Source organism: Ciconia boyciana, chromosome 1 (assembly GCF_034638445.1).
Source record: "Ciconia boyciana chromosome 1, ASM3463844v1, whole genome shotgun sequence".
NCBI lineage: Eukaryota > Metazoa > Chordata > Aves > Ciconiiformes > Ciconiidae > Ciconia > Ciconia boyciana.
The window spans coordinates 186,303,784-186,428,062 of NC_132934.1; the positions used below are offsets into that span (position 1 = coordinate 186,303,784).

Sequence of the window (124,279 nt, forward strand, 5' to 3'; positions counted from 1 at the left end):
GCTATAACTATTGATAATACTGTGGAACATTTTTATTGCTCTGCAACGGGTACTGTATTTTCTGTATGTCACACTTTTGCAACAAAGAAATACGAAGACTTGTTCTTAGAAGCTACGATCTGTTCCATTCGTGTGCTGTCTTACTGGTCAAAGCAAAATCATGGAGCTGCTTCTTCCAGAAAGTGCCAGGCTTGCTTTTTTACAAGCTGCACCTTGACTTAATGACAGAGTGTTACGGACATTACTGTGATCATTATCCACATATCTCTAGATGCAGAAATTTTTAAAATCATTCCTATTTAGACTCAAGTGTAGCTTATCATTACCCTGCTTGTTCCATTACTGACCCAACAGACTCCAAGATGCTGTACTCCATGCATCAGTGGTACATGGGGTAATCATCACTCCCAATACTTCAGCTAAACTAGGTGTATTCTGGAAATACATTTCAGACATTGTTTACATGCTACATTTCTGCTCTGATCGGCTTCAGTGACAGTTGAAAAATTTCACTTATTCTGTTCTCAATAGGCCGTGTAAATGTAACATTTCTGAGCTGAGAAATTTTCCTGGAAAAATTTCATTGGGAAAATGAAATAGCCTTCAGCAAAGGTAGCTTAGAAACAGCTACTCAGAAATCTTATGGCGGTAGGGAAGAACGCACAGTATTTCTTTCAGGCATTTCTATTCTTTGTCTCATTCTGGCCAAGATTTTCCATCTTCAAACAGTGATTTGCAAAGAGGTCCTTGGGAAGGAGTGTTACAGTGGCCACTTTTCACAATGGCAGCCCCCCGGGGTAATAATTCCCTCTCTCCGACATAAGGCTTTTCAGGATTCTTTGTATTACAGTGAGCTTTTATAAAACCATGTGGATGGAGGAGTGAGGCACTCCTAGTTTGTCTTAGGCAATTGATTCCTTGTCACTCCTCATTTCTTTTTATTTTTTTGAGAGAACTGAAAATGAAGTTTGGGAGAAGCTATGAATACTCCTATTATTGCTGAAAAGGTGCCACCAAGCAGTATAAGGATTTGGTAGTTTCCCTTCAATATTTTGATGGAAAAGACAGTAACACTTCCATTAAAATGTGCTCATGTTTAAAGAGCATTTCTTTTATATACTGAATCAGGGAGGAATGAAATAATCTCCGAGTATGTGGCAACACCAAGGAAATGAAGAATCAGAGACACTTAAATGACACACAACAGCAGTTATTTGTGTGTGGAATATAAAACCAGCAATTGAAATGGACATATTGAGACTGACTTAAACCTTAAACATATACTCAAGTTATTGCATCTGAGATGAAGAGCACATTTTAAGATATGTTGCAGCAGCACAGAGCAAACTATGTAACAAATCCACCAAGAATGAAGAAGAAATTACACCATGAACAGTACATTAAACTATTTTAATTGTGGGAAAAGACTCACAATGCAAACAATTTCCAGTTCAAGAATAAACTCTGTAAAAACAGCAATAAACTGGGCCATGCACAGAAAATATAAAGGTCAATGAAAAGCAAAGCAACTGCCATAAAATTCATTTGGAATCCAGATGGTAAGAGGATGGGATTCACCAATACTGCTGTAGCATGTCCGCAGTAGTTGAATTTGAGAGAGAAAATAAGAGTCAGGTTTATTTACATGTGGAAGGAACAAGATTTGAAGTGTAGCTCAGTAAAGCATCTGTTCCTCTGATTTCAGAGCAGGAGTATTAGAGACTACTTAAATAGATGACATTGCAGAAAATGTAATTACCACTAAACATTTACAAGGGAATTCATTGCTCCCTGGAGTTACTACAGCTGAAGTAACGATGGTATATGACATCTCGGGGCTTTAAAGAGGAAGTATGTGCAGCAACTGGTTGGAAACAAATAAGAGAATTGTACAGAGTGTACGGTATCTGCAGATATAAGAAATTATGAGATTTATCCTACAACAGAAATTTGAGAAAAGCAGCTCATACCTTTTACAATGATACCATAATGGTAAACTGCAGGAAGGCAAAGATGTCGTTTTGTTATGAACTTGTCCAATACCTTTTAAAAAAAAAACACCGAAAGGGAAAGATAACTAGAACACTGCCAGAATTCTGCAATAATATTTAAGGTTACATTCAGCAAACATAGCACTTGAGCACAGCTAGTTCTGACAATGAAGGGGGCTCTCTATATCGGTGTCGACCTCAACATTACCAATGTAAAGATAAGTAAAGATCAGTATATTTTACCTCGTTCAGAAGATATATTTGCCTCATTGTTGCATTTTCGGCATGTTCATCCTAACTTAAAATCATCCACAAATACGGACTGAAGACAATGAGACAGTGTGTTACCTGATAGCAGACATTAAGAGTTTATTTCAATCTAATAGTGTATTGTCTACAGTAACTGTACCTTCTGGTTACCAGGCATACACAAGCAGATACTATTAGGTATTGCTGGCATGCAACATTATCTGAATAATAATAATCACAAAACTAGAAATGATGGACACCCTGAAAACTCCCTCATGGGCTTGGGTATCATCACTGAACCTTAAGGAAAAATTCATTGATTTAATCAGCTCATTGTAGCAATACGTGTCTGCATAAATCACAAGGCAAAAGCTGAAGAAATCCATCAGGAATACAAAGTGCAGTACAGTTCCATTCTTTTCTGACAGTAGTCAGTTATTGAGAGGGTGTTTGAACATTTTCTAATTGAACAAATTGGCACTGGAAATGCTGGATCGTCCTGGTTCCATCAAAACTTTCTACAGAAGCTTAAGCCGTGATCTGGCTGTGGCTGCCGGCCAGAAATCCAACCAAGCTGGCTGCTTACTGTAGCTCAGCTGACTGGCTACCTAGCTCCCTGGCAATTTGCCGACTGCTCAGTTGGTTTCTTGGCTCCCCACGCTTGTCAGCTGGCAAAGAAATAAATTGTTCCATTTTTGCCAGAAAGGCTGCAGAGCCAACCGTTTTGTTCCAGCGCTCGATGAAACAAAATATTGACAAGCTGGAATTTCCTGTAGAATAAAAATTTTGCTTCCCAGCCAGCTCCAGTTATTATTGTATGCTCTTGTGTAACATAGCGACGGCATTATCGCATCCTCTAAGTAAACACAATGCACAGAAGGGATGTGAATCCAGAGAACCTTCCAAGCCTTTGGATAAGAATCTCGTAGCATCTGAAACTGTCTCTGTGCAGTACAGTGCATCTTTTGATAAGGTTAGTTTGTGACGCTTTCCATTTTGCATTAAAAGCCCTATTAAGTTGGCTCTGAGAACTCGTTTGTCAGCAGGACATAACTGGCCAACTGAGGGATGAATTCAGTATACAGTCTGTGGATTATGCCCTTTATGCATGTTGTTTTGGAAGATGACTTACGTAGGTTACAGATCAAACTCCAGGGAAAGAAAAACTAGTAATAGCCGCAACATAGTTACATATATAAACATTATTAGGTTTTCACTGATGAAAAAAATGAGTTAAAATATCCATGAACACGCAAATAAAAATGACTTCTCAAACACGTCACTGGAAACAACAGATTCCTGAAACATTCAGTGAAAAGAAACCAGAACATGTCATCGCATTATACCATAATGCCATAAAACCAACCCTTGTCAGAGACAAACGCCGTGGTCCAACCCTGGCCAAAGATTCATGACAGGATGACTAATTAAATTATGCACTCAAACGAAGAGTTCCGGGTTTGTAGTTGGTAGGTGTGTCAAAAGTGTTTTCAAGGAGACGCTGAGCAGGGTCTAAATGGCAAAGCAAGTCAACACATGGGTATGCACTCGGTGGCAGAACAAGCCCATTTAAGCTGTTTCTGTTCTCGGCTTTCTCTGTGCTATCCCCAGTGCCACAGTGACACATTTATTATGTTTGTGAATTGGATCAGCAAAAAGGAAGGAAAGCAACGTTGTTTTCTAGACTTCTCAGTTCAATCTCATTTACTGCTTGATTTCACAAATGTTCATGCTGGCATAGTCCAGAAGCAGTGCAGACGTAGAAGCAGGTAGCTGGGCTGGGGAGCAGAAGGCTATGTTATAAAAAGATAAGCCACTAAAAGCCATTCATGAAATTATTACATTATGAGCTTTAGATTTTAGTATCAAGCACAGCAGATCATTCGCAGCTTGCTGCGATGGGATCAATGGAAAGGCTTACCCAGGTTTTGAGACAAGAAGCGTATGCTATGCCTCCTGTTAAAGGTAGGAATACAAAGACTATAAATTACCTATCTGCCTTTGAGAAGGCAATCCATAGTATTATAAATTACATCAGTGTGGTTTATTGGATGTAATTTAAAGTCTTGCCTGAACTTAATAAAGCTTTAGTTATAGAGGGACATTTTCCAGAGGTAGTATCACAAAAAAAGAAAACTACTGACACAATCATGCGACTGTATAGGTTTCATGTACAGAGGAAAAAAATCTAAGGGGCTAGTAAGAAAATGGATGGAAAACAGCCATGAAGTCACAGACTAGTTCTTCATCTCCTTTTATAGAACTGGCATTCAATACCTTAGAGAGATGACATACAAATCAGTCTGAGATAATCTTCCAACAAGTTGCTCCAAGCCAGTGATCCAGAAAATATCAACCTTAAAAGACAGGTGCAGACAGTGACTCACAGTAGTTCTAGGGACATGACCGTATTTCTGACAAAAAGATTCTAAAGATGCCTATTTTTGATACTGAACGAGCAGGCAGAAAACAGACAGGTGCCTGACTCTATCCAGCCAGCTTCGCCTGACGCTGGTTCCCCTCACTGGGCCTGATCCTGACCCCCACACATGCACTGACGTCCCAGCCTGGCATTGACCTGTCCCTGTCCCTATGGACGTGCCCAATGTCCTGGGCTGGGGCTGTCCCCGGCTTGCCCTGCTCCCTGGCTGGGAGACCTGTCCCAGGCCAGGCCCTGCCCTAAAAAATATAAAACTGAACAGGACACAAAATACCAGAGCCCAGAAACTGGTATAAAACAATTAATATACATTTTAAGAAGTGTCAGCTGACCAGCCAAGTTCCCTCTGCTTTTACATAGGCAGTATTTAAACCAATGTAAAAAAAACATAAATCACTATTTCAACGCTATTCCCATTTTTATTATTGTATAAAAAACCATCTTTTCTGACAAACAATGGTGTACTGTTGGTTATGTTTCATAGTTTCCTGATGAGGGTAAATCTTGATTTTCAAGGTTTTGGCAGGGAGCCATAGGAACTCATTATTCTGAATAGTCTAAGGGGAATTACAAAACAAAGGGAATAAAAGGCTTGAATTTATTTTTAACGGATGCTTTCTCATGTTTACATTGCTTCCAGATCTATTTTGTTTTGGAAATTTTTTACTTACTGTAAGTCTTGATACATGAAAAACAACAAAACCTTCTTAAAGCATTTTTAGTATCACAAAAACTGAAAAGTATTTAGAATGAAGCAGTTGGTCAAAAAGAGGTATTTTTTTGGTTAGCCAAAGATGTGCAAAACTGTTAAAATTTTTTTACTCAAATGACAGTGTGTTTCCAAGCTGGGCTGGTCTCAATGGGCACTGAAATGATGACTAACTTGAGTTAAATTTGATTCTATTATTCATTTACTTTCTCCCCATCCCATAGGGACCTGCAGTCCCTGGGAATATGAGAAACCTTTTATTTGTCCCACTTAGCTAACACTGTGACATACTTTAGAACCAGTAATCTTTTGCTTCTTTTATCTACTGAGTCTCTGCATGGTTTGTGGGCTTTGTCACACAGCATATTAGTTTTTAGGGTAAATTAAAATGTAACTTATCTACCAGTCGGCAAAATGTGTAAGTGAACATGCATCCCCTGACTTCTAAAGTGTCTAAAATGATTGCACAACCCAGAAACAGCCTGTGATCAAGGACTAAACAGAAATAAAAGCCACAGCTTAAGTAAAAACAGAAGCTGGGCAGAAGCAGGAATTATCCGGAAAAGTAATGGAGATGCAGTAGCAAGAATTCTCATATCCTTTTTATAGGGCTCAGGTGGTACCCAGCAGAAAAATGCAACTTCTAAGGAAGTCAGGGTAGTCTCTCTCTGTTTGTCTGCCTTTCTCTCCATGAAGTGGGCAGGTGAGACTTTGAAATCCCCCAGTACTGAAAAAGCTACAAGGCTAGCATCTTCTTATGATTTTTTCTTTTTCTTCTCTCCTCCCTCCCCTGGTATACAAAGTTTTGGATTCTTGCTGAATTCAGCTTTGGAGGCTCTTTCTTTTCTGTCTTCCAGAAGCTGTTGCAATCACATGCTGCCTTGTCTGCGCCTGTAGCCACAGTGGAAGTCTGGTTCTGTTGTTCCTCCTCCTGAGGTTCACTCTTGTATGCCGAGTCTCAGAAAGACCTGTCCCGATTCTGGGGAAGGACAGAATCGTTAGCTGACAGCATTAGTCTATCCATCGCGTATCACTCAACACACATCATTTGTGTCCTCGTTGTTGTCAGGTTAGTGTCTGAAGGAGCTGCTGCTGAAATGGAGTCACGTTGGGAAGCTACATGAGACTACTGTTTCCACGCGAATAGAAAAGAAACCTCAGGCCCCAACAGCGCATATGGTTAAAACACACATCTCCATCATAACTCATGAGGATTTGAAAGTCAGTTGCATATTTGCTGGGGTAAATAGCACACCTGACGCACAGGGGAAACTGGCAGCATTGAGTTTAAAAAGGAGTGGGAAGGGAGGAACGGCACAAGAGTTTCAGACAGGGCTTGACAGTCTTCTGTCTGTGCCTTGTCTGACTAAAACCAGACTCTAGCCTCTAACCCATCTACCCTGCTGAGCCAGCCAGCCAGCTGGAAAGCAGGAGAGGCTTTCACGATCAACCACAAGGCAGTCCTCCACTCCAGACTGACTAGGCAGGAACGACCCACCTCGCATGCACACAACCTCCCCTAAGGCTTTGCAGAGGCTGCAACTACCGTGCCAGGCACGGAAAGGAGCGCCAAGCTCTGCGCCACACCACACATCTGCCGCGGAGCAGATGCTGGTGCTGACTGTGCCGACCCGCACTGCTGTTGTGGATGGGACCGAGCGGGACTGGCCGCAGAGGTTCCCCGGCGGGTGCGCTGCAGGAGGGGAGCAGTTCCACCCAGCCTACCCCCCGCTCTGTGAGAGCGCTGGGAAGATCCAGCGGGACAGACCTGACAGGGGCACACGGGGTGTCCCTCTCACGGCCAGGCAGGCACAAGCTGGGTTTTGCTCCCCTGAGGGGAGTACAGCACACGGGCCGCCCCCGACGCCGAGTAACGGCCGTAACAGCCGGGGACAGCGCGCGCGATCCCCACCGCGGGCGCGAGCAGAGACCGGGGCTGCGCGCAACCTCCAACCGCCAGCCCCGCCCTCCCGGGCCCCTTCCGGGGCGGCCTCCAATTCCCGCCAATGGGGGCGCGGCGGCAGCCGCCACGTGACGCCCTCCCGCCTCCGGACGCGCGCGAGGCTGCGTGGGGCAGGGGGGTGGGGTTGGTGGGAAGCGTCGCGAGAGCGGAGGCGCGCGCCGGGGGAGGGGCAGGAGGGGGCGGGACGGGGGAGCTGCGGGGCGCTACGCCGCGGCGGTGACGGGGGCAGCGGGGCCGGGGCCGGGGCCGGGCGCTGGCTCCGTTGCTTTTGGCGGTGAAACGGATGCGGCTGCCGGGTCCTGAGGAGGCAGTCAGGTACGGGCCGCCCGCTCTTCCCCCCCAGCCGTCCCCCGCTGCCCTGCTGGGGGGCGAGGGGCCCGCCGCCTCCGTCCCCGCGGGGAGCAGCGCTGAGGGCGGGGCGCAGCCTGCCGGCCTGTCAGGCGGGGCTCGCTCCCACAGGTGGCCCGCTCCCGGGGGGCGGAGGAGGGGCAGAGCATCCTCCGCCGCCCTTCCCCGCGGGGAGGAGGCGCTGCTGGCGCCACCCCAGCGGGCTCTGTGTGGCCTGGGGCAGCGCGCCTTTTCCCGGGCCCTGCGGGTCCTCCGCGGCGGCGCGCACACACCTGCGGGGAGGCCGCTGGTGAGCGGTGGGGGCTGGGGGCCGCGCCGCGCGGGACGCCCTTGTGCCGCAGCACGGAGGGGGGGTACAGGGGAGGTGGCGCGGCGCTTTGGCCCCGAGACCCGCGGAGCGCGGGGGGGGCAGCGCTCACAGCATCCCTCCTTCCTCCCGGAGTGCCCCTTGGTAGGCGCGGCGGCCTGCGCCGAAGGCCTGCCGGTGGAACGCCTCGGTGGGAGGTTCGGTGACCCCCTCGCCTGGGGTTGTCTGCAGTCTCGGCCAGAGACTGACTCGTGCTTGCGGTGTTGTGGTTGATGCACGGAGGCTAAATAAGTTCGCGTTACCTCCTGCATTGGTTGGCTTGTGGTTGGTGCGCACGGGTTAAATAAGTTCACCCCATTCTCAACATTTCGCTTTTTAAAAGTGTCTCCTCCCTCTCCTTCCCCACGTCCTCCTCCCAATTCCTTTCCTCCCTGAAGGGAGGAGGAACAACGAGTATTGCTCGTTTACTTTCTTGGCTCTTTTGAGGGGCTTTCTTTATTACAACCAAAGTACCTTTCTCTGATTTCCCCCAATATCCAAAGGCCGGGGGCGGGGGGAGTTATGAACTGTAGATCCGGTATTAAAACCTTATTGAAGCCCTGAGAAATTACCAGAGTGAGATAGGGAGGGAAAAAAGAGAAGTTTAATTGTATCTGGGAAAGAACAGTGGTACTAAAATCAATGGTAACACAATATGCTTAATTTATCCATGTAACACTTGGGAAGAGTCTTATATTGCTTCGTATTTGCAAGATTATTCCAGAATTGTACAGTTAGCCTTTAGTAATAGATACTGATAATATTTAACTAATTCTTGAGAAATTAAGTGTTTTAAAATAATGTTGGTCTCATTTGTCCAGGGGAATTTTTTAGTCTGCAGGCGAGGTGATTTTTTTTTTTTTTTGAGGCATGGTAATTAAATTATGCTATCTTGGTTGATGCCTCATAATTTCTTATCCTTCAGGGATTCTTTAAAATCTGTTGGCAGTTGAAGAAGTATAGTGGTGGAAAGTCTTACTCAGTGTGGGAAAATAATGAAATAGGTTAGATTATTCCCTCTTTCTGTTAATCATTTGGTATGATATAATCTAAAAAAAAAATCCAAAAAACAAAACCAAAAAGTACCTCCTAAACAAGGTATTCTCTGATGGAGTTTTCTCTAAGGGCAAGTAAGATCACTTGAGAAAATGCTACTGCTTAGAAAATAATACCCCCCCCCAACTTAATTGGTTTAATTGTCACGTACGAAATGCACGACAGAATAAAGTACAGAAACTTAAAGTTAATTGCACAAACCACAAAGTCTAGACTAATGGATATTTCTGGTACATTGGGTAATATTTTTTTTCCCAGGACGTATTTGAGAATCCAGACCCAGGACTAGGGGGAAGGTGGGGGGTGATGATTTTTAGCAACGATCTAGGCAGAGAAAATGAAGGTTTCTTTTGAAAATGGTGAAGTTTGGTATTCATGTCAAGCTTCCATGTGACAAAAATACAATATAAAACAATTTGAATCAAACAAGAGAAAGAAGATCCAACCTTTCATAACTGTCGTTAATGCTGACCAACAATGATGTATTCAACCCCCCCTCTCCCTTCCTTTTCTTACTGTGGATGTGGTTGTGGTCAAGACAACTTACCATTTTATAAATGGACTTCTTCAAGACTGCCAACCCAATTAGTGAAAGTGATAAGTAATTTGAAATGAGAAATAGAGAAGGATCCATTCAACTATCCTGCCTGCCTGTCAGTGTAGGCTTGTTTAATTTGGTTTTCAATAGCAGTTGTTTTGCTACGTTTATAAAAAGAGCGCATACTGTTGTTTTTAAGGTATTTTTAAATTATATATTTGGAATGAATCTTTCAAAGCTCAGTATTTGATTAAACCTGGCTTTTGCAAATCATCAGCAAAGTTCTTTTGGCTGCTTCAGGCCATTGTGTTGAAGACAGTACTACAGTACTACAGCAAAAATAGTTTTTTGAAACATAATCATAGATATACTGTTGTCATCATCTAGGATCTTTTTATTGGAAATTTAATAAGAACATATTACATATTGTTCGAATTTATTGCCTGTACATTCAAATTCCTCATGTCCTTGTATGCCTTTAACATAGGTGTGCACATGTACACATATGCCCTTATAGCTATTTAAGAGATTTACTCAGCACATTTGCACTTTACAGACAAAAGATAAATTTTCTTCCTGTCAGCTAATGATTTTCAATGCACACTGACTTTTAATAAATGTTGGCATAGGATAAATTTATACAAAGAGATGAAGTCCATGGCAAAATTCCTGTTGGATTCCCTTAAGCTGATTATTTAATTTTGCTCCTCACATATATTCAAACAAGTTTGGAAAAGCTAACTAAATGCTTATTACATGGTCTGATGGGAAGGGTGTTCCTCAGCAAATCGCTGGAAGAGTGGATTTAAGGTGATCCAACTTGCTAGAAAGGTAGAGACAGTTAAAATTAGTGTAGGTATTTATCACTTATTCGCATGATCAATTTTTTTCTTTTTTTGGGTGTCTACTGATAGTTATTCAGTAACAGGAAAGTCCTGTACCTCTTACATCTGATACTTCTGCCATTTTTTCCCCCTTTTTTGAGTTTACAGTAGGAGGAAATTAAATTTAACAGTCAAATACAATACGCAGAAGTAAAAATAATTTTAAACAGTAGGTTTTATTTACACAAGAAACGAGCTGTTTCCAGGCTGTTTTGTTTGTCAGTGCTTTCACTTCCTTTCCAGTTTGTTTTAAAGTTTTGGTACTTCTCAGATTATTGGACCATTGTTCTTTTGAAAATGGATAATAATTTTATACATTAAAAAGAACACTTTCAGGTTTAGTTGCATTGTTGGACAAGTGGGACCCTTCAGATTTCTCTGAAATGGATGACAGAGAGCTGAGATGCTGTAAGTGGTGGAGGGAACCTGTGTAATTCAAGTACTGAAGGGCAGGATGAAGACAAGACAAAATGGTTATGGTGTTGTGTTGATAAACCAGTACAGTTTCTGTCCAGGATCTTTCAGAGTCTTTGTACTGTGATTTACAAGACCATTGGTTTCATGAGGTGGGTGACACTGCAGGTAGCTCTGTGTTGATGCTTGGGTCTCCAAGAGTTTACTAGCTGATGCCACAAGAAAATACTTAACCTACTGCCTGGAGACGGTGTAACTGTAGGCTACTGTACCTGAGTTAATACTGCAGGACCCAACACAGTTATAAAGTAATCTTCATGATTTTGCTATGCTGGGCTTTTGCTGCAAGGAGCAATCAGTCCAAAAATGATAACTCATGATAACTCATAGCTCAAGGAACTGACTTGATCCTATGTGAGAAACCAGCTTTTCCCATAGATGGTGGTTCTTAGGACAAGGATGTCTCTAAGAGTATTTCCCTGATATGATTACATTAACAGAATGGATTAGGCATTTAAGATAGAGCAGTAGGGACAAGTGAGGTGGATTTCTTTTTCTTGCTTGATATTGTTTCATGGCTTTCTTTTTTTTTTAAACATGCAAGTCTCAACAGAAGCATCATTGCGTTTTTTAATCTTCCATCCACAGAAGTTTGCTACAATTTGAGTTTTTTATTTGTATTTATTATATTTATATATAATCTAACTTGTACCCCGCTGCTTCATGTCACTGTCTTAATTTTCCAAACCTCAGACATCCAGTTGAGAGAGATGCTGTGCTCCAGAGATTAAAGTGTTGCAGTTTATTTACATAAGTGTAACTTTTTTCCTAAGATTCTAGCAAGTTCATGTTTATGAAGGAAAGCAGAAATCAAGGTGGAATGTGAATAGATGTACCTAGTAATCTCTTGCCATTGTATTCTTGAGGAGGCTTTACTTTTATAGGTGCTGGGAGGGAGATGAAGAATGCAATTACTTGATGCCACTACTCATCATCTTATTTAATTAAATATACTCAAGAACAAACCCATATAAAGATTTATTTCCCATATAAAGGTTAAATATGTGCTTGAGATGAGATTGAGAAAACCAAGCCAGTCAGTTGTGCAAAGGAGACCTATACTCTGATGTGTTGGTGTTTATTTTTTTATTTTGCAGTCATTTTTACATGCATTTGCTCCTTACCTGATTTATTTTGGATAGTCTAGGAGTTCTTTTTCCTGGCTAAGTAGTGTGACCATGGGGAAAGATGAAGTATTAAAACTTCCATAGAACTTAAAAGCCCAGCATGTGCTTTCTGTCTTTATTAATACAGATTTATAAATATTAATTTTAATTTATTTTTATATATAGATATTAATTTATAAATACTTTATTTATTTATTGCCTGTTTTGGGGTATGTAGAGATGAATGAAACAAACTAGATTATTCTGTTTCCTTTCATTGCTGCTGGTTGAACAGGGGAACTTGAAAAATGTGTTTTGATTTCATTTCTTTTTTTTTTTTTTTTTTTTTTGTTCTTGTTGTTAGAATTAGACTTAAGATCAATAAGGGTAGCTGACTCAAGCAGGAACTCTTCTGACCTACTTTGGTGAAGTAAGAGTGCTGCTAAATGCATCTTTGGTCCCTTGTGTTTTGCCAGCAGAGACAGGACTGCCCAGAGCCCTGCCAGGGAACAAGATTGTGGATACATGTTAGCCTAAACAGGAGTCATGTGTGTTTGTCTGTAGTACTTATCGTTGACAGAATAAATAGGCCAGTTGGTTGAGTGGGTAAGTAGTACATTTTCCTCTTGAGATTGTTGAAGGGTAGTTCCAGTGCATTGTATGGTACAGGAATCTGCTGATAAACTTCACCAGAGTGTCAGTGATAGTGAAACAATATTTAATGTAATGTTCTCTCCCTGCCCCCCAATGCAGCCTTGACATCTAGTTAAAGAAAAATGTGGGAAGTAACTGTAAGGTGTGTGTTTTACATTTCGTGCATCGTTTTAAAAATCGTTAAGGCAGTACTTTTTCAGAGGCAACAATTAGTATGGATGGTGTGCTGTTTAATCTTTCTCAGTTGTAAAATGCTTTTTAATTTTTTTTATTGGTTCTTGTTTTGTCTACTTGCATTTTCAAAATGTATACAAACTAAATGGGGAAACATAAAATAATCAAGTATAAATGTTTTTCGTAGGTATTTTTGAGCTGACTTCTTTTCATCGAATACTAAGAGTGGTAAAATCATGGATACATACGCCAGGGCTCAGGGCAATCGAATGAAACCAAGAATATCTGTGAAAAAGGTAATTACCTGTATTTAAAAAAAAAAAAATATATTTCAGAGCTTTTCGATCATTGTCGCAACAGTCTGATAATGAACCAAGTGAACTGGTAGGTTTGGTTGGGGTTTTTTGGGTGGGCTTTTTTTTTCTTTATATGTTTTAACTTTGGTTGTCTGACATTTCAGGGAGGCAAAGAAACTGCCTTCGCTTTATGCTTTGGCATATTTAGCGTAGTTGAACTGGGAGACAGAATAATTTAAGGAAAGGGTGCATGCTTTTGCCTTTGTCTTTGCCTTTTGTTTTAAGGTGATACGAAATCATGATGTATGTATTTGCTAAAATTTGCCTTGTTTATTGGAGTATAACTTATTTTGAGCACAGATTTTTCAAGTTTACATGTAATAAATTAAAATATGAATATGTAGTGTTCATTGAAAACTGTTCTGTGAAGTCTGTGTTAGGGCTTACTGTAATATCTTTACCTTCAGATCTTGGTTTCTTGGCTGGCTTATCCTTGTGTTTACATGAACTTCTAGGCAGTGCTTTGGTGAAAAAGAAAATATGTCTGGCACTTATGTAAGATATTTATTTATTCTTTTAAATTTTGTAACTTTAGCTTGCAGAACATAAATACTCTTTCTCAGATTTTCTTGCAACTTCTATAAGCATTTACTCAAATGAAAGTTGCAGTTTATCCCGAAGGAACAAATTTATTTATCCAATCATATTTCTCAAAGTAGTTGAATACAGATGAGTATTTTTCTAGGTCTTTCCTGGTTACTAATAAATTCTTTACTTGCAAGTGTGTGCAACACTTAAGAGGATAAACTGAACAAGGAAGTGTTTTGTCACGTGAAGATTGCATTATTTTATTCCATAAGCAGATTTCATTGTTTTAAGGAAAGTGTCAGTGATAGAGGTCCTATAGAAACTGCATGAAGGCAAAGGTAAGCATTATGGAACTGTCAGGGAGGTAATCAGTTGTTCCAGGTCCTGATATGGAACTGCCATACACTAAGCAGCTTGAAATTATGGGTGATATTCTTTCACTTTAAGACACATGGTATAAAAACTTTTATTTTATTGGTTTATGAGAAATCTCCAGCTCAAATAGAGTTCTTTAACTACAATCAAGTCATTTTGCATTCTTAACCTGAACATAAACTGGATTTTAGAGGACTTTTTTAGTCTGCCCTTTATTTGTGTTTTCTCTTCAATTTAAGAAACAAAACAAACAAAACAGCAACCCCCTCCTAGGTTTTTAGACCATTGGGTTGCAGAAACATCTTTCTGATAATGACAGTGACCAGTGATTCCTCACTGATTCTAATGGTTGCCTAAAATATTAGCCCTGTGAACTACTCTGTTAATTGCCATTGAGCATTCTGGACTGTGTGGTTCAAGGAACATGAATTCGACCCTTCTTGGGTGTCTTGCAGAATTCTACATTTTCATACAGCCGGACTCCAATGTTTTCATCTGTGGCTGCCTTTTCTTGATGTTTCCCTGAGGGGCGGCTGCTTAGATTAGAGTATGGAACTGTCATTTTTTTCTCACAGAGCCAGGCAGTAGGGTGGTCAGAATTGCACTATGTTTCATCTTCTGTTGATTCACAGCTTGTGGTCTGATTCATGTCCTCTTTGTAATACTTTTTAATACTTAACAGGAATTGTTGCAGTAGTAGCTCTTAAAAGTCAGTGCATGGTTGTGGTATGTGCATTTAAAGCCTAAATTTCCATTTTTACAAAATGACTTCAAAATACTCAGTCTATTTAAATCTTAAAGCACATGAAATCAGGAAGAGCTGTTGTTACTTAAGAGCAGACTAAACATGACTCTCCAGCATAGGACTTGATTTCTCTGCAGATTGTGGCATCTTACAGGTTTGTGGGTTGTTTGAAATGTTAGAGAGCAGTTGTTTAAAATAGATAATGAGACCGATTTAAAATTTCCTCCAGTGTACTCTGAAGGATCCATAGACAATGACTTCTTGATGTGCTGACCACAAAGGGGACAATGCAAAACTTTGAATCGCTCATTTGAGCTAGAGGCATGACAAGGATTTTCATTGGTCAGATCCGTCTTGCTCTGTGCACATTTGAGGATATTTGTGTTTTTCCCCTAGTACGACTTAGTAAGTTTGAAATCTGTGCTCGCTATTGAAATAGGATTTCTTGCCAGACATGTGATTTTTGAATCTCTGTGAGGAAGGAGTACACAGGCCTAGCAAGTAGAGCTTTATGGATTGCTTGGGGTTTTTTTCCCATACCTCGATGTATATTGGAAGTAGTTGTACTATTTATACAAAAAAAATGTCATCCTTTTGTTGAAGATGACCTCTTGTCCTTACCTAAACTGAGCTGATAGTCTTGGGAACTTATTGTTTTTCAGTTTTTAATGTAGTTGCGTATCTCCTAGACTGGGGTTGTGAGAGAACTTGCTTTCATTGTCTGTTGGATGGGAGGATTTATCTGAAATTGAGTGCAGTCCTTTGCTGTCACAAGCACAATTTTGATAAGAATAAGAAAAAGTTATTAAATATAGTCTCACAGTTAATGAGGGGAGATTAAAAAAAACCCCTACTGCTGTTTTGAAGTCTCTTTGAACCATACTGCTGTAATAGCTAAGAATCTTATGAATTCCAGGCTGAAGCTATTCACAGCAAATTTATACCTGTTTGTTCATGGATGTTGTTGTTAGTTAGCTTAAATATTTTTTTTTCTTTTGCTGATGTTCACCCTCGTGATGTTTTTACAGTTGGTGATCTGTCCTCTGTTAGCCTTGGTTTTTGGAAACTGTGTAAACTAAGGTTTTAGTCCGCTTTTATATGAAAGCTTCTGCATTCCAGTGATTATCCTTCATAGTCCTACTTTCTGTGCTTGTTGTGAGTTAATCTTCTTTTTACATGTGGATGATACTGTATGTGCAATTACACAGGATGTCCTTCTCAGTGACTCTGATGTCAGTTCTTTCACTAAAGGATGTGTACTAGGGTCATGTTTGCTATTTTCAGTGCCTTATCATATTGACCATTCATTGCTATACCACAATCAAGAAGTCAGCTCAGGTCTCTTATTTCCCAGCTTGTGAATTCGCAATTCTATTTTAAAGCTTGCTTTTAGTTTCTAAGGACATAACATTGTACTTCATACGGTTGCGTTTTAAAATACTCTCATGTTGAGCAAGTTCTTCCTGTCTGATATGCTGTTCTTCCTCTTAAATGATAACACCTGCTTACTTTGAATTACTATCAGATTTCATCTACAAATGTACTTTTTTTTTTCCCCATTAAATTTATTAATGATGATGATGCTTGGCTTCAGTCTCAAGATAAATTTTGAGGTGTACTGACCTACATCTACTATATCCTCAAAAAAACTCCTTTGCTAACTCAATTCAACTAAACGTGGGTAAATTGCATCTAAACGTGGGGACAAAGGAACAGATGAAAGTGGAAATTAGATGAACACTTCATTAATTTATTTCGTATGACCCAATAACTGCCTTAAATGCATTTTGAAATAGTTCAGCTGTTACTTTTCCACAAAAATGACTGTTTTACTGCTTTAATGTCACTTGGCCTTGGCTGTAAGGGTGGTAGCCTGGGCCTTGTTTGCTAACATTCTGAAACATATTTGGTAATTTCAAGGATCCTGAAGGGAAGTTTCTATTTTGCTTTTGTCTATGCATTCTAGAAATGCTTTCCTAATTTTGTATCACCATAAGCACAAGCATGGTGACACTGGCCGTGCTATAATAATTCAGCTTCCCATGCAGTAGTACTTGATACCATTTTTTTCTACGGCAGGGGAAAAAAAAAAATCTTTCTTTATGTTTAACTGTAATATGTAAATCACTTTTTACCATAAATGGATTGTTTTTGCTGTGGGAGTATCAGAAACGCAAAACATTCTCTGACTCAGTTTGGCTATCTAGCACTTCTAATATTGCGTAAGAAGCTATGCAAATTTGAAATAACTTGTCATAAGTCGGACACACCGATTTCTCACTTCATTTTTAACAAAGCAATCATATAGAGAATAAACTGGATTAACGATTTATAACCACATCATGATCTTATTTTTCTTCTTAACCTTACCACTTGCTAGAGAAGATGACAATTTTAAAATTAAAAAATGAAAAAAAAAAAAGGTTGCTAACTTCCTAAAAAAAGTGAGAGGATGTTGTGTTTTTTACAAGCTGAGTGAACCAGTTTGTGGTGGTGTTCTGTCTTGTTTTATTTGACTTCAGATACGAGTGAAGATAATTCTTTTGTTCTGCTGCACTTCGTTACACTGGGAGAAATTCTTAGATTCTTAAGCCTTTTTTAGCCATCTGTGGGTGCTTGCATGTCGCCGTAAATGTAAATAAAATAAATGTTACAAGAAGTAATTACACAGGATTAAATTACAGTTCTTTCATATCCTTCAAGGAATGGGGAGGGAGAATGTGTGTGGATTTTCTTGGGGTTTGTTCGCTTGTTTTCTTCCCCTCTGACTTTTGAAGCCACCTCCATTACTTCTCTTGGCTAAACTTGCTTTTCATCCTTTTTAAGGAAAAGCTGATGGAAAAGTTCCATATAAAGGCTCTGATGCAAGGAATAGATGGGGCTTGGATTTCTTCTTGGATTCATCTGTTTCTTTTTTCAAAGTTTGCATGTTCTTACTTTTTTTTTTTTAAATACAGAATGGTCAACTTATTTTGGAATGAAAGTTTTGCTTCAAGAAAACAACTTACCCATTTCAATTCCATGTTCTGAAGTAAATTTAAACTTGAAACCTGGTGATTTATATACAAAGTAATTTGAAACAGTAGAGTAGGGAAACCTATGGGGGTACGGGATAGATGGATGGACCCTGTATCCAAAACTGAAACTATATTTTCTTTGTCTTATATTTTTTCATTGTTTTTCAGAGTTTTGGTGAAGGTGTACTGCACTCTATGAAGTCACTGCTACACAGCAGAAAAGAGTTATGCAATGTATCAGCAGATGAATGTCTAAATCGGGAAGAACAAGATAATTTTATTGAGGTATGGCATAACCTGACCACTTATCTCTATTTTGTGGCTATGATAGAAAATGATTTAGCTTATAGCAGTATGGGAAGTTGCAGGATAGTAAATGTGAACAATGCTGTAAGTTACTGGCTGTAAAATCTGTACCCCCAATTGTCATTCTTGAATTCAGTCACTGTAGTCTTGAAAAGAGCTGTGACATTTCAAGATGACATTTCTCTGCTTTGTAGGATTTGTGAAACTAAAAAAACCAAAACGTGTAGATAGGTGATTTTGTAAGAATTGTATAACTGGGTGTAGTGGATTTGTGAGCACTCCTGTGATCCGGGTTATATGGATGGTATCCTGACAAAGTAGCAGAACATTTTGATCCAGATCTGAAGATAAAAGTTAAAATGATTGCTCTTGTTTGCCCTGTGCTCAGCACTAGAAGCTGAAGCCTCAACATTGCAGATCTGGACTTCTTTTACATTAATACAGATGGGCCAAAAGCTGGACAAGGTCTGGAGAGGAGAGAAGTAGATGTGGACAGAATGCAGGACTGTCAAGGTAAATCTCAAGCTGTGAGGAGGAGTGACTAGAGCTGTTTGAGTTACAAGACTAACAGCAGCTTCTCCAAAGGGAAAAGAAAAAATAAGAAGCAATGTGTACCACATTTCTCGTATTAAATGTTTTACAAGACTGCTAAGTAGTAGTTGACGGGCCTGACAAGGAGCTTAGAGGAGAGGGTGACCTGAACTGACCAAGCCGAGGAGCCGAGATAGGGGGGAAAAGAAGCAAAAAAGACTCAGGAAGTGGTTAGAGAAGACTGATAATTGGATAAAGAGTAGCAGGAGGAAGGGAAGGGGCAGATTGTGCGACCAGCAGAGATGAGTTAGGATTGCCTGGGTAACACCAGGGTTTTTGGGACTGTCTGGATGGTGAGGTTGTGGCTGTATGAAACGTTTTGGGGAGCAGGCAAGAAGCTGAATTTGTGAAAGATGAAGAGCAGTGACAGATTAGAGGTAAGGAAGAAGAGTTAAGCAGTGGAGGAGTAGGCAAAAGCTTGTCTCTGTTCAGACAGACCATGCTCTAGAATCTACAAAACCCCTCAAACATTACCTTCCCCCTCCCCTTTTTTTTTTTCTTGCAGCAAATACCTGGCAAATAGCTGGCAACATGTTTTATATGCCTGTAATGATGGTCCCTATGGAGAAAGATAGCTGACTATATTTAGTTACCTTATTAGCTCAAGCAATTAAGTGCCCTCTGGTTGAAATGTCAGAGGGTCAATATCCTGCCACAGAACAGGTATTTTTTTTCTTATAAAAATATAGGGAAAGACACCTGTATGCAGCATAACATTAAAAGAACATTATTAGGACTGCAAAGATAATTACTAAGACTTACAAAAACCAGAATTTAGGTTTCCTGTACCATCTTAATTCATTTCCTCTGTACCCGTGGGTTATGATAACCTTCAAATACAGTGCCTCATACGCTATTTTTAGTTTAAAGAAAAGGCTTTTGTTACCAACTGTTGGCCTTTCTATCTCCCTGGCCTACTCCCCAACAGCTTTTGAACTGGTCTGCTAATTTCAGACCTGTTTGAGGTCTTAAAAGGTGATTATTTTTCAGTGAAAACCAGAGTTTGGGCGCAATAAAGAAATCCAAATTAATGTTGTCATTGAGGCAAAATTAGGCAGACTCGGCAGTGGTGTGATCTCTTTGACAGCGATCTGCTGGACTGCAAGTGTACACATAGAGTGGTTGGCCTTCATTTGTGTGAAGCTATGACTTCTGCATACTGCTGTATCTTGTAGAATGAGTTATCCCATGGGGGAAGGAAAGGGTTGGAATCATTATCTTGAGGAAGAGGAAAGGGCACGTAGGAAGGCAAAAGAGCAAACACCCATTAAAAATGACAAACCCTACCAAAAAAACCCCGACAACGTCAAACCCTAAAGCCTCCCAAAATATTCTTCAGAGAACTAGTTTTTTTCCAAGTCCTTTAAATCGTTTGCTGTTTTGCCTCTTCTGTGGAGGAATTCAGTTCATATTGTAGGTAGTGTACAGATAAAAAGATGTGGAAGTTGAAAGATGTCTTGCATATACTGTGCAGATAAAAGATTTAGGAGTTAAAGAAAAGATGTAGGCATTGAAGGGTACGTTGCTCAAACAGGATTGTTTCATAGTTAACACAGTGAATATGGTGCTGGAGACCTATAATTTGTCTGGAGCTATTTGGAATGCTACTGCAAAGCATTGTTTTGTTTATAATTTTGTCATAACTGAAGCAAGGATAATTGGATGTAAACAGGAAGATCTTTTCTGGGGGCACAGTAGCTTCCCAGCATGACACCCCCTGAAGTAAACAAGTCATCATTTTAAATATTTTAGTATGATTTCATTTTAAAAGAAAGTTTGGAGGGGTGTTTTTTGTCATACATTAAAAGAACATATTCAAAACTCAAATATAGTTCAAAACAGAATTGTTTTTCAGCCATTTTGTTTTCTAGATTTGTACCTTTCATAGATTCTATGTATGCACAAGCAAGTAGCTGAACCAGTTAATAATAAGTAATTATAAACATAGTGGTGTTCTTTATTGTTTTTAAACTTGAGAACCAGCTGACTACCTTACGGTAACAGGGATTAGATGCTACAAATTTAGTGTGAGCTGTGACTTCAGTACATAAAATTCAGTCTATTGCATAGTGATCTGAAATAATTGAATCCAAGCCATATCAAACTTAAGTCCAAACTTCAGTGGAAATATTTAAAATAGATCATGATCTGACACTGAAAAGTGAAGGTAAGGCAAAATACTGACTCTCTTTGGTCTGTTCATGTTGAATGATACAAGACACGTGTAGATAGAAGCGAGAGAGAGTACGTGATAAAATATCTCCCCTGTCCACAAGCACAAAAACCTGAGGTAAAGCTGACATTTCTGACATATCCCAGGTTCCTGAGCCTGACAAGACCTTTTTTTGAGGTTGAATATTTTAATTCTTTTACTTTAGGGATTTATCTACTTGGATATTGCCTGCAAACATGTGGCTTAAGTAATGTGTTGTGTTTTGGCCTTAGGCTAATCAATTTACATGGTAAATTGTATAACGTGTTGACATTATGCTCTCTTCAGTATATCCAAATGCATCACAGTTAGTTAGCATGGACAGATTTCAGACTGTTTTGTATGTGTCCAGCTTGAAGCAAGGACAGATGAGCACTGATCTTTGCAAAATCATGTTTATTTTAACAGATGTAATGAGACTTATATGTGTTGCTCAATGTATATCAGTCAATAGGCCACTAGAAAAAATTTAAATTTTTTAAAAATGTTGTATATGCTCTTTAGTTTGATCTGACCTTTCACAAGTCAAATAGCATAGCCATACTATTCTTTATGTAAGACTACATGCTACTGTTTGAGCAAGCTATGTTACCCTAAGGTGTGGTTTTCATGGTAGTAGAATGAAGCTTTGTGGTAAAGCTTGCTGAATTTTTAACTCTTAAGTATCTGCAGAAAACGAAAAAGTTCTTTTCTGTACTTCAATATGTTCATGTATTTATTTTACAGATTACATTTATAGGTTTTGCTGAAGAGATGGGTACTGCTCATTTGCAGGTACAGTATATATCTATCTATATTGGAAAATAATGTTCTTCAGCATGGGCAATTTATTCTTAGTAGTACATAATTTTTTAGATGGAGGAATTTTGGTGTTCAGGAAATGAAATATGTGTACCTTGAGCATTTTAAAACCTAAGTTTTAAATACAATTGAAAGGTTGAAAAATAATTATTTTAATAAGATCATCAGTGTTTTATATGTATTTAAAATATTACCTGGGCCAGTCTTTGTATTGGAATGGTCTGGAATAGCTTACTTAAATTGGAGGCGGGGCGTATTTGTTTTGTGTGTGGGTTTTTTGGGGATGGGTGGGTGGGGTGTTTTGTTTTGTTTTTCTGTTAAAAACCTGTGTGTATTGGTATTTTAGTTTGTAATCTTCTCCTTAGAGTTGTGCTTATTAATATGGTGCAGTTGTCATCTGCAAAGCTAAAACTTTACTGAATTGACTGCTAGCTGTGAATTGCTAGTGGGGGACCAGGAGTCAGTATTATGGTTATGCCTTAAGATATTATTCTGGAGAGTTACATGAGGAAACATTATTTTAAAAGGGGAAGTGTAGCAAACTAGTGGGGTTGTGCCATGCCATTTTAAGAAGTTAAGGATTTAATCTTCCTGTGCAATTTACACATCAGTATAATCCATAACATACATGTTTACAGTGCAACTCCACATTTCTATGCTGTCTAGATCTTGGTAGATAGAGATTGCTGTAATAGTTTTCTGATGTTTAAAAATGAAAAACAGAAACTCTCAATCCATTTGTGTTCAAAGTTGTATCAATGTTGCTGATTAATCAAATGATAATAGTGCTAGACATTCTTTCAAGTATGGGTAAGAACTATTTGATTGTGTAGAGTTAGATGAAATTTAGAGGAAATTGGGCTGAATAGGTTTATGGAGACTTGCTTTGTACCATATGGATCAGTAGTGTTTAGATTGCTTAAAATCATAAATCTTTCATAGGCCTTTTCTATATTAGGTAAATCTAAAAGTTATCCAAGATCATGCTTAAGGAATTGCCTTGTCCCTGTTTTTGTAATAGTGGTCTAAAACACCATTCCAATGTTCCAATAAAGCACACCAAGAGCATGTAGAGATCCATTGAGCACCATTATTAGCTGAGTTCAGTCTTCTCTTTGTAGTTACGTACCTTGTAGGATTTGCAGCTGCTTTTCAGCGCTTACAAGATTCTCTGTTGTGACTTTTAAACCTCTTCTGGCCCCTGAGAAACAGTGGAATGTCTTATTTTGGTAGAACAGTGAGCTGGAGATGAATGTGGACTGAATTAAAGCTTGTTTACACGAGCTTTACACCACACTTTGAGAGAATAAGTGGGGGATGGGGCAAGAAATAGGGGAGAAAATAGAAGCTTTACCAAATTTAGCAGCTGTTACTATTTAGGGGGGGATATGAGATCAAAACTATTATCATTTATGTGTTATTTTTTTCACTTTGTATTCTCCATGTGTTTGTATATTTAAATCAGGAGTTGGCAGCTGTTTCTGCAGAGCTCCCAGGTGTTCTGAAATTGCTCCAGTTGTGCAAACTAAAAGAAAACGAGGTTATATTTCTAAAAGATGTAAAGAAAACCTTGGCAAAACCCTATGACATGAAACATCAGGTAAACATTTTGTATCTTCTTGCATGTTTTAGTTACAGAAGCATTTTATTTGGCCTCATAAAGAGTTTAGTCATACCACACCTTGTCTCGCTTGTGTTTTTGGGCCGTCTTGGCCACAGTAGTATTCATGTTGTTATATTTCTGTGGTTTCTTTAAAATGAATGTTAGAAAATCTCAAAATATACTTGGTGCTTTCAAGTTCTGTGTTATTAACAGAAAATCTTTAACAAATAATTAATTATGGTGCTGATCCCATGCTTCTGCTAGACTATAGTCCCTTTCACTGCCAATTTGGAAAGAAGATGAAACTTGCCAAGTTACCTATCTCTGCTCTGCTCAGATACAGCTTTCATCCTTGGCATACTTTTCTTCTTGAAACAGAGGTGCTAAAAATTATGAGAATGTCACATGTTCATAAAACTCAGTGGGCTCTTTTCTTATTAAAAAATTATTTACAATTATAAATGTCATTAATTATATAATTTCCATTATTGTCATTAATTATATAATTTCCATTATTTTTATTTCCAATATTACTATGTTTTTAATAATATTATTTCCAATTATAAATGTCAAAAGCAAACTTCTTAAATCCATATTGACTAACCATGCATGTTAAATTTAATTATATTGCATATAAGGTAAAGAATACCTTGAAGAAACAAATATCCTATAAACTGAAGTACTATTCAGCATAACCATGCTTTGAAATACTGTCTTCCTCTACAGATTTTAACATGCATTTTTTAATTAATAGATTATTGAGTACATATTATCAGGGTTGCATTACACAACCTTTTGTTTGTTTTATTGCAATGCTTTATTCAGAATGCAGAAGTTATGAAAACGAGTAAGTGATTTTAACTATCACTCTACACAAACTGTTCCATTAATTTTCTTAACTTTAAAATATTTGTAAATTGTTTACTGTTCATAAAAATGCATTGAAGGAATCCCTTGTTACACCTGAGAGTTGAAATCATTCCAAGGTTGTTATGTTTGTTTTCTTGTTGCTCTCTTTTTCAAGCATCAGCTTCCTGAAGTGTTTTGTGTGATGAGACTGTCTCCTTCATTCCCAAGGATCAAAGTTGATTACATATTTACGTTGCTGAGCAAGTATACCACAGGCATAAGATATGCAGTGGAAATAAACTCATCGCAAAAGCATCAAACAGAGATATCCCATGGAGAAGATGATGACACTAATCAGTCAGTTTCTTCAATTGAAGATGATTTTGTCACTGCTTTCGAACACTTAGATGAAGATGAGCCTTCAAAGATACAAAGTGCTGGTAAGTTCCTGCATGCTGTTGGCTTGTAGAAATCATTATTTGAAATTTAGGCTGTTGGGATTTCATGAGAAAGTAAATGTAAATAAATAGTAATTTTTTTACATTAGTCACGTTTTTAAAAGGAGTATTATGCAATTGAAAATTTAGGGTTTTTTCTGTTCTTTTCACAACAGTTTATCAACTCATAAACCAAAGATTCTAATCTCAGTGTCAGATGCAGATCAAATAGAATCTTGTTCTACTTTGTGTGCTAAAAAATACATGAATTTGTCAGTGATTAGATTAGTATAATAGGATCTGAAAAAAATGAAAGATTGCTTTAATCATGAAAGATCAGCTAGCATTTGGCAACAATAACAGGCCCAGCAATTGCTGTCAAAATTTATCCCCAGTTTTCTGGAGTTCTGTGAAAAACTTTTTTCTTGTTGTTTGGGTTTTTTTGGTTTTTTTTTTTCTTTTTTTTTTTTTCCAGGTGCATGCAGCTTTACTTCTCGAAACCATCGAGATGCTGCTTCACAGACCATCCCTGCTCAATGTTTAGAAGCTGTTGACTCAAAGATCCTTGTGGGTTCTGCACATCGAAAGTCATCTGCCAGATCGTCGACTTTGATTGATATTTTGGGACTTAAGGAACTGTCCTCAGTAAAAAATTCAGTTACAACCTCAATTTCTGATCCTTGGATACAAAGGAATTTCTATAAGCCATATAATCCTTCTGATCAAGGTGTTAATTTTTTATGTAAAACATTGTTTTCCTCCTCTCCAGCTGAATCCTCTGAGTCAGATTGCTCCAGCCCAAGCCCCATTATCTTCTTAGATGAAGAAGGGTATCAAAAAAGCTTGAAGGCAAAACTTCAGCTACCAAAAATTCCAGTAGTGAAAGATGGTATAGAGGATTCAGACTCAGAAGTAAGTGAATTTTTTGATAGTTTTGATCAGTTCGATGAGCTGGAACAAGCCTTGGAAAACTCTTGTAAAGTTATTAGGGATCCCATCCTAGGAAATCCCTCCCAGAAAAGGAGGACTGCACGTGAACAATTGTCTTCTGGAAGCATTACAATGAATCCTCAGAAATTCAAGTTTGATCGTCCCACTCTCCCAGCCAATGTAAAGAAACCAACTCCTCGTAAACCAGAATCACCATATAGCAGCGTCTTTGATGTCCCAGATTCCCCTCGCCCAGTTAAAACATCAGGGGAAGAGAATGGAGGCTTGTTCAGCCCTATTAGATCATCGGCTTTCAGTCCACTAGGGAGCTGTGGTTCTTCTGAATGTTTATGTCGAATTAATCTCAGTGGAGATGGGACAGGTCAAAATCACGATGATGCAGTTTATAATAGTTATTCAGCCTACGCTGATAGTGTTTCATTTGAAATACTGGATTCTGTTTTTCATTCTGAGTCCTCATCAGAACAAGTATGTGCAGGAAATTATTCGAAACACAAAGGGATTGTTTTGAAAGAGAAAAAAGGTCAAGCTGCAGATCTCAAAATGAGAACTGGTAAGGAGCCAGATAAACACGCAAAATCTAAACATAAGTCATTAATGATTAGAGATAGCATTCAAAAATTTGCAACTGAATTAGTTGAAAAAAGTTTTGGCAGTGCATTTAAAGACCTGCAAAAAGGCGTTTCTTCATGCACCAATGCACTTTGTCATTTGGCTGCTAGGTTAACTTCTTCAGTCTTTCAAATGGCTTTTTATGAGATTGGAAGACGTAGAGCAATCTCCCTGAAGGAGCGTGCCATTAATGGGATAGCAAGCTTTTTGGTGAGTGAAGCTATAACTGGTGCTTTGAAAGAACTGCGGCACGTAAAGAAACAAATATTTACCAACACGGTTGCACGGTTTGCGGCAGACCTTGCCGAAGAACTTGTGTTTGAAGGAATCATGGAAGTATGCCAGTTTTCGTATCCATCGACACCTACAGCTGCACAGCCTTCATCATTTGATTATGAAGACAAAGTGGTAAGATCCTATGCCAGAGATTTGTCTGAATCTGTCATTCAGGAGGCTTTTATTGAACTTTCTCAGGTTGATGTGACCTTCACAACACAAGCAGCCATTAGTGTTTCCATGGACAACATTAAATATGTGAGCGCAGAAAGTATGTTAGAGTCAACACAGACTTCCACAGTTTTTCCTAATTTTAACGATAGGGTAGCACTGAAGCCAATCCAAGATTCCAAGAAGGAATATACAGTACAGCAAGCTCTGTTTTGCACCTCTGGTGTTGTAAGTTCAATACCTGTGCCCTTAGCTGGAAGAGCTCTTTGTCAACATCAGGTTTCCTCTGATGCTTATAAAGCAAAAGATTCCACTGCTCCAAATTCTGATGACAATATGAAAATATACAAAGACACCACTCATCCATTTTTCACAAGCAGAAAGAGAGAGGAGGAAGTCGCTTCTTTCAGAAATATATACCTAATTTCAGATCACAGTCAAAGTACTGAAAATACTCCATCACTCTTACGTAACCGAAACGATACCAAACAAACAAATAACAGATCTGGAATGAACAATGATTCAGAATTAACAAGTGGGTCAAAAGGCATTAATACTTTCTCTGGAACTATGGTAGATATGATAGTAAATGAAGCTTATGAAGCCATAACCTCATCTAGAGTAACAAAAGCAGTAGAAGAGTATACAGATTTTTTAACAAGAAAAATAATAGATAAAAAACCTTATGTGCAATGTATTGGTGAAGATTTCCCCAAGAATGTGTTTGCAGATCACTTGGCCAAGTATGTCATAAAACAATCTGTAGATGAAAGTAAAACTGTGTTATGCAACACTGGTGAGAATTTAGCGTGTAATGTGAGCTCACAGACTTACGCAGATACCAATAGAAAAGAACAATGTGTGATAAAGAAGCAAGAGGCTGAGAAACAAAATAATGTTTCTATAATTGTGGAACAACAACAGATGCCTTTGAATAATCCATGTAAATGTCTTCTTACTCCAACTCATTCTGTTCAGCGTTTTTCAGAACCTAAAGATTGTTGGCAGGAACAAAAAGGACACAGGTTTTCTTCAAAATCACCACCGTCTTGTTCCACTGTGACTTTTGCTAAGCATGTTCTCGAGGACTTTACTGACACAGGAAGCTGCTTAATAACATGCTTAAACAAGCCCTCAAAAAAACATGATATGCAGAAACCATCATCAGGACCTTTGACTTACAGGCAGGCTGATTGTTTTCTGCATGCAAATAGCTTTTCTTCAGTGATGTTTGGCAGTGAAGATGCTTCGCAGATGGAAGATAAATCACGTCTCAAAGATGGAAATACCTGTGTAATGCCTGATACACCCCCACCAACTCCTTTAGTACCATGTCAAGGTAGTTCTGAAAAAAACCTAAGAAAACTGTCTAAGAAACTCAAGGGAGAATTAGCAAAGGAATTTGCACCTGCAACACCACCTTCTACACCATACAATCCATCTGTTACTGGTTTGTCTGAAACTGAACGTGACTCTTTGGAAAATGAGGAATTTATGCTGAAACTCATGCGGTCGCTTTCTGAAGAAGTGGAAAGTAGTGAAGATGAAGATCATTCTGAAATGCCCATTGAGAAGGAGGAACGTTCAGAAAAAACAATTCAGTATGCAGATTGCTTAGCTAGCCATGTAATTTCACTAGCGACTGAAATGGCTGCTTCCCATTTAGATGGTAAAACAAACAAAAGAGAAACTGATAGACAGGTTCAGTTAGGTATGCAAAACAGAAGATGTGGATATACTGCATTTATAAATATCCCAGAAGAGACATGCAATTCTTTATGGAATTATGCAGGTGATATGGCAGGAAAAGTCATCAATGAGGCCAAGAAAATAGTGAAATCAAGGCATTGTAAACTGTTGAGGTTGAAGCGGGTTAACTGTCAGGTGGATTGCCTTTATCTGAGAAGAGGTGATAAAGATTATAGTTCAAAAGAACGGTGCGGTCCAATGCAGGACCAGTGGCCGGGGGAGAGAGATTCAGCTGTACTTCCTTTACCACAAGGTTCAGGCATGACAGGTTTGACTTCCAAATACCCAAGCTGTGAAAGTGTGACTGACGAATATGCAGATCATATTATTCGAGTTTTGAAAAGAGAAGGTGGTAATGCTGAACTGCTGATGGATCAGTATGCTAGCAGACTTGCTTACAGGTCTATCAAATCAGGCTTACAGCAAGCTGCTAGAAAAAACAAATTGAGATACAACAGAAAGACATTTCCTGGGCAAAATGCGCAGGTAAATGGTAAGCTGGAGCTGATCAAAGCAGTGAATAAAGATGCAGTACAGCAAGTGAAAAGCAGCATTCATCACCGTGAAGACCAAACTTATGAAAGGGGTATTGGCACACAGAGAACAGAATGCACAGAGTTGTTACATTTTTCAGAATCCCTTGCTCACAGTATCACTTGTGATGTTAGGAAGAAATTGAAAATGTCGGGAGCATGTTTGCCAAAGTCTCTAACAGATTCCTGTCTATATAAAAAGACTGAATTTGATGAAGTCACAGGGGATCTTACTAAAACAAGATTTTCTAGGACATTTCTTCCTTTCTCCCCAGATCATAAACTGTATCATAGTACAGGCAGTTTAAATGAAAATGGCTACAGTGAAGGCATTATTCAAGCTATAGAACAATATGCCAGGAAAGTAGCAGATGATACTCTAGAAAAGAGTTTAGAGTCGGCTGTTCTCCATGTGGCTGAAAACAGAAAAAATGGGGATAGACTCTCATATACTGAGAAACTGTCTCCTTTTTCTGGAACTGTGTGTAGATGTTGCAGTATGAAAGAACATCGGTACTGTACAGAAAGTACACCTCATCATCTACCTGCGTCAGAATCCTCCATTCCCGTGAGGCATTTTCTTCATCCTGGATTAGGTGGTGCTTGTCAAAAATCAAGAGTGTTTCAGCTTGATATTCCTAAAATTCACATTGATGTCGAACAGAAGACAGTGTTTTCTGACAAGGGGGCTACTGCGGCCATAAAGAAAGCAGAAGGAGAACTGAGTTACACAAGTGTGACAGCTGACAGTGGTATTGGACAAGATGGAGTCAGCTTTGCTGAAAGCCTTACTACTGAAATAATGACATCAGCTATGACTAATATTGGTCAGGCAGTTAACATAAGGTAATACTAATTTTCTCCTGTTTGTTGCATTCTGTACCAGAAAAAGAAGGATCGTTAAAACAAATATGTGCTCAGAAGGATTATTTTTTTTTTTTTAATATGCACTTTATGTTCTGCATGCTTTCTTTTTATTCCTCGGGTGATATTTAAATGATTCAGAACTAGGAAAAAAAAAAAATACTTTTTTCCACCTGTGTGACCCTGAAACCAAGGTTTCTATATATATCAGCATGCATATGTTCCAGCAGGTAACTAGTAAGTGGAACTTATTATTTCAACTTGAAATGCTGTTATTTTTACCTACAGTAGAGAATAGTAGACCTTATGGGTTTTGTTGATCTGTGAGCCATAACAGAATCCAGGTTTGCTCCTTACCTGTATTTCCTCTTCTGTGCTAAAAAATAAAAGTAATTTAGTTTTGCTTTTGTCATTAGGACCAACATCTGGTACTAGCCAAACTAGCCATTGCTTTATAGTATGAAGGCTTTGTTTTGATTATGGCTATGTTGTCATAGTGTCCTTATTATTGGGAAAAAACCCACAATCCCTTACTTTAAGAAAAAACAACTTACTAAAACGTGCTTTAGCTTATAAAATAGTAATACAATAGACAAGGAACTGACTTTCAAATTCTTGTGTATTTAGCAAAGGCTAATATGCTGTTTCCTTTGTAGGCCTATTAAATAGGAAATAGGTGCCACAGTAATTTCACAGCAAACAGCAACTGTTTCTTAAAACAGACTGTGCAGTGATCAGAGTGACTTGAAATCTCCTCTTCTTCAGGTCCAAAAACAATCTTTACCATGTTGGTTTTTCCAATTTATAGTAATATTTATTTTCCTACTTTTTTTGTGTGGGAATTCATCACGCTATCTACAGGTTTCTTTTCCTGGTTTCTAGAGGGTCATCGTGATGAATAATAAAATTGATTTTTATATGTTCAGTGGCTAAAGACCACAGTGGGACTGAACTAAATTTTTCAAGGTTTGATATGAAACATATACATACTAGCAGCACAAGAGTGCTCTTAAGACATATATTGTGATGCTCTGCACAACAGGGTTGAGTCCTTACTCAGTGTGTGAGTAAAAAAAAAGTAGTAATGTGGTAATGTTTTTCTATACTTACAGTATCAAAGATGACGCTTTGTTTCTGAATCACTTCTTAAAAATATTATTTAAAAATTCTACTTAGAATGTAACAGCAATAAAATGCAGGGTTCAAAAAGATACTGTTTATTATTATATCTCTGGTATTAGGGGTTTACTATGACAAAATTTATAAATGTTTCTCACATTGTCATCTAATGTATGGTGTGTAATGCATATGTTTCTTGAGAAGCTGCATTGTGTGGTGAAAAGAACTGCTACTAGTGATTGTTTAACTGTATATAAAAATGGGGGGAAAAAAATCATCTTTGTATTACCCGGATGGGTTCTAATTCAAGCTACATATTTGTCTGCACAAATTTGTGGAGCAAAGTGTTGCCAGTGCTGTGGTTAAGGTTGGCTTTTTAAATAATGAATGTTACTGTGGCTGCTTGCTATGGAGGTAGTAGGATGGTCACTTTTCTTGAACTTTCTACCACTTTGTCTGTATATAAATAATCACAGTTTGCCCCTGAAACTTAGTTCATAACTGTACGTTCTCATATTGTAACTTTTTTATAAGGAGTTCAGACTTCTTCAAAGTTATCAAACTGGATCTTTTGAAGTGCCTTCTAAAGACTATCTTTTATTGACCATACCTGCTTGATTGTTTTTTTGGATAAAAAATTTAAATTTATGTCCTGAGGCAAAAATTCTGTACAAGTCCTGCGTTTCTACACTTTCTTGAAGCAGGAAGACAAATCTTTATCTACAGAGAGACCTTTTTAAAAAATGGAATCCTAACATTTTAAACACCAGCGTGTACTTAAGCGCTTTGCCTACAATAGCAGACCACCTAGCTGGTTGTACTGAAAGCAGGCAGGGGACGATAGCCAAACTGTCCTATGATGAACAAGTTCAAAAATGGTAAGTCTTCTGCTTGAAAAGTGTACCTTGATAACAGTCTGTAAGGCTACAATGCCTTCTATGCTCTATCGCAAATAATCTTCCAAAGGAGCGAATTATTTGTGCTGCTCCATTTGTATTCTAGTGAAAGAATTCCAAATAGCAATCCCTGACCTAAGCCTGTTGAAATTTCAAATTCATTTGGTTGCTTCATTTCTTGTGTTGAGAATAGGGTACAAGTTAATGGATTCCCCCCCCCCCCCCCTTTTTTTTTCCTTGAAATTTAATGTCTTTGAAATGGTGTTAAATTGCTGTAAATGGACTGACACAGGTCAGCATGAAATGCAGTGATGTTTTTGTCTTAAATTTTTGTTTAGCTCTGTTGGAAGAGAAGGATTTCACTCTGTTGAATCTATCGTTAGCCAGCAGATGAGCCTTAGTATTGGTGATGATAGCACTGGGAGTTGGTCCAATCTAAGTTTTGAAGATGAACATCCTGATGAGAGCAGCAGTTTTCTTCACCTCAGTGACAGGTAACTATAAACATGTTAGTATAGTTAAACAGTCATCTTGACGTCAAATAACTTGGCATCAAGTGGTTTTCTCCTGGGGGTTGGGGGAGAAGAGATTATTTCGTCTTCAACACACAGTGACTTTTTTATTAAAAATGGCTCTAGTATTATGTTTGTGCTTTCTTACAAAATGTTGTTGCTCATGAATGTTCATACTATGCACTCTGTAAAATATGTGGAGTATGCATTGTCACTGATGTCTGGGAGCCACATCAAGTAAAACTGTACATATTTAAGTATTAGCAAAAGATGCAGGTGTTTGAAAAACAACCACCGTGTATAAAATAGAACTTGAAAGTACTGTTTATAAGTTGTGCTCTGAAATACTAAAACTTAATCATTGAGAATGTGTTTTATGTAAATTCATCTGTTCTTAAAAAGAAGTAATATGAGCTTAATTTGCATGAGGAGCTTTAACAGCTATTTTTGTCTTTTTTGGGACTTGCATTTATAAGCTGTTCTAACTGATATTGGTGGAATATTTATGTACTACTAATGACAAGCTTACAGGTGTGTAATACTGGAACTTACCTGTTCAGGGTAGTAACTTTTTCCACAGAGCTTCCCACTACACTTCCCCTGGCTGATTGATAACTAAGAAAGATTACAATGGGAATTTTAAAAATCTGCAATGTCTCTGCCTGTTGCCAGGGAAAATTATATTGAGAGTTGTGGCCTGAGCTTCTATATAAGGAATATATGAGGAATGAGTAAACTTAGTTTTTTTTGATTGATATATCACTTATGTTATTGTAGAAAGTTCAGCGTTTCTGTTGAAGAATAGCAGAAATGGGGGAGAGGTTTTTTCTTTTTAGTTGGTACTTCCAGCATCACTGAGATAAAACATAAGGAAGCATATCTCCTATATAATGTACAAATAGGTTATTCGGTACCAAAGTGAAACTGCTCATTTAAATGTCTACAATATTTTTCATGTTTTGCTTAACTAAATATTTTAATCAAACCTCTACTATAACTTATCATTCATACAACTGAATAATTTTGTAGGAGAATACATTGCCTTAAAGCTATTTTAATAAAACATCATCTCTTGAATGAGTGAAAATGAGTTAGACTTACATGATGAAATTCAGAGTATAAGAAAGAATATTCAGCATATTGGCAGTTATAATAAAATACAGGTTAGTTGATGCTGGGGGAAAAAAAAGTATAAAAAAATTGCTGAACCTGTAGTGCCCATGTTGCATTTGTGGTTTGTTTTTATTTAAATCTGTTTTGGGGATGATAAAGAAAGTAATTTCTATAGCTTGCAAGAAAATCTGTGGCTCATTAGATGAGGAATAACCTAAATTAGCACTTAACTCAGAGAAGGGGAGGCATAATTTGGATAGCAAGGCGTTGGCAGAAGAGACTGGCATGCGCAAATTGATCAGCTAGTTTTACAAAACTAACTGTGGATTGGTGACAGCACATGGGTTCATTTTGTGTTGCTGAGGTTTAGCAGGTGGAAGTGACAGGGTTATTGCCCTGAGTAAAAAGATATGGGGCAGGGGAGACCTTCTGTAACAAAACAAGATTCAGTAATAACACCGTTTGTGGAACAGTGTTAGGATCTTCTAAGGAAATAAAAAATTGCATGGCAGTGATGAAGATGTATTGCTTTTATCTCCTCTTTTTAACATAAACTGTTTTATTAAACAGGAAAATGCCATGCAGTCATAGAGGGGGCATTCATTATGCAGTTAGAACAGTTGAAAGTTTGGGAGTTTTTTCTTTTTTTTTTTCTTTTTTTTTTTTCCTTTTGGTCAGGGCCATCTGTTTAAAAAATATTGTGCTGATTAAATGTAAATTTGAAACATTTAAATGTACTATCAGTAGCATTGCTCCCCTGGCAGCTATTTCTTAATGCAAGTGGCTTCCTTGCATCTAAGAAGCTGTCAGCAGTCTTGCTTGTACCATCTTTGAGGTACTAGGTATCATTAGACCAATTTGTTTGTAGTGCTGGTACAATCTAATTAAGTGACATAGTGAACATTAAGAAAGTTTTACTTGGTGGGGGAGGACCTTTCCCTTCCCCCAGTATTTTCCAGGCTGTTTGCAGTATTCAATGGATACTGGTACTTGAGACTCCTTTAGCTGACATCTTGGAATTTATCTTCATAATAATAAAGCTAGAGATTCCATTAGCAGTAGCTGAATTTTTTTTGGAACACAGGATCACAGTCCCCAGAAAGCAACACAACAATACAAGCTACAGTGGTCAATTTACCTTGCTTGCTTTACTTCAGGAAAAAAAGGCATTTTTTGTATTAGCTCTGTTGAAACGGTACGTGCCCTCTGCATCTCAGATCAATATAAAAATTGTACTTCAGTACTTCACAGAGGATTAAACTATCTGTAAACAAGGGAGCAAGACAACTTGGAAAGAATTATCAAAGCATGATCCCTACAGTTCCATTTGAACAGAAGTAGGAATGAAAGTTCTTTAGCGGACTTGGTGAAGTTAGTTATGCAGGGGAGCACTTGTATCATCTGCTTTGTGTGCCTAACATTAGCAACTTAAATTTAGAAATAAAATAGTCTTAAGCTTTCTCTATAGTTAATGTATAGGCATAGACATAGGCTTTTCCAGGGGATGAATCAGAGCATCCAGGTTAGGTTATAATTCAGAGCAGAAGCCTCTTGCCTTTGACTGTATGTGCATAATGCAGAATCTCAAAGCAGATGATCTGAGTTATAGTTCCCATGTATACAGTATATATATCAAAGTTGAAAGCTTTTCTTGTAATTCTTTTGCTGGCTCATATTGAAGAGCTGCATGAAGCATTACAGAAGCATTATAATGCCTTTGTTTATTGCTTGTTCTGTGGTCGCAGGACTTTACTTTCAAGGCTGTTAATTTGGCATCTTCCAACAAAATAAAGGTCATGTTACAAAAATGTCTCATACGTTGCTATGCATTGTAATAATTGTTAAATATATGATTATTTTAGACCAAGTGTGACCTTTGTAAAATATATTAATCTCTTACCTAATCAGAATAGTAGTATGCATGAGGTCATTCTGTTAGGTTGCAAAATACTTTTTCCTTTAGTCCGAGAACTGGGGCTGCTTTTACTTCCACTTATGTTATGCATCTATAACTTTTAGTGAAAGAGGCTGTTTGAGTGCAAAATATTGGTATCAATAGGCTATGTTAAATCTTTCTATACATGTAATTCAACCCAAATTTAATACTTCATATATACTGTGATAGTCTCACACAGTAGCTTGAGAAATGTTCTTAAGACCAGGTTTGCATTTTCTGTGCAAATCAAGTTGGTTTCTTTGGAAGCTTCTGCTATTTAATTTTCTTTTTCTTTTTTGCATAATAAGAGAACTGTTTGATTATTCCGTGCACATGTAGTCTAAATAAGCAACAATGTGCTGAATGAAGCACCTGCAACTTCCCCCCCCGTTAGGGTGTGTTCATATAGCAGGCTTGCTAACCTGCTGTTACTGGTTTGAAATTAGGATCCAAGCAGGCATACTGGAAAGCAAAGGACACTGATAGGTGATACCGTTACTAGCGGACTCTTGAAAGAGATTAATGTCTGTCTCCTTGCAGTGTTTCTTTCCACCATTTGTGGTTTTAGATTTTACTATTTGCCTTGAGTGGAATGAGTGGAAAAGAAGAGCTTTAACAGTCACACAAAACTTAGGTGAAGAAAGCATCTCCTTGCAGCAGTTCTCTGGAGTTGCTTCATGGCTTGTCATAGCATCTACAGTAGACTAGCTTTCTCAAAGAGTGGTGGTTATCTTGAAATCCTATTCTTGGAAGGCTTCCAGATGTGCTCTGGGGAAGGTATGAAGTTGGCGAACAGAGATATAATCGTATGAGTAGCTCAGTCTTGTACATAAGCACAGGCTTAACAAACTCTGCTGATTATAATGCCTGAAGTGTACCAGTGTAAGGACATGCTCAGTTTTCTCAGTTTACGTTGGCTTGAATGTAGTCATGGAGTAAATGCAGTATGTTTATGAACTGTGAGTGAAGTAATCTTTTTAGTATTGTTTTCACTGATTTATAAACCCCGCTATTTTTAAAAGATCAGCTTGTATAACAATATTCATAATTTAAAAAAAAAATATTTGCTCTAAGAATTCCTTCTCATCAGGCTGTTGGAGATCATTACTGGATTTTTGGAATGAGATGGAAGGATTTTATTTGTGCAGTTGTCCTCACAATGTATAATTTTATGAACTCTTAGCTAGTCCTTAAGCAAATATTATAGTTGTAATCCATATTCCTATGAGTAATCATATTGAAATTGTTGAGCTTATATAAACAATGAGCAATGTGCTTAGACTTGAGGACAGAATTACTGTTAGCACTGATCTGGAAAATTAATGAGTACAAATTAATACTTTCACCTGTGTACCAAAATTTACCAGTTTTGCATTATTGTGCATGTTGCTGCTCTGAATAGCACTGACAATTGTGTTTGTACTCTGTTCCAGCAAACCTGTTTAGGAAGATTCAGTGCTCTTGCATTAAATGTCTTGACAAAACAGCTCCAAGGAAAATGAAGGTTCTAGTTTGAGCTATTGTTCTTTTCTAGTTCAGCTGTGTTCTCTTCTTCTCCTGGCAGTAATGGTAACAGCAGTAGCTGGAGCAGTCTTGGTTTAGAAGGGGATATGTATGAGGAGAATTTATCCTTTCCAACATCAGACAGGTTGGTTGAGTTGAGAAATATAAACCAGATGGGTTCCTCATAATTAATGCATGAAATCATAATTTTGGAAAAGAAAAATATGGTGCATTTTTTAATGCTGATACATTATTCACACTCTTCTCACTTAATCACAATATGATTTTTTCATTAATTAATCCATACTGAATGGTTAAATTTTGCTGTGCTAAACTGATGAATGTGTTCTGCTTGCAAAATGAAAGGTCCCTTTTGTGCATGTTCTTGCTTGCAGTTTTACAAGTCTTTAGATTTACTTTTTCATGCAACTAGAGCTTGCTTCCTACAGGATTTCTGTTTTTTCCTTTCGCTTGTGGAAACTTTCAAAATTGCTTGGTAATTGATTTTTGTAGAACACTTATGACTTACAGCTTTGAATAACCTATAGCTGTTCATATCTGTGACATGAGATGGCTCAACCTTTTCACATATGAAGCAAAACTAAACTGTCCTCCTTAATTAAAATCAATAAGTTTTCTTATTTTGAAATATGTCTTCATATTTACAATCCTTCTTTTTAACACCCTTCTCTTGTTTCTCTCTTCTCCCTTCTTTCCCCAAGAGCAAATCTTGTGAAGTTCATGATAAATCTGTTTCCAACATGAAATGGTGTGAGAAGCAAAGCTTCTTTTTATGATCACTTCTTAATTCTTTTATGGTCTTCCTATCCTTTAACCTTCATTACAGTCTTAGGATTGACTAAATTTATTGTACCTATATTGGATTGTGTTAATATTTTTGTTTTATTTTTAAAATACAGTGATGGAACAGAAGATAAAGATGAGGACTCCAAGGATGCTGTAGAAGGTAATGTCAGTTTCAGCATATACTACTGTTCTTGACCTGTGCACTCAACATGAATTATTTTTGTTAATTCTTTGCTTCTGTAGTCTGCAAAACAAGGTGACAACGCCATCATCCGTATTCATCATAATGCATGTCAGTCAAGTGTCAGAATATATTCTTAGATTAATACCCTACATACACCCCTTAATGCACTGAAATTTACAGCCTTTGGGAAATGCTAGGCTCTGATGCTCACACATGCACTTAATAACGTAAGGTAGGGAACTCTGATCAGCTTGTTGAAAGCGTAAATTTATATGCATAGAATCAGTTCTTTGTAAAATATTTGATAAGGAGCCATGGCAATGCATCTGCATGGTTATGTTTGAGATACTGAAGAAGTTATTCAAACTGGCCATATTAACCTTGGAAGAAGAGTCATGAGAAACAGTGAAAAAACTTGGATTCAGTACATTTGCTATAATCTCTTTCTTTGTAGTGAAATATAAAATAGGGTCTATCCAGAATCTTGTTACAGCTTTCTGGTTCGTAGAAGATCTCTGCACTGGTTCCAGTCTGATTGAAGTGCCAAAGCTTGTTAACTCAAATGAGAACAGCCTGAATACACAGTGTATGAGGCTGATTGAAAGATGAGCTGATGTTAGAGCAAGTTGTAACAGAGCTTTTCTTTGTGTTGGGTATATTCTGAAGATGAAATAAGCATTTCAAGAAACTCTACCCACTTACAGAGGATATTCAGCCGTGTTGCACATCTTCAGATACTCTTGATGTAAGCAGAAGGATGTGTGGTTATTTCTTTATTTTTTTTCTTTGACTCCTGGAAAAATGTATGGAAATGAACCACATCTCTTAAATTTTTTTTTTTTTTTAAATCAGATCTGACTGTAAGGTTATAAGGAGATAAAACTAAACTAAATTATTTAGTATTTTTCCTCAGAAAATAATTACAATTAAAGTATTTTTTGCCCTGTAGGTTTCATCTAGGTTATCAATATACCATTGCTTTATTTTGGTCTCGACTTTAAAACGTTCTAGCATTTCAAATGTTCAAATTGCTCGATTAAAATAGTGCTTTATTTTATTTCTTTACATAGTTTAGGTGTCTCTGGGAGTGCCACAGACTGCTTTATACTGTATTAAGGATTTTCTAGTGAAATTTTTCCGGTTTAATTTCTTCACCATCTCACTATTGTTTTGAAAAGACTTTTCCTGTTACTTTAATTGTAGGACCATTTAAATAGTATTCTATGTAGAAAACCTTTGTACCTGGTCTTGTACATTTGGAAGTTTTGTTCATGTCATACCTAGAAATGTCTGGCTTTTCTAAGCTGACTGCGCCTTGTTCACCAAAGAATTTGAAACAAAGCCTTGTTATTACAAAATGTACATCTGTTTTATAAAACTAAAAAACATATCAAAATTTCCCAGTGATACATTACCACGATGCTTTCCATCCACTAAGTGTCATCAATTTTTTTATAATTGGTTCTTTCTCCTATAAAGATGTTAGATTTTAGGGCTCCTAGACAAATATTCTGCTGTCCACCAAAAGCACGCTTATGTTGACAGTTCCACTAGTTAATTTTCTCTCTTTTACCTCCTAGGGAATCTATTTCGTCTTGCTTAACTCTGCCCGTTAGGAATGAATACCTTATGTACCTCAGTTTTCATAAGCTTAATTGGAAGAATGCACATGAACATAAGTTTTTATTGCAAATCTGTTCCTTGTTTCTAGAGAGTTAAGTCCAGTAGTCTGGAAGTAGAGACTTCCAAGAACAACTTGGAAAGCACTACACACATGCTTAGTTGGTCCTGAGAGTGTGACAAAGGATTACTGTGATAGCTGGATACAGAAATTCAGAGTGGGAACAGAAGATGACAATGTTGTAGTTCCTCTGTGTTACTAATGCAACTGCTCTTTCAAAACTGTGTTAATTTTTGGAACTCATGCTGTAAAGGAAGTGTTGGAAAATTGGATAGGCCTCAGTAAAAACAGCACTACATTTTGGAAAAACTCAGAGGCAGTCTGATCTGTCTGCCTGTACAGGAAAGAATTCTGAAATACACACTTTTTAAAAATTTAGTAGATGAAAGCATAGCAAAAAATAGCACTTGGAAATGGAAATGACTGATGGACAATGTGAGAGCCATTGCTGTTCAGTTTATGAAAGGCTGTGTTAAATTCCTTGTAACTTGGAATATACATTAAAGCTTAGATGTCTTTTAATACTCAGCTATGTTTGCATGCAATTGTAAATGGGATAAATAGTACTTCCTTATGTGAAAGTACAGAAACACTTCAGACCAGCATGATTTTTTCCTTTCATATTATCTTTGTGTACTAAATTGAGGTTTTTAAGGTAATATAGTCTAAACAGTGAACTGTGGAGACTCTTTTGAAACAATTAGAATCTATAGATTTGATGGTTTTATTTTTAATGTTAGGTTTGGAGCAAATACGAAAGACTTTAGCCATAGTGAATATTGATCTGGAACCAAATCTAGTGGACCCCCAGCTCAGAGCAGCACTCCAGTGGCTGGCAGCTTCTGAAACAGAGGTGTCTGGTCTTCACTTTCATGACGCTGCTACAAGGGAATTTGTCTTTGTAAGTACTTGGATTTGGTGGGTGGTGGGGAAGGGGAAGGATTTGCTTGATTTCCATTTGCTGTGATACAGCAGCTGCTACTAGTTTATTTGCCACTCAGTAATAATGAGGTATTTGCTGTTGAGAAAAATAATTATTTAAATCCTGAGAAGTCAAAGTGGAACAGCCTATTTAGCCTGTGCATGTACCATAAATAAAACAGTACCAATCAAAGCTGAGTTAACTTGTTTCCAAGTTGTTTTCCTTGTTTTACTCCAAAGAGAATACAATTACAGCATTTTTGTTCAGTGAAAAATATAATAATTCTTTTTTCAAGAAAAATGCTTTTTTCAAGCATTTTTTACTTAGTATTTAATTGTCTATAAACTGAATCTTTCTGACAACTTGCTTATGCAAATTAATTTCTAACTTAATATTCTGATGTTCTGCCTCAGGTTTTTTTGCTAGCAAATGCACATTTTCTTATCAGAAAGAAGTTTAGGTTTTAATTAAATATTAAGTATGTTTTTATTCTGTAAGCAACTGCAACCAAAACTATTAAGAAAGAGGGCTCAATAAAACGGTTTGATTTTTAGGTGCCTTTATTTTGGTTTTATAGATTGAATTTAATACGTGACCAAAGAGAAAGTGGAAGTTTAAAGAATTAGGCTTTAGGATCCACCCAAGGGTACTGAGGGAGCTGGCGGAAGTGCTCACCAAGCCACTTTCAATCCTTTATCAGCAGTCCTGGTTAACCAGGGAGGTCCCAGCTGACTGGAGGTTAGCAAATGTGACGCCCATCTACAAGAAGGGCCGGAAGGAGGATCCAGGGAACTACAGGCCTGTCAGTCTGACCTCGGTGCCAGGGAAGGTTATGGAGCAGATCATCTTGAGTGCCATCACATGGCACGTATGGGACAACCAGGTGGCCAGGCCTAGTCAGCATGGGTTCATGAAAGGCAGGTCCTGCTTGACTAACCTGATCTCCTTCTATGACAAGGTGACCCGCCTAGTGGATGAGGGAAAGGCTGTGGATGTTGTCTACCTAGGCTTTAGTAAAGCCTTTTACACCATTTCCCACAGCATTCTCCTGGAGAAACTGGCTGCTTATGGCTTGGATGGGTATACTCTTTGCTGGGTAAAAAACTGGCTGGATGGCTGGGCCCAAAGAGTGGTGGTGAATGGAGTTTGCTCCAGTTGGCGGCCGGTCACAAGCGGTGTTCCCCAGGGCTCTGTGTTGGGGCCAGTTCTGTTTCATATCTTTATCAATGATCTGGATGAGGGGATTGAGTGCACCCTCAGTAAGTTTGCAGGTGACACCAAGTTGGGCGGGAGTGTTGATCTGCTTGAGGGGAGGAAGGCTCTACAGAGGGATCTGGACAGGCTGGATTGATGGACCGAGGCCAATTGTATGAGGTTCAACAAGGCCAAGTGCCAGGTCCTGTACTTGGGTCACAACAACATCATGTAACGCTACGGGGTTGGGGAAGAGTGGATGGAAAGCTGTCGGGTGGAAAAGAACCTGAGGGTGTTGTTCAATAGCCGGCTGAATATGAGCTGGCAGTGTGCCCAGGTGCCCAGGTTGGCCTTCTGGCCAACAGCATCCTGGCTTGTATCAGAAATAGCGTGGCCAGCAGGACTAGGGAAGTGATTGTGCCCCTGTACGCGGCACTGGTGAGGCTGCATCTTGAATCCTGTGTTCAGTTTTGAGCCCCTCACTACAAGAAAGACATTGAGGTGCTGGAGGGTGTGCAGAGAAGGGCAATAAAGCTGGTGAAGGGTCTAGAGCACAAGTCTTATGAGGAGCAGCTGAGGGAACTGGGGTTGTTTAGCCTGGAGAAAAGGAGGCTGAGGGGAGACCTTATCGCTCTCTACAACTACCTGAAAGGAGGCTGTAGTGAGGTGGGGGTCGGTCTCTTCTCCCAGGTAACAAGCCATAGGACAGTGGAAGTGGTTTCAAGTTGTGCCAGGGGAGGGTTAGATTGGATATTGGGAAAAATTTCTTCACAGAAGGGGTTGTCAAGCATTGGAAGAGGCTGCCCAGGGAAGTGGTTGAGTCACCATCCCTGGGGGTATTTAAAAGATGTGTAGATGTGGTGCTTAGGGACATGGTTTAGTGGTGGACTTGGCAGTGCTAGGTTAACAGCTGGACTTGATGATCTTAAAGGTCTTTTCCAACCTAAGTGATTCTATGATTCCAATTAGCGTCTCTTAGGGAAGGGTCAAAATTTTGGTATGTGTACTGACCTGACTATTTCCATCACAAACATATAAGATAAACTTATTTCTATAAAATCATAAAAATTATTCCTTTGGGCTACACACCAAACTGCACATGATAATCTGGTATTTATTACATTTGACCTATTTCTTTTTAATCTTCTACCAAGGAATTATTTTAACATTACCTGGCTACTGAAAGGCTAACTTAACAGATATATAGGCATTGTCTCTAATGATGAGGTTGATAGGCATGATAAATTATCAAAGACTTTTATTTTGTGGCCTGGTAACATGTGAAAAAGCATTAACATGATGCCATTAGTATGTTTTCAGTAATTAAGATCTGGCAAAACCAACGTGCCTATCAGTATATTAAGGAAGGAAAAGCTTGCTCTGACTTCTGAGATTTAGTGTTTAGTCTTCAACTTGATGCTTTCCAAAGCTCAAATCATCATTTTGGGAGAAAAGGGGAGTGACCAGGAAGTAGAGGTCAATATGACTAAATAGACTCCCAAACTTAGATGAACATGTGCACCTATGGTGCTTAGTTGCTGACTTGTGTTAAGAGTGTGAAAGGTACCTAGAGGTCAGTCCAGATTGTACCTGGGCTGAATTTTCTTAAGAGTGACTTCTCCCTTTCTAGCCCAGAAAAAGAATGCTAGTTTTGTTTTTCTTTTGCCTATGTAACTGTGTGGTATAAGTCTTTGATCTCGAGAGTAGGAAGTCTTGCACTCTTTAAAATAACCCAGAAAATTGGGAAGAATCTTTTGGGCAAGTTGAAATATATCCCCTGTGCTCCTTTTCTAGAGGTTGGTATGTTTGATTTAGAATTGTTTCAGAAATATGTTTTGTTGTACATTAGTTCTGACACTTAGAGTGGACTTCATGCTTTCATAAACTAGAAGGCAGTTTGAGAGTGCTTTTCTCCATTTCTGTTCTTATTTGAAACTGTTGGCTTTAATCCTTATATTCATATGTTCCTTCCCTGTTACGGTTTGTAAGTGTCTTAACGTGAAGAAGAAAATACTTCACTTTTTATGTGCTGACCTGCCTGCCCCACCATTCTCTGAAGTTCTCTTGATGTGAATGAGTTGTTTAGTGACTACAATAATTCTGATCTTGTGAGTCATTTTTGCCATCTTCTGAAGATCTATCCATCTATTTCATGCTTGTTGTATGTGGATTGCAGTGTTGCAAATACTCAGGCAGAATAGTGGTAGGACCCACAAGTGTTAATAGTAATCTTGCTGTGTGTATGTGAGAGACCGACCTCTATCTTACACTGCAACATAGCATGTGAGACAAAAAATAGGTGGCAGGTCCCTCTTTTTTTAATTTTTCCTTGAGTCTCATTTTTCTGCCAGCTGTGACTTAGTAGATTTCAAAGTTGTGATGCTACGATTTTAGCCAATGCCTGAAGACATGTAGGAAAGATACTATTAGCTGACTTTGTATCTGAACACCACTCTAGCTGCCCTAATAAGAGAATATGCTGAGAAGAGCACTCTGGAAAATAGCAGTCTGTTAGGTACGCACTCCTAAAAAATTGTAACATTTTTCTGCTTGACACTTCAGTCATAAATTGATACTGAGTTGACACCTAAAGATAAAACATAAGACCTTCAGGCAAGCAGTAGTCATGCAGTCCTGAAAATGTTAAAATAGTTATTTCACTTAGTTTCATAGATTAATTTTTAGTTATCAAAATGCAGTTATGTTAAAATGAATTGAAATCCTGTTCCCCCCCCCCCCCGGAGGCAGAGAAGGATTACCTGTTTTTTATTCCATCTTATTTCCCAGTTGGAATGTATAACACTGTCTCTGTACAGACTTGTGTCCTTGTCCATTTTGTGCTGTTTGTATCTAAACTGAATTGCCAAACACCAGAAATTCACCTGTTGTGTCAGTCTGACTCGGCATCTCTCATGGTTTCTTAGAGTTCAAAGGAAAGTGCAGAATTTTCAGAGCACAGTCTGTCTGAATAATCTTGTATAGGAAAGATTAGGATGCATACAAGTATCACTTGATTAGTTTCTGAAGTTAAAAATATATTTCAAAAATTTTCAGATTATAAATTCAGAGAATGAAGACTTTCTGAAGGATGCTTGTAATTGTATTAAGGTCCTTTTGAAAATAAACTGTTCTCTCAGGATAGTATTAATAAAAATAAGATATTTAGTAGTACAAAATAAGTAGTCTTGCAGTGAGTCCCAGCCTGATCCTGGTGATCTCTGACTCAAACTGGGGGTCTTAAATTAGCAATAGTCATTCTCGGTTCTGTCACTAGTAAAGCTAGACAGGCACCTCCAGAGGGCACTACAACCCAGCAGAAAGCTAAACTGACCTCTATATACTGATCTCTCACCAGTTTTGATCATCTCATAGCTACTTTGGAAAGTTACCTCAGTTACATCGGGAATGAATCTGGGCTTTAGATCATGTTGGAAACAGTAATTTTCACTATAAGCAGTTGGTGAGTTCTGGAAGGGAGGAAAGGCTTGTGTTAGCTAATCACAGCAGGTTAATGACCCACTGATGTGATATGGCTGTATAAAAGACAAAAATACTCCTAGCATATATCAGGCAAGGTATTACTTGCTGCAGCTGGGTATGAACTCTTACTTAAGGATACATGTTATGCTCAGCAAGGCAGAAAGAAGTTGAATACCTGTGTATGAAACAAAATACATTTGTTAGGAGCTAGAACAAGAGGCCAGTAAATTAGAATAGATAGCTCTTAACTCTTTTGAGAAGCCTGACAGCGTGGATGTGCAAGTGCCTGGATTAAAAAAAACATATATGTTCAATTTTAAATCAGACCTTATCTAGAAGTTTTAGGATTCCTGGTGTCTGTTTTGAGTAAACTCCAATATTTTGCTTGTCTGACAGTAACAAACAGATCAGTCGGCTAAAGAAATAGTGGGACTGAACTTTGAACTCTAAATTAAAATAGAAAGATTAGTGAAGCCAGGTGCCAAATCTGTCATCTTACCATGGTGGTATCTTTGGAGAGAAATTTGACACTGAATTTGCTTAAATACGTCTTTGGACATTAGCCAAACTTTCCTCTGGCATAAAAAAAATGTCCATTCTGTTATAAACCAACAAACACCATTTACAAAATTGCCTGTTGTAGACTATGAAACTCTTGCTTCCTGTGCTCTATTTTAAAATCAACAAATAATTCACAGAAATAACTACAGGTTTTAATCCCTTTTTATGTAGAAAATATGTGTTTTTTTCACTGAAAAAAGTTTCAGTGTTCAGGATATTTGTACTCAAGATTAGAGGGGATCTTTTTTGCTGGTTCAAGCTAATTTTTTTCTCAATAAGTTAATTGTTTTATACATGTTTTTATGCCCATAGTCTTCCTGTCAGCTCCATCACCTGTCTTGTTGGAGTTGGAACATCACCTAGGTGAAGAAGCACAGAGAAATTGTCTTATTTTTCATTTTTTAAATAGAATTTCATATTTCAATCTGATAGGTCTCATAGAAGAATCATTATGAATTTTTAATTTTGTAGCTGTGAAAGGTATTTCACGGAACATGGTTTATGACTTTTTTAAAAACTTAATTTATAAAATATCATGGTAAGGACTGTAAAAGGCAATACAATTTTACAGTTCCAAAGAATAAGTAGGGTTTCTAAATTGTCTATATTAAATGCAGCATTGACAGTTGTCCAGAAAGCTACAGAGTATAAAGTTTGTTTGTGTTAGTGTTGTGGGGTTTTTTTGTTTTGTTTCTTTGGTGGTGGTGTTGTTTTTTGGGTTTTTTGTTGTTGGGGTTTTTTTTAAACTAAAAGATTTTTTTACTCCTGGGCAAACTGGTAAATTCATCCTTGTCTTAGGGCAGGCTTTATTCCATATATAGCTGAGCTTGACACATAAGCAAAGGAAGATTTTTGCTTGGACTCCTGGGCGAAAAAAAATGTTTTCAGCTACACTGATCTCTGCTCCCAAGTAGTAGTTTAACTTAACCCTCACCTTTTCCTCTTCCCTGAGATGTTATAATTTCCCAACTCTGAAGACACTGTTTTCATTGAGGGTAGCATCTGTGCCACCCAAACCACACTATATGTTGTGAAAGGAAAATCCACATCCTTTTATTAAGACTGAGTTTTGTCTTTTTATATGCGCATTATTGGCATGGGAGGGGTGGCAAATGTCTTAACCTTGTGTTCAGAATTTCCTGTTTTCTGCAGTCTTGATGAACCACAGCCCTCATACCTGTGGCACCACATCACTTGAAAATGTTGCTCCCTCCAGAAGAAAATTTTGTGAAAATTGCCCTGAAGAAAAGTGCCTGATTCTTGCGGAAGTTTTTGTTTTTATAGATGTGGGAATAACGATTAACTCATTACAACTGATCTCTCATGAGCTAATGTTTCAAGAATAACTTCCGTAACTGTTAATCAGGATGTCCGGGTCAAAATATTTTGTGTTCCCCTGTCTCCCCTTTAGCTTTCCAGAAGACTGCGAGAAAGAGATTGGAAAGTTGGAGATCTCTTGCAAGCAGTGCTGAAATACTGTGAAATGATAGAGAAGGCGTCTGATGGAGAGCAAGCTCTAAATAAGTCTTTGGTTGGTTGGCTTCTGGAAAATATCTGAAAAATCCAAAGATGCAACACTCTTCACTTCATTCCTCTTTTGAAAGGAGATAGGAAGAACACAGATATGTAAAGTAAAATTAAACTAATGAATGTTGAAGTAATTGTCAGCATTTAAAAGACTTTGAGGTGAAAGTCAAAATAGCTGTGCTGTGCTTTGTGATACTGTGCACATGGTATGTTTATTCAGTCCATAATCGGTATTGTCCACCCATGCATAACTTGTATTTACTGCTGTGTTCAGGCAATGGAAATATTTATGAAAAAAATCCCTTGTCTATGATAGTAGTTCAGAAGAGACAGTCTTAGGCATGATATTCAGGATCCCCACTGTGCCAGGATAGCTCTTTTTCCCACCTGTAATGTGTGCTATATTCACAGTGGCACTAAGAGCACCGATGTTCTGCAAAAATCTGTTCTGGAATACCTTGCTCCAGACAATGGAAAAAACTACCAACATTGGCCAGGTGTTACGTGCCCATGGGTGCACCATTGCCAGGAAGAAAACTGTGACCTGCCCAAGCAGCCCCTTAATACAGTCTGGCTTCATAGCCACCTTTATCAAGTTTAACTTTATGTGAAGATGTGAGAGTCTCTGCTCTGAAATTGTTGAAGTGCAAACGCATGTTCCATTTTGTTGACTACTATAGAGCTGGTAACTTGTGGTAGAAGGGCAGAGTGGGTAGCTGAGCATAATTTCATACATACTTCTTCAGCAAGGTTTCCTGAAGCTTGCCAGTCCAGTTTAAATTGCTGAATTTCTTACTGAAGCTTTTTGTTTGCAGATACTCCTAGGACATTAATTCTGTGTCGAAGAATTTGTATGTTAGTCTCTCACATACATGTGTTAAAAGTAGCAGATAGAAACTTCTTCCTCTGAGGATTTTGGCCATCTTTTTGACTAGTCTAATTCTTTATTTCTTAGCCTCCATACATGAATTTTCTTTTCAGTAATAAAGAGAATTTTGTTACTCAGTGAGCACTTAAGCATTTAGCAAAGAAAGCTAATTAAAACATAAAGGGGAAATTTCTTGCAAATTGATTTTTCATTTTTCTTAACTACCTTCACTGATTTTACCACCCACCCCCACCCCCCCCCCCCCCAGGCACTTTTAATCAAGTCTTTTTAGCAATCCAGTCAGGTTTCTCACCACCGCTGCTGACTTGCCTTTCTGTCTGAAGGGAAATTTGGACCTTTACATATCCTGTGGTTTGAAAATGCTTTTTGGGTTTTGTCTTTTTATACATCCTTTGAGAGAAAAAGGCATGTGCTGGTAATTGCAAGGTTGCCACCTCAAAAGTCATATCACTTGCAAGGGAATCATGGAGTCTTACTTATATTGGATGAACAAAAGAATCTTAATAGGTTTTTCATAGAAGAATATACTGTTGATACGGTGTGGAAGTTTCTGATCCCAAACAAGGAGAGATAAAGTCTCTAAAGCTATTAATGAATTTTATTGGAATGTGTACAACTCTGATTTCCCCTACCCCCTAAATTACTATGAGGTGTCACACTGGTAAACTTGAGCGCTCTCCTTGCAATGTCTTTGTGTTTCAGGAAGGCATTCCGCTGGTCTTTTTACAGAGACCTGGTTTGTTTTAGTCCTCATTTGTCACATGGATTTCTGCCTTGGATCGCACAAAGTTCACCTTTCTCCCAGAGTTAAAAATTTTTACTGTTTTTGTATATGCACATATGTGTGTTCACACATGTGCATACACACATAGATATGTATATGTATCTATATGTGTATGAGATCTCACCAATATGAACTTATAATGTAAATTTTTAACTTAAAATTCTGTTATGTTCATAGTTTATTACCTCCCTTCATATATCATTTCACTGATTGAAAGATCTATGTATGCTATGTGACGAAAAGACCATAAACCATTACAAGGTCTTTTGTCTTGTTATAGATAATAAAATGCTAAGCGTCAGGAATCGTTTTTCTCTAGAGTCCAAAGCGGCGGCGGGGGGGGAGTTATCTTAATTCCTGTATTTGGAAGATGGGGCTAGTAACAAATATTTTTGAAGAGTTGTCCAAAAGCTGTCTGGATTTTTTTTTTTGTCCCCCACTGCCCATACTCCTTTCTTCCTTTTTTTTTTTAAGGTTGACTTTTGAAGTCATTTCAGACAAAAATTTGAAACCATTCTCTGGCTGTAACATCTTCCCTTTAACACAGCAACAATGTACTTGTACAAATTTACCTATAGAATTGAAATGTCAAGAAAATAAAATACTAAAAACAGTGTCTCAGGACTAAATTTTGCTCTGGGTTTTGGACCCTTGCATTCTCACCAAGTGGAATTTCAGGACATGAGGATACAGTAGTACTAGTACACGTACATGTCCAAAACAAAGTTGAGAAAGATATTGAAGGCATTGTAAATGTACAAAGCTGTACATTTGAAAAAAAGCAACAAAACAACACCACAGGAACAGCTAGTGTTTAATGGATTTATTCAGTATGTTGGATTTTATAAAGTTGGTGAAGTGGTTTTTCTTTTTAATTACTTTCCTGGAGAAATGCAGAGATCATGCAGTTCCCAAAGCTCACAACTATTCAAAAACTTAAGTAGACAATAGTTGCACTAAAAATGATTTTTATAAATGGCATCTTGTTTTCAGACTGGATCAAATACATTATGTAACTATTGGTTGGTGTTACATTAAGGAAGAAATTTATTTATCAGCCTCTGAGGAAAGCAGCATAATTTCCAAATTTACATGAGAAAAATGTGTTATAAAATACTTCATTTTTACTTCTAAACAAACAAAAAACCAAACGAATTTTGTACACAAATTGTTTTAACTTTGTTCTGGATGACTTGACTTTTCTCCTTGAGTATCAAAATTGGGAAAGCATTAAACTAGCCTGGCAAAATTATTATAATTTAATAATTTTAATAATCTTTGAGAAACCTTACTCTGACTATATCTAACTGGTGCTGTCTGCCGTATTAGTGAGAAAGCTGTTCTTTGCTAATGCGAGTCTTAAATTACGCTATTACTGAGTTTATTTAAAACTCCTGACCACAAATACAGAAGTGTAAATGAATACTGTTAAAACATGAAGGGCCACATTTTGGTCCATTTAAACCAGACAACTCTGCTTTATAAACAAACATAATAAGGTAGAGTTTGTTTCATCTTGCATTTTTTCTGTATGGGAAACCTGACTTGGTAATTTAATTTTTAAGTTGAGGAAAATATATACAATGGTGGTGTTGTTCCAGAAGACACCCTGTCTCAAACACTTCATAAATACATTCGGTGTTCTGAAAAATGGAAGTGTTCGGATGTTTTGTAAGATACTGTAGAAAAGGCACTTAGAAAATAGTCCCTCTATAAATTAACAATTAAAAGTGGCCATATTTAAAACAAGTTTAAACATTAAGAATGGGGTGCATAAATAATACAGAAGTATGCATAAAGCCTTAAAATAAAAACCAAACAAAACTCAAACCCATATCCTAAAATTAAAGAGGATTTGCTGTCTCAAAATAAGGATGTGAAAAAGTAGCTAAGATGATGTATTTGAATGCAATTTGTGTAGTATCTTTGTTCTTGAGTTTTAAAAGATTGTGTAAGCTTTTTAAAAAACAAACAAAAACCAAAACCTAGCAACCCACATTCCGAGACTAATTAGGTCTCTCAAAAATGGTATCAGATTTTAAACATTACATTTTCTAATGTAACTTTGTCTGGGACCTTTTCTATAAAGAGCCACGTATTGTTGGAGATGGGAACAGAGTAAGTAGTAAACACTGTCACCAGCGCAAAACCCCCTAGTTTTATGCAGTTGACTTGCAAAGAAGAATACAAGATTCAGGAATGATTTTAGTGTAAGAATTTTGGCTTTTCAGCAAGAGCCACTACTGTCGAGCATTTACTGTGCTTGAGCTCTGAAGAGGCAAGTACAGAGCCCAGCCACTGTAGTCACTTTATTTTGTACCATCTTTGTACATTCCTGTTGTATAGCTGGAGTTGTAGTTTTAGAGGGCCTTTGTTCTGTTGTAATGTCTGAATAGTATTTAATACTAAAATTTATTATAATTTGCTGGAACCGCTGCTTACTTGTGCAGCATTACAGTAATTCACAGCCCAGTTAGTGATGCAATTGTATACCAAAAGCAGTTTGAATAGCTATAAATGTTTATGTAACTGTACTCAATGAATATGAAGGTCTTGTACTGTATAATGGTGACGAGTTTTGCCATTTTAGTAATTTAACTATATTCAGTTTTCAGATTATGAACTCCAGGTTGCACTAAATTTGTCCTTGTTTTAGCAGTGGCTTAAAATAAAGCACATTTCACTGGCTTTGAGAGTGCTGTCATTTCTTGTAAATTCATGGAATATTATTTTTCTTTTCAGCTAACACAGCTAAGATTGGTCTTGGTCAGTGGTTGTGTGAAGGCGCTTGAAGAATGGTATAGTAAATAGTGCATCAGTAGATGGCATACTTCTTACAGAATTAAATTGGTGTCCAGGAAGAATGCGAGAACACTGTTTTACCATCTTTGGGTTGAAAGGTAAACGCATAGTTCCGGTTACATGAAGTAAAGCGTTGCATGGATTCTGTGAGGAGAGACTGGGCAAGAGATCCACTCTAGCATCTCAACACAAGTGGATGTAATAACCAGTCTACCTCCATCTCATCTTGGAAGCTAGGTTAGGGAGGTTGGCTTGATATTGCTATGTGGACTGAGGTTGGCCTTTGGCACATTGTACAGTATTTGGGGAACCAGTGTAAAAGCCAGCTTTAGAGCCTTCTGGACAAATGCAATAATACACTGCTAATTAAAATGTTGTATGAAACATGAAGTTTCATAGGCCTATTCAAAATCCTCAAGTGTTTTGGTATCTTGTGAAATCTACCGAACAGCATATTGTCAGGTACCCCAAAATAGTAATGCTGAGCTGTTAAGTACCCCAAAATGAGTAATGAGATGTTATGCAGATACTGTTTCTAAGATTTAGAAGTACTGCCCTTACAAATAGCCGTCTTAATGTTTTTTGATGTATATGTTGTGAATCGAATAATCTCAGCAGGGTTTCATTTGAAGAATTAGGAAATTTTTGCTGAAGTTACTTTTAAACCAGTAAGCATGCACAACTCTCCTTGATTCTTTTATTTTTGCAATGGTTGTTTAAAGGAGGTTTCTGTAGTATTTACGAGATTACTTCCAAAAGGAGCATTCTTTTGTTTCATTACCATATCTATTTTGAAGACTTTTTTGTTTGTTTGTTTGGGTAATGCCTCATGTTCAATCATGTAGAAAATATATGTTAACTGAAGTGAGTAAACATTTAACTTATTCTTAAAATATTGTACAGCCAAAAAAAGACGGGTGGTGAGTTTGGGAACAAAAAAAAAGAGATTTTTGTGAAGGGAAAGAAGAGGATATTCATGTGCAAGATTAGTCTGAACTTTTTTCTTCCTGCCTGGACTTTATTTTTCTTTCTTTCAGCAGTCTGGTTCTGGCTGGCTTTATTCAACCACAGAACGGTATCCATGCACTTTGTTTAACCTCGGTGTATTAAATTGAGAGTTAAGTCTCCAGCTATTCCATAGTCTTCGCCCAACATGTGTGCTACTCCATCTCCTGCTACTGTTGCTTGGACCTTCCTCTCACTCCCTAGCCTGAGCTTCTGGTATGACTGAATTCCATGCTGGTTACTGCTCCGAGCCTCTGGTTGGAAGGTGGCTACAGAAAGTGACTCATGCCAAGGCTGAAGCAATGTACCCAGAGCACTAACCTTACTGGTTATTGAGCACCATATTAATCAAATGCTGTCTCTTCCCCTGCTGTTAAGGCAAACCACAAAGCGTGTGACTGCTTGGGGCAAGGGAACTAACCATGACAAGCATGAGACCATGTCTGTGGTCAAGGTACTGGCTATCTAGTTCATGACCACACAACACCTTTCCACAGGAATTGTGAAGACTGAAATTGGGGCCTTTACGTAGTCAAAATATATAGTCTGTCTTGCTTTCATTCCTCCAGAAGTTGCTGCTGCTTCTAGGGCTGTGGAGGAGCTTTGTGTATGTGTATGTTTTTGTTTGGTTGGTTTTGTTTTTAATTAAGAATGGGCAAAAGAGAACACTTGTATGAGTCACTTGACTTGATTTCCTGAAGTTCCAGTGCTTCGGACAGGAATAAGATGAATATCGAGAAAAGAAATGGTGTGATAATGTATTTTTTTTTTCTGCCATCTGCCCCTGTAGCCCACTTATTGCCAATCTCTTATTTTGTACAGTCTCCACCTCGTATAACTTCCAAATCTCCTCCTACAGTTTCCTTGTGGCTGTTGCTGGTTTCTACTTTTTTTTCTGACCCTTGTCCAGTCTTGTAGTATGGCTGTCATCTTCTGCTTCTTTCTTGACCCTACTCTGTTGTCCTGATGTGACTTCTGGCCTTCTCATTCTTGGCTGTCGGAAGTGGTTAAAAACCAGCAAGGGGAGTCGTCTTAGCTGAGAGGCTATGGAATAAGACTTGCCTACCAGAAATCATCAACCAGTGAAGAAGAGCTAAACTTGCTTTTGGCTGCGTTTTTCACTCCTGTAGGAAAGTAATCTGTGGTTGCTTTGGTTTGGAACTCAACTTACTGCTTGCAAAACCCTTAGATTTTATGCTGATCTGAAAGTAACTTTTAAGCTGATACTGAAGTATAATGTAACTCTAACATACTGCGTTATTCATGCAGATGTATATTCAGTGTGCTGCATCACAGCAGCTTCCAGACACAGACAGGGCAAAACTCATTCCTTTTGAAAGCTGGCAAAATCCCCGTTGTCTCACCCACTTACATCAGGTCTCAGTTTAGATAGATAGTAACCTTTAATAACAAATGGTCAGTGTCTCTGTTTCAGAGAAGAACGTGTTTTCATAATTATTGCCCCGTAATATTGTGCTCTGAGCAGATGTTGCAGCTGGATTGATTAACCACACAAAATCAGACATACTATTCATGCTGCTGACAAAAATGCTAATGCAGTATGGACAGAAATGCAACAAAGAACCATCTCCTCACGCTGGAAGTCGTAGATTTAGAGGAGATGCATAATGTTTCTTTAGGAAACTAGAATATTACTATGGAAAGCAAACTGTGAAAGAAGCTCATCAGAATGTAGTTGTTTAGAGAAATTATGTCAAGAGAAATGGCAATACTCAACTGTCCTGTTGAACAGAACTGTTTACAGTATGTTATGCAGTATGTATCAGAGAAGAGTTAGAGTTCACAGTTAAATCTATTGGAGTTAAAAGGCACTGGGCATAAGAGAGGTTCCAAGCTAACTGTTGCAGGACAGAGATGTTCAGCTAATATTTCTGCAGCAAGAGATGGTAGACATTTTTCATGCTGTTAACTTAGGAGGTTCAGGGCTAATTTAATGCTGCAAACTACAACATGAAGATACTGTCTTCAGGGTGGTCAGAGTCATGAAAGGGTTAAGCCTGAGACATCTTGATGAGCCTAGTACTGCTGTCATCTTCAACAAAACCTCTTTTCCTGTGACTATGTGAAAAAATAAAGAGGTGGGTGTTGGAAATTCCCCAAGGAGTCTGGAGGGCCCTCATCAGTATGATCAAAGTGCTTTTGAGAGGCTCCTATAGACGTGGTTTCAGAGAAGGAGTAATGGTAATTTCTGTTTAAAATTATTTTGTGAGATTTTTTTCTTCTCCTTAAACTGTTGGAATGCTACTGCTTATGGTATATGCCCTGCTTGTAGTTTGTGTGTTTAAAATTTGACTTATTTTTTTCTGTGTATTAGCTTGCCACAACTGTTAAGAGAAAATTTAACTACATAAAGAAGTAATCCTTGCTGTAGTCATCCAAATTACACTGGATGAGTGGTTTAGATTAATTAGGGAAATAACCATTAATCTGAATACACATCAGCAATGAGAAGATTGGTTGTTACCATCATTCATTTTTAATTTTCTTTCTTAAATTGTGAACCTTTTTTCGATAATTAGACTGAAAGTGCACTAATGCTAAAGCTCATGTAATTGTATTTAATTAACAAGGAGAAAAAGAAAGAGAATGAACTGTGGTCATAACACAGTCTTGACCCTGGCAGCTCACTTAATTTGAACATAAATTAGTTTCCTACCAACTGTCTTCTGTTTGCAAGTCCAATGTTCAAACACACGTCATAAATTCAGCATCTGTTTTTATATTTGCAGTTTCTACAGTCTTGACATGTTGAGAAGAGTAAAGGTTGCAAAGATTTTCTTTCTTCTTGGTTGTGGTGTCCTTGCTGGGTGGGACTTTTTCACCAGTCCATCTTCCCAGTCCAACCCCCCTTTCAGCAGGGGTTGTAGATTGCACTGACCCCACATGGCACTCTGGGACCTGGAATTTCTGTGCCTTTTGCTTCTCTGACTTGGCTTCGATGCTGCTCTCTGCTGCTCCTAAAGGGTCTCCCAACCTCAGGTCCTATACTCCAGACACTTCTCCAGCCCTGAAGATGGTCTGATATCCTCAAAGGAGGTGAAATCTCCTTTGGGAAGAGTCAGTCTGGACAGGAGCGTAGCAGCCAGGAGAAGGCAAACAGCCAGCCCTCCACTGCTCAGCCTCTCCCTTACTGTTGAAATGGGCACAGTGAACTGCCACTGAACAAGGCTTAGTCACATGGCTGATAAAAATCAGTCTAGCTTACTGTGTCAGAGGAGAGACAGACAAGATACGTGGGACTTGAAGGGCTTTATTTTCAGTTTGCCTGTGAACGTGAGTTTGGTACCTACCTCTGTTGATGTCCCCAGCAAGTTTTGACCTGAGGCAAACTGCCCTTCAAGGGCTCTTTTATGTCCCCTTCTGTAAAGTGGAACAATGATCCTGGGCTCTTCTGAAGAGTTTTGGACTTTCAAAATGAGGAACACTCCTTGTGTTTGCCAAATACCACAATAGTTAGCATTTTTCTTATGCTCTCAAATATAATCAAACAACTATTTTACGATTTCAGATTCTTTCCTTTAATAAAGCTTGGAAATTGTGTGCCTCTTCAGGCAAATCCAGAAATCATTCAGAGACTGTCCCAAACTGGTTGCATATAGAAAAGCCCTCATAATTTGGAAGTTGATCACATTGTAAGGCAAGTACCTGACTCTGTTTTGGAAACCTTTTCTGCTGTGAGTCGTAAGGATGAAATGTCTCTCTCCCTGTTCTAGATGATGACTTACCTTCAAGGTGGTAGCAAACCCATGGCTACGTGGCCAGAAAGTCTAGGAGTTCCCAAAGATAACACAAGAAATGCAAGGATCTGAAATTCCATATGATGTTACCCCTCTTTGTATCATTTTCCTGAGGGCATTGCATTGGCATAAAAGCCAGAGCAGTCAGCGAAGACTGCGATAAGGTGCATGATGTCTGTAACACTGTGCTTGGCTGGAATAAGGGAGTTCCCTACACAGCTGTGACATGGGGCTCGTGGAAGGTCCTTTGGGTAAGTCTCCTGTCTTATGCTTCTTTTTCTCATTTTGTGAAGCTGACTGACACCGCCCTTTGCGCAGGGAGGGTGGGAATGGGCGCCCTCTCTTCTCCATGTAAAGGCGTCATCTCCTGCCAAGCTGAATTTGATTGATGAGGCTCCAGGGAAACAGGTCAGTAGCAGAGGGTGATGTGTGGCAGATGGATGTTAACAGGCATGTTAGGAGCTGGTCATGGATTAATTGAAGTACACATAGCTAATTCAACAGCTAATTAACCACCTCTTGAGAAGCCCTGAAGGTAACCATTTCAGGATTGCAGTCCTCTCCCATTGAGAAAGTAGTGGTTATGGATCACCACAAAATGGCAGCTTAAAAGGTAGAAGTATTGTTTAAGTTATGTTTGAAAGAAATAAAAAATACTGTAAGTAGAGTTACATAAATAGCTGGGTGCTATTTCCTGCTTGGTGTATGGGAGTTCAGACTGAAAATGCTCCTTGTTAGCCTTAAAATTTGTTCTGATGCCTGCAGCCCCTCCGGAGAGTGCTTCTTCATACACTGTACATACGGCTGAGCAGCAGGGGGGCCCTTGGAACGATACCGAAACACAGATAATGGCAACAAGGAGATAAAACCATCCCGGCTGTGCAACTCACCTGATGAATACTGTGTTCTCAAGAAAGCCACAAAAATGTTTTGAAGAAAGCAGCATAACCACTCTACTGCTGGTGGTTTGGTGAACCTCACAGGGCGGCCCGCAATCGGATGTCAGCCATACTTTCCAAACGGCAGTAGGGCTGGTCAGTGGTTTGACATGAAATGCAGCCACGCTTGTGCTTTGGCTCCAGGTAACGCCACCACAACCTGTTTATAACATTTGCTCTGTTTTTATGGTTAGCGGTGGATGTGTTGGCCTAGCTGGACCATCATCAGCACCTTCATGATGAACTACTTTATACAAATTGCCCTGAGCCATCTTGGTCTTTCTGGCTGATTGTCATGTAAATGCTAAACGCCCTCATTGAAATATATAGTTTTGATGCTATGGGCTTGCATGGTAGCAAACTTTGCCAGGTTTTCAGGGAAGGCCAGTATGTTAAATTATAGTAAATGTAGTGCATGCTTCTTTCTGTAGCTTGATAGCTGTAATTTGTTAGCTAGAAATGCACTATTACATACATACTGAGGTTTTGTGGATTTCCTGGCTTCGTTGTTACAATGAGGACAAGTGATTAATCATGTAACGTGTCTAGTGATGAGTGAGTACATCCGGTCCAGTTTTTATTGTTGTTTTATATTACTCCATTTTTCTGTACCTCTCTAGTTTGTACGTGGTTTTATACCAGTTCTTCTGCTTCAGCTTTCACCTTTGCACTAATCATTGACAATTCCAACAGCCTTTTAAGGAGAAGAATGACACAAAATTAAGACTTTAAAATGCTATAGAAAGATTGTCTGTACTCAGATTTTTTTTTTTCTTTGGCGTGATAATCTCTTAGTAGGTAGGGAGTTTCAAATGTACGTGTTTCTTACGTTAAGGGTGAACATACAACCCTAGATTTTTTGGGTAAAGTTGTGCTTTTTGACATCTTAAGTAGTAAACCTTTCCTATCAAATCTTTACACGTGAACTGTATCTGTGAGATAGATGCATCTTTATTTTCAGTAGCCTTAAGTGATCTTGCACGTCTTCCACCTGCCTCTCACCCTGTATTAGAAACATTCTACTTGACCTTGAAGAAAATATTTTGTACCAAAACAGTATCAGAGAGCATCGGCAACGTCCCATGAGTAATATTCAGGGACCATATATCCTCTAAATATTGACTCATTTTTAGTTATTTACATCCTTCTGCACCTCCTTTTAATCACTTTGCTCTAGAAATGACAGTAAAACCTGGCTCACAACTGAGTTTACTTTTAAAATCCTTGCTTTGTTTTAAAACCCTGTCACCTTTCTCCTCACCACAGTAAGAGCGGCAATTCCACTTTATAGGAAATTGTTACAAATGTTATGATTATGTGATTTCAATGCTAGTTTTAAAAGAAAATGCACATTTACCCAGCTGCAAAGATGACAGAAGTGGGTTTCTGCAAAGGGGATTTTCCCATTTGATTAGTGTTGCAAGAGAGTGAGAAGAGCAGTCGGCCGAGAGGTGGGTGAGGTTACCCACAAGCACCAGTGGTGCACCCAACGTGACTCGATTTTCGAACTGCAGGGATATGGGTCAGTGAAAAGGCGGAGATTACTGGAACAACAAAGGTATTGGAGCCAGGGAAATCTAAGTGACAGCAAAAAATAGGCAATATAACATGTCAGAGTTATAGTGCAAAAACGAAACCAGATACCTTTGCTGTAAGGCGAGTGCTCGATAATGAATCTTCGGAGAAAGGTATGGATCTTTTAACTTGTACATGCACACCTCCAGCCATTGTACAACTAAAGGAGAAAATGCCACAGTTTGTGGAACCAGAAATAAAAGTCCAGATAGGGGTTTAAAGTTAAAACTACAGGCCTAGTAAAACCCAATAGTAATAATGGATTTTCAAAGATGAACGTGCTGATTTATGTCATCAAATTTGGCATCATCTCCCTTATGCCTGTCTGCTTGTTCTTCAAATTGCCTATGAGCATAAGCTCATGTTTAGTTGAACGCCTGAATTGCTATGAATGTGCAAATACCCAGGTTTAAGCCCAGCTTAAGATGCATGCATGGTATAAACACAGTTCTGCCTATCTAACTCGGGTATAGATTCTACAGCTGGAAGCTTGGCAGGCCACAGGTTTTAGCTCTTTAGAGAATGTGTGCAGTGTCACCAGTTCCAGCTTTTCGCAGGATTTTTTAGATAGAGAGAGAAGGAAGATAAGAGTCCTCAAGTTCACAGTTGCACAGAGCTTTTGGGTTACTTGGAGAGATGTGTTTGTGTAGACATCACAGGTGGTTGCAGTCTACGTATTTCAAAGCCAAAATAGGATGCTGAAAATTTTGGTACTGATTTCCAATTAGCAATTATTTAAACTGTGAAATCATTCTTAGTTATTGGAAAATCTTTTAAGACTGATGGCATTATGTAAATAAGGGAAGATTTTTGGAAGTACAAGAATCCTATGGGAAGATGACACCTTTGTTATTGACTGTTGCTAAGAACATATCAGAATGAAGCTGACAAGGCTTGTTATTCCAGTGGCTATTCTTATCTCGAGCTTTTTTAAAAGTGAGTGCGTCTGACAAATCAAGATAACTTATGGATGGCTGAGATGGAGACATCCAGTGTCCTTACTACTTAAAGTAATTTTCTACAGAAATTTCTACATATCCTCCAATGTCTGGGCTCTGTAAAAGAGGTCAGTAAAATGCATTTGTCAAAATGAATGCCTGTTTGGAAAATGGCCACTTTGGTACACTAATGGGTAAGAATCCAGAGGAAAATAAATAGCTAGGACTCCTTACTGGGTTATTGGCTTTTTTGAGGTTCAGAGTAGGAAATAAACATACAGAGATGTCATCAGATTTATTTTATGAGACTGAAAAATTACTATTTAAATTTGAAAAATTACTATTTGAATTTAAAAGCAGTGTGTTTATGTAGATACATCTGTTTCTTCTGCTAGAGGCTAATTTTACAGCACTTCACTTTTACTTTCCAGAAACATGCAGGACGATGTCCTCAGCCTGTGTATAAATATAAGTATTTGACAATATAGTAGCACGCACTGCTTCATGCTGAAGATGGCATTATTAGCCCATTAGAGGAAAACAGGCATATCCCAGCCCAAGGCACACCACTGACTACCTCTGTCAGTTCATTTTTCCTCAGGTATGAAGGCAGTTTGAGACCATTAATGGACAGGCTGAGACTCTGCCATGAGTCCAGTTCAGACAGGCATCCTCACTGAAAACTTCTGCAGTGAACTTCTGAAGGGCTGAGAGGCTGAAACACCTGTTCTGCTGCTGGATATTTTTATTTTCTTATAATGTCTCCTCTTCATTCATTTTGGTATGGCTGACAACAGTAGAGCTCCAGCCAGATGAATAGTCAGGCCAAGATCTTTTTGCTGAGGGACAGGGAAAGACGTTTTCCAAAGCATTTAAGTCTTATTTTCAGAAGTGGGCCAGAGACTGCCTTTTGGCAGCCCTATTACAACTGTTTATGCATTTTCTCCAAAGCAGCTTAAATAGAAAGTGTAAAATTGCATAAGCAGGCCTAGAGGAGAGGCCAAGACATTCCTTGTCTTCAGGGAAGATGCCAGTTTATGGGGTTACAGTCAGATTGCTGCTCTTATTTCTATTGCTCATTCCATGATATCCATAGGATATTTTGTAGCAAGTAGATGAGGCTTGGTTAAAACTGTAAAGTTGAAACTGTAAAGTTTTGCTACAGAGTCTAGCAGTGAGGACTACTTCTTGGAGTGCAAGACCTTGGTGGTTTAAACCCCCCTCAGATGAAACAGGCCTAGTATTAGGCATATCCTTTCTGGGAACAATGTTCCTACCAAGAAGCAAGTATGTGAAAAGCGAGGGGCATCTCAGTTGTCTTCTGAAAGGATCTCTATGAGTCCAGGTCCTTTAGGCATTGCTTGAGCAGACTGGATCTGGCCTCCCTAGTGAATTTAGTAGGGTTTTGGAGCCCTTCCCTCTCCAGTTTGGAATTGCAGCAGAGGTTTGGGGCACAGCTGAGACCCTGACCATAAAACCTGCAATGTAATAAAAGACTCCTACTTCAAAGTAGGAGACTTTTATTACATTGCAGGTTTTATGGTCAAAAGCGAAGTCCTATCAGAGCTGAAATGTTGTTTGTGAGAAATGTGGGCAAGTAAGGGGTGATTCACCTTGCTGGAGGACTGCAGCATTGTGTTGGAATCAGTTGCCATAAGTTCCCTGTAGTAGTCAATGAAAACAAAAACAAACAGAAAAGTCTCCTTCTAGGACATGATTCATCTCATTTTCATGTAGACATTTGAAAACAGGTCAAATGAATTGGGCTCTATTTCTTTTAACTATAAAGGAATCTAGATTACTAGCTAATGTGTTGATATGTATCATAGAATCATAGAATAGCCCAGGTTGGAAGGGACCTCAAAAGATCATCTGGTCCAAGCTTTCGTGGGAAAGGGAGCCTGAATGAGATTATCTAGCACCCTGTCCAGTCGCATCTTGAAAACCTCCAGTGATGGGAACTCTACCACATCCCTGTGGAGATTGTTCCAATGAATGACTGTACTCACTGTAAAATTTTTCTTTCTTATATCAGAATGATTATATAGTAGTTGTTTGATGTTGTTAGAGATGAATCCTGCTCTGGGCATCTGGTCCTTTGGCTCAACTGCTTAGTCCCATAAGATATTTGCATTAAATTTCTGTCTATATGACCTGCTTGTAGCACTATTTTTGGGGCCATTTCTGAGATGACCATATTCCTGGAAGAAATTGGGAGGAGGGAATGGACATCGATTGTGGTCAGTGCTTGAAGTGTACTTGCTTGTTAGTGCAGAGATATTGTTAAACAGAAAATGGACCAGAGTCTTTTCTTGTGGGAGCTTCTTCCTAGAATGGCTGCCATAGAAGGACTCTACGTTGCCTTCTCTGGGGCAGGTGGTATTTATAGACAGCCTCAATGTGCCTGCAAGAGGCAGTATAGAAAACCAAGTGAATAGTCTTGGCACTGCTCTAGCAGGGAGAGGGTAGAGAATGAAATCATGTTAGAAAATGCAACTTATCTGGGCACTTCTGAAGAATGTACCCTTGGTTACCAGATGACTCGATACAACTGTCAGCTCATCCTGCATTACTTTTTCCCCCACCCTTATGACTCAGCTAAGTATTTTGATAGAAAAGACCAACTGCTTAACTTTATTTCCACCAAGAGGACAGTTCCAGAAGTCTCTAGCCATAGCAGAGAAAGTAATTAAAACCAAACAAACAGTGGACTGGATGTACTTGTGTTCTTTTCCATCCTGCTCAGTTATCAGTGGTCTTGAAATATTGCAAAACTTCTGTGGCTAACAAAGTTAATCTTAAAAAAAAAAAAAAAAACAAAAACAACAACATAATGTCTATCAAGAGAAAGACCTATTTATTTTACATTTGATGCTTAAAAAAAATAAAGTATTCCGATAATGCGGAAGAACACGTCTTGGAGCTCGGAGAGGCTGTCTCACCAAGGAACCTCAGCCCCTAGCATTGGAGGCCTGGCATGAGACAGTAAACCACATGTTCCTCGGGATGAGTGATTATTAGTGACAAACAAAAGCAGTTTTGGCAACCCCAGACTTTCGACACTCATGAGTCAGGACCCTAACCAGTCAAAACTGAGAGATGTACAAAGAATGTGTTTTATGTTGTTTTTATTTGCTTGCTGGTGGTTGAGCATTCAGGGGTCACATTTTTGTTTTCTTTGTAAGATTTTGAGACAGTGAATGAATTCATGCTGTTGGGTGTTAGGGGAAAAAAGGCTAGTTATCGTGATACCTATGATGAAACCGCAAAAGGTTGCAAACCCACATTGTTTGTTTTGAACCTGAAATTTCTTTCCGTTTGCTAACCGACGATTCCTGATGATTATGGATATGTTTGTTAGCCATAGTTAAGAGTTGCTTGGAAATTCTATCTTAAAAATGGAAAATGTGGTTCTCATAAAAATCAAAATTTACCACAGGAAAATGGTTTAATTTTTTTTCTGAAATGTTTCCATCAACACGTAACATTTGTTGCCTCAAGTTGGGAGGACCCAGGATGCTTGGTAAGTTGCTTGATAGAACCTAAATGAAAAAAAAATTGATTAATTTAGTATTAATGTTAATCCATGTCCTCTGAAATGTTAATGGGATTCTTCTTTGAGTCCTAGAGCCCCATTGTTTTCAAAGGTCAGAGCTTTACAGTTGCCGTTCAAGGGCTCATGACATACTGCAATTTGTCTTCTCTATGAGATGCATCACAGATATCTGTGGCTGTCACACAGCATGGAGGTACAATCTGACCTGATAGCTTAGGTGGTTGCCTGAGCTGTAACTTCCCTAAAATACAGTTTTCATGCTTCTTTCCCTGTTTGCAAGCGTGAAGAGATTTGGACACATCCAGTTTTCTCACTAGACAGAAATTCCTCCTTTTGGTCAGCTGTGCTCATAAGTACTATTGGAGCTGTTTGCATAAAGACATTTCTGCTTATAGATTGTTAAAAAACTGTTCATTTTGCCTACTCACAGTATGTGTTTGCTCATCAAAGTCATGCAAAATGTTTCTTTTTCTGATTAGAAACACTTAAAGCCAGATAATAATGGAAACAAATAATGTTTTTCTGGTTGACATTTCAGATAAGCTAATATGTTCTAAAGTGCTTGAAATGTTATTGACTTTTTAACATCTTCACAAATATGTGATGGCTCTTCAAATATTTGTGGAAAAAAAAAAAGAATTTTAAAATCCCACAGGAATCTCAGTTTGTTCCTTTCTTTTGTAAATGACTAGATTTACAAAAGGATTTAGTCACCAAATTGCCTCGGCTCCCACTATACCGAATGGAGGGACAGAGGCATCTCTGAAAGAAGACAAGGCAACTTTCCCAAAGTTTGAATTGGCTCTGGATGTACTTGTCCATTTCCACAGACAGTGCAAGGATTCTAAGGGTATGTCTACATTGCCAAATAAAAAAGAGCTGGGAAGTGAGCTTGAGCACTGAGCCCCAATCAGCCACGGTGCTGAAGAGTTGGCTTGCTCTCCAGCACTCTTTTGGACATCCCTCAGGGGCTGTCTCCAGGGCAAACCTGCTATAAAGGGGGCTTAGATTTATGCAGTGAGGACAAAGGCCCATCTGGACCTCAGATGCCAGTTCAGGCACCAGGCCTTCCTTCTTAAGACACAAAATTGTACAAAAGAGGTGGGAATCTAACATTGAAATGTTGCAAAACTCGATGCTCTTTGGAAATCCAGCCCCTTGTGCTATATCAACAACTCACCTTTTGTCTTCTAATCACACTCTTCTGAGTATTTGTCTAATTTGTCATGTTGTGTAGTCCTGGGCTATTCATGAAAAACTCAACTAACAGTGGCCTCTAATTTTCAGTGCCTCCAATATTTGGAGGACTGACTAGAGACCAAGGATTTAAAGGAATCTGCAGTCAAAGTCAAGGGGGACTGCAAATAGTTATCACCTTTAAAAGCATTGCTCAGGATGTTATGTGTTAGGTGGGGATGAGAGGCAAGGCACCTGTATTTAAAATGCCCAAATTTTTAAAATTGTGGAAAACTTTGGCTACAAAAACACACAAGCAAAGGAGGATGAGAACAGTGATTGAGAAACCCATCTGCACCTCAGCAGTTCTGTTGAGAAGAGGAAAAGTGATACATACTCCTAATCTTTAAGGTTTCCTATTGACTGGCCATCCCTAGAGAAGAGCAGCAGATGGTCTTTGACAGTATTTGAGATCAGACTCTTCTTTCATCCTGTAGTCAATCAAATTAGTCATAGTTCTGCTTTAACATAACAGAACAAAATTGCTACGCAGTTTCAACTTGAATTGTTTTGAATTAAATTTTTCTGTCCTTTGGACTGGTCCCCCAAACCCTTCCCTCCATCTCTTCCTTCTTACTCCTCCCTCTTTCTTGTTGTGTGCAGTCATATCATAGCAATTAGTAGATGCTGGCCTGGCAGTCGTTAAAAGCTGCAAATGCTTCTTATGCTTGGTGATTACACGCTGGTTAAGCCAGACCATGCAGGCCTGTGTGACAAACCCGTAACATCTGTGTCCTGCCCCGTCATATCATTAGAATGTATATATTCACAGAGTATGGTGCGCTGTTGGCTGGGAGTCTGAACAACAAACCATAAATAGGATAATGGCCTTCCTCAGTACATTATCATTATTTAAAGAACAAAACCTCAGTTGTTTTTGAGGACCTTTTTGGTTTCTCTAAATTTCTCCATGGATATGGCTTTCTACTAGGGATTGATGACAGAGGTGCGCATTTGTTGTCATCTTAACCACTAAAAACCCTGTGCCCTGTCTGCGGTACATGACATCCTCCCCGTGTCTCCTGTTACGTTTTCCGCCCCGCGATGCACAGTTGGTCCTGGCACTCTGTCAGGAGGACAGGCAGTCGCTGGCAGCTCATCTCCTCTCTGCTCAGGCAAGCTGTTTAAGCTATATAAGGATGCTCTGTAAATACAAACAAACTGTTACCTTGAGCCGTGGGGAATGAATGTCTGTTGTTTATTAGCGCATTTTGACTCCAACAAATTAAATCTCTGGTGTAACCAGGCATCTGCTAATTCCAGGGCTAAATATAGCATGGACTTTAAACTCACTAAACGGGAAGATGATGAAGAGGTTAGCTTGTTAAATGGAAGCCGCGGGCCATGGAAGTCTTGATGCGGATGCATTCCCATACTTTCATTGGTATGAGGTATTTTTAGATTTTGTATATGGAGGAAGAGGTAGGTACATTGATCTCAACCAGGTGAGAGGTATTAAAACAGAACTGCAGAGCTACAGCTGATATTTTTATTTCTCCCCCCACCCTCAAAGGAAGCACAATGTCTTGCTTTTCCACGCAGTTAACAGTTAAGCTGGCCAGTGCTTTTGCTTGCTCTGAAGGAAGCTGAAGGGAGAGATTCTTCTCTCCTATCCCTGCAATGGAGCTGCTGTAGTGATTGTGGGTGTGGGAGAGAGACTTGGGCTACAGCATTTCAAAACTGTTTTCCCTTATTTCTTATTACCTTGCTTTTCCATTAATTTCCTAGGTTTTAATGATATTCAGCTCCTTTCAAGATTCATTTTATAGAAATTCACCCAGTGTATTATGGGTCTACAAAATACTGCATAGATTTTAACTGCTGCAAACGATTACAGTAGCCAAATCCCAATGTTTTTACTATAGTCTGCAATTCAGCTCTAGGCCTCGCACTGGCATCTTATATAGCACATGCAGCAGCAGCTGAAAATCATATTGAAGCCTTTAAATATACATATTTTTTTCACTCAGGAAATCCAAGGGAAGATTCATAAATGTGTATCATACCACTAACATAAACTGATGATAGGCGTGCTGTCTGATCCCTAGCATCTGTGTCCCAACCTCTCCCTCCTACGAGCAAACGTCACAGCATAAATTGCCCTGTCTCATCTCGTACTGCACTGGCAGGGATAGCTGGAGCCTTTATGCAGCTGAGTACACTGTATGCTGTGAGGAAGCGTTGATGTGCTCCAGCCTCCCCGAGCAAGAGTGGAAGACCTTGCTTCAACCTCAGCTTCAACCCTCAACTTCACAGCCTGTGACTGAGTTCGTGCACTTAGCTGAGCCTCGATGCATTTACCCTCCTTCCTCACTGCATGCTTGGGAACCGAAAAATTTTGTCTTTGAGTTTCACACCCTTACTGAACGTAATAGTAATGATATTAAAAATCCCAGTGCTGTGATTCCCATGTGCAGTTACTTAATGAAAAAAAAACAAACAAACCACACCTATAGGGAAAGATCCGTCTCCCTTGCGTGGAGCTTTATACTAGTTCTCAAGCTTTGTTTTTACCACTAGCTATTGGCAATTTAGAAATCAAAAGAAAAAGCTTAAAAATATCACCTGGGCTCTTCCTGGTAGCAACACCTGTACCAGTTAGCACATACTGTCCAGGCACTGGAGGATGGTATGGCCGAGGGACTGTTTCTAACAGACAGTATGGAAGAAGTAGTGCTGTTGTAGGATGGAAGAGTTAATCCGTGCAGAGATGAATTGTGCCATGCTTCTTGTCTTCGGGCTGACAGAACTAGCAGAGATGTACCTGGGGCTACTGTAATGCAGAGAAATGGTCAGGAGGAAAGATTTCTTTAGTATCATGGGCAGCAAATGTTTCCCATCACAGCCCTTATACAACATTTGGATTTTGAAGAAATATCACGTTTGGTTTTTCCTTCATCAGAACATTTTAGAGAGTATTTTAATCAGTCGCTATGCTGGAAGTACTTTTGCCTGTAAGAAAAAAATTATTCAGGGACATTTTAGACACCTGTAGAAGTGTCTAAACTTTTAGACACAGAAAAGAAGTGACATAGTTCTGACGTGCAGATTATCCATGTCCTTCTGGGGGAACTGCATGTTTATATGCCTCATTTCTATCATTGTGTTTCAGCAACAGCAGTTAAACTTGGTTTGTCATTGAAAACCCTCATCCTCACTCTTTTCTGCCACTAGCATTGATGGTTCCTGGTTGCAGGCAGCCATCCCATTTGCTTGCTGATAAATATTGTGAGAAAGGATGAGCCTACAGTGCCAGATAGAGAAGCAAATGCACATTTACCCATCTGAAAAGATGAAAGAAGTAAATTCTGACACAGGCAAAATGAATCATGCATAGGAATGATTGTTTTTTTAAAACTGGGATCTTCCCCAGTGCTCAGTCCCACAGGAGAGAATTAAAAAGCACTTGGATGAGATGCAGAAAAGGCCATTCACTTACCTATAGACACCATCAACACACTGGGCATGGCCTGATGGCTGAACTGAAGGGATGTGGGTTGCAGAAAAAGGCTGAGACTGGCAGGACAAGAAGTGGGGTGGAAGGAGGGGATTGAGGTACCCCCTGTCCAGAGCATGTGAGAGCAGTTCCTAGGCAGCAGCTGGAGCAAAAGGCTGGCTGGGGCACAGGAGAGGGAGAAGAAGAGAGAAAGACGTTCTCAGCCCGAAAAAAGATTGATTGCATGTGGCTATGGGGGCAGCTGGCATCAAAGGCAACAGATGCAGAAAGAAGAAAAGACAATTGCATGACTCGGAGGAAAGGCCATGAGCTACTTTATCAGGACCTCATGCACCCCAGCAGGCTGTGAGGCCACCAGAGATGATTGCAATGTGGTGTGGGAACCCTGAGAGAATCAAATGGATGGGGAGGCCTTTGTTTTGTCCTGTGTTGGTCTTCTGTAGGGAGCAAATAGGTTCACAAGCCTTGGCAAAGCCAGCATCATTGTTGGCTTTGGTAGTGTGCACCTGTGAAGAGATCTGAGAGCCTCAAGGACTCGCACAGTTGGTGCATGCAGATGGGGTGTGCTAGTTTAACCCAGGGAAGCTGTAAAGCTGGGGTTTCATGGTCAGTGTTTGCTCCTGGCACACTGCCGTCCTCCCTGCCAGACCCATCGCGGCCTCCCTGCACCCTGTCTTGCACTGGCGTTGGTTCTTGTGGCCACTCCCATCAGCAGCTTGAAAATTCATCTAGCAAACATAATTGAAAAGAACCCGATTTGCTGTGGCAGAGCGTGCTTACAGACTGGTTTGAATTAAACATGCAGCATTTAGTTATGGCCCAGTGCTCTCACGGAGCTGGGCTGGGGTTTCTTCCCATGAAGGTGGAAGGCTATTGGTTGCTGGAGGGAAAAGGGAACTTTCTAAAGAGAAATAGCACCTTTTGACTAATAAATATAGGCTTCCAGGAACACAGCAAATGCAAAGTTGTTGTTAGCGGAGCAAGAAACCAAGCCACCAGCCAGGCAGATTTTTAACTTTTCTCAGAAAACTTTCAAGTAGGTATTTTTAAGGCCAGGCATGCACTCTTAGCCCTTGTGTATCAGAGGGAGCTGCCAATACAACATAGTTCTCACGACGGATAGCCCATTTGAGACATCGATGTCCATTTGGAGCATAAAGTGACAAAGTCTGCAGGACAGAGTGCTAGGTTATTATTTTCCTTGAGGCTTTGAATGGCAAACCAGGGATTTATAGTTCTGTATCTTCAGTCAGCACTTTTCAGTGCAACCGGAGGCAGCTATCAGTAAACCAGATGGATGGAAGAACAGATTGCTTACATAACCATTAAACACAGAGTCACTCTTCCCATTTTGCGACACAACCTGCCCGTGCCAGGACGCCTCTGTGCCAAAACAGCTATAGGCAGGCACTAGCGGTTCAGCGGAACGCAATGCTGCATCCAGAAGGTGGGATGCACAAGGTTTCTTTGACACGCGCGAACGCCAGCCATCTCACGCTCGATTTCTAGGTATCTCAATTCTGACCCTAGCCCCATCCCACTCCGCCTTTGCTTGAAACCAGCCTAGTCACAGTATCAGTCAGACTTACTCAGATTGAAAGAAAGCAGCGGGGGAGGGCGGAAATTCAGCAAATGCCATGTACCTGCCACCCCAAGGCAGTAGCAGTGTGTGGTCCCTCGTGGCAGGAAATCTGGAAACTTTCCGTCCTCGATGTGCCAGTTTGTTCAGTCCATGAGGTATGTTCGTAGCAATTCGCGCTGACGTGCAAGAAGAGACCGCGGGTCAGCAATGGAATCGTTCTGGGTAAACAGCATCCAGACTGGTATCAATGAAATTCATCTTTTAGATTATCTGTGGATATTAATTTTAAAGGAAATTTGGCTAATATGGAAGAACGTGTTTCTCAGGTGCACATCTTAATCTTCAGAGACCTGGCAGAGGGCTGGGGGCCACAAAATCCTCAGGACTGGAAGAACCAGTCAAATTATTAGTGACAAGCAATAGCCTCATGTGCTTTAAACTCCAGCAAATCAAGACATTTGCTTAAAAATCATACAGCTTCCAAAATAATTGTTTCTAGGCTACTTTTATTTTCTTCCTTTATACTCATATGCTTTCCCCTTCCTCTGGTCCCTCATGGTTTTGCTCCCCCTGCGATTCCAAGGGCTTTCAAATGAAAGTAGGTGAAATTCTCAGGTAATAACCTGATTCTAGGGACTGGGGCTTTAAGAAAACAAACCAAATACATTTAGGCCCAACCATTAAACCACAAATACTGGCAATACTTCAAGAGTCATTTAGGAGGTTTTTTTCATTATTTCCAAGTTGTCAGAGAGCAATGTCGGAGCCCTCTGGGCCAGATGCTCAGCAGGGCGCTTTCTTCAGATCCTGCCACTGGACCCATAATTTCTTAAGGCTGTGTTTAGACACAACATGGGTTGTTTTTTGGTTTGTTTAATTTAATTTTTGAGCACCTGTGCCTCTACCATCTCTCTGTCCCCTTCTAATGCAGATCACACATGTAGACCCAGCTTTGACACTTCTACTGGGCAAATGTAAGGGAGTTGCTAAGTTCACTCTGCCTCAGTTTTCCCATGAGTAAAATGAGAAGTGCCTGCTGTATGCCTTTTAGGAAGTAAGTAGCCATATAGTTACTGCTATTATTCATCAGTACTGCATTCAGAAAACAAGTCCAGTGGTCAAAGCAATACGCAACCTTGAGGAACGTCACTAATCGTTCCCCACCGGTGTCACCATACAAATCTCCTTCCTTGTTATTCCACAACATAGGTAGGTTGGGTCTATCCACACCTTTCTGCTCCCTTTTCTTGCATTATTTTTGTCACACTCTCATTCTGTCTCGCTGGTTACCAATAAGAGGCTTGGATGTTTGCCCAGGGAGATGGGAAAGCCTATCTGACAACAAGGTAGTGTTTCTGCATGGCTTTTACAGCCAAGATGAGAGATGGATGCTTTTCTTGAAAATATGGACTCTCTTGGGTTCACTCCTTCCTCAACTTTTGGACTGGAAGATCAAGATGGAGAGGAAACATCCCCCCCTGTGTTTTCTCTGCCTTCTCCCAGGTAGCGACATTGTACTGCCCTGCAATTGTTCCCATCCCTGGTGGGTATCACAAGTTTGGCAACTCTCCTCACCAGTGTGCTTCCCATCTACCAGCATGGTTTGCCATCACCAGGAGTTCGCCCCCCTCAGCCACTGCATGTGGCCTGCGTGGGTTTTTATCGGAGCCATCTGAGTATAACCCTATTACATCATTTCTCAATAACATGCCAGAAGGACTATTTTCCAGCATTTTCACTGACAACATACCAGAGCCTTGGGGGTCATCTTGACCTGAGTTATTTACAGAATGGCGGGGCTTGCCTTTAATCACAGCACTGACTATGAAAATTTCCTTTTACTGTGCTTGTCCATGTCCCACAGGTGCTGTTTGACTGCCTCTTCCTCTGGAGGCTGACAGACCAGGCTTCAGTTAGTCACTGAGATGTTTCAAGCTGGGAAATGGTGACTCTTGCCCCAACAAATAAATAAACTAAGTTAATGTATGCAAGGCAAATGAGACCAGGTTGGGGTTTTTTTTGGTGTGAGCTAGGTGGTCACAAATCAATGCTATTTTAGTGGCAGCTCAGTATTAATCTGCATCTGCTTGAATTATTGCTGTCCTGTGAATGAGCTGTGTCTTGAGTTCCTAACCTTTTCCCACCTCCCACTCCCTGTCTGTTCTCAATGGGTGGCCACTGTATCTGGATAACAGATGATATAAAGTGGTGATTGCTTCTCTAAGAAAGTCAGTGAGGTTCACTATGGAGTACTGTGAATGGGGAGCTCCACTGGAAGTATAGCTTGGCCAGGAATCACTGCTGAGAGATAAGAGTGCAAGCCTGAACCTTGCCTCCCATGAGCTTATTTGGACTTCACTAGTGTTTATCCCCAAAATTTTAAGGCATTGAAGGTTTTCTATCTTGTCCTTTTCTCTCTCCCTGGACATGCAAATAAATGTAGTTATCCACATTTTCCCTAAGACATTATTTAAAATTACCTTCACTCATAAATAGTCATGAAGACTCTGCACATGAAATTTCAGTTCGATAGTGTTTCTTTTTGCTTGTTTGCAGCACGTTCTTGTAGTCAGATTTTTCTCAGTAGAGATGTTTAAAGCAAGGCAGTGCCAAATAACAACAACAAAAAAAGGCCTTCTGATTAAAAACCCCAAAATTTTACAGGCAAAAAGGGCTATTTGGTGACAAGCATTGAAGGGCTGCCAAGGGCTTAATGAATTTGCAGTGCCTGTTCTAACCTGGCAGACTTCTTTCACTCCAACTGTAGCATACTGCTACATGCCCAGCTCTATTCTCAAGTTGCCTGTACGACTGTATGTACAGTGCTGTGTCCTTTGATGTGTGGTATGATCCTGGCCTAGTCATGTAACTTTACATTTATGAAAGGAATCACTCAGTTTCAAAAGATCTGATCACTTCATTTAGGACCACACGTCCAAATGACTCCTCAGAAGCTGCCATTAAAAGCCATTGGGAGAGTCAGGGGATTGGCACATCTGAACTTTCTCTGGTTTTACCTTCCCCAAGTTGGATAGCCAAGAACTGATGCCATCAAACTTTTACAGTTGAGTCTTCATCTCTCCGTGTAGATTTCATGTTAGCAGATCTCAGTCACCTTCATCACCACTGTTTCCCTTTAGGGTCAATGAAGAAGCGCTTCTATGGAGATATTAATCTCAGGGATGTGTAAAGTAGGTCAGAAGAATAGGGTGGATGACTGTAGTAGGAGGCTGGCTCAAGTGCTGACTACTACATGGAACTGATCTAAAGCTAGGTGAGATGCAGGGCACAGTCTGTCGGTATTTCCATTTCTGAAAGCAAGTGAAAAAGCAGAAGATACTTCATGTGGTGTTATAAACACTGACTTGTTTCTTGGGTTTATTCCTGTTGTGCAGATGTGATGTGCTTACAAAATGCCACTTTGCTTGTGAATGGCAATATCTGGTTGATAGTTGTTGATACGATGTGAGAATCTTGTTTCAACAGCCTTGCAGATACCACCCATCCCTTGCAGATGTTTTCAATAAAATTGGTTAGCTCTTCACCTGGCCAGATGAAACGCACTAACTGCCCTAACATTTTTAGCTGCCGTTCTCTTAAATTTGAGTTCTTTTTTCTTGGAACAGTTTTGCAAAGCCTCCTTTGGACTGTCTTATGGAATTAAAACACTGCAAGTCAGCTGATATTGGCCTGGCTTTCATTAAAGTACCAACCGATTCCTTATACTCGGTGAGTACACCCCAGTTAAAATAAACTATACAGGAGTGTATGACAAACCCACTGTGGTGACCCAACCTGTTACAACATTACAACCTGTATTTCACAATATATAGTACCGTGTCCGCTCTGACCCTGAAAAACAAACCATAAATAAGATAATGGATTTCCTCAGTGCAATATTATTACAGAGACAAAACCTCTGTTATTTTAAGGACCTTTTAGTTTCTCTAAATTACCTCATAGGTGCTTTAGTCTTTTGACTGTCATTTTCTGCTAAGAACTGATGACAGAGGTGTGTATCTTAACCACCAAAAACTCCCTGGCCTCTCTGTGGTACATCACATCCTCCCTATGTTTCCTCTTAGCAGGTTCTGCCCCGTGGTGCACACACCACTCGCCTTTCTGCGGACAGGCAGGAAGAGGCATGACAAATGACTTTTTTTGGCTTCTGCTTGACACATTTGGAAAGCAGGCTACAAAATCATACTTCATGGAGGAAGAAGAACCTCATCCTTTCTTATCTATTTCACCAAGGGGGAAGCAGCCATCACCTCTTTAGGTTCCTCATCCTCCCCATCCATGGTTCATCAGCAGAAACCCCTTGCTTCCCCTCATCTGGGGATTAAGCCTTGGGAAAAAGGAGGCCTTCTCACTGGGAAGACATTAACAACAAGAAGTGGAAAGGGATGGAGATGCCTGTAAGCTTTTGGTCCTCAGGAGAGGAGCCCAGATCCTGAGGTGGACACCCTGAACACCCTGTATTATGGAGTTACAGGCCACCACCTGGGATCCAGGAACAAACATGCTGTTGGAATGGAATAGAATGGAATGGAATGGAATGGAATGGAATAGAATAGAATAGAATAGAATAGAATAGAATAGAATAGAATAGAATAGAATAGAATAGAAGACTATTTCCGTTGGAAGGGACCTACAATGATCATCTAGTCCAACTGCCTGACCACTTCAGGGCTGACCAAAAGTTAAAGCATGTTATTAAGGGCATTGTCCAAATGCCTCTTAAACACTGACAGGCTTGGGGCATCGACCACCTCTCCAGGAAGCCTGTTCCAGTGTTTGACCACCCTCTCAGTAAAGAAATGCTTCCTAATGTCCGGTCTGAACCTCCCCTGATGCAGCTTTGAACCATTCCCACGCGTTCTATCACTGGATACCAGGGAGAAGAGATCAGCACCTCCCTCTCCACTTCCCCTCCTCAGGAAGCTGTAGAGAGCAATGAGGTCGCCCCTCAGCCTCCTTTTCTCCAAACTAGACAAACCCAAGGTCCTTAGCAGCTCCTCATAGGACATGCCTTCCAGCCCTTTCACCAGCTTTGCTGTTCTCCTCTGGATGCATTCAAGGACCTTCACAACCTTCTTAACTTGCAGGGCCCAGAACTGCACACAGTACTCAAGGTGAGGCTGCACCAACGCTGAATGCAGTGGGATAATCACCTCTTTTGACCGGCTGGTTTTGCTGTGTTTGATGCACCCCAGCATGCGGTTTGCCCTCTGGGCTGCCAGGGCACACTGCTGACTCCTGTTGAGCCTGCTGTCGACCAGCACTCCTGCATGTCTTTCTGCAGGGCTGCTCTTCAGCCAAGTGTTCAAGGTCAGGTTGGATGGGGCTTTGAGCAACCTGATCTAGTGAAAGATGTCCCTGCCCATGGTAGGGCCATTGGCACTAGATGATCTTTGAAAGTCCTTCTGACCCAAACCATCTGTGATTCTATGGTTCTGTGAAACCTAATCACCTCAACAAGTGTGTAGCAACTGGTTGCATTGACTGCTCCACCTGCTTGGGGCCCAGAGCCTTAAATCCTTTCCCGAGAGCCAGCTTCTCTCCTGGCAGCCATGCTGGGCAGGCTCTTTTCTCTTGGCCTGGTGCTAGAGGTAGGACTGGGAAGTCAGGACATGGGCTTTGCTTTCAGACCTGCTTTTTGCTATGTCAAAACCATGAGACTGCCTGCACTGCTGCTCTCCTAGCCCTCCTGGTCAACGCTACCGCACAGCGAGGCCCAAGAAAGTTGGGGGAAGAGATGGCAAGGGTAGAGAGGACAAAAATATAACTCTGTAGCTTCCTAAGCCATTGCTTTGTCTTAAGTGTCCTCTGAATGCAGCATACCAGGGCCCTCGCTGCCTGTGTCCACGGAATGAACTGCTTGCTGTGCTGGTGGAACGGCACCTCCTGCCCTGCCCCAGGTGGCCCCTGGTGCTTGTGAGCAGGTCAGCATTTCTCCGTTGTAGCCTTGTCTGGCTGAGAGGTGGAAAACCCTAATTTTGCCCTTTTAAGACACAAGGTTAACAGAGAGTATTGCCTCTCTGGCTCACCCTCCTCAGTCCGGGAAGAGGCATTCAGTCAGCCAGTCGTTCGGGTCATGGAGTAAAGCTCTGGCAAAGTTTTTAATGAGCGAAAACTTGACAAATTGCTGTTGCAAACACTTGGGTTGGCTCCCTTGTAGGCTGGGATCATCTGCTGAAGGCAGCAAGACGGGAAACATTTTTCCTTTTTTATTGTTAGGCTGCTGCCTGCAGAACGTGAGACTTTTAGCTAGTGTGCTGACTCTGGCAACAAGTCAGCCCCAGTGTCTGCATAGCTGTTGGCAGAGAGCAACTAGGCTCACAAGTTTTCAAAATATTTTCTTTTTCTCTCCTCGTCATGATTTTCTTTGTTTACCCAAGAGAAAGAGATTTGTTGGTAACCTCTGAAGATATAATAGTGTCACATTTCATTTGAGATCAGGGCATGCAAGCCATTTACTCCATTTAAAGCTGTTGTATTCCAAGATCTATGAAGTACTGTATAGATTATAATTGCCTCCAACAAATATGTTAGTGAAATTGCAGTGTTTCAGGGTGAACCATATAATCAGTCTTCTTGGAAGTTTTGGAGACAGGAGTTAATAATGGGTTATCTTCTCAATTACGCTATGATAGACCATTTCCTATCTGGAAATAGGTCATGTCAAATAGTAGCAGCAGTTATATTTTTGCTATTATTTGTAACACTCAGTAGCTGCTATCAAAACAGGACCTCATTTTGCTGTGTGTATCGTACACGTGAGAAGCAAAAGCAGCCCTCGGCCTTTAAACTTTGCTAAAAGTAAGATGCAATAAATGGGTGAACCAAATAGTTAGTAGTAGATTAGACATAATAGAAATAATAGCAAGAAAAGTATTATCATGAATGCTGGCTGCATGTGCAAAACAGTTTGCCAGCTGCTTATCTGCTTGCCAACAGCTGAGTGGTCTGGTGGTACCAGACTGGACATACGGTTGAAGAACATATGCGTGTCCGAATGGTTGGCTGTGGCTGGCAGAAAGCTCCACCGCCCTTTTAAAACTGTCTGATGCGCTTCGGTTTTCTGCATATATGAAGGACTGGCTTGAAGTGACCCTTGCACTTCTAGGACTTAAAGGGGCAACAAATTACTGCTGAATTTAGGATTGGGATGGTGTCTTTGGGTGGGGTTTCCACAAGCACAAGTCAAGAGCTGTGGGACTCAACTCTGCTTTCACAAGTCCAAACCTACCCTTGTGACAGTGAGGCAGGATATCTGTCACTCAACTAGGACTTGTCACAATTCTTCCACACTTCTCAGAAATGTGACCCCCATGACCAGACAGCCTATAGACTTTGTTGATAAATTTGAATTTGGTTGCTGGGAGATGAGCTCAGGCTACCTAAGGGTGCTGAGAGTATTTTTTTTGGCATGTGAAGATGAAAATACACTACTCACAGTAGTATAACAGGGGGATGCTTTTACTTCTTTTTCTCCTCCCATCTCTTTTCTTTTACTATTCTGCAAAAAAAATTTAAAGAGATTCAGAATTCCCAATCAATGTGAAGTCATTGCGCTTAAATTTTGCTTCATCTTTGACAAATGATGCTATAAAACCAGCAATGTGCAGTCCCTTGTTAAAAGTGTCTTTCTCCCTTAATGTCATAGGCACTCATTCACAAGCAGTTTTGTATGTAATACGGAGAAGGGTGAGCGTGTGCTCACACAAAGTCATCTTTACAGACATTTAGGAGCAGAAACCCTCTTCTCAGAAAAGTTTGCCATCCCATCTTACTGTAACTGCGTTCTAACACAAGACACACTGCTACAGATGGCATCTTCCCTTGCACGCCCTTGCATTACTTAGGTAATTCCTAATGTTAGAAATACAGGAGCATAAATCAAATTGCAATATAAATCCCAATGCTGATATACTAAGAGAGGAGAAGTCCCACACCGCCTACTGATGAGTCACGTTTCAGTGTTTCTAGAAGCTTTGAGCACACCAGCAGTTAACCACAGCTAGCCACCTTTGCTGAGAGTATTTCCAGTCATCTCCCCATACCAACATAGGTTAAACTGGATCCTCAGAAGGTTTCAAATCCCACAAAGGGCTGATATTTGATACAGTAGAAATGGTGGGTCAAATTCCAACTCTTTTGCTCACATTAAAGACCTCCTTACTTTAAGTGCAGCCAAATGAAAGAAGTAGAGCTGCTTGAGAAGTATATTGCTGCTTGACTTCATGCTCTAAGCTATTATTGCCATTCAAATTCCATTGAGGGTGGAATCAAGACCATTCCCTCCAGTAATATAAGCAAACAAGTGAGTATTTTTTTAAAGACACCACTGAACAGGAAACAAATAGAGAAAACCACTATGTATTAATTCATTGTAGTAAAAATATAATACACAGTAGGCCACTTGTGGCTTTGCGCAATTCAGGGTTTTCTGATGTGCTCTGACATCTTGGTATGTGAATGAGGTTTTCTGATGCAAGTAAGTGCAATTTCCTAACTTGATGTTAATCTCTTCTAACAGAAGGTGGAGAATAGTAAAAAGTCATTACAAGAGCCTCTCTTGACTTAAGAAAATTCCCAGGTAGAATACAGTAGATTTTTCTTGTACACATCGATATTTTATCAAAACTCAGTTTTTGGTTACTAAGGAAGATTTTTTTATCTAGCAAAATATGACCCTTGCCAGTTCATTGTATCAGATATCCCCAACTTGTCTTTTATAACAGATCTTTTCTGGACCCCAGGATCCCGTAGTGTCCCACCCAAAGTGCCAGTCAAAGTTTGAAACACATTTTTTACCCTGCTAAGGGAAATTACTTTTTTTCCCAAGCACCTCTGTCTTTCTTGGTTCAGAAGTTTCCAGCTGGAACACTTGAGGGCTCATCTGGACAGCAGCTGGCACGCAGGTATTTTAAACAAACAGAAAGTGCCATTTCGGCATCCTCAGCCTTGTCATTACACCGTTACCTCCTTCAGATGTTCAGAGTGTATGAACTAGTCTTAAAATCCAGGATATTAGAAGTAAATATACAAAGGCATGCTGCTGTTGTTCTGACTGCCTAGGGATTGCTTGGGAAACACATCCACACAGGTCCAGCCATCTCACCAGCTCTCTAGGAAAGAAGATCTTATTCACGGCTAGTAATTAAGATTGTAAATCTGTCATTTCTTCCTGCATTGCTCTTTCGCTCCGCTGTCACTGTTCAGCTTCTGTGGCTACTCGATCCTGCCTCTACCAAATCCTTCCACTCGCTTCTTGTCGGAGCTCCAGCCGCTTTCCCCTGTGCAATCTGTTTTCTTGCTTCACACATCCCCGCGTCCCTAAAACCCGCTCTCTCTTGGCCAGCTATTTCCCTGTCCCCTCTCGGTTCCTCTTTCCTGCCACCCAGACGACACTTCTGGATCAAGCTAGCATCCAACCGTGGTTTTCTGCTGAATTTTTCCTCCTTGTCAGGAACGCACATAGAAAAGGGGGAAGAGTCATCCTAACCGAGACAGCGGGATAGGATTTCTTCTCATTGGAAATGAGCAGAGACGGCAACCCTCCTCAGAGGCAGCTCTTTCAGTTATTCCTTCAAAGGTTTGGGAAAGCAGGCAGTGATCTTTCTCTGGACAGACTTACCCCTACACTGCAATTCATGGAAACGGTTGACCATTGCGGATGAAAATCAAAAATTCATGGGAATATTTTTGGATTCGAGACTCTTAAAGGCTCTTTGAAAATTCCCATGTGAACAGAGCTGCCAGAAAAATTCGCTGTGTGGCAACTTCTGAGGTTTCAATTGTTGTTTCCATTCTGTGCTCACAGGAAAATAAAAGTCTTCAATAAAAATGGGAGGTGGTGGGTTATGGTCTAGAGACCGGCAGCTGATAGACAGCTCAGGATGAGGCGGACGCAGGCTCAAGCGACTCCTCTCTTTTAGTAAAATCAGAACTGCAGAGAGAAGGCACTAGACTGTGCCTCCCACAACAGGTCAGCAGCCGCCTCCCCTCTCCCTCCCCGGATGCAGAAAACCCCTGGGAAATTGGTTCTGCAGTAAACGGGAGTCTTGGAAATGCAGGGTAAGGTGGCAAGTCTATGGCAGCAATCATAAACTCAGTGCTTTTATCTGCCAGAAAAGCAGGGCATTATTTCTTGATAAACCCAGAAATACTGGGGAAAATGCAGGAAAGGGGTAAGATACTGCCAAAACTCGCAAGTATTTTGCAAATCTTAAAAATGCATGTCTTTTTACTTTTAGAACTCTAATCCTTCAATTGAGTAAATGCACAGAACCAAAGCTTTCATTTATATAAAAACAAAAACACATTCAAAAGTCCAAGCCCTTACAGCTGCATAAAACCCCGTTTTAAACTGTGAACCCCAAAAGCCTGAAATGTTGAATAAGGAGAACTCAAATGCATAACTTTTTACAAATTTGATTTTTTTTTTGGCTATCGTTATTTTGGGGTCCTGCCTTATGATTCTTGAATGCCTGAGGTTAACAGTAGTGCTATCTCACCAAATGGGTGCCCAGCGGAGGGTAGCTTTACGCTACAGCCGCGTGTCGCTGGGTGGGTGAAATATCGGAAAAGGAGAGAATAACTCAGGCTCCTGCACGAGGCATACACAAGGGAGTGAAACAGTGAAAGAAAATGCCATTGGTAGCTGGTAAGAGAAACTTCCTGGCAGTAAGAGCTGTTATTTTGTTGTTATTTTGTCTGACATTAGCAGTGAGATGAACTGGGTGATCTAGGAGTGTTTTGTTATCTCTTACTTCTAGGAACCCTGGAGCCACAATGCCACTTGGACCGAATTTATGGACAGCTTTTCAAAACAAGCAGATGAATGTGCATCCGAAGGAAGCTTGGGCAAAGAATGGCTGGGGTTTTTTCTTTCTTTTTGCTTACTGGTCAAAATTCAAACATTTGAATAAATGAATAATCAGGCATCAATTTAAATTTTTCATACACTACAGTGTTAATGTTTCAGACACTACACACCCTTTTCAGTCACTTACAAACCCCACACATTTCTCTGTAGTTTTTGAAAGAAAGATGCTATTTTTGAAAAAGAAAAAAAAATACAAGATAATGTTTTGAAAGTGGTGAAAAAAATGGTCAGAGTTTTTGTCAGTTCTTTGTCACTTTTCCCAGAGGTAACTACTTTTTCAACTGGAGCTTAAACTGATGAAGAGGTTTGACTCCTCTGCAACTGCACATTTGAAAAAATCAGATTCTCAGATATGAGCAGAGGTATAAATGTCCGTGAACTGGACATTTTCTGTGCTCTTACATATTTGTGTGTGCACTTATGAATGGGATATAATTATTTTTAGCATTTTTTGCAAACTCTCCTCAGTCACTCTTTTTTTTTTGCTACTATAACTGTTCAGTTTCACTTGATGTTTTACAGCTTGAGTCTCAGAAATTTAAAACAATTTTCAAAAAATAACCTCACTGCTCAGTGACTGAGATTGCATGGATGTAGTTAACATCCATGATAAAACTTTGCTCCCATTGTCCATTGCTAGTAATGCAAATACGTACCTATAAAATTACTCACTGCCTTGTTTAGGTCTTCTTCATTTTTCATTAAGCTAAAATTTGGACAAAGGATAGTCAGAAGTGCTTGAATAGAATTCACCCATGTAGGCAACACAGCCCCATTTAGATTGCATGTCTGATTCCAGATATTATATACCAACAGATCTATTCCATGCTGCCCAGTTTAAGCATGATGGGCATATTTTTTAGCCATGCATTTATTAATTTTGAAAGCCATAGTGACATGACATTTATCAAAATAAACATATTATCATTTGTATTTTAACTACATTTAAAAATATTTACCCTTTTGGACTGGAAATCTTGCTTGCTGAGTTAGAGAATTCAGACTCATGGGATTTTTGGGGCAGACTTTTCTGCGTTTGATAGTCATGTCCAGTGGCTTGCTTTCAAGCCCAGCAGTAAATATTTGCATGAGCTTCTTTACATTTCTTGATTTCTTGTTTTCCTTCCCTATGATTGTTGCCATTAAGTCCTTGGAGCTTATCATGTTTTGTCAAAGCAATTTTTGTTTCAATTACAGATTTGATTCTCTTAAGCATTTACCTATAGTCTTGGATGGCTATTTTAAAAATTTCTTTTTAATGCATTAATACATTTACTTTAATACTATTCTAACTGAACGTGTGGTTTATGCGGCGTTCTTGCATCTAGCAAACGTAAATGAGTAATTTTATATGTGCGTACAGGAATGACTTAGCTTTACTTCTTATGGTGTTTGTGTAAGCTTCATATTAAATATGTCTAGGAAATTCAAAGCATGCAAATTATCCAGATTAATCGCTTTCCTATTGCATTGGCCAGTCATATTCCTACTGCATCCAGAATGAGCCTTATTGCATGTGGAGTATACTGCTAGGAAACTGCTGTATGGAAAAGACATCTATCATTTGGCAGAGGAAAGCACATGCTGCATCACATGGGTTGGGGTAATTACAGTGTCTCTGGAGCTGTAGGCGTTCAAGATGGCCACAAGCAAAATTTGTGTGAGACGCTGCAGAGTGAAAAACCCCGTGCCATCTACAAATTTAGAATTGCCTTTTTTTTTTTTTTAATTTAAAAACAAAACAGAACATTGTTTCCTGCATTTGGGGCCCAATCCCCCAAACCCTTATGTGAATCATTCCACAGGCGTGGAAAACTACTGTGTTTTCTGCTTTTTTTGCATTTCTTTTATCATTTAGCATTCACATAGTAAATGCCAAAGGACAAAACACAGCTCGCACAGACTGGGTCTGTGTTGTTAAAGTAATTACAGGCATAGGCTGACTGCCTTTGTGGCCTCTCAGCTAGTTTAAGGGTTCTGCACATGCAGTCACCTGGTTCACACATGCAAAGGCAATTTCGTTAAAATAGCCATGCAATTTCACTTGGGATTTTAACACACAGCTGGAAAAGCCCCAGTGATTTTTGAAAAAACATTGACTCCAAAAGGATCAGTATGACAATTTAGTGTATTTAATATTTACCCTTCTGTACATTGGCAAACTTTGTCTTTATACTTCTTTTTAGAACGTACTGGGCTCCAATATTACCTTCCCTATACACTTGGCATATAATGGAGCAACCACTAGAAATGATTAGCCCGCTGTGCCCGCGCACCTCTGTCCATCGTCTGGATCACACATAATTCTGTAGCTTTTGGCAGTGTGAATTATTCCTGTTTTGGAGTTACATGGTTATATCACCAATCCGAATGCCACAAATACATGGTTCGCTGCCTCTCCTCTTTGGAGTAACCTCATGCTTCCTACCAAAATTAGGCAGTTGATGTTGGACTCGAAAATCTCCTATTTTTTAAAAGAACTTAAACTTTGTGGAGAGCTCTGCATTTTTTTTTTCTGCCACTGATTAATCCCTTCCATTTGGTGTAATCTGGCAGAAGAAGCTAGCCAAGAGAGGAATCAAAGGCTTGTCAGTCAAGAAAGCCAAGCCAAGAGAGGGGACACTCCTACCTGAAAGGAAATCACCTCCCCAGACCTGTTCATCTAAATCCTGGAATAGGATGACAGAAGAGGAGAGATAAAATGGTGAGAATTGGAAACGGCTGCATTCATTCTGACATCTGGAAAGGGGATACAGAATACTACAGTGGATTATATCCCAAAGACTTTCAAAATAAGTATACTTTGTGGTAGCCAAGGTCATAGAGAAAAGCAAAATTGGAGCTTCACAGTCATTCCTAAGAGTTTCGTTCTCAGAAGGATGAGTTGCTTCAGTGCTGCCAAAATGCTTCTTGTTTTGAAGACATCCATTCATCATTTCTCTAGTCCTTTTGCAGCGCACGTGCCATCAGCTATGGAGATGTTCTCCACCAGACCCATCTTCCCTTACCTTTGAACAACCTTATCTTTCTTGGCAAAGGCATTTGGAGCAGGTGCAGGAGAGGTCGTACCCTGAAGGTCATAGCTACCTGATTGCATTCTGGTAAATGGAAAATACTTGTAGCTGTGGGTGGCCTTCGGATCCATACTCACTCAGGGATGTATGGATTTGTGTGTGTATGTGTGTAGACACTAAGTCTTGAACAGAGACTCTAGGAGCACTTTGCAGTTCCCAGATCCAGGTGTGCATCCAGCCACATCCTGACTCCATTTGGGGGTGAGATACTGCCTTTCCTGTGTCTCTTCCACCTTCTCACTCCTCAGATATTTTGGTTTCCTCTTGGGAAAGAGAAACTTAATGAGGTGAGGCCATCGAGGGCTCATGGCATTCTTCATTTGGTCCTGTGTCTGGAGTCATTTGGAATATTTCTGTGAGCAAAGATTATTCACATGGGGAAGAGGGGGCATTAATATAACCCTTTCCTGTCTGGAAGAATAAAGAAAAAATATATTTTTTGTGGGTTTTTAAATTTTACAAATCTGTGTGTCCCATTCTTGCTTTTTGGCCAATAATAATAATGCCATAGATATTGCAAGTTTCTTTTTCTGTGCTGTAGATACTTGCATATTATATCATAGATGTTATACTTCACTTTAAAATACATTTTAGATGAAGAAATGGATTGTAGATTTTCAAATAAGCTTTTCAAGGAAATGTCTGCAATTTTCTTTAATATCTTAATATGTTTTCAAGAAAGAATAATATTCCTTAAGTATATCACTTTTTGTCATAAAGATTAAAAACAGACTAAATGAGATAATTGTTTTATTTTTCTTTTCAAGTGAAAGATTTACAGAATGAGGTTGGAAAATTGTGTGTAGGCTGATGTTTTATGTTGCAGCTGGTTATTACTCAGTGAGTCACAGTAAGTTTCCAGAGCTTGCCACACCTTAAGGTTAAACTGCCCCAAACCAGGCAGCAAACTATTAGCGGAGGTGCTTTGAATGATTTTTTTTTTTAAATGTAAAAAGAAATATTTTTAAACAATGTGTAAAACTTTGCTGAGACTACTCAAATCCTCTTTCCTTAGAAAGCCTTTCCTGCTCATCCTCTGGTTCCTCTGATAGCTTTAAGCATGACTAAAAAAATATTTCATTGAGATAGTTATCGGTGTTTCCTAGGAAGAGTTAGAGGCCTCTCTAGTGATCGGAAAGAAGCCAGTATCCCATGGCATAGCCACATCTAGCTGTCTTTTGGGATTTTGGGAAGACATGTCAGAAATCCACAGTGTACATTCAGGAAGCACGTGCAGGGAGGTGAAACAGAAGAAACGAAATATGTAGAGTGGACATTCATCTTTTCAGTTTAATACTAATGCATCCGTGCCTGCCTGGCTGAATGCTGCATGCAGTGTTCAGAACAAATACTGAAACAGGCAGTTCTGGAAACCTTACACTAAAAGAAATGTAATATCAAAATAACTATTAATTGCCTAGGTATTCAATGTCATATACCGTTTTTCAGTGGGGGCTTCATTCTGAAAATTGCTGGGTGCTTCACTACCGACCAAACACAGAATATGAATGGCTTAAAGCATATGAGCCGCTCCCCTAGACTCTGAGCAAGACCAGAATTGTACTTCGGACAATTCAGCCTAGGGAGATAAAAAATGGGATTTGCTACTAAAATCTAATTCAGAACTTAATTTTGCACTCTCTCAGTGAACGGTGGTAGAAGTTGGTGTCCTGTCTGTGATTCCAGCCCGGCAAATTGAAAGTCAAAAGGCAGCCATAGTACAGGTACTCCTAAAGTTTGATGCTTTTACATGTTCTACTTGAAACTAGGGTAGAGAAAAAAATTTCTTACAGCCTTTCTGCAGCGACTTACCCTCCACTGTACCCACGTGCTACCCAGTACTGAGGCACTCCAGCACTGCACTGACATCGTCCAGGCTAGTTCTCCTGTGTCCGAGTCACCTCCATTGGCAATACCCTGCTCATGGCAAAAAGGTCACCTTAAGACAGGCAGAGTTGAAAACAATCCTTAAAATAATCCATAGTTAAAATAATCTAATAGACAAGATCACTTATTATAGGAAATAAAAGCTAAAATAACCCATCCAGTGGCCGAGGGACTCTCTGTATGTGGACATAGTTTTGAAGAAAGTTGAATGCACATCAAACAAACGTGTCCCCCAAAATTTGGTTGAATCATATTCTGAATTTGATTTTGGGGACATTTGTCCCCTTATATGTACTCACATTTTGAGTACATTAGAGAAGAGGTTTCATAGCAGGTGTGTTAATCACAACAGCTGTTTGTAAACAGATTTAGAGCCTACCAGACTGCCATAGTAGCTCTAGTCCAGTCTGCATACTATTTTTTATTGGCTTCTTAAAGCTTTCATTTTTAGTTATGTTCTCCTGTGGGTGTTTTATTTTCAAATGTAAAGTTTAAAGTATTTTCAAATGCAGTAGAAAACCCCCCAAATTTCCTTTCCTCATTATAAAACAATGTTTGCAAGCTTTCCATTTAAAGTTACCTTAATTAAAAAAAAAAAGAGAAAATAAAAACAGATTAAGTAAATAGGTGTTGGGAATATTGTCAAATTAGATGAAAAGTGTATTAAATTTACCAGAAGACATGAAGGGATTCACAAGGCAGAAGTCTGTCAAAGTAAAAAAAAGGCAAAACCCACAAGAACGGGTACCTAAGAAATCTCTAAAATATGTATACAGGGAGAAAATGCAACCCCCTCTTTTTTTTGTTTCCTGGATATTGACATGTTTTTTGCTTGGACTGTTGGAGTAATGGAGTTTCAGAAGATTTTCAGAAGCTTTTCTGCAACTGCTTGATTTATTTTATTTTCCATATGCAGGTGTTGAACGTTAGTATTGACACTAGTTTCAAGTAGCTACATTGACATATAAACCATATAAACTAGTAAGTAAAAGAAGGAAAAAAACATTCTCCCAAGCTACTTACCGTGTTTCTTGTCTTTGCACATTTAATGGTAGGCACTGACCATCTTTTAGCACTCAATACTGCAAGCCTTCACACCGTACGGCAGCGGAGGTACAGTAGGAAATGTTTTCTTTTTCTTCCCTCATTTTTGTCCTGTTCAGCTGCTGCCAATGTCACTTGCTGCTCCTTGGACAACTTGTCCTGCAAGGGGGAGCACAGAAGATGGTTTTGAATTTACTTTCAGTTAGCGGTAAACCTTTTCCAGTTTGGGTTACGGGCTAGTACTTCAACTTCTGTTTTTTTAATGTATCTCAGATTTTAAAAAATTAACCTCTTAGGCATAGAACAGTAGTAGGTTAGTGAAGAGAAAACTTATCTGGTCTTATGGAAGGGGTGCTATATGCAAACATGCAGTAACAGTCCGCTTTCGTAACTTGTTAAATCTCCCCCAAGGATTTTAGTGGTGGTGTTAATATAGTTAATACAGCTTTTCACAGGAACCCTGCAGAAATGAAGCATTGCACTAGATTGCTGGAGTGCCAAAAAAAGCAGCAATGCCTTTGAGGAACCCTGGAAAATTGATTCATTGAGTGGAAAACACATTTGAGCAGTTTTTTCTCTATGTGGATTAAAAGAATACTTTTAATATCCAGTGCCAGGTCTGTAATCCTCTGCTGACAGCAGCTGAAGCAAAGACCCCTGGAGTTGTTGTACCACTCTGTTGTACAGGGCATTTCCTCTCTGTTGGCCTTGTGATGTTTGACTTGCAGGTCTTTCAGTAGAGGAGGTATTTATGGGCACCTCATGCCATCTTGGCCCTTTTGCCTCTATTTCTATGGCATAGTGCAAAGCCACCCATACAGCTGTCAGGCAATAGTTGCAGAGACCTCCTGAATGGCTCAACTCATCAAAACCAATGTCACTGAACTTCAGAAAAGTCTGAGACTATGCGGAATAAAGGTTTCAGCCTGAAACCTTCCTTCTCATCAACAGCTACTTGCAACAACTGATTGGGTTTTTCAGGGTGGGATTCAGTTCTTGGCTGTTGTCGTGGCTTAGCCCCAGTTGGCAACTAAGCCCCACGCAGCCGCTCGCTCACTCCCCCCTGGTGGGATGGGGGAGAGAATCAGAAGAGTAAAAGCGAGAAAACTCGTGGGCTGAGATAAAGACAGTTTAATAGGTAAAGCAAAAGCCACGCACGCAAGCAAAGCAAAACAAGGAATTCATTCACTGCTTCCCATGGGCAGGCAGGCGCTCAGCCATCTCCAGGAAAGCAGGGCTCCATCACGCGTAACCGTGACTTGGGAAGACAAACGCCATCACTCCAAACGTCCCCCCCTTCCTTCTTTTTCCCCAGCTTTCTATACTGAGCATGACATCATATGGTATGGAATAGCCCTTTGGTCAGCTGGGGTCAGCTGTCCCAGCTGTGTCCCCTCCCAACTTCTTCTGCACCTGGCAGAGCATGGGAAGCTGAAAAGTCCTTGACTAGTGCAGCAACAACTAAAACATCTCTGTATTATCAACACTGTTTTCAGCACAAATCCAAAACATAGCCCCACACCAGCCACTATAAAGAAAATGATCTCAGCTGAAACCAGGACAGCTGTAGACACTTACATCCAGGGTCTAAGCATTGACCTGCCAGCCATGAGCCACGCTGCTGTTAGGGTAAAAGCGAGGTAGTCAGCCCCATCTGCGCAGTCAGGAAGGCTGCTCAGCTGGCCAGACGCGGGTGTCTCTTTTAGGGAGAGCAGAATAGCTCTCCAGACTCCGCTGCCTGTATTGACTAGTCTCCACCAGCTATAATGGGAGCTCAGACACCTGGATCACATGAAGACACTCACATTTAGAAAGTATATTTAGGCGTCTACAGTCTGGACCTGAATATCAAACGCTTGTGGCTTAGGGATTTGGCTGCCTAAACATAGATGCCCTGTGGTGTCTGAGACATCCAAGGGGGGCTGAGGGGTAGGACACAAAGCCTATGGGGGGAGCTGTGGGCCAGGAGATGGAGTCCAGGCAGGACACTGCAGGGAACCTCAAGTGACTCTAAATATCTGTGCGTGGGCAACAGACTTGAGCCTTTAGTGATAATTCGCATTTATGGATGCCTTCTAATTGCGTTTCTTCTTTTTAGTCTTGTGTTGGCTTATTTTTTTTAATCTCCCATTTTCCATGTGAAGTGGCTATATATCTGTCAGTACAGTCAGAAATTTAGTGTGACCACCTACAAAGGGGAAGCTAAAACTTTTTTACCTGATGCACATTTATTAGAGGCTTCATGAATGGCTGATTCGTGCCCTTTCCTTGGCCTTACTGCCTCCCCACGCCTTTCCCTCCCAGATAAATCCAGAGAGAAAAAGACAGCGGAGGAATGATAAGGCTTCAAAGGGCAGTTGCTCTGTAATATATACTGAACCATGGTTATTTACTCAGTTTGTTGTTTTAAAACAATCTTCCGATACATGTCTGCATCAGTACCAGTCAGGGGACTAGTTTCGGGAAGCAGGCTGACCATTGCTTAAGTGGTTTGAGAAAGCTCTCCGAACATCTGACATAAGTGAACACATTGAACAAATAAACAAATGTGGAGTTTTCCCCCTCAACAGCCTTTCATCTGGAGCCCCTGCAGCTGGGGAAGGAGAAAATGTTTAATGGCAGTGTGATAATTACTCATATGCTTCCTGCTCTGCCGTATGCCCCAGTACCATCGTTTTTGATTTTCCGCATGGTGGGAGGAGAAGAGCAAACGGAGCCTGATAATCTGTGGTCACTTCAGACATGCCAGGAATGCTGGAAAAAGACATGTAAGGGTGGTGGGGAAGGGATGATGAGCTCTTACGGCACAGGAACACCTGTAAACATCTTGCTTTGCTCTGAAAAGTTGGAGCTTTTCTTTCCATGCTTTAAAAACTGTCTTAGGTACATCTGCCTTAGGTAAAGGTATATGTATGGCAAGCTGCTGTAAAAAGAAGCAGCAACCAAAATTTAATAATCTGCTACGGGGCTTAATGTACCTTGTGGTAGTGATGGTGGAAAGACTGCCAGGGCTTTGCGAGAGACTGAGATATGATTAGAAACATGACAGACCCATCAATGACAACTCACAAGGGTGGGTTAAGTTTGGTGCCATATGACTGTTACCAATAGAAAGACTGAAAGCATGTTTATTTTTTCCTTCTTACAATGCCTTTTTTTTCTGGTGTCCCTCTTCTCCCACAGTTTAATATTCTGTTCACATAGAAAGCAGTAGGCACAGACTCAAATTTCCTTTCTATAGCTGCTTTAAAGAAAGCATTAGGGCTGAAAGAAGAACATGATTTCAACATTCACAATAGATTTTAAAATGGAAACATGAAAATCTCACATCCATCATAGGAGACTCTACAGGCAATCTCCTGGAGAAGATAACTCTGATCTTTCAAAGTGTGTATTTTCCGTGTTGGTGGTCTCACCATGGGGCCCAGGGCTTCAGAGCACTTGTCTCCAGGCCATGAGAAGGCTGAAGCTTAATGCTATAAATATGTGGTGCCTCACTGCTGAGTGTATCTCTTTGAATAAAAATACAGTCATTGTTCAAGTCTTACTTAAACAAAGTAAAGCTGAGCACCCAAATAATACTTTGATCCTTGATTTAATGCCACACAGGCAGATTGCAGTACGGCCAGTATTGGTCATACTGGCTTGGTCCATTGACGTTACATAGGTATAGGTTTCCTATTATGAGCAAGTGTAGAAAACAGATAAATATCCAGATGAACATTATTTTGAAGCTCAGCATGAAATCTCTTTTGCAATGTGTGTGTCAGTTCAAAAGTTAAAGATTGGTTACCAGAAGACAGAAGCTAATTGTTTTCAAGCTTGTAAAAAACCCCAACGCAACATGGGCCAGCTAATTAAGATGATGAAGGTAAAACATCGTATGTCTCTACAATCAGAGAGGTTAGACAACGAGTGGGTCTAAAAACAGCTTGTTCCATGACGCATGCCTGTGCCAGATTCTGTTGCAGTTTGTAGAAGCAATTATGTAAATATAGATTTGCAAGCAATTTCGCAAAGTGACAAAAACAGTGTTAATTACCAAAAAATTTTAGCGATCTGTCTAGCCAACCACAGAGTGATGAAATCATGGTCACGTTAAAAATGAAAGCCTGATGTAACCCCTTTTTTTTTTTTTTTTTCAGGAACATAATCTTTGTATCTTTGACTTAGCTCTCAAGAGCATCTGGATTTATTTATTTTTTTAATCCAGGCCCAGGAAAATGACACATATGCACACAATCAAAATAGTCTATTCCTGTTAGCAGAGGGGAATGTCAAGAGTAGTGCCTCCACAGATCTTTATAGACCTAAGAATCAGTTCATTTGTGTTCAAATTCTCATCCTGAACTAGATAAGATTTTTACTTTGTTTTTGATAGAACAAAGATGCAGTCTGTTTTCTTTCAACATGTGAAAAAGCAATGTTGATAGTAACTCATGTTTTCGACTTGCAGAGAGTTTCTTGCATCACATTGTAAGACATTACATCGCAATGTAATAAAGCTCTTCTTTAATCTCCATTTGATTCTTTATCTGGCTGCCTGTAAGCTCAGCAGCTCAGCGTTATAATTTAAAAGGCTCATTTCTCAAGAATGCAATCAGTGTCTTCATTGTACTCATTGGTTACTTAGGCGTTATAAGCATAATTGATAAATAGTAAGAGACAGAGTACATCCTACTGATACTAAATACTGGTATCCAGTTACTCTACTTTCCCCAGATTATGGCTATGGGTCTCACACAAGATTGACTGAAAACATTCTTTGGAAGAACTGTACAAGTTCACATCAAGTTTAGAAAAGGTTCTGGATGCAGTTAACCATAAATAATGGTTATTTTGTAATATTCAGAAACATCTTATTTCCATGGATAAATTACTACTTTCTCTTTCTCTGGTGAAAATTTAAATAGTAGCTTCAAACAAAAGCTGCTTCTATTCCTGCCACAAGGTTATACAACACAGCGTTGATACAATTTGAAGGAGCTGACTTACTGCTTAAAATATGGATGTTGCATATGACTTAAATAATATGAATTATATGCTGAAGTCATTACTGAGTTGTTACCCAGGCAAAACATAGCATTGCTTCAATAAATATTTCAGGATTCAACACTATAATTCTTCTGAGACATTTTACAGAAATAAGATGCATAGTAACTTAAAAATTGCTGTTGAATTAATGTCTCACTGTTTAAATATTTAGCGAGGAGCTTACTAAAATAGGATTGTTTCTCCATATATTTGTTAACCAAATAGTAAATTTACAAAAGCCAGATCATATCTCCTATTTTCTCCCTCCCCCATTAAATAAGAATTTAATAACGATGTAATAAGAATTCATAACTCTTCTTCTAAAACTCTGGGTGAGTCAGTATAGCTGCCTATGTCATAGCATGAGAGCAAAGTTTTGATGAGAATAGATGCCTGTGAACAAAAGACATCTTCTAATCAATTCTAACCTTTAATCTAAGATACGAAAAAAGTAATACCTTTTAATCATAAAATATTTTCTGTAAAAACACTGGAAAAATCTCACAGAACATTTCACAAAACTTTTATTTCTGTGGTATGAAGAAGTGGTTCCACTTCTACAGAAGTGAAAATTCAGGCACAGAGAGACAGTGTGTGTTTGATGATAGTCCATAACTCTGAGCTCCTGCATTTCAGTATCTTCATTTAGGGGCTCAAGTTTGAATGACAAGATGTGTTGGTGGTTTCCAAATGCTTCATAGCTAGTCAAATGCAAAGCCCAGAAAAACTCCAATAGTTTTGACATGTCTCTGACTTGTGATCCATAACTAATGAAACAACTAGTAGAGGATATAACTCAGTCCATGAGACATGCTATAGCATGGTGTCACTCTTTGATACGTTCTAGGATGCATAGCTAAAATGTACATTAACTCCTGCCTTTGTTTAAAGACCGCAATGTTTGTATGCATACCAAAGATACAGCTTTCAGTTGAACGTGTGACAATATTTTCAGAGGATCAGGCTCTTACCTCATATCTATATATGTGTTTCCCATAGTGACCATGTTAATGGGATTCCCAAACTCCAATTATAATGATAACTGTAAGAAAGTATCTCTATACTTTGAGACTAGTAATGGAAGAAGGCAACTTTTAAACGTCACTGTTTAATGTACTAAAGAGTGGTGGGTCCGGTCCAAAACTAAGTAATTCAGCAGAAAGACTCCCACTGATTTCAATGGGCTTTGAACCAGAGAAAGGTCTTTAAAATGTTCTGTGCCTCCTGCTCAAATATGAGAAGCACAAAATGAAGGGAGAGAGTTTTCATTCCTCAATTGCCTAGTGTTTGTGATGACTCAGATACAGCAGACTGCTAGGAAATTGTACTTATACCACAAGGACAACACTTATTGCAACTCCTTAGTCATCAGAGAGAGAAGCTAAATTCAGTTGTAAAGTTTGGTACAGGGTCACAGTCTGTATCTTTTGGATTATTAATTTACTTGTTTAACCCGTTGCTTTTTAAGATTAATCTTACCTAGGAGTTGAAAATTAAGGTCTTTCTAAGATTAATTTAATCCAGAATTCAAATCACACGAATGAATCTGGCATCATACTGTTACCAAATATCACCACATCAAATACTTAGCAAGCATCAGGGATAAGAACCTGCCTCTTTCTTACAATTTCCTAACACAGAAACTATCCTCTTTTTTAATCTTGATTTTCAATCTGTTTGGGTCCTGTTACTCAAAAAGAAAAGCTGCTACATTTTATCTGTCTTCAGCACTTGCACTGCTGCCCTTCACTTTGGTATCCACATTCACATCTCCCCAAATAGATGCACTACAAATCTTTGCACATTTGAAACCTTTAATTTAGTGGAGTGAGCTCAGCTTTTGGACTGTGTGCAGCCTCAGGGATTTCTTAAAAAAAATCCAGTTTTTAATACCTATTTGATATTCACAAAGAGCATTTTGGCTGTGTCATGCTGCGCTAATAGGCTGAAAGATTTCTTGGTTGCTTTGACATTCTGCTGCCCCTAGGTAGCAAAACGTTGTGGTCTCCAAGGACAACCCTCAAAACTCGAAAGAGCTGGGTACCAGCTCCCAGCGGGGCTTCCTTTATGTGAACTCAGCCAACCAACAACTCCATGACTCCAGCAGATGTTTTTGGCCATCAGACCGATGGATGAATTTATCCATCTTCCCTCATTCCCTCAGTCATCCCTCTGGCTGAAGCCAGCATGGTTAAACCTGGATCCCTGCCGAGGACAATCAGGAACGAAGCGCCGGCCCAGTGAGGTTTTCCAGCATGTACCGAGCAGATTGTATTCGGGGGCAAAGGGTCCATGCTATATAAGTGCTGTAGAGCCTGTACCAGTGTTCTTGGCTCCCCGTTGTGCTCTCTTTGATTGCAGGTTTTAAATATGTCATGTATTTCCAGATGCATTATTTATGTTTGCTTGTGTTGTTGTGCAATTTGTGGCAGAGTGAGGGGTCTACTGGAAAGCAGCCCTTGGTTTAGTGGCCAGCCCTGTAGCAAAATATTAGTAATACAGAAATCTGCTGCTCTAAGTGAAATTTGATTTAAACATAAATGACAGAAAGCATTCAAAAGTGATTAACTAAAACTGTAGCTATTTTTAATTTTTCTCTTTTCTTTCTCGTCTCGTCTTGTCTCTTCTCTTCTTTCCCCCTTTTCCGTCTTCCCCTTTCCCTTCGCCTTTCCCTTCCCCTTCCCCTTCCTTTTCCCCTTCCCCTTCCCCTTCCTTTTCCCCTTCCCCTTCCCCTTCCCCTTCCTTTTCCTCTTCTCTTTCATTACGCTTCATGATAGGAGTGAGGATACAAGCTCTGGCTTCATCTGGCGATGCCCAAGCACTATCAGATGGGTGGAAGCTGGTGGTGGCTGGTCACTCCTGTGGCAGTAGTTCAACTGACTTTTTTTCAGCCAGTGTGGGTAGGAGGCTGTGTCTGCTTCTGAGTCTAGACTTAGATACCATGAGCTATGCACACATCAGCTGGAGTTTAGGCAGTACTCTTGCCATAAAAGTGTACCTTCACCCCTTCCAGAAACTGAAGCTAGCACAGTTGACACGTGGTGTAATTCAGTGCCAATTTGTGACACTGGTGTTTCACAGTCAGTCACCCCAGACATTATGATTTCTAACACAGTTTAGCTCTATTTGCTTTCCGGTTTGATTTACTTGGTTAAAAAAAATGGACTCTTGCTTCATATCCATACTGCCTTGCAATCAGTGGAAGCATTTACCCAGGACTGTCCTGACTTTAAAGAAATGTAGCTTCCAGAAGTGCATCTTTCATGATGTATTCTAAAATAGAGCTTTTTCTTTCCCATCCCAAATAGTTTTAGGGTAAATGGTTATTTATACATATGTGTATAAATCCCAGGAGTTTGGAAGCAAATGTGTACTTGAGGCCTGATAATATGTGGTAGTACATGGTAGTAGCCTTAATTTTAATATTTGCTTGGCTATTCCAAGCATGATTTCATTCGTGGTGCAATTTCATTTTTGGTGTTCCCTAAAATGCTTTGTTTTTTCCCCCCTTGTGTATTGTCACTATAAACAAAAATTAGGAAGCAAAAACAATCTGAGAAGTTACAGGAGTGATAAGTGATCATTACACAATTATGACAACTTTTTTTACTTGGATGACCATTAATTTGCGTAAACTACCAACTTTGTGATCATCCTGCTGTGAATGCTACGTATTGTATATTGAAATGTACCCTACTCCTCTAAGTCACCACAAAAGGAATCCCCAGGGCCATATTTAATTTCACAGGCAAATGCACTACTTGACTAGCAGCCTTGAAACCAGTGTGTATCCTATAGTTTGAATCTCCTCTGGGAACAGTACTGTGCAGTTAATTTAGCTATTTTCCTTTGTACGCGAATCCCAGCAGGAAGACTGGGGGGGCAGGGACTGGGAAAAAATTAAAAAAGTGCAAGTTAAAAAAAAGAAAAAGAAGAAGACAGAGCAGAACCCTTAATGTTTTTTTGAACAAGATGTAATCAGTTGCCATAATACTGTACTGTTTGTTTGACTTTTTTTCAGTGTGGTTACTGTTACTTCATCCCTGAAACGTTTCCAAGAGAAACGAGGGATTGTCCACAAGATAATCACCGCTGTGTCTGACTCTTCTGCGTGTAGTATGGTGTGTCACTAAGACGGAGATGTTATCTATCACTAAGCGGGTGAACAAAAATAAACAATACTAACTGGGGAGTATAACTTTGAGCGCACATCATTCTACAAATGGATGCTTTCTCCAAGAAAAGCTTCTTGCTGCTAGGTAAAAGTAGTGCTCTGTCTTTTTCAGTATCAATATTTCAGTGTCTGATCTGTTTGAATGTGATGGCATCTTCAATACCTTCAATACCTTCAATGATAATTTAGGAGAAGGCCAATTAATGATTCCTGAACTGACTTGCCTGCACATCAGGCACCAAGTCCACTTGTGAGCCTGAGCTGATGTCGACTCAATCCAACGGACATGGATGAGTATACATGCCTGTGCTCCTATGCTCTCAGAGGCAGCTAGCTATAGCTGTGGTCCCTGCTGTGGGCTGGATTGTCCCCATGGCTAACTTGATTCTTGCCCTGTCTGCAATAACCAGCAGGGGCAAATTCCCCATCCCACAAAAAGAGTTCACCAACAAAAAGGCAGAGTTCACCGACATGGTGTTCTTGTTCTGACATATAACCATCTTCTCATCACATGTAAATCCACATTATGAAAGTGCATGTTATGAAACTGCCAGTTTTGAGACGGGCCGGTCCCCCGGCTCAGGGGTGTCATCTGGCAGGGGCTTCGCTCCCGCAGAAATACTGAGCATCTCACACAAGCTACAAGGGCCACCAGGGCCAGCTTTCAGGTGGGCATGCTTACTCCTCAGCACAGAACCCAGAGAGTAAATTTACATGAGTAAACAGCTTTTTTAATGCCCATTTTGTATATTTACAGTGGGATCTATCCTGCCCAGCTTAGCAGGCACCTCAATTTGACATGCTTGATAAAGTATCCCTTCCTAAGAGAGTTTTAAAATTCTCTCTATAGTCACCAAGGAGAGGAAAATGCCTCTGGAAGCATTCAGAAGAGAAAAGCTATCACCCAATGTAGTTTCAAAAAGGCAGGCAGGGTCCCAACCTGAATCAGTACATAAGCATTAGTTAGGGGATATTTTTTTTTAATTGCGGTTCTTATTAACTAAATAAAACTGAATCATTCTAGTCAGTTTGTGCTTAAAAGTCCTTCCTTTCACATCAACAGAGTTTACTTGACTGTCAAATAAATTATACTTCCAGAATTGGGTCCATTAGACATCTCGTGGATTTTGTTATCATTCTGCCATGGTTTATTTATGTTTCAGCATCATGGAGGAGCTTGCTTTTATAATCATAAGAGAAATCAGTGTAATGAGAGATGAGTTGCTGATGGGTCTGCTAGTAAGATCTACAGTTATTCAATTTTAGAATGATTGTTTTTCAAAACCCGTCATGTTGGTATTAGAAAAACAGTACATTTTTGATATTTTTAATACTGATTAGATGGACAGTATCTGAAATCCAGCAAATAACAAGATAACATTTATGCCCAGTGCTAGGTCTTTATACCTTTACTAGCCTGAGTAGGTTTTCACTTCACAGATGATCTCATCAAAGCAAATTCTTGCTTGTTATGCATCAGCTGGCAAGGTCTGAAGAATGATGGCTGTTGGCCACTAATGTAAAATCTGACATGAGTTAGTTGTAATCAATTAATAGGTAATCAACTAGCTGTAATCAATCCATATGAATGATGAAATTCAGTCTTCTGGTGTCAGAACACCTTGCAAAAAAGTTTTCTGTGCCACTCGGTTTTATTAGATTTTCTATGGACCAGTGAAGAAGGTAATATGTTTGATACATTTTATGTATGTCAGCACTTTTTGGGTAAAGTTGCAGCATTAAATACCCTGGTAGAGAAAATTTGCTTCCATGTTTTGAAGGTGTCCTTGCAAGTTGTTGTCTGTGCAAAAATTGAGTAATGATAATTAGCAAAATTGATTAAAAAATAGCAAAAAACAATTATGCAAATTAGCAAAAATGCTTATAAAAATGTTGCGTAGGTGCAGTTTGGAAAGAAAGCCTTGACTTTGTTATTTCTTTTCTGTCTCATGACTTAAAATACAAGCCATTGCTCCTACGTTGATGGGAAAAGTCAAAACATATGCTTTTCAGCTAACAAAAAATAACATGCAAAGCATAATGTTATTGCAAGTGTAAAACTAAATGGAACTTTTCCATAAGCCATATTCAGAGCAGTGTCGATGGCCACAAGGCCAGCTTCAGCTTGCTTCTGGGGGTGTTGGAGCCCACATGGGCCATAATCCAAACACAGTAGAAATACAATACAACAATGTTTTCCACTCCCAATGCTTTTCACGAAACCACCAGAAGTCATGCATTGGGATCACAATATATCAGTTTAGCTCAGAAATTCAGACTTGGGAAAACAGCTGGTAAAACTGCTTCATGCATCATGCCTTACAAAACTTAACTACTTTACATTTGAAGAGGCATAATTATCTGTGCTAAATATCAGTGGTTAGAAGCCACACTGAAAAAGAAGTGACATTTTGATGGGTTGTTAGGGCAGGGAGAAGATGAATAGGTTTTGGTATTTTGACAAATAATAATTGTGTAATTAAATACCTTAAATTGTATTCTTTAGAGTGACTATGTGAAAACGGCACTTCTTACCCAACCTACCTATTCTTGATGTGAATTTCGTCATTGCTGCCTTTATTAATCAAAATAAATGTTTAACAGTTTTAACATGCAGAAACTCTGCTAAAACAGCACTGAATGGGGAAGGAGAGCTGGAAGCTCTTGGATTCAGTGGTTATCAACAGCACTGTTAAATAAGCAATGACTGACAGTGTCTCAGCCCTTCAGCTGCAGGCAGAGTACTCACGTCCTCACGTGAAATCCTGCGGAAGAGGATGGAAAACAATGGCAAGGAGCATTTGGCCCGTAACATCATCGCTGCTGGTGTTAATCAGCAAGCTAGGCAAAACATGGCTTGGCTTTCGACTCCTCAGATGTGTTGACAGAGCTGACAGTTAGAAGTACTCTCTTTTTTTAACTTGTGAAATGAATGCGTTTTACCTGGAATCACTGAGTCACAACAAATATGGAAAAACCACTCCCATGCCATTTCCCAGAGTAGAGTGGTCATTTAATAATAGCATGTTTATACAATATTTGTTTCCACTGTCCATGTTAGGGCCTCAAAGTGCTTTGCAAACGTTAATAAAACTATTCGTAATCCTTTCTAGCTAAGCAATTTATTTCCACTGTGTTGACCAGAGCCATGAAGAGACTGTTAATAGTTTTTAGCTTTTACATGCAGTACTTCTAAGCTGTGGCTTTGAACGTTCTTTGAAAAAAACCCACGTTATCATTAAGCCCATTTTACAGATAGAGAAATAAGGCTTTAAAGAACACCAAGACTAACTAATGGCCATATAACCAATCTGTTGCCATACTAAATACCACCCCCCTCCACATGTCCTGATACCTATATGCTAGCACAGGCATCGTGTAAATCGTTCTCACCAGTCATGGGGGATTTCTGGGAAGTGGGAAGAACTGGAGGGCCAAAGGAGGAGAAGCAGCTGTCCTGTGGTCATGTCAGTGTGCTTTTTTAAGTTGCTTCCAAGAACTTGTTCAATGAGCACATCCCAAATGGGAGAGTCCTGTGTATGTCCACATGGTGGGCAGTTGCACACATTCACATTGCAGTGGAAGCCCACAGGCATTGCACTTTATGCTATAGGACCTGTGGTACTGACAAAGCCCTGTAGCAATTTCTTCAGGGCTGATTTGCTTGCAATATATGTATTTTTTAAAAAATAAACATATACATATAACTCAACCATGCAGCCATATGTATCTTCTCTTTCTCCAGAGACTTTGGGAGCAGGATTTCTTGGTGGACATGGGGAGCTCCCTCCATCTTCCTACTTTTTGGCTAAAAGCTATCTTCTTGGAGATGGCCCATAAAGCTCGTTTGGGATCTGTAGCATTCACCACAAGCCTAAGCACAGCCCTAAAAATGGCAGAGGTCAGGTGTGAGGGCACCGTTCTTGGGTTGAGGGATTGTAAGCGGGGGACTTTCATCACTGAAGCTTTTACCTCAGGCATTGAGTCAGAGGAAAAGTCCCTTGTCATCAAGTGACACACACTTTATTCCTGGCAAGAGGCAAGAAATGTTGTTGTCTTGGACAATACTACGGCTATTCCAGGCTGTGGGCAATGAGCAGGTTTTTGAGCCAATGGTCTTGATGCCTTGTGATGGTCTAGACATCACCTGAAGCGCCAGTCAGAAATGGCTCTGTCTCCCCATTTTGAATTGCTCTCAGCCCATGTCTCGCTGCTATGGAAATGTGGGCTGTATGGCAGCTTCTTGGCTTCCAGTGATTTGGGGATAAAGCTGTCCCTTCAGCCACTGGAGAGGGCTGCAAGATGCTGGGTGACACTCTGCTTCTTGCCAGTCCTAACCCAGCGCTCATCCAGGCAGCTTCAAGCAGTGGCTGCAGTGGGCTGGGGAAGCTCTTAAACTTCCTTCCATGGTATTCCAGCTGGGTTACTCTCATGGTGGCCCTTAATATACTGCAAAGCCAAAAAAATGTGGTAGATAAGAAATTTGTCCTTGATGGCCTTGCTAAAGATGGCACTGCTAATGATGCCAAACCGAAGCCATTTAGGGCAGCTTAAGTTCCCAGTTGTTCTGTATTTTCTTCAGTTTAAAGGGCATTTCTGTAATATGTTACTGAATTATCCAGCTTTTCTTTAATTATGATATACTGAAGTGGGTTCTCACCAATACTCTCTCTTGCCATACATTTACCTACATTGCTCTAGACATACTTGCATTGTCAATGCCTCTTGGAGAAAAGAAACTCTAATGTGTGCGTATAGTTGGTTTTCTTGGTACTCTGTAATGTACTTTGACTTCTCAAACAGCACTGATGTGTAGGTATGTCTTGATCCTCTTACGTTGATAATTCTCCTTAAGTGTTTCTCTAAACTCATTAGACAACGGCAGTCTGCAAAGTGGACAGCTTTTCTTCTTTCTCTCTTTCTATGTTTTACTGAAATGAGTTTCATAAAGGGAGGCTCTATTAGCATCTCTCCCTGTACTGGAGAACCATGCTAAGCAGTCGTGAGAGTGAAATATCTTGGGCTCCTGGTTTCACCTTGGAGTGTTTCAAATGATGCTTTCTCGTAGTTGTTGCCTAAAACAGAGTTCAAAGAACAGCCCTTCAATTAATACCTATCAGAAAGAGCTGATAGGTTTGGGTCCAGCATATCTTCACAGAATCACCCTTCCACCACCAAGCCCATGAGTCAACGACCTTTAAAAATAATGACTAGATTTTGAGCTTGCAGTCTATGAACGCAGTCTCAGAATTGTGCAGAGAAACGTAGAGGTCCCAGCTTGTGAAGTTCACATGATACTGTTAAATCTCCATCTGAAAAAAATGTAGGAAGAAAAGTTCAAATCTGAATACATATCAAAGCTATACAGGTCAGCTTTTAAAATTATATTACGTTTTTAATTTAGCTTTATTCATTGCATTTTTAGATTCATACACCCAAAGATCACAGATGTAAGCAGAAGCATCGTAATGGAGGTGGCAAGTAGTCCGCCGGCAAGATCTTAATGCATACCTTTTATTCCGGCCTTTGAAGTATTTTAGAGAATAATTGCGCTTGCTAAAAAAACCCACAAGATGGCAGTGCTCAGTTCATTAACAAACTAAGGCAGAACAACTATTTTGCTGTACGGTGAAAATGAAACAGAGAAAAAAATATTATCACACACAACAGCAGTGGGTTCTTAACCCTTTCTGCCCATCCCACACGAAGACAGTTTCCCCCTAAAGCGTACAAGAATGTGTCAGTAAAACCCACAGCGAACACCCACAGCCCCGAGGAACAGCCAAATTCTGCTTTGTTACCCAGAGATACAGAACTGTTTTGCTTAGCCAGCTATTCTTCAGACCAGCGAGAGAAAGTGAAAATGACACCTGAATTTGTCCCAATTTGTAATTTTTATATATATATATTTCTTGCCTATGCTTGAGGCTTAGAGCTTCCGAGACTACACATACCCAAACTGCAACATCTTTTTTTCTTTTTCCAAACAATATGTAAGATAACAAAAAGATGCGTTTAGCTTCTTCTACGCTTCTCTTTCCGCTTGTTTAGTAATACAGTAAATGTAAGGATTTCCTGCATCATTGCAGTGCAGCAATTTATCATGGTATTTTTAAAGAGACTGTTTTTTTCTTAATGAATCTTCCCTCTGAGTACACAACATCTCTATTAAGACACCATTATTTAGCTTGGGAGCAGTGTGGAGCATGCCAAGTTAAATATCTAAAAATAGATAGTATGAATTCTCCTTGTTTAGAGCATTGTTTCACAGATGCAGCTAACTGCTGAGAAAACAAAACCCAATCAAGGCACCTAGGCACCCAGCTCTCAGCACCCGAAGAGCACCACTTGGCTTTGATCCCAGTTTCCCGCTTCTTAGGTTATGCTCTGTGGCAGGTAAAGGAGCGGGGAAGCCAACTACCCTTCTGCTTGTCTTTGTGCTGAAAGGACATGGGTTCACCCCTGCCCGGCTGAAACTACGCTGTCCTATAAAATTGTGTCTTTCACCATACCCCATCCACTGCCTATGGTGCACCCAAGACTCAGTAGGATGGGCCAGTCCCTTACTTGCTGGGAGACCCACAAAGTTAGTCAGGCACTTGGTGCATCTGATGCCTTCATCAGGGCCAGTGTGAAGCCATCAAGGGACCACAGCACCCTTTCCTGAAGAGAATGGGACCATGCTTTTGGGAAAGGAAAGCGGGGGGGGGAAGCAATGTATTATGGTTACAGGTACTCAGATTTCTTCCTGGTGTAGGGAAAAGGTGGCAAAACCGTATGACAAAGTCCCAAAAGGGACCTGAGACCCCTGAGTGAGCGTGCCCAAGTATGTGTGGGCATCCTTAGCCTCTAGAAGGGGAGAGGGAAAGTTATTCTTGGGCCCCCGGGATGCTTCCAGAGACATGAAACATCTAGCTACTTGACGACTTCCCTTAACTGGAAACACAGTACTGGGAAGTGGGAAAATGCTATTCTCCGGTATCATCCCTCCCCTGACAGCAGTTCCCCCCTGGCAACGGGATGCAGCCAGCAGGGCATGTTAGTGGTGCTCTTCACCTGGCAATGAGCTGCTGCCCCCAAAGCCATCAGCTTTTTCCAGCCTTTTCCTCCTGGCAGCAAGCCACCGCTTTTGATCTTCAGGGGGACATAGTAGCCAGACCTCCTCGCAGGCAGAGCCTGCTGCCCTCAGCCCCAGCCCTGCAGGGTGAAAATGCCCTCTCTGACCGTGGCAGCCTCTGCTCAGTGCCAGAGCAGAGCTGGGGCATGCGTTGAGCTGGCATCTTGGTGGAGGATCTTGCCAAATGATTTAACTTCTGTGCTACCTGGCTTTGCAGCAAAGCCCAGCTTTCCACAGGTGCAGAAAGAGGCCTGAAATGTGCTGTTCCTCTTTGCTGCACAACAGTTTGGAACCAGGAGTAGACACACACACCCATCTGATACCCCGGGAGCTGGACTGAGATCCAAAACCTTGCATCTTTGGGTGATTAAAATAATCCTTTTTTATGCTGGAGCAGGACAAATGGTGCATCCAGAATAACAGGAAAATATTTGTTTGTCCTTTTTATTTTTGCTGTGCTAACTAAAATGGTTAAAATAAAAATAGCTCCTGTAACAAAAATATATTGTCTATAAACCTACTAGAACTTTAACTTGTTTTTAAGTTTTATTAAATAAATTTTACTCTCATTATATATAGATAAGTCTTGTTCTATTCATCTGCATTCAGATGTATCAGGTTATTTCATTTTACAAAAAAAAAAAAGAAAAAAAAAAAAGAGAATCGAGTCACCTGACATACCTACAGAACATTGGCAAAGTGGTAACATATTCTAAAAACGAAAAGACAACTGTTCCAAAGTCAGCACCTGCTGCTTTTGAGTTTGGTATTACTGTTTTTGCTAGTACTTCCATTTCTCATGGTTTGTAGAAGCAGATGTTGCCATTTGGGAATGTCTCTAGTTAACAAGACCACTCGTAATCAATCACAGCATTTTGCCAACAGATTTATTCCTTATGGTAAGGTATGCACTCGCACAGAAAATTTACTGTGCACAGGATCTGAGCTGAATGAGTGTAACAGTTCCCCAACCCTTCAAGCAAGAATAGCAAACGACACTGTTAATGCAGTTCCTCATTAAGGGAATACAGTGACTGATTAACACTTCACTCCTTCACATCTGAGACCAAGACATCTACATCCCCGCAGGACATCAGAATATTTTCTTTTATCCTTGTCAAAACTGTACAGTCAGAAGGTAATATGGCAGTCTCCCACAGGCTATTCGGCTACGTTGGCAATGTTTTTACAAGAGAAGCCGTGCTACGATGACTCAGTTTGCAGTACTTGTCTGTGCGTATTGTGGGATTATGCTGCTCGTTTTTGCATGGATAAAGCGAGCTGGAGTACTCACTGTTTACAAACAACACATCAAATCAATGTTGGTACAAATGGAAGCTGAATTTGAGGGAGCTCACAAGGTCAATTACTGCTATGGGATTTTAGGACTGCTTGAATGGGCTGCAGACAAAGGTGCTGAGCTTGTCTGGAAAATCCACGACCACATGGAGGAAATGAAACCCAGAGAGTTATTTGTGGTTTTTACCACTGTAGCTAAGAGTGGCATGAAATTAATTGCTTAAAAATTGCGCCTTGCCCTAATAATCGCTGTTCAGTCATGACATTCATCAGACTAGATTCATGGCCAGATAATGTACTTGGAGATGGTGATGCAGGTGTGTGCCTTGCTCTAAGCCTTCTCCCATAGCCACAGCTCTTACACTGTGGTTTTGTAATAGCTGAAGCTCACGTCAGTTGAAAGTGCCGTGGTCCAGCTCGCCTTCCCCTGCCCCTGAATATCCATTCCATTCCATTTCCAGTGCTGGTACTAGTGAGTGTGAACACGTGGCAAGTCAGTTCAGGAAGCTGATATAGCTAAAATCTGAGCCATCAAAAAAACCCCCCAAAGTTATTTGTCTCAGCCAGATATGTTTCATGAACCAGCACACTCTGTAATCACAGAGATCACAGCCTGAGACACAGCAGGGAAAGCTGGTGGGGAGTCAGTCCCAGAATGTAATCCCCACAATGAGACGTAGAGGTGATTGCCCATGAGTGTATTCAATGAGAACGGTTGGGATACGCTGATTTATTCCTGTTGTGATTCCAACTATTTCCAGTATAGCCGGATGGGCCTGATTTTAGACATAGGCAGAGAAGACAACTGCTTGGGGCAGTTTTCTCCCTACTTTTGTCTTTGATAGAGTCCTGGGAAGGTAGACATGCTGTTGAAGCATGTTGTGTGGCAACTTCTGCTGGTGCTGAACCCACTACAAGTTGTTACTTTATGGCTTGTTTCTCCTAAGTAGTAGCACAAGCCCCAGCCATGGCTATGCAAGACTTTGCCCACCTCTGCCCCTTTTGTACCAGTGCTCCTTGCCCTTAGGGTGACCACACTGTCATGACACTGACCTGGTCCTAGTTTTAGCCTCACTATCAGCTCACAACTCCCAAAACTTGATTTTCGCTACTCTGCTGAAAGACTTAAGCTGACATTGAAGTAAATCTGTGGTCATCCTTAAAAGGAGCATAAAAAGAAGAAAATAAAAATTATTTTAATGAATGCAAGGACATGTGAGACAGTAGTAAGTTGTTTGTCTAGGGATGTGCTAACTTCTTATATCATATGAGTTTCTTCTTACTGAACCCATCCATTTCAAATTGCTGTTCTCTGTATGGTGGTAGGAAACCCCCACTTTTCCCATTGATCCTAACTTTTCACAGCCACTCTTCTGTTCTTTCTTCTTTTTAATGTCATTTTATTCAAGACAACACTGCTCATCCTAAACCTAAAGTTAATATCAAATGCTCTAAAACAGTTTGCTACCTTTGGCCATGCTTTAGCAGAAATTAATATGGGCTAATTGTAGGACAAGGAATAACTCTTCACTGAGAAGGTGGTCAGTCACTAGAAGGGGTCATGGCACCGAGCCTGTCAGATTTCAAGGACCATCTGGACGATGCCCTTAGTCATATGGTTTAGTTTTAGGCAGTCCTGTGAGGGGCAGGGAGTTGGACTCAATGATCCTTATGGGTCCCTTCCAACTAGAGATATTCTATGATTGTATGAACTCTGGTTCAGGCTTTTGTGGACAAAGTTGGAAAGTAGAAAAAAACAGGCAATCAAATCCAGTTTTAAATAACTAAGGGATGGCCAGATATTATGCTGATGGGGAAGAAATGGTCCCCATGGCCAGAGACAGACTGAGAAAAAGCACTCTGCCAACCCATATTGACAGGATTGCTGGGCTGGATCAACATTTTTTCTATTGAAAGGATGCATTCCCCCCACCTCATTTTGTTACCTGACAACTTTGCAACCTCAGCCCTGGATAAAAAAAGTCAGACTTTGTCCTTTTCTAGCTTATGCATTCCTATCAAGACTGAAGATTGCACGCCTGAGACTTGGCAATAACAGTATCCAGCAAGAGGAGAAGCAATAAACTTATGTGTGCCAATAAAGTCAGCAAGTAAGACTTGGAACACACACATGGAGCAAAACTGCTGAGTAAGGGAGAGTGACTTTTCCAATTATAACAACGCATTAACATGCAGGTCAGAGGTTGAAATATTAAAAAGCAGTTAACAGGTCTCTTGAGAAGCACTGGTAATGCACAGCAGCTCTGCATACTTGCAGACAATGTAAAAAGCCACAAAATTATCCCTTAAAACCAAACACTTATGTGCAGAGCTCAATTAGTAAAAGCTGTTCAGGAACTGAAATGTTACTTCTGCTGGGAGATGCCCTGCCTGGGAGCAGAAGTAACAGCACTGTGATGGCCTCCAGGACCCAAAGGTGCACTGCAAGGCAAGGAGCCTGCTGAAGGCTGAAGTAAAAGCTGTCAGAAAGCCATCAGCTGGAGAAAAAATTAATGGTGATGGCACCTTTTAACACAGACAAAGGACCTTTCTCATGAGTGGCCTTGGGTTTTTTATTGCCACAGCTGCTTGAAGTAGCAACACTTTGGTCTTGATAATCTTGAACCCAATTTCAAGCATGTTGTGCATCTCCAGTTGGAGCTAGATTTTTTTATAGAGAGCTCTACTCCCATTTAGTTATTAAAATTGAGTATCTCTTATAGTTCTTATGCAATTCATTACTCTCTTCCAACCCACAGACAGTTGGACTGAGTGTCATTGGGAAACACAGTATGTGTCCTTCACAACGTCTAGCTGAAGGGTTCTTATCAAATATATTTTCCAACATGGATGGTTTGATGTAACAGGCTGCAGGAGCTGTCAAAAGTACCCCAGGCTCCATGCATGACCAGCCTGAGCTCAGGTGTCCCACCTATCTCACAGCCCTGTGCTATGGATGAGCACATAGCCAGCTTCTCTGCCCTATATTATGATTTTGACATCTGCCCTTTGGGACATATGCCAATGGACTAAGGTCAGTGTGGAAGTCCACGTTTGTTACTATCTTATCTGAACTGCTGTACACATAGAGGAAGAGAGAGTTTCTGTGTTGTGCTCTGAAGTTGTTTGAGCAGGAGCTTAATTTCCATCAGTTTGAACATACACTGAGTTTGAGATCACTATTGTACTGCATCCGTGCTTGACCTGCAGTTAGGCACTCATGTGAAGTGACAGTCTTCCCAGCTATTCCCTGGTTTAGGGGAGGAACTAAGTCCCTGATAAACCATATTTGCTTGCTTGGCATTATACTGCAACTACATCTAAGCCACTGACGAAGAGGCTTTACTTCATCTGTAAACTCCATGGCTTTTGTGGTTTTGTTACAATGATTTCATGCCCTGAATTTAAATAAATTGCAAAATAAGGGTCTGTTCCAGAGTCCACCCAAAAGATCGGTGGTGTTCCCAGCGCACTGATCAGGCAATATGAAGAGAATGCAAAACCTACCTCTGACCAAAACAATATGTAACCGAAGTTTCTGCATGCTCCATGCCAAACAAACAAATGCTGAGCCTAGCAATTTTTACAGTCAATATGCTCCATCATCTATATGGTAACTTGGTAGATGAAGTTAGATCAAAGGTTTCCTTTCAGTCCCAAAGCAGAGGATGTTCTACAGTGAAATCATGACAGTTGTTTCTGCTAAGCAAAGTACCGCCTGGCTCTGTCTGAGATAAAGCTCTGTCTGTTGGAAGGAAAATCTCAGTCACTCTGTGGCTATGTCATCCTTGCTCTGGGTGGAAGCTGTTTTGATGGGTAACATCTGTTATTTTCATTGAAATCTGAAAGACCTGTCTACATGTTTTGGTGTTTTTTTTCTTCCTCGGTATAGGATGTGAGGGAGGGAAAAATAACTAAATTGACCTTTCAGTTGACTGAGATGCAGTGTAAAAAGACTCAAAGAAATGAATATCCTTACAATTATGCATAGTAAGGCATTCTTACTCAGTTTTTCTCATGTAAAGAAAACCAAGAAAAACAGAGCTATTATGACTTTACCCACCTACAGACAAAGCCTGAGAAGATCCTATTTCTCAGACCTTTGTCAATTTTTCAGTCTATCTAGTGGGAATTCTTTTTCTTCCCTTAAAAGATAAATACGTTAAGTAGTCTCAAAGGGCAATAGCTGTTCATCTGAGAAAACAAATGTCATCACTCTCTCTCATTCTCCAATCTTGTCTTCCTTCCCCTGCTCCATCTTTTGTCCCTATCCCTCTGGCCACAGGAATACGTATTCTCCTTTGCCTTTAATCTCTCTTTTCCTGTGATCTTATAACATTTGGGGACAATATATACTGAGAAAAAAATTGCACTTTAGGAAAATTGGTACAACTATAACCTATCTTTCTATTTGATTTTAAGTAAAATGTAGCAGAAAACATAAAAAGAATGAGAGACTCGCAGCCCTTTAAATAAAGAAGTAAGCCACTAATAATGAAAAAAATATTTAAACTCATTATTGTAACCTCCTGAATCTGCCAACAAATTCACATTTGACCTGAACTGCTGAAGAAAGGAAAGGAAAGGAAAGGAAAGGAAAGGAAAGGAAAGGAAAGGAAAGGAAAGGAAAGGAAAGGAAAGGAAAGGAAAGGAAAGGAAAGGAAAGGAAAGGAAAGGAAAGGAAAGGAAAGGAAAGGAAAGGAAAGGAAAGGAAAGGAAAGGAAAGGAAAGGAAAGGAAAGGAAAGGAAAGGAAAGGAAAGGAAAGGAAAGGAAAGGAAAGGAAAGGAAAGGAAAGGAAAGGAAAGGAAAGGAAAGGAAAGGGAAAAAAGGTGAATTACATTTCAAAAGTGATGTTGAAAATTATGAAAATTCATTACAAAACCAAATTTCTGCTCATGGAAATTTTACAGGAGGTAGGTAGTATATTCAGCCCCTGGCATGGGAGCTGGTGCTGGCTTTAAGACTCTGCTATTAGTACCAGAAAACATCTTACAGTCCTTTACCCATAAGCATTCCCATCTATTTGAATACCTCTTGCTTTTTGATGATCCACGGCAGGGCTGGATCATGAGTTTTGTGCTGGGATTTTAGGCCATGAGACCAGCATGTGCTGTTGTGTTGGCTGCTGGTAATCCAAATCCCTACCTATGCGGAAAAAGCAAGCTGGTACGGACTGGTATTGATTGATGGACATCCTGTTTCAAGGGTGCAGCACCAGCCATTTACAATTCATGCTTTGTGGCTCTTGTGCGTATGAAGATGTTGGTGTATGGCAGATAAAAAGTCAGACACATTGGCCAGTTTGCTTGGTTCTGTGCACCATATGAACAGCTCCTCCAGTTCATTTGCAAGCTGACAAGCTTGCCATCTACAGAAGCAGATACTGGGGCAACAGCATAAAAGTGAGAAAGTTTCTACTGTAACCAGCTGTGTTGCAAAACTGTGGAAGCAGGTTGTCCTTGACTGCTCTGCTGCTGTAGCCACACAAGCACTATGGCAGGAATTGCGAACGCTCCTGACCCTATGCAGAGCCACACAGCAAAATCTTCATCAGGTTGATAACCACAGGAGGTTCACCACAGACCTTGGAGCGATAGACAGAACAGCACCTCCAGGAGTTCACAGCCAGGAGATATTCAGGGATCTCCCATCTCACTATGAAATGGGCTGGGTGCACAGATGATTCCTAGAGGACCCCACTATTTTTGGGCTAAAAAAAATTTGTGGAGGCACATTTCTGCCCAGTTCCATGGGGTCACACAGCATACTTCCATTGTGGGAGTTGATCTTGAATTGCTTGAGGCTTTAGGGAGAGAGTCTGGCCAGTTCTGCACAACACTCTTTTGATGCCTTCCCCAAAACATTTATATCTCCAAATAAGGCTTGCCAGAAAATAAACAATAAAAAAATACTCTAATGATGAAAATTGTACATGATTCTGATATATAGAGAAAGTACTATAATGTATATACACGTTGCATGTTTCCTAGCTTCCTTAGCAATCTTTTTTATGCTCTTAATAGATTTGTGTGTCTCTTTCCTAGATTTTTAAAAAAGAAAACTGAAAGAATAGAAGTCCCAGGGCTCAGCAGCATTGTGCAACATGAATTTGAGGGACTGGAACATTTTGATCCAGTATATGGGCTTCTGCCATTTGAACTAACGGAGAAACTGAGTTTGTGGGTAATTTAACGTAATTGCAGGGAAAATCCCTTTAAAGCCAGATACTGAAACATCTGTAGTGCAAAAAGACTTCTTGTCTGCCAGCTGCTAATATCTCACTAACCATGTCCAAAACAAATGGTTTTAACTAGATTTTTTTTTAGAAGTTACCCTTAATTTGGGGTATCCAACATCAACAATTTCAACCTGGAGAATGAAAGATCTACTGACTGATAAGAAGCTCAATCAGAATGTTATAACAAAAAGTGTTGAGCAAGACTAGAGATAGGCAGAACCAACTTCGGCATCCCCCTAGGTGAGAAAATGTCCTGGTTTCGGCTGGGATAGAGTTCATTTTCTTCCTAGTAGCTAACACAGTGCTGTGTTTTGGATTTAGTATGAGAATAATGTTGATAACACACTGATGTTTTGGTTGTGGCTAAGTAATGTTTACACTAAGTAAAGGACTTTTCAGCTTCCCATGCTCTGCCAGGTGCACAAGAAGCTGGAGGGAGCACAGCCAAGACAGTTGATCCAAAGTGGCCAAAGGGCTATTCCATACCATATGATGTCATGCTCAGTATAGAAACTGGGGGAGTTGGCTGGGGGGCAGCAATCACTGCTCGGGGACTGGCTGGGCATCGGTTGGCGGGTGGTGAGTGGTTGCATCACTTGGATTTTTTTTGTTTTTCCCTGGGTTTTGTTCCTCTCTCTCTCTCTTGTTATTTTCCTTTTCATTACAATTTTATTATTATTATTATTATTATTATTATTATTATTATTATTATTATTATTATTATTTTTCAATTATTAAACTGTTCTTATCTCAGCCCACAGGTTTTCTTACTTGTGCTTTTCAGATTCTCTCCCCATCCCACCGGGAGGGGGGAGGGTGAGCGAGCGCTGCATAGTGCTTAGTTGCCGACTGAAGCTAAACCATGACAGAAAACAAACCCAAATACACTTCCAAATTCAGGATTAAATCATAAGGATGTTGCTTTATGCAAAATCTCAATGAGCCTCTTTATTTTTTCCCTCTTCACTTTTCTCACTTCTGTTCTCTTGAATTCTTTGATGTTCATTGCAACGTATCTAAAACTGGACTCCAGAGCTGGTGCTGGTGAGGCTGGATCACATTCAGATCTCTTGGTATAGCTGCCTTACTTCGGTGTTGCAACTGCCATAGTTTATGAGTTCAAAAGAATGAGATTTGATTCAGGCTACCTGTTACCTAAGAAAGCCAAACTATGCCTTCATATTCAAGAAACAGAGAGAAGGTGTTAATGATGCACAGACCCCTACTGCAGGTACCTAGCTTGGCATTGACTTCACATTGAGAGCCAGAAAATTGCAGCCTAGACTTCATGTATTACTCTTTGGACCTTTGTAGACAAAGCTGATTTCTCCTTGCTGCCTTATAAACCAGCAAGCGCAAGGTGTGATCTAGAAGAAAAGCTATGCATGAGCATTTTAGGTAATCAGCTGTCTTCCCGCCACCCCCTCTTTGCCCTCTGGCTTGAGCTTGGAAAATGGGAGCTTTCCTCCACACAATTCCTCCCTGCTGTCAGCTATCTTTAACCTGCTCCTGCAGCTGTATTGCGAGACACGCTGGGTTGTAGGCTCATCGATACTGCGCAAATTTACCCTGTAAGTAGATTACCTGTTACTGTGGGAACAGACTAACCTGCAGCTGCCACATTGCTTTCACTTTTACTGGATAAGGTTAATGATAAAAATAAGGTTAATCTAGTAAAAGGTTAAGCAATTGATTGCAGAACAGGAAATTGAGTTACAAAGAACTAAAACAATAAAATGTGACGCTAATGTCTTTCTTTTGAGTGGTTCCCTCAGGTTTTTCTTTCAGCATTTTGAATTTGGTTACCACTTGGGGTTCAGGAAAGGAATCTTTCCTCAAATTTAAGTAATATTTCCTCATATTGGCAGATGAATTTTTGATACTAGTAAAAAAGGTTGGGTTCATTTCTGTGATAAATGCCATTATTTTTAACATGGAAAAAGAAAGACTTTTAAAAGAAGGCATTTGGTGTCTAACCGTACGTATTCTTGGCCAGATTCATTGACTTTTTTTTTTTTTTTAATTGGAGCTGAATTGGACCGTTAGCTTTACCAGTATTATCTTCAAGACTAACAAAAGGGTGGAGAGCACACATTCATTTGACACTGTAAACTAGCTGTACATACGAGACTACAAATATCAGAAGGCAAATCCTGCAACAAAGGTATTTTCCTTTTTAACTTTCAAGCTTGGCTGGCTTGAAGAGTTCTAAAATGTCTGCTGGGGACTACCAATTATCTGCACCCTGGTGATTAAAAATGTATCAGAGAACAGGAATTGCCCACTCTTTCTTGTTTGTTTTTTCTTTATACATTGACTGTACCTTGCAGAACTACTTTCAGGTTAATTTTAGGCTTAATGCACCTCTTCCCCTCAAAAATTCAACCAATAGTGACACCCATACAGACCATATAATGCAACTTCTAAAAACCATACCTGAAACTTAAATTTTAACACAGTTTTAGAGTGAATAGCACTCGACCTTTGGGAAACTCTTACCAGAAAGGAGAGCTACACTCGTTTTGTGATAACTCCCCAGGTATTGAGGTCTAATACTGAAAATGGTGTATTGCAAGCAAGCAAAAAGAGCAAATGGAAACTGCACAAACCAATTTGCTGTTTTCACTTATGCTTCAGAGCTCTGAATGTCATCTTGGGTGGAAAATGTCTTAGCAGTTTTCTCTAGCCATCTGAAACCATTCTAATATATTGAAAAATGGCAGTGACATTTCCCCAAGACATTTTTATGTGCAGTACTTGGTCACTCCTAAGTGAGAAGAGAAAAAAGGGCTCTGATTATAAACAACTGAAACAGTGTCCTCAGTGGAATTGCTCTTTTTTTGCCCCACAATATATGTTTTTTCCTAGAAGAATCCTCATTTTCATAAAGATGCTGTATTTTTAATTCAGAAATATAACTCTGAAGTAATATAACCTCTCCTCTCCTCCTCTCCTCTCCTCTCTTCTCCTCTCCTCTCCACTCCTTTCCTTTGCTCTCCTCTTTTTTCTTATAAAATGTAGACAAAACAGCAGCCAGTTATAATCCATTCAATTGCCATTCTCTGGTCAGGCTGAGCAGAGCCTCCGAGTACGAGCTCTTCAATATCAGCAAAGGCATTTGGACTGGCAGGTAAAGAGTCTAATGACTTTTAAATGGATATTTCCTCTCTCCCTGCGTGGTGGTGACCAAGCTGCAAACAAGCTAGTGCACTTCAGGTGAATTATAAACTTTAGGTGCATATAGAAACTGGGAAATAGATCCAAACTGGCCCTGGAGTAGCAGTTTCCATATATGCCAGGTTTTATAATATCTTAGTAGTGTTGCCTTGTGGGAAGCATGGAAGAATTTTTTACCCAGCACCAGACTGACTACGGAAAGCTCCTTTTCAGGTTTTGGCTTTTCCTGGAGTAGCTGGAGCAATGCTGATATATCAAGATATGCTGTTCATGTTGTCATAGTTAAACAGGCAACAGGTAGCGACATAAGGTACTATAAATATTTTTCAATCTATAAAGATCCACACATGTCCCCTAGAATCAAGGTGGATTTAGAGTAAAACATGTCCTGGAGAAGCTGGAGGCGTACATGCACCTCTTTTGGTAGAGCAAGAGGAGTCCACAGTCCCACTGGCATCAGGAGCCAACTCCCTTATTTCTGAAGACAGAAATGATTTAGGATGAGACCTTGACCAGCTCTGTAAGAATTATTGTCACTACTTCTGAGGTGATGTAAGCTAATACATTTCTTGCTGAATTAAACTACAACCCTTGTGCCTTTTTCTGTGCATATATTCTAAGACAATAAAGGAATAATTTGTACTGTCAAAAAGAGTTGTAAAGGATTATCTTCCAAGAGATATTTTATTTTGGACTGGGACCAAGTAGGAGTTACTATTATTTGTGCATTTCTCACATAAAATCAGAGATAGGCTTGGACCTGTACTGAACAAGCCAGAGGATTTATTACATAGCCAGGAAAGCCTGTGATCTAAAACCAGTGGTGCTGCTCACGGACGTACAATTTTTCATGTGTGTTTATGAGCTCCACTCTGTAAAGGGCAGAAAAGCAGGTGTGAGAGGAGTGGGATAAGGACAAAGCTGCTGTGTATCACTTCAGAGGGTGAATTAGTGTCTTGATGCTTTATTAATATTTGTATACATATTCTTGATGCATTGTATTGAGGTAGTGTTGGCTTGGCTCTCAAACAATTACATGGGCTGAGAGCAGACAGCACTGCCAAATGGGATGTCTACGGGATTTGGCAGTGGAAACCTCTTTTCATTTCATTTCCCAGCTTCTTCATAGAGTTGAACTGGTCTCCAGACCACCCCCAAGTGACCATGCCTCAATTTCCCTGTCAGTTAGATGAGTACAATGACACTCATGTGTTTAGCAACGTACTTAGGGATTCATGATGGAGAGAGGAGCGCCAGCTGAGAAATGGGCACCAACATCTTTAGTGTTGTTACTACCTGTATTACCCTATATACGTAATGTCCTGGCACCTTAATGTTTGTAGTGTGAAGTGATCATGGATATACAAAGTGTGGTCAGCAGGAGGGAGAATGCATCCACACCTGCAAAAAAAAACCAGTTCAGGCACAGAAATGCCTGAGTGTAAGTGATGTGCAGCCTTGTCTAAAAAGAGCAGTGAGGGCTGTGAGACCAAGTAGCCCACTTTGAAAATCTCAGATGAGAGGTTGTTGCTTGTTTGTTGTTTGGTTTTGTTTTTTTCCTTCAGGGATGTTCATGATGACTGGTGTTTATTCAGATAATCAGCTTCACAAACAAGATTGGGAGCGTGAGCTGGATTTTATCCTGGCGAGCACATTTTCAAGAGAATCACTAAAGTGATTGTAAGAAAGCACTGAAAACACGATCCCTGGAAGTAATTCCCAGCTGTCATGTTGAATTATAGAGAGACTTCGAGCTGCTAAGTTTTCCATGTCTCTGTTTAATCCTCTGTAAAGTGAGTAAAGTAAAACTTATCTCAGAAGGATGTAGTGAGTTACCAAAATGATATTGTGAAAGATTTCCTGTCTCTTCGGAAGAGGTGAGCTGTCTAGTTCTAGGTATTAGTGTTCTGCTGTGATGAAGCAATTCTCTCTCCTAGGTAAAACAAGGCAAAATCCTGTAACTTGGTGCTTCACTACTGATGACTGACAGCTCACTTTGAATTCATAATTATAGTCAAAACCCACATCCATTTCTTCATAATAAGTGTTTGGATTTGTGTAATTGTGATGTAAGAAGAAAATGTTTAGACCACTTCTTTAATTTCTGTAAAGAGGAATAAGGGAATAGCATGAGATAATGCTCCGGTTTCAAATAAGCACCATAAAAAAATATTTGTATTTTGCTTTCCTATATGTTACACATTTTCCAGGTTATGTTAGAAATACATATTCACTTCATATGTAACGTATTTGTTATTTTCTGGTTTTCCTCCAAGACATTTTGCCATTATCCTGCCAGGACTGTATGTTGCCTGACCACTTCCCCGTTGCAATTAAGGATTGAAACCACTTGCTTACGCACAACGGAGACCATCATACCTAACCCCAAAGGAGGCCAGAAACTCCTAGCACACTGCATTTCCCAGACCAACCAGGAGGCCCAGGGCACAGAAGGACAGCGTGCTATTTGCAACAAGGGCTGGCACACTGACAATCCACAGAAGTGGAGCACTTCAAAATAAAGAAAAAAAAAAAGATGGAGGGGATTTAACACATCTCACAGAGAGGTACTGCCTGAACTTTCATAATAAAATGAGATAAACTACTTCAAAATCAGTTGTTAAGAACATGCTACCAAAGACCCATCCTCAAGGAGTGATGTTTAACCAGAAGCTTTTCTTCAAATCACGCAGTATATATTTGGCAGTTAGTGTGCAGAATCACAGGCTTGATCTGAACAGACATCAGAACATGAAGCTTGCACAAGCAACACAGCCTTCCCGGGAATTTTACTTTGTCCCTCCTCCCCCTTCCCCGCTTTTCCTCCCTTCTTTCTCCGGTGCCAAAGCCAAAGAGGAGGAGGAGAGACAATGCCTTGGGGTGCCGGAGTTGGGGTGTAAAAGAGAAGGAGGCAGTCTCTGACTCTAAATGGAAATATTTCATCGACTTCAGTGTGTTTTGAATCAGGCCCATTGTACTCAAGAAACTTAGAAGTGACCAGCATGCAATAAAGTAAGATTCAGAATTATTGGGGAGATGAAAGTGATTGTTGAGTCCAGACTACAATTTTCATATGTGTGTGTGTGCACACGCATGTGTTTGGGGACTGGGGATAGTACTAATCAATTATGTTTATCAACCCACTGAATTAATCCTTAGTTTCTCATAAGGCAAATATTATCATGTTACATGTGGTGACATATGTGTGAATCTGGTAACCTGCGCTGAAAATAAACTTTGGAGCCATTTGTTCCATCTCTGCCTCAAGGCTGATGTTTAAGGACTTTAAAATGAAAATTGGTTGGGATCACCAGAGAATACAAAAAAACTGAGCAGGATCAAATTGTATTGGATATCTAAGTCCATGTGGCAACATTTTTGAAACGCTCTTACACAGTTATAGCGTGAGGACACGATGTTTTCTTAGGATGAGGAAACACTGGGAGAGGAAGAAGCCTCTTAGATGACATACTGGCACAGACATGCATACATATATACAGAGACCTTAGGTGTGGGGAGTGCTCTGTCTACGTGCATATTTAGTTTGAAAGTGGTTCTGTCAGAAAGATCCATTTCAATAGTTAAGAGGAAAGAAATGACTAGGTTACCTTTTTTTCCCTCTAAACTTTCATATTACTCTGAAGTGAGCCACAGTTTGAAAATAAGAAGCTGTTCGGATTTATTGTGTTCTGGAGCCATTAATTACAGTGTGTCCCATTTCTGTTTATTTATCTTAGTTCTTCTTGGTGTTGAAAGACTGACCCTCATGGACATAAAAAAGATTATCTAGCTTCATCTGTCTCACCATCCTCTGTGGCTCAAGTCCTTGTGGTAGGGCACTTCCCCAGACTACATGACACAGCCAGATGTAGCAATTGGATACCAGGCTATGAAATAGCACTAATTTCAGATGTCAGCCTTCACACTTCATAAAACAGGAAGCATATTACAGTGTACGTTAAATTTGAGAACAAATAATACCAAATGTCTATGCAGATGTATTGTAGATTTGAATAATCTGGCAGACTGTATTTGGAAATATTCTTTAAATTTCCTCTGTCCCTGCCCTGAGACTGTGGTAAGTAGCACAGAGACCAGCTGTCCAGCCTTGTTTTTCTAAGCCATTGACTAAACAGTGAGTTCATGTTCAAGATAACTGTGGGGAACCAGTTCATGAACTTCTTGAACTCTGCTGTCCATAAGTGCGGTGATGGGATTGAAAAACTGCCATTTAATTAATGGTGAGTCTTGTAACTAGAAATGAACCTTGGACCAAGTGGGTTTTTTCATTAAAAGATGTCTGGAGAGCAAAAATAAGTAAAAGTGCTAAGCTGGCTAAGTTGTTGACTTTTTGCCAGGGAAAGACATTACTTTGCAAAAGAGGGAGATAAAACCATCACCTGCATATACAGTCCAAGGACTTGCAGTGCATGTTGGCTCCAATGCCAGAGCATTTGCATGGAGCAGAATTCTCCCTGTGCTCCTTTCAAGATTCACTTCCCATTTTGCAAAATGATTAACCAGGAGGTCTTTCCACCAGTGGTGTCTATTTTACTACAAGAGTTTGAAACTTCCCCTTTTCTTTGTGAGATTCATTTCTGTGCCAGTTATAGGCAGAATAGGGATTGGTCGCTGAGGGAAGAAAGCTGCATAGAGCTTAAAGTTGCAATCTTGGATTGCAGTTTCCACCTCTAAACCTCTCCATTCATGTTGATAACAATGCCTAGATGTTGAGCCTTTGTCCAATACAAACTCTTTCCTAATATACTTTTTAAAATTGCATGAAACTCAGCCTTATTGTATAGATCCACATACTCTGCTCCCCTAAGCTAGAAACCACATAATTCCACTGTCCTTCAAGGTACATGCACCTTGCACAAGCAGAGCAGCATCTTCCCCTTAGTATTAAAAAGTGCTTGACATCCATAAACAGAAGTCAACACAGAAGAAGGGCTGAAAAAGACCTTCTGAGATAGACCCCTGCTATTGCAAGACTTATAAAATACTTAAATAATCCCTTTCACAGATAAAGTCTATCTAGTGAGGTTACTAGAGAGGTTCCCTGCCCCCTCTACTCTAACTGGTAGGTTATTCCAGACCATCACTCCTTAAACGGATAAAAGAAGAGCGATGAAGCTGGTGAAGGGTCTAGAGCACAAGTCTTATGAGGAGCAGCTGAGGGAACTGGGGTAGTTTAGCCCTGGAGAAAAGGAGGCTGAGGGGAGACCTTATTGCTCTCTACAGCTACCTGAAAGGAGGCTGTAGCGAGGTGGGGGTCAGTCTCTTCTCCCAAGCAACAAGCCATAGGACAAGAGGAAATGGCCTCAAGTTGCGCCAGGGGAGGTTTAGATTGGATATTAGGAAAAAATTCTTCACCGAAAGGGTTGTCAAGCAGTGGAACAGGCTGCTCAGGGAAGTGGTTGAGTCACCATCCCTGGAGGTATTTAAAAGGTGTGTAGATGTGGTGCTTAGGGACATGGTTTAGTGGTGGACTTGGCAGTGCTAGGTTAATGGTTGGACTTGATCATCTCAAGGGCCTTTTCCAACTTAAATGATTCTATGATTCTATGAAAGCCGCCTTCTGATTTCCCGCTTCAATATATTCCTTGCCAGTTTATATTCATTTGTTTGTCTGTAGACCTTTAGTCTTTAAATAAGCTCTTTTTCCTCTCTCATATCCCTAACAACGTATTTATGGCTACCAATTATACTCCTTCAGCCTTGACTTTGAAAGCTCTCCACGCCTCTGATATTCTGGTAGCATTTTTCTTTCATTGCTCTGCTTCTGGTTTGAAATCGTCTTTCTTGAATGTGGGTACCAGACTGGGACAGATTGTGAGATCTCACTGGGGTCCTAACCCTGCCCCCCATGAAAACAGAACTGGAACAAGAGCATTGTATTTGGAGTCTCACCCAACTTCACCAGCTTGGTGATAATTGCCTTTGAGTAAATAAAGCAAATGCAAATGTTTCAAAGTATAATTAGTACGAAGTTCTCAACAAGCAAAGTATTATTTTCACACTTTGCCTTTATATGAGGCATCAAAGTATTTTATGACATGTAATTAGGATCCAGATCTTAAAAAGTGTGGCAGAATAAACAGCAGTGTTCCCTGTTTTAGTTCATTCTTTTATTGTGCTTTTGTATGATGAAGCAGAATAGGGTGTAAACGTCTGCAAGTAGTTAGTTGTGAAGAAACTATCCTATTTCTTCAGGCCCCAAGCCAAATGATGCTGAGGGAGTTGGTTTCTACTTCCATTGTACCTGAAACCATTGCTGATTCTATGCACTCTTGGTGCACTTGTTGAAGAGGTTATACAAGAGGTTAGCACTACTGACCTACCGATAACTGATTATTACAAATAAAAGGTAACAAGTACAAGTGCCTTTCTTTGCTATTGACTATGCTACAGTGTTAGGTGGTCTTATTCTGTAAACCCTACCTCTGCTTTGTAATGCCCCTGGGCAGCTTTTAGTACGGTCTTTATTTGAACTATTAAGTGGCACTGGCTGCAGGATCAAATGAAGTGATAAAGGAGGAAAAAAATAGTGAATGTGTGTTTCAGCAGGTTACTCTGGCTACCGCATAGGCTTTGATCATCTGCAGTGCATTGTGGCTGCCATGTTGAGCACTGTGACACCAAACTTCATGTGATCCTTGCCAAAGCACTGGCTGACACTGTCCTGAACTGGGTCTGTAGTCTATGTTCTCCATAGCAGGTACTTGGAATGAAACTCTCAGGCACCGGTGCTGAGCAGCGAGTTCCCTTGTGTTCTGGGGGAAAAGCAAAAAAAGAGATAGAGAGGCTGATAATTAGGGCAGGCATCTGCAAAGAGAGACACCTCAGCCTTGCATCCCTGCCTTCAGGATATACATTCAACATCACATCATAATTTACATTAAACCCTTCTCCAAACCATGCTGTCTCCTTTTTGCACTGAGCATCCTACTAAGTTGGAAAACCTCAATTTGCTTTCCTTCTAATTATTCCAAGCAATGTGGAATGGCTCTGACAGGTGGGCTTACGCAAATGCCTTTGCTCCCACGTCAGAAGAGCAGATGATTGTACCACTCTCCAGGGAAGTGGGACATGCTGCTGTGCCTTCCTTCATGGAGGCAGAATTGAATCCAGATGCTCTTGTCCCATGCTTTAACCACTGAAATACGTGAAGAAAAGAGGAAGTGAGAGATGATGACAGATGTTCCAGATTGATATTATCTCTAAGGAAGATTGTGCTTTTTATTGGAACACACCCATACACACACACACACCCCCCCCATTCTCCTTCTTCCTGTTCCCTTCCTCTTCCAAATCCCTAAAACTGCCGTGCAAACTGGGAGAGCCCATCCTTCAGCCAGCACACAAATATGTGGTTAGGATTTCTTCTTGGGGATCCTGGAATATGTGTGGGCTTGAATCCCACTGGCAAAAGAGGAATGTGAAGGCAAGTCTCCCACATCCTGTGGAGTGCTCTAATCCATGACCTAGTAGACAAAACTGTGTGCCTGTGGGAGAGCCCAGCATCTCCTCCGCAAGGGCTGTTCTGTGCCAAGCCCAGTGCAGTGCTCTGAGAGCACCTACTGACATGACTGGTGCCAGTGAGATGAATGGAAAAAAAGTAGTTTGTGAAATTTGATGGGATTAGCTGAGAGCACTGTCAAAACTTAAATTAGAAGAGTAGAAGCATGCAGCCTTTTCTCTTCCAAAAGGAGACCCTCTTTCCTCTTCCCATATGCCCTGGGAATGCCATGTCCCCTTTGTAAGATAAAGATTTGTCTACATGAAGTGGACAGTTAATTTATCTCAATCAACTTCCTTTCAAATATCACTTTGTACTTAGTACTAACAATGGCAGTCACATTTAGGGACGTTACTTTTCAAGAAGAAGCTTCTCTATTGTGTTGACCTCCAGTGTTTCAGTCTTGCTCTGTTCCCATGGGTCTTCATCCACTGCTTAATGTTTCCAGGTCTTCCCTGTTCAGTATCCTCTCTAAGGGATCTTTGCTACATCATGTAGTACTCTGTGTCCCCTCTTGTGAGCCACAAGCACTGCTGCGTATGTCTAACAGCTTCTGACTCATATTCTCTGTTGTAATCGCCGCTGTGTTGTGCCTTTTCTTTTTGTGTCACATCCACTTGTCTGTGCACCATCCAAGACTCAGCTCCCACTGAGGCTCCATCACATGGACACACACCATCAGAATCCTCAGGCATCTTCAGGCACAGTCCTAAACCAAAAAATACCACTGCTGGCTTAGGACAGCTCTGAGCCACAAGTTGCTGGAGTGTACTGGGAAGTCTAATTACATGCTTGCCCTGTTCTTTTATTTTTTTCCTGGGCATAGACTATTGGCCGCTGCTACTTCTGAAATCAGAACGTTATTCTCTTGTCTTAGCTGGGTTTACTCACTATTGATTTTGTGGCTATTGGTTTCTTGGGCAGCAAGAGAGCTTGGATATTGAATGAGCATGCAACTGTTCTACTCCCTGTCACTGTCGATGGTGAATTGCAGGTGCTAGTGCATGATCCTGGGTTTGGGGTTTTTTTTTGCCTGAACCACTTTTTCAGCCAGTTCAAGAGTCTCAGACCCAGAAATTCCAGCGTGGTGGCTGGAGCTCCAGACTCCACTTGATTAACAAAGACGTCCCTGTGAAGGACAGACCCCAGGGAACTGCAGTCTGGTTTCCAAAGAGCAGGGCTTGGGCTAGCCACACTGCTTTCCACAGCTGGACATGGCTACTCCTATTCTGCAGCAGCTGCCACCCACACAGGCGAATGCGAGCGAGATGGATCTCCGTCTGACTCAGTACTGCTCTTCTCATTCTCCTGTGTGTCCTTCGGCACAAACGCTATCAACAAACTATTTGTTTTCAATCGTATGTATCTTAACTAAATCTGATTAGTAATAGCAGCAACAGGTTCTTCCTTGGCATCAGAGCAATTCCACCATTTCTAGGCAGTGCTGAAAACAGTAGATGTGTAGCAGTGGCTCGGAAGATGGCCACAAGAAGGTAAAGTTATACAGCTCCTAACTGCATTGTAAATTGGAATCTTAAATTTTAGGCAGATGGTCTTAAAAACTTGGGGCTGCATGTATTTCATCGTAAAGTCACGGAGAAAGAAAGGCTGCTTGGTGAAACTAGATAGAAAATGTTCAACTAATTCTGACAACACCATTTAATGAAAAACACTATTTCTGTAATCCTTTGATTTAATCAATTTATTGTATTGTATGGTGTTTTGTTTGGAAAAAGAAAATTGAAACACTTTAAATTTATAGTTTGACCGAGTGACTTCATCCAATATCAAACTCTTCTGTCCAAAGTGCTTCACTGCCTGTGCTCCTGGGATGGACTGTAATCACTCGGATGGACTCCCACCTGTCTTTTGACTCCATCTCATGAGGCATCACAGGAGTCTTACAGCTCTGCATGTCACCTGTAACTCAGCCACGGACCTTGTTTAGCTGAGGGTACTTGAAACTTTGGCACTATAAAGAGATGTGCTATGACCGACAAGTGATGCTAAAGGAATCTTTGCTATTCAGAAATGTTTCAGTCTATCTGGCTTACAGAAATATCCAGAAAGTCCCTCTTCTGCAAAAGAGGCCTTGAGGTGACATAATCCCAATGTGTGAAGCCTGTACAACGCAGAAATAAATTGTGCAAATTCATATAAGGTGACTTTGAGCCTCCCAACTGGAGAAACCTGATGCAAAACCTATTAAAGTCCTGAAAAATATATTTTCTCAATTTCTTTGAGCTTTTTAACAGGCTCTGAGGACTCTAACTACTGACAAGCAATGTGGGTTTTTTCGGTTTTACCAAATGTAGACAGACATGAACTGTTCTCTTACTTATTGCCCAGTATTTTCCCCAGCACCCTGTTGCTGACTTCAGTTCTAAAACAATATAAGAACATTCCTACAATTTCATTTCAATTATTTTTTTCCTGAACAGGGAAAAAAGCTATTACTACTACCTTAATTTAAGAGTTTTCACATAATCATAAAGAACTTTAATACACTAATTATTTCTGTTGAGATTTCAAAATCAGCTTCATTGTTTTGACCTTTGTCATACCCACTAGACTGGAAAGCAGCAGAAATGGCAATTCATTGGGAAATTTAAATGACATTTTAATGCATTTTTCCACTGTTTTCAAATATAGCAGTTATTTCCTGGTATATCAATTGCTGTTTCCCAGCCTTTTATAGAATACTATTTTAAATAAAAGCATGAGTTTTCAGTGAGGCATTCTGTGTTATTGGCCATATTTTGCCTCCCTTTTTACACTTACACATTTACTTATATTAATCACTGTATAGCATGTGGAGAAGTGAAAAAAATGGTTAAGTCCATTTCATGATAATTTTGAAGGCTGTAGAATTTCGTTTCCTCCTAACATGCATGGAAAACACCTCTCTGCATATTTTCACTGCTTGCATCAAAATGTCCCTATTCACACTCAGCA

At 40.0% G+C, this 124,279-nt stretch overlaps 1 protein-coding gene and 1 long non-coding RNA gene across 9 annotated transcripts; one reads left to right on the forward strand and one right to left on the reverse strand.

The window, feature by feature from the left end:
* Positions 1–1,458: 1,458 nt before the first annotated feature.
* On the reverse strand, positions 1,459–7,348 carry LOC140646350 (uncharacterized). Its single transcript, XR_012040407.1, has 3 exons — positions 7,158–7,348; positions 4,518–6,368; positions 1,459–4,018 (listed from the first exon to the last, which is right to left on the reverse strand). It is a non-coding gene; the product is annotated as an uncharacterized lncRNA (long non-coding RNA).
* A 189-nt stretch (positions 7,349–7,537) lies between these two features.
* On the forward strand, positions 7,538–80,872 carry AKAP11 (A-kinase anchoring protein 11). 8 transcript variants are annotated; one of them, XM_072850149.1, is made up of 12 exons: positions 7,538–7,667; positions 13,120–13,228; positions 18,122–18,238; positions 21,789–21,836; positions 23,329–23,463; positions 24,491–24,755; positions 25,228–29,890; positions 32,262–32,417; positions 37,019–37,132; positions 37,908–37,954; positions 40,400–40,560; positions 80,648–80,872. In XM_072850149.1, exons 2-12 carry the CDS (start codon positions 13,169–13,171, stop codon positions 80,798–80,800), a joined length of 5,919 nt encoding a protein of 1,972 aa, XP_072706250.1. In that variant the 5' UTR covers positions 7,538–7,667; positions 13,120–13,168; the 3' UTR covers positions 80,801–80,872. The 8 variants fall into 8 exon arrangements, with proteins under 8 accessions (XP_072706250.1, XP_072706253.1, XP_072706252.1 ...); XM_072850152.1 differs by having other exon boundaries at positions 37,049–37,132; positions 80,648–80,871; XM_072850151.1 differs by lacking the exon at positions 80,648–80,872 and adding an exon at positions 47,228–51,704.
* Positions 80,873–124,279: the final 43,407 nt, after the last annotated feature.

Coding starts and splice junctions, on each gene's coding strand:
- AKAP11 (XM_072850149.1), top strand. CDS start 13,169: ATGGATACATACGCCAGGGCTCAGGGCAATCGAATGAAACCAAGAATA. Junction 21,837..23,328: donor TGGGTACTGCTCATTTGCAG/GTACAGTATATA, acceptor TATTTAAATCAG/GAGTTGGCAGCTGTTTCTGC. Junction 32,418..37,018: donor TTTCTTCACCTCAGTGACAG/GTAACTATAAAC, acceptor GTTCTTTTCTAG/TTCAGCTGTGTTCTCTTCTT.